The 144,179-nt window shown below is 36.4% G+C and overlaps 1 protein-coding gene across 4 annotated transcripts; it reads left to right on the top strand.

The window, feature by feature from the left end:
* Positions 1-2,396: 2,396 nt before the first annotated feature.
* TBC1D32 (TBC1 domain family member 32) lies at positions 2,397-87,041 on the top strand. Of its 4 annotated transcripts, XM_030489814.1 has the most exons (34): positions 2,397-2,489; positions 4,772-4,926; positions 8,838-8,999; positions 9,913-10,090; positions 10,722-10,793; positions 11,989-12,114; positions 13,008-13,086; positions 13,226-13,326; positions 13,412-13,473; positions 13,950-14,094; positions 14,823-14,882; positions 16,326-16,425; positions 16,710-16,847; positions 18,187-18,279; positions 18,530-18,672; positions 23,190-23,317; positions 24,418-24,619; positions 28,957-29,039; positions 30,691-30,829; positions 31,515-31,602; positions 33,165-33,283; positions 33,902-34,018; positions 37,181-37,269; positions 49,002-49,124; positions 50,346-50,454; positions 51,242-51,335; positions 59,552-59,677; positions 66,177-66,260; positions 75,318-75,387; positions 76,189-76,304; positions 76,978-77,132; positions 78,878-79,018; positions 80,862-81,050; positions 84,306-87,041. In XM_030489814.1, the coding sequence occupies exons 2-34, from the start codon at positions 4,772-4,774 to the stop codon at positions 84,423-84,425; spliced, it is 3,906 nt and encodes a 1,301-aa protein (XP_030345674.1). In that variant the 5' UTR covers positions 2,397-2,489; the 3' UTR covers positions 84,426-87,041. The 4 variants fall into 4 exon arrangements, with proteins under 4 accessions (XP_030345674.1, XP_030345675.1, XP_030345677.1 ...); XM_030489815.1 differs by lacking the exons at positions 75,318-75,387; positions 76,189-76,304; positions 76,978-77,132; ... (1 more) ...; positions 80,862-81,050; positions 84,306-87,041 and adding an exon at positions 72,607-73,935; XM_030489817.1 differs by lacking the exons at positions 75,318-75,387; positions 76,189-76,304; positions 76,978-77,132; ... (1 more) ...; positions 80,862-81,050; positions 84,306-87,041 and adding an exon at positions 73,259-73,935.
* The last annotated feature ends 57,138 nt before the right edge of the window (positions 87,042-144,179 follow it).

A 144,179-nucleotide genomic window follows, 5' to 3' on the forward strand; every position in this document is an offset into this window, starting at 1 on the left:
TGCACACTAATGATCACACCAAATGGCACCTGAGATCTGCCAGTTTGGCTCAGGAGAAAGGGCTCTGTGTTCCAATTGCTGCAAAACATATGGTAAGAGAAGCTGGAGGAGGTCCAGAAGGTGGAAGAGAACAGAAAGGAATGAAAGGATTTCAGAATCACTACAGGTACCATGAGAACTTCTTTCTGTGATACCACTACAATGGAAATTTGTTTTATAAGGTACTTTATAAGATAGGAACAGCAGGTTCTTTCAGTAAGGACTAGGAATCCTGAATGTTATGTATATTGAGTACCTTTATTCCATACCAGCCGTGAAATTGAGGTGCTGTCCTCTGAATCAGTGCTTGTTAAACAATAGAGCAATTAGAAGTGTTGGACAATATTTCTCAGTTGGTATGGGGATAGATAAGAAGCAAACTGCTCTGCTGCCTGTGAAGTAAAAGCCTGGCATGGATGAAGAATAAGCTGCTGTCACTTGTAGCCCATTCTGAACAGCGCACTTAGAAGATGTAGAGAGTGCACAGCTGAGCTAACAGGACTCTGGTGAGTTTACTGAAGATCCTTTGCATGCAGCAGCCAGCAGACAATTATTCCACTTTTTGTTTTTCAGGAACCTGAGGGCACCAGCCACTTCAAAGTGCTGGAGGCAACAGCGTTAAAGGTACCCCAGAGACTCCATTCCAACTGATCAAAATCTTGTTTCTGAGGAGCTACCAAGTTTGTTTCAATTCCTGAATCATCAATTTTCAATATAAATACTGCATTTTACATGCTTGACCCCAATGTGCTAGTAGTTCTGTGAGAGAGTGGATCCCCTCACTTAGGTAGAGCCCTATTAACTGAAGGGGCTATAGATCCATTTAAAGGAACATGTCATCATGAAAGATTAGCACTACTGACATTATCAAAATCATTAGAAAAAAGTACGAGTAAAGGATAAAAAAGATGTGTCACCTTGAACTGAAGCACTGTCAAATATCATTACGAGTCTTTATTAGAACTTCTTTCTTGCTTGTTATAGTTACGCTAATTGAAAATTATTTCAAATAAAAATGCCTTTGCCATTTTGTGTTATGCATTTATTTGTCAAATAGTTAAAATACTATTTGTTCTTTTTGTCGTATTTCCCCCATCTCAGCAGGGGATGGAGAGTCGAAGAGCACTGGAAAATACCTTGCCATTAATGTTTTTATCTATTGAGATATTCTGCTCCTCTGCTAATGTAAATTGGAAGAAACAGTGTGAGTGTTTTCCTTTGAATTCTCTGGAAAACCTATGCCACACAGGCAGCTGGGGGCCACCGGAGCCGGCCAGAGGGGAGCCCTGACACAACAGTTTGAAGGGGGGGGGACAGGATGGATGGTTATTGATAAATGTGACCCAGTTACCCAGGCCATGGGTTTTCCCTTGTCATCACCTGGGTGCAGGGTACTTCAGGATATAAATCATAGAATCGTAGAATACCAGGTTGGAAGGAACTTCAAGGATCATCTGGTCCAACTTTTCTAGCCAAAGCATGACCTAGACAAGACAGGCCAGCACCATGTGCAGCCAAATCTTACAAGTGTCCAGTGCTGATGAATCCACCACTTCCAATGACTGATCGATCTCATTGTGAAAAATTTTCCTTGTGTCCAGTCAGTATCTCCCTAGGAGTAACTTGTGCCCATTACTCCTCATCTTTTCTATGTGCCTCCTTGTAAAAAGGGAGTCTTGTCTTTTTTGTAACCACCCTTAAGATAACTCTACTTGTCAACATGCATGGTTAGCCATACAATCCCCTCCTGCAATTCTCAATTGCATGAGAATTCTGTAATTCAGAACATTTCTGAAACGTTTACTTTCCATTTACTTTTTGTATTGCTTGGACAGGCTCCCAAATGTATGTTGGGGGTTTGTTTTGTTTTTTTTTTTTTTTTTTTTTAGAAATTATTACAATTCACCTACTTAAAATAATTGATAGGAATTTAGTAATTTTCACTTCAGGATATAAACCACAGCACCGAGAAAGAGGGCAAAGCGCAGATCAATCTTCCCCAGGTTAGTGCTATTCCTCGGCATCTTCGCTTTACACAGACACCACCAAGACACACTACGAAGAACGACCGCGGAAGCCAAACTGCCGCCGTGCAGCAAACGAGGCCGTTTCATGCTCGACACGGTTGCCGCACGACCTGCCGCCCTTCCCGCCTCTGTGGCCGGGAAACCCTGCTGCGACAAGCGGGGTCTGGAGCCCAAGGGCCAAGACCTCTGCGTCGGGTCGGGCTAGGGCGGCGGCGCGGCTTTCCGCCCCGGGCAAGACAGCAGCTGCCAGCAACCTGCGGCAAGCTACGGCGGCCCGGCCTTCCCGCGTCCCGCCGGACTCTCGCGATGTTGCTATGGGCCCTGCGAGAGTCCGCAGCGGGCGCCGCTGGTTGCTAAGGGCCGCCTCCCGGGGAGACGCGCGGCCGCCGGGACAGGGAGGGTAGCCGCTGCCGCCGCCACAAGGTGATTCCACCTCCTGCTCGGGGTGGGGCAGGGACAGAGGCAGAGAGACGGTGGGGCCGCGTACGGCGACGCTCCTTTCGGCAACCTGCGGGGCCCACTCGGGCCCCCGGAGCCTGGGGCTGGGCAGAACTGGGAGTGCGGGGCCCTGGGTCCGCACCGGGCCGGACGGGGAGCGCCTCGGCGAGGCGGCGGCAGCCGCGGTGCCAATCCGGCGCCTGGGGTGAGCACGTCCAAGGTGCCCTGACAAAGCTCCCCTGGGGTTTTAGAGGGAGTGTGAGACTTGGAGAGGTTTAGCTTCTTCTCCTAACACTTAAAAAGACAAGCTTCTCTCGTACGGGAGTTGATAGAAATCTGGTTACTGCCAAAAACTGATGCGCAGTTGAATGACGATAAAAATCAAGAGGGGGTGGGAACTCTCGCACTACTTCTATGTCTGTTAACTGCTGTCATGTGTTTGTTGCTAAAATTGCCACTTTCTTTTGTTCAAAGTCTTGCTCAGGCAGAAGCTTGTGTAAAGATAAGCGCTGGCCGCAACCGGCCGCTTCTGAATCATCCCATGGGTTTTGGGGCAGGATTTTTAGGTGTGGGATGGTGTTGGGAAAATGAAATTGAACTTTGAAAGACAGCACATACTGGGCTTGGGGCAAGTTTTTTTAGGGAGAAAACGATAATTTAAATTTTGCCTGGAAACTGAACGTGGGATATGCCTGCGGGGGAAAAAACACGGCCAAAAACCCCTAACACAACACATCACAAACCTTTACAAATTAATTTTAAGATAAGTATCTCTGTTGATGATTACAGAAGTCAAATAAGTTTTTTCAAAACAATCTGGATGTGAAACTCATAATTTGTCTTTATGAACAATTTGAGTGGGGCTTTGCACTGATTGCCAACTAGTATCCAGATACTTGTGCTTTTAAAAATGCCTAGTTATACCAAAATACTAAGTGAAGTTTTTGAAGGGGATTAGGATATTATCCAGTGTTAAGGTCAAAATAGAAGACTTATGAGACTGGTTTATATAGACCTAAAAATGCATTGACTTTGATTAAATATCTTGAGACTCTAAAAGAAAGAGGATTGCAAATCAGGGATTTAAGATTATTACAAGGGATTTATGTGTGGGTTTTTGTGGTTTTGTTTTTTTTTTTTTTTAATGTATTTTAATGCAGTTTCTGGTCAGATGATTGAGTTAATGCTGAACTATGTTTGATCAAAGTAAAATGTTCAGCAACTGTGTGACTTCTCACAGAGAAGTTGCCTTTCATAAAGGGGTAATTCCTCCAGCTGGTGCTATATGGCCTTGATTGTTTTGTTAGTTAATAGTGTTTAAGTCTGAAGAAGCGATTTATTATATTGTTTCTTCCGAGTGTGCATGTTGTTTATTCACAGAGTCTTTGACTTTTTTTTTTTAATAAGTCAAAGGTCTCTAAATCAGTCTTCCTCAAACAGGCTAGAAATATATAAGCTAGAACTGCCACTGGGGGTTGAAAGTTTTCACTGACATATAAAGAAGTTTAAGCCATGAATTTAGGTTAGTTAATCCATGATAGAAATGGATCTTTGGGGGTTTTTTTGGTCTTTTTTTTTTTGGGGGGGGGGGGTGTGTGGTTCAACCTTTGAAAATTAAGCTGATAGACAGTCTTCTGAACTTGACAGATGTTTTCAGTTTCTCACTGCTGCTGCTTCTCCCAGTTTTTCCCAGTAGCTGTAGGGTTAAATTGGCAAGACTTTGTCAGCTCACTGCAGTTGATTACTGCAGGGAAATTAAATAGTTCTGGTAATTCCACCTGGCCCTTGCAAAAGCTGCCAGCATCTTCAGTCATGGGCTGCAGCTCTGAGTAGAAGGATTCAAAAGTCAGAACTGGGTAGTAACAATAGATGAGAAGCAGCTGAGAGACGTGTAGAGATTTCTTATCATCATTACATCTGTAAAAAACCTTTTTTTTTAAATTATGGTGTAATCTTGTGCCTGTTTGATGGGCAGGTCCTTAAACAACTACAAGCAGGAATAATCAGGCTTTTTTTTAATGCAGTATCTCATTTAAGAATATTGTACTAAGATAGGTTTATGAAAACTGGTTTGATTATTTTGTTTCCAGTTAGTCTGAAGATAAGCTCTATCAAATATTTTCTGTCTGTAATTGTGTCTTTTGATAGGATATCCCTTGTTATTGATAGCAGGAAAAAAGTGGCAATTTAAGGGATTTATGCTTTTTTTAGAATCTTAAGGGGTGAAAGCTATGAAAGCTTGTTATTCTTATATTTGTTTTATACAGATGTCTCGCTTTACAAGTGAAGATGAAGCTCAGTTACAGTCTATGCTTAGACAGTTGCTACAGAGTGTGAAGGAAAAAATCACTGGAGCCCCATCAGTAGAGTGTGCAGAAGAGATTCTCTTGCACTTGGAGGAAACAGATGAGAATTTTCACAAGTAAAACTATTTTTGCTATTTTTAATATTTTCAAGGGATGTGAAATGTGCTGAATTATGTTATTCCTGGGAAATGTTTACAATTTATATGGCTGTGTGAGTGTGTATGTATTTATATGTATATATAGACATACCTGTCGCTAACCAACTCTCGAAAGGTGCTAAATGAGAGAATAGAATTAATTTTGCCAGTTTTGTTTGTTTTTGTTTTCCCTTATTTTTTCACTCTTGGTAGTATATTTTTAATGTAACCATAATTGATCATCTGTTTGTGAGAGGAACTTGCAAAACTGCTTGACTTAGCCCATTCTGCATTTCCACATGTAATGTACTAAATGCACATGTGAACAGAAGCTAGAAGAAATCCTCACTTAAGGCTGTCAGGCAGTATTTTTGACATCCACTAAACAAAATTTTTATCTTTTTTAATCTCCCCCCTCCCCCCAATAAGGTCAATTTTCAGTAGACCACTTCCATATTGGATTGTTCTGTCTGGCTTATATTACTGAACCCTTGTATATGTTATCAGGTAGTTGTTCTTTATGTTTTGAATAAGGCAGAAATGTATGTATCCCCATCACACTCCTGTTAAATCAGACTTGACAGTGTGATCTCACTTACATGCAGTCTAGATTTCTGGAGCCCACACTCCTCTTTCCTTTCCATGGTGTTCTAACTTGTTTATTTTTTTTACATATGGGAGATTTTTAGAATGCATTTATGACAAGTCAAGAGAATATCAAGCCAGAATGACCTTGAAGACATTTTAATGAAGACCAGAGTTCTGTGAACTGACTTTTGAGAAAGGTGGTTCCCTGCCAGTTGTTTTTTTTTTTCTCTCCAAAAGTGGCACTATATATATTCTGTTAAATTTGCCTAGTTTTTAGCATTACTTTGTCAATGATATGTTAGGTGAAAGTAAGTGAAATAGAGCTTATTTATCTAAAATTTCACTATAATTTTGAAACTTTTATGCTCTTGTATCTTCTGAAGATGCTAAATGCTTTAAAATGTATTTTAGCTCAATTTTAATTTGTATTACAAATTGTATCAGCTAACAGTTTGTTGGCAGTCTTGCAAATTTAAAGCACCAGGTTACCAGGTGATGAGCATCAGAGTAAAAAAGTTGATTATAAACATATCAAGTTGAAAATTCCATGTAATTGAGAAAGAAAAAAAAACCCGACAACAATTTAAAGGAGGATATATACAGTAAAAAAGTCTGAACAACAAAAAAACCTGTGAAATTACTTCTGTCAGTTTTCTTCTGAGGACTTACTAGAATAATACCCAGGATGAGGGAGTAAAGACCACAGCTGGCGGAAACAATGCATACAGAGCTTTCCACTTTAGAACAGTGAAACCATGGCATCCATTACTCTTTGTGGTATGTTAAAAACTTGGTCATCCTAAGGATACTTTGTTTTCATGAGAAAAGTTTTTAACTTTCATTTAATGGAAAACCGAGTGATGCTTTACATGCAGAATGTGAGCATTGCTCTCTGCTGCTGGAATATCTTTCTGGAGTTATCCTAGTCTTGTTCATGACCCATGGCAGTATAGGCTGGCGTTTGTGGAAGATCAAAGAGATCATGTGGTGATTTATTAGTGAGACCACTAAGAAACTTTCTCTTTGACCCTTAGCCCATCCATCTAGACTGCAAGTGCCTTTATTAGTAGTGTGTGCTTTAGGATCGTTCAGTATGCTATTTCAGCTCAGTATTCTGATGAGCACTCTTTTTGCCTCATGGTTATTTTGCCTCAGAAATTTTATCAGATTCTGAGGCCTGCCTTTGTCCTTTGTTCCCACTATGATGTAGAAAAGACAGAAACATGAGATCCTCAGAAAGCTAATAAAAAGGATAATTGAATCAAATATTTATGTGCAGTAATAGAAATCAGGATTTTTAAGTGTATAAGTAGCATGTTTTCTGTTGTATTTTTTCATTAAATTAAAGTCCTACAGTTAATTTTGGGTTTGTTGTTTGGTCTTTGTTTGTTTGTTTGTTTTCTTTCTCTTCCTGTCTCCCTGGTACTTCCTTTGTAAACCCTACCAGATCAGTCTGACTTGATTCTGCATGTGAAGAATTAGTTCTGTAATTGCTGAAACACTTGTTACAAAATGTTTTTAAAGGGAAGAATGATGCAGAAGATCAAGGCTAGCACATCAAGCAGACATAAACTTAGGGGCATGAGTAATGATGTGATTGTTGTGTATTTCAGGGCAAAGCAGTCACTGCAGAAAATGTATACCCTGAAAATGTTACTGTCAAAACAAATGGGAGAAACTTTTATGAAAGCTTTTGTTCAGTGGAGAGTCGTGCAATTTCATTATTGCAGAAATAAAAAGACAGCCTTGAAGACAAATGAAATTAAACATTTGCATCTTCCTTGAGATGTATTTCTGTTACTTTCGTTGGTGGCAAAGGTGATGTAGGAATGGAAAAAAGGGGGAGATAGGACTGTTATATCTGATGGAACTTGAGGTAGGCAATCCAGTGAGGAAATTATGTATCATAATACAAGACAATGTTCTATGCTTATTTTTTATATATATCTTGAATGTAGTCTGTTTCTATATATATAAAAACATATATGTACACACATATATACACGTGTGTGTGTATATATATACACACAAGAAAGGCAAAAGCTGCTGCCTGTTTTAACAGTTGTTTTTACTTATATTTACATTTTATAGCTTTGGACTCTGTACCTACGTGGTGAACTGACTTTTTTATTTGAATTTTTCGCATTCTGTGTTTATCCAAATTAACACAAAATAGTTGCACGTCTGCATTTGATGTAATGAAAATACAATGATGCATCTACTGTTTATGTGTGATTACTTTTTTGTATGTGTTTCTGTTTGCCTTGTCCTTTATACAAATTGGAAGACTTAAAAAAAAAAAAAAAAAAAAAAAAAAAAAATGTTTATACATTCTGAGCAATACTTTTTAGCAATTTCTGTAGCTAATACAGTCAGGGAACCCAGTGAGAGTCTCTCTTTTGAAACTCCTGTCTGATTATCCTTTTGTTTAAACTAGTTTCTGTGAGTATCTAATAATAAGAGCATTAAATGCCAATTTCTTTATGTTTGAGACATACGTGTAATCACAGACAGCTAGTTTGTCAGTTTGAGTGTGATCTTCTGCATACTGTCAAGACACACTGACTTGCATAAACCTTTCAGAAAACCTTCTAGCATGCTTGTATGATAGAATTTATAAATTGTGTTTTCTGTGTTACTTTTCATATACAATGGCATAAATAATAATACCAGATGGATATACCATAAGACAGTGTTATATTCAGGATGCCCCAAGTAAGGTTCTTGTGGAATTTTAAACTTGAAATTTTTTTATATTCTGTGATTTTTGTCTACAAAACCTTAACCTTTTGACTGAGTAGACTTTTACATTTAAAAGAAGTGCAAAAGGAAATTAGAAACTATTTCGTATTGTATATTTAAATTGCATATTAGGGAGAAATTCTTTACTGTGAGGGTGGTGAGACACTGGAAGAGGTTGCCCAGAGAAGCTGAGGCTACCCCATCCCTGGAAGTGTTCAAGGCCAGGCTGGATGGGGCTTCGGGCTTTGGGCAACCTGAACTATTGGATCATGGCAATATCCAATATCCAATAAAGAACATAGATGTTCTTTAAGGTCCCTTCCAACCCAAGCCATTGTATGGTTGTTTCTTCCTGGAATTTGCTGATAATGACCATATTGAAGAAAATAAAACTTTACTGTGTTTTTTATACTGTTGAAGTTTATTTCTCTGCAAGTCATAAAAGCTCACCTTAAAGTAACAGGTCTGCTGGGATAGAAGATAGCAAATGTAATGTTGAATATGTTTGATGTTGAGCTTTAGGAAATCTGTTACATTTTATTATTGTATATTTGTTCCAGCTATGAGTTTGTGAAATACCTTAGGAAATATATAAATAACACTGTGGGATCTGTGATTGAAGAAGAAACAGAAAAATATATTTCTGCTCAAAGTCAGGGTGAAGTATCTGGCTATGACACGCTTGTCCAACATGTTTCTAAGAAGACCCGTGAATCAAAAGAGTGAGTATATACATATAATTCACGTTTTTATTTCTTCTTGGCCTTTGTTTTCCATTCTCCTTGCCAGAACTTTTGAAAAAATAAATTCTGAAGCAGTGGGTAGCAAAAGTGATTCTTTGCTTTCAAAAATCAACACAAAGCAATTCAGATATTTCCACCCTACACTGCAGTTTGTCGTGTTTCATCTCACTCTGGAATTGAGATTATGAACTATGAACTAAACTTATTGAACTTATTGTGAACTGAAGATGCTTCTGCAGTGCTGTCTACCTAATCTAGAAGTGGTATGCAGACCAACTGTCTATAATTATCCAAGATTTTTTGACTCAGGCTGTCAGATGGCCAGAAATAAGTAGATGTGCAAAACCACATATTGCCAGAGGGGTCTATAGTCCAGATTAATTGGTTTTGAACACTGTATTTAGTAAAGAAGCCATAAATAGAAAAAACCTCTGTGAGTACCAGTTAAATTCTTTTCTCGGTCATCTCTTCCCTACTAATTTTATTCACCTTCACATGGATATTAAAATAACTTTTCTTTGGAATAGAGAGGCTGGTAGCAATCTTACTGAATTTTCATGCTTCGTATTTCGAATTTGCATATGCAGATAATTGCTGTGATTCTTTAAAGCAGTGGTCCGTAGTGCTTATAAAATGGATTTTAGTATATACAGCTGTTGTTTCTAGGAAGTACGTAAAACCTCAAAAATATAGTTATCTTAAACATTTAAGGTATATACATCTTTTGTTGCTCATTTTGGATTTGCATTTGTTTTTCATTCATTTCTGTAAATTCAGTGAGTTTGGATCTAAGTAATATTATGGCATATTCAGTTATTCATGATTTAGAGATTTTTTTTTTTAATTGGAGATTCTTATGCTTTTTAATATTAAAATAATTTTTACTTTGAAGATACAGAGAAATGATGCATGCCTTGAAGAATGTCATGATGGTTGTGGTAGAATCTTTGATTAACAAGTTTGAAGAAGATCGGATGCATAATAAGGAGCTGGATAGTAAAACAAAGAAAGAACGTCGGAGTGGCTATTACACAGACAACTGTTCCGACAGTGACTCCTCGTTCAATCAAGTACAGTGTGTTTTCTCTCTCTCTGTTACGAAATAAGCACGGTACTGCAAAATTGTTCAGTTTCTGTCAGTGGAGATCGAGAGCATCTGTAGAAAAAGATTCATCTTCCTTATCTTTGATATATCCCAAGATGGATTAATTACCTTTCTCTTACACTGAAGTACTAAGTTTATACTAGCTGTCTAACCTTTAGATAGCATATGCTAGATGAGATTAATATGATGCCCATATGCTCCAAAGTACCTATGCAAGTACCGCAGATAAAAAGATAAAATAATGGTAAAAGCAATACATCATCTAAATTTTTGTGATTTTACTTCCACAGTTCATTTCCAGAGTACTGCGCTATGCTATCTTACTTACTGAATGAATTATTATAAGGGATTTTATGAAGATATAGGAAACTTTTAAATAAAGCAAAGCAAAGTATGTAACAGTAATTTTGTTGCTGTAAATTTAACTTTAGGCAAATGGCAGAAGACATTTAGAATGTTGATTTTAATGTCAAATTAATATAAATGTTGAAGTCCTAATTATTAAAAGTAAATTAGATATCAGACTGATGATTTTAATCTTCTGCTGTTCAGTTTAATAAAATATACTAATGATCATTCTGTAATGCATATTACAGAGTTACACGTTCATGAGTCAAGAACAATTGCAGCTGCTTGTAGAAAGGCTTGACCCTATTCAGCCTATGGAAGTAAGTTTAAAAGAAATAAAATGTTAATGATAAATGAATATTTATGGCACATTGGAAAACAGGCTGTATGTACATAAGAGTTCATATGTACCTGAGTGGAATCTTGTCTTTGTTGGTTTATATATCTTGGCTTCAGTGCAGCAGCAACTGCTCTGCAGTGCAGTATTTCATTGTTCATCATCATCTGCTTCAAAAACTACTGTTATAGCAAGTATCTTTTTTGTTTTGTTTTGTCAGGAGTTTATGTGCCTATAGATGGGCATTTATAGTTTGGAAAAAGTTGTTCTGTGTGGGATAAAGTTATTGAAGCTTATTTTCCTGTATATGTGTCCCTTGTCCTTGGTAACTTTCATGTTGTCCTTTGTGTTACCTCCTGCTGGTTTGCTAACAAGTTACTGCCAGAGGGAATATATAAAGTACAAGTTAGGTTTGCCTTCCTGTCAGTGGCAGTACTAATTTGGGTCTCTAACCACCAATCAGTACCAGCTGCTGATATTTTTGAAGCTTTTAGAAGCATCATTTTGAGAATGCTGTTTCAGTAAGATTTGTTTGGGGATTGTCTGCCAATTGAAAAATGCATGGTAGGTTGGGACCGGTATAAACATCGAGATCAAGTTTTGCTACAAAACCATGTGGAAAGTCTGATGCTATTAAATATTGTAAAAATTTCCAGTTTGTTTCAGTAATATGAAATGAATTACTAGAGATTACAGTTGTTTACGAACAGAACAAAAAAAAAAGTTATTTGAAATTATTTAGATTATAATGATGAAATTCAGCAGTAAAACAGTGTCTAATAACTCTGTTTCCAATTTACTGACATTTTAGAGAGCTCCTGGGCACATTTGTACTATTTGGTGATAGTTTCCTGTACTCCCTGATAAAAATCTATCTGAGTACAAACAGAAAGTAGAACATAGTCTTTGCATCCAGTATTGAAAACTTATATAAAATGTTTTTGTTACTTCTTCAAATATATGCTTTTTTTTGTTTTTGTTTTTGTTTTTTTAACCTTATCTCAGTGATGTAGTGTTTTGTCTAAATTACCATAAAAATGTAGCAGAAGATAACTATTCTGGAATTCCTTATCTGTTGTGCAGCTGGGTCCTTCCTTCCTCCAAATTATATTGTAAATTACATATTTGAGAGGTTGCTGTGAATGGGTTTGTGGTGTTTACCTTTCTGACTACTTCAGGTTCGCCAAGAAGCATTGAAAACACTGTGCTTTGCCCCTCCCTCTGATATACTGAACTCTGAGACTTGGCCAAATCTGCGTAAGCATCTAACGATGTCTCTATCAGATCCTGATGCTGCATTCAGCGTAAGCTAATGTTCTGTATTTAGTTATCAGATGTGTAGCCATAGCAAAGAGTGCTGAAGAGGACTGAGAAGTTAAATATGTTATGAGTAGTCCAGCAGTGTCCCAAGACATTTTGTTATTTATTTCTCACAGGCTCTTTTTGAAGTAAAAGAACTGTATGATTTCAGTAGGTCTTGATTTAAAGGATTACAACAGGATTTCAATAGAATTTTTAGAGACTGGAGTACTTACTTGCGTATCTTTTAATGGGAATGAAGAGGTTTGAATATCTTTTAGCAGACATGTAAAAATAAAAGTTGACAAAGTTCTTCTGTAAAACATGTCATGTTAATATTTCCTATTTAAGTCAGGTATATGCTCCATGGTGAAAATGATAAATAGTAATATTACACAGGCCCTGATGAGGAAAAACATAGCAGCTACTTAAACTGCTTTTAGATTGTTTATAATGCCAATTAAGTCTTCTTTTTTTTTCTTTTTCTTTGAATTTTAAAGTGATTACCAAATAAATAGGAAAGTTGCCCCAGCTACTGTCATGTACTTCTCTCTTATCGTAGAAGGTCTACAGTTTCTTTTAAAACAGTGCTAGTTACAAGTCACTGGTATGTTTAATAACATGAATACATTAATGCTAATGGAAAAGTACAGTAATATACCCCAATCTACTTATTTGTATAGCAGTGAGACTTTGGTCAAAGTATTCGAATAAAATTTCCTTTGGACTGGAGGTTTCTGTGGTCTGAAATTATGAATTTTTATAAACTATGCTTACCATCTGTGGATATCAATGAGCAATATATGTTAAGAATAATGCCACTACATATTGATTATTGTGCAATAATAATATGCAGTTACATGACTATTTAATACATTGCTTGCTTTTTCTCCCTTAGGAGAAAATTCTTAGGTTCTATGCAAAAGCCTTTTCTTCTTCTCCATTTAATATGACAAGAGATGTCTATACAAGTTTAGGTATGTACATTTAATTACATTTAAGGCTTCATGAGTCATTTACTTCCTGAAAAATCAGTTAAGTACAATTTAAGTTGTACAATATAGTCTATTTTGTCAGTAGTTTCATGGAGGGGTTTTTTTTAATCTTGTTTTTTAGCAAGACATTTGGAGTTGTACTTTCTTTCTGGAGAATATTCTCTTCGTATTTCAGCTGGTCTGGATGTATCTAACACAGATATAGATCGTTTACTTAAAAAGGTATGAATAAACTCTCTGTACCTTTTTTATCATTACTAAAACATCATGTATTATTTCTTTTTAAATTTTAATAATTACATTTCAGGTCCGCCTGTTAAATGAGTACCAAAAGGAAGCTCCATCTTCTTGGATTCGACATCCCGAAAAGTATGTTACCTGAAGAAACCTGTCACTGTTTCTTAATTTAATGACTTTTGACATATAATTAGATGCATGTAATTTTAGCAAACATTACAAGATGCATAACGACTGGTCAGTGGTAGAATAGGGGAGATGTATAGGAGTAGTCATGGGTCATACTAAGCTGCTTATTTAGCTTTTGAAGTGTTCCAAGTGCTTTTTAAGAAAAATAATTTGGATGTTTTATGAAGTAACAAGTGTAGTACTTGGTACTTACAAAACATGTAATAATTTAGGAGAATACATGAGTATGTTAGTATTAGTTTTATTCATGGGAATACAAAGAAGGAATATTCTTACAAGATCAAGTTGAAGATAATGTTGGTATTTATGATTTATCTGATCAACAAGGTTTTACAAGAAATTTTTTCCCTGAGTATTACTGGTGGAAAGATTTATGTAATTTTTGATTTCTGTTCATTTTTATCTATTTGTGTCATAAGGTACATGGAAGAAGTAGTAGAGAGTACCTTCGCACTTTTATCAGTAAACCATGAGCCTAATCATCCTGCCTCTCCAGATTTTTTGAGTCCAGTCTACTTCTTGGCTTTGCTAGATATCAAAGCAGTATGGTTTAAAAAGTGGACGGTAAGCAAAAAATCTCCAAGCCAACAACCCATCACTTGTTCATGTCTGACATGTATTTTGAAAAGTTTGATTTATGACTGTTATTATCACAGACCCATTGTGTCCTGATAACAACCTATAGTGAGCACTCTAATTAAGGAAGTCTGGGGGTTTTTTTCAGACATTTATGTCCTTTGCTCTTTAACACTACTGTCTCCCTCCATTTCTATTCACTTACTAGTTTTCATAAGACTTCTGAGAATTTACTGCACTTTGTGACTTCAGTCCCTTTTGTCATAAATGACTGACAGCCATCGAAAGATATAAATATTTTTTTGGAAGAAGTGATGAGCATGAAAGTACAGTTACATATATGATATGCCACACACAACTTGCTAAACTCCAGAGGACTTTAGAGCTTTTTCTAGCCTACCATGTGTAAATTTACAGTTTAGGATTTAGATGGCTATGCCAAAGCATGTAGTCTAACATTTCAATGTGGTTATTGTTTACTGCGTGTTCTGCTACATATTTTTCTAATGACATTTTTTTTTGTCATCTTAAATATACTGCAAACAAAAGACTCAGTTGAGTATAATTTGATTTACACAAGCTGGAGTTCAATACATTGAATATGTACTGTGCACAGGATCCCTAGTAGAACAAAATTGGAGATAATTTCTACTTTTTAATTAAAAAATAAAGCTTACATGTTTGAAGTTGACATTAGGTTGCCTTTGTCATTTTAGCATGCGTATTACAGCAGAGCAGTGGTACTTAGGCTTTTGGAAAAGAAATACAAATCTTTGGTAAGTATTTCCCAAGGTAAATTTACTTGGAACTTGTTCCTGCTTTGCATGTTGTGGTTTGAACATGTGTTTTCCTATTGTCCCTTTTGTCAGAGCTATTCCATGTTCTTTAGCTAGGTAAGCCTTTTGGGGTTTTAAAATTTATTTTTAATTTCTGTTTGCTTAAATGATTTATTGTTAAATGCAAAGAAGGCTGCGCGACCAGCTCTGAGTAAGGGGAAATTTGGGTGTTTTATAGCAGGTGTTTAGTTAGGATTATTATTTCTGAATTCCTGATGTTACGTTCATATTTAGAATTATTTCTGACAATGTATAAAGTAGCAAATGGTGCATGAAAAAACATCATGAAATCTCTATGCTGAATTTGGTTTTTTTCATGGAAATAAACCAAAAATCCACCATTGTGTTCTTAAAGTTGTGATACAAAGCATTAAGGATTCAAAGATAAATCAAACTGAGAAAACATGTTTAGTAATGGAGGTGTTAATCCTATCACATATTCTGTATGGGCAAATCTCTTCGATGGGATGGAACTTCCATTCTTTTCAGTAAGGCCAATACAGGTGTGAGATCTATTCATATAGACAGGACTTTGGCTATGTTTTATAAAATCTTCTAGTACAAATGAAATATACTGTAAGATATATGTCACTGATAAAACCTTAAGATTGGAGACAAAGATACAGACAACTGTAATAGCCATCTGTCTTCTTTATCTGTATGCATGGAACAGAGCATAGAATAAAGCATGTTCCATGCAACAAAAAGTTTATAATAGGAAGTCCATGAGCAGGGTAGTTTAATTTATAAGCATAGAGTAAACATCCAATTATTTTTTTTATTATGTATGTCTGCGTATTTTACTTACACTTGTGAATAAGTCTTAGCAGCTCCAAACTGTAATAAATCAAAAATACACTTTTTTCTTGATATGATTCCTTTCTACGTCCGTGCTGAAAATTTTTACACTTTCATATACATTGATTAGATGATAATGCTATGATAATGATACAACACTCCTGTAAAGAACGGTAATAGCACTGGCAGCATCCAGTAACCAAGCCTACAGTTTAGTAAGTGTGTTCAAGACAAAGTTTTCCATGTGTTAACAATAAAAATCTTCCACAGTAACAACAATATGGCAATCGCAGATTGCCATCAACTTCTCAAAATACTTCCATTATTTTCTGTACTCTTTTTTAAGAGACTGTCTTAATGCTTATAGAGCTGGTAGTGTGATAATGTAATAATAATTGTAATGTGTTTTAATCCTTCAAAAATTTTGCCTCCTGTTGGTTAACCTTTCCAAACCACTCAAACACGAGTTATTTGCCGTGAAGTGGGTGTTCAGGTTCTTGAGTTAAGGGACAGTACTTGGGTACAAGAGAAATGACGTTACTGTGAAATATCAGGTATTTTATTATTTTGTGCTTTTTTTCACAGATTAATGCAGCTGTCCAGCAATGCCTCGATTATTTTGAATCTTGCAAGGCAGGAGTTAATAAAAATTCCAGTGTTGATGACTTCTCCCAGCAACATTGTAGTGAGTATCTTTGCATGGCTTGCATTGTATGCACATACATCCACATTCTCTAGGTCTTTGAGTATGCTACCTCAAGAGGAAGATGTTCTATCTGTTCTTTTTCTTCCCAAAATATTGTATGTCGGTCTTCTGAGAGAACACTAATAGCAGTGTTTAAGTAACGGCAGTTACTTAGACTGTCTGTCTTTATGTACAAAATGATCCATGTATGTTGCAGGTAATAGCTAGGTACTGTGAAATAAACTAAAAGAGCCAAGTTCTAACTTTTGTTTTTATTCTTAAAGGTGATGAGCAGAACTTTTCTTACACTGGACAAGAATTGCAGTACGTCTATTTTGTTCATTCACTATGCCTTTTAGGAAGATTGTTGCTCTATAAGCAAGGCCAAAACCTCTTTCCAGTACAGCTGAAAAATAAAAAAGGTAAGGAGAGGGCTGAGGAAAATGGGACTCGTTGAGAAACTTTATCCATACTGTTATGTTTCCACTGCAACATTGTGGACATTATAGGACAATACTCTGTTCAATAATTCTGTGCCTGGAAACCTTTCTTAAAAGATGGTATTGGTACCTTTGAGCATCATCACAGTTTCTTTGATGGATGTGGTTGAATAGATTGCTTCTTGTCCTAATGTTTAATATGTTAATTTCATGTTGAAGGAGAGTAGGGATTAGTATGTGATTCAGTCTGTCTAGGTATGAGTAGTAACTTCTGTCGAACTATTGATATAATTGATTGGAGGAGAGGCATGTCCAGGAACCGAGACTGTTTTTCAGGTGTGAAAATCAGTATTTCAAGCTAATTGCACACTGAAAACAATTGCTCTGAGTTTAACCTATTAATAAGGCAAAACAGTGGTAGAGAAAAAGGTGGTACGTGTGGAACAGATGTGTCAGTAAGGACAGAAGATATGAGATAAAAAAGCCCTTAGACACTCAGAGAAATCTACATTGTGCAGGGTTGGCAAATACAAGTGTGTGAGGATTGTAGTGTTCCATTACATTAATATCTCTATTAATTCAGTGTAGAATTCAAAACATTACTGTATACTAATTCTGAGACTTTTGAAGGTATTTTTTCCCTCTGGTTTGAGGATCAGAACTTAATAGATCCAACAGAGCAGTTGTGAGGAAGAAACATCTACTAATAGAATGCTTTTGTCATTTCCCTGTATAACACCATTCGAGCAATGATCCATTGGTGATGGTTGCTTTTTTTTCTCTCCTCTACAAAAGTAACAATCTCACAGTCGTCTTAATAGTGTCCTCAGCTTCACAGATAGCAACTCTTTCCTCACAAATTGTCTGATAATTACATTAAACTTGGAGCAATAGTTCCCAACCTGTATTTAGCTAAATGTTGTTTTTGTTTCAAACCTGAGGAAGAGTTGTCTGACAGCTTGTCTCTTTTCCAGTTGCTTCACTCAATCTAATAGCAAGGTAGTGCTTTGTCCTACAGCTGTGTATATTCAGGATTCTTAAATGTTTGCTGCCATTTTTTTTTTTTTTTTTTTCCTGATGGAAGGCTTGGTAAAATTGCAATTGGCTAAATTGGGAGCGAGATCAAGGCTTCTAAATTGATCATGAAATACTTTGGTAGAATCCCAGAGACATGCATGTCCTTTGCTTTACCAGTTGTACATATGTTGATTTCCTCAATACAGCAAAGCATGTTTACCATATATTTACAAAATCTATTTTATTTCTGAAATTAAAGTTGCACATTAATTTGCAGAGTACTTCCATTTTTTTTCTTTAATAGATCCTGTATCCATAACTGATCTCTTGGTATTATTTACTCAGCTTATTTATTACTCTCCAAGTTACCCAAAGACAGCTTTGGCAGCGCATACAGGTAAATGCTTGGGTTTTAATATATGCTAATACATATAATTTTAATGAGGCACCTGGTAACTTCTTGTGCAGTTTTTACTTTGGGTCTGTATTTGTGCAGATTTTTCTTTTCCCTTCCTCCCTTACCTTTCTTTCTGCTCTCTGTGTTAAATCAGTACTTAGCGGAATTATAATTCAGAAGCATGTATATAAGCCATATAGATATGTTTGTGTAAGTTAAAATATAAATAAATACTTCTTGTGTTCACCAGACAATTATTCTGCAGCAAGTCTTGTTATGGAGATTCTGCAAGTTTTCTGTGATCAGACAGGATGTGCTGCGGAATGTTTATATACAGATGCAGTGATAGATGCCCTGCTTCATCCTGTTCAAAATTTACTGAGTGGCACAGAGGTTTGTAGTAATCTTCAAATAATTTCTAATTCTATAGAATATTACATTTTTTCTGTATCTTCTATGTGTAAGATTTATTTAGTCAAATGGTAACTTCTATAGTATTTTCTGCATTAGCTGTTATAGTATGCCTTAAATATCAAAGGCTGTCGTTATGATTGGTCTGACAAACTTGGCTTTCTTGAAATTATGTGAATAGTAGCAAAAATTCTGCTGTGGTAAGACTGTTCTCTCAGGAAAATCACATAGCTTTTTTTTTTTTTTTTCCTTTGGATGTCTTTTGGGTATTTCTTGGGTGCTTATTTACTCTGCTATTTAAAAGGCATCATACATTTACTCCTTTTTAATTCAGGTGGCAGCTTGAAGCAAAGTATTCTCAATAATAGTATGTGTAAAATATGTAATTCTTCATGGGAAAATATTATTTTTTGAATTGGTAAAAGCAAGATTTCTTTTTTGTTGCCTTTTTCTGAAACATTTCTGTAAGAACTGTAAAAATGTTGAGAAACATTTTCTACCTCTAGGTATTTGAAAGTCAAATTAGAGTTTCAGACTGTCCTATTATTTTTGTTTTGACTGAGATGATTTAATTGATTTAGGTAACTGTAAGTCTCAAGAAAGAGGTCTGAAATGCCCATGGAGGACCCTGAGCTGTCTACATAAAGAGACTTTGAGAGAAATGAATGCTGAGAAGTTCTGAATTTACTTCCTGACACTCATGCTTGCCACGAGTCTGGGTCCCCAGCTGAAAATACCTCAGCTAGGTTCTTAAAGTTGAATTTTGTCAATATCCTTCTAATTATTTTTTCAGTGCAGTTTGTTTATTTTTCAGAAAAGACTCTTCATATTAATTCCTGAAAACATTTTTACCTATACAGAAATATTCCAGTGCTGTTTCAGAAGTGTGAACAATGAGTTTCCAAGTAAATATTTTAAAGTATGTATTTACAAGGGAATGTAGGGAATAGAACAAGGGAGAATGACTGTAAACTGGAAGAGGGTGGATTTAGATTAGATATTAGGAAAAAATTCTTTACTGTGAGGGCAGTGAGACACCAGAACAGGTTGCCCAGAGAAGCTGTGGCTGTCCCATCCTTGGAAGTGTTCAGGGCCAGGTTGGATGGGACTTTGAGCAACCTGGTCTATTGGAAGGTGTCCCTTCCTGTGGCAGGGCGATTGGAACTAGATGAGCTTTGAGGTCCCTTCCAACCCAAACCATTCTATGATTCTATGAAGCTTAAAAGCATAATCCTGCAAAAACTTGATCATGTCAATAATTTAGCTCTTCTGTGGCTATCTGTACTCAGTACAGTAGCATTATTTATACATTTCATTATAAGCATATCTATTAATGCTTTTGCAAGATGAATACTTTAAGTTGTCTTCTTTTTACTGTACTTTGCAAAAATTTAGTGCAATTTTTCTCAAGTAGGCTGAGCCTGCAAATAGTTTGGACACAGTCAAAAGCTGTACAAAGGCAATATTTCATTGATTTGCTGTGGTGGAGGCCTGTGTAATTCCCCAGGCAGTCTCTGTGGTCATATGGTATGCAAAGAATATGCAATTGTCTCCTTTATTATACATTAGTAATTAAAAAAGAAAACATTTTAATATTTAACAGTTTATCCTTGTCATTTTTTTGTTTCTGCCATGCTCAGCTGTCTCTCGTAGGTAGATGAACTCAACAAATTGTAAGCCCTCCTGTGACTTAGTAACTGGTCTGTTTAAAAAAAATAGGTCATGTTTAGGAATACTTAATGCACAGTAGCTGTAGTAGATTGGTTATGTGTTATGAATCTGGCATGCGTCATATCTGTTCTAACAAAGATGCAAATTTTTTGTATTGCACCTGGCAAACCAATAGCTAGAAGAGGTAGACCAAGACAAAGTGATCTTCTTCCTCTTTTACAAGACTTTGAACTGCTTTTACTCCCCAGCCAAACCATTGGCACTTCTTAGACACCCAGAAATCCTAATGCTGGACTCTAATACTGGACCATGCCTGGCTGAAAAGGAAGGCTGTGGCCATGCACACATCTTTCTTCAGCTGGGATGGGAAGTGGGTAGCACTAGATCTGCATATGGGCCTAATGAGCGGACGCAATGCTGTTGTTTTACATTTGAGCTTTGAATTCACTCAGACAAGTGCAAGCCTTACTTACTTTTTAAGCAGAGTAGTGTTATGTATTTATGGGTGTTAGGGGAAGAAACTCATTTGTGAGCGGGAGTTGTCAGAAGGCTCAGTTTGTGGGCAGCGATATTGACCTTTTGGACTCTGTAGCCTCCGAGTTGCTGCTGAAGCATAGCTGGCGCAGAACATTGCATTCACGTTTTAAATATACAAAGTACCGTGCTTTGGGGGTTTTTTTGGTGTTGCACAAAGAAAGCAAAATAACACTCTTGAAGAAACTGACAGCACACTATGTCCTTTCTCAGAATCCTGAACGATGATACCCAGTAACCGAAAAAAGTAAAAGGTCAGGGAGATTTTTAACCCTCTATCGCTGAAAATTTTAATTATAAAACAAAGTAAAAATTTTGTTTTTTCTCTTGGATTACTTTGACCACTGGCATTAATAATAAATTCTTTAAATTTTTAAGTAGGAAGACTATTTTTCCTCAGCTCACTATAGAAAATGTAGAGCTACCTGTAAGAGAAGAAGCAGGAGTATTTAAAAAATAATTTCTCTTGTGAGTCCAGCTGTCCTTCGTGAATAACAGAAGAGTAAAAAAGCTTTAAGCAGCAGACTTCAACTTCAGGAGTGTGGTATTTAATTCTCTATTCTGACATACTAGATACTTAGCAAGTGTTACTGGAACAGTAATCCTCCCTAGCTCATCGTTACCAAAAAGTCATTTCACTGTTGACTCCACTCTGTAGTTCTGTGTGTGGACAGGCGGAAACTACCAAAGAGGACTTCTCACTTTGAAAACCATCCTTCTGCATTTAAGTCCATTTATGCATAAATCGCAGGAATTTGGAGTGTTTCTCAGTCCCTGGGTGAGAAGGTACACTCTGGCTATGTCATGACTATATAGTTGAGGCACATGGACAGTTACAGAGTTTTGGTGAGCACCTTTAGGAAACTCTGTAAGTCCTGCAGAACTACAGCTACTTGTCTGTTGTCAGGCCTTGACAAATCTTCCCCCCTAGCTTCCCCTCACCTGGGCTTGGCAGCCTAGGCTCAGGGCGAGCATAGGTAATGTTGTGGGTGTCCAGCCTTCAAGATAACTCTTTTAGAAAGCTCTGTTAAGAAGCCTCAGCAGAGATCTCTCCAGCGACAACTCTGTTAATAAGGTTCAGTGTGGACTCATCACAGGAGTGGCTTTTAAGATGACATTCTTGTCCTCATTCCCTGCCTGTACTAGGTTGTAGCAGCAAGGGAGCCTACTGTCTCATTAATCTGAACCCTGACCCACAGAACATGATTTCTTGGTTTGTTTCACCTCAGACCTGCCTTGTCGCTATAAATCCAGTTGCACGATGATCACTGTGCTGTGTCTGACTCTGGTTACTCTGTCTGTAGTTGACCCTAGTTCACTGACTTGGTTTCCTGGCTTAACCTTGGGCCTTCCTCATAACTGTGGAAGGGATCTGGACTGTTGGGTGAACCCAGTTACTAACACTGGAACTTGTCTGCTCAGCTTGCTTGGGAATGGTAGGACTACCTGCCCATTTGATGGTGAGCCATTGCCTCTGCCTGCATCATTATCGTGCTCAGCTCCCAGCTTCTTGTTCCATGTATAGTTTTCTGCCCTGGATGCTCTGTGACACATTCTTCATAGAGCATCCAGGTTCTGCTTGTCTACCATGGGACATACTGGCTTCACTTACTAATAAGCAATGGCCAATTTAACCTTGATTTGGGTAGTACATTCATTAGTCATGGTACCGTACCAAACAGTCTGAATCTCAGTGTTAAAGGTTCAGGTTGCTTGATTACAGCCTAGTTATGGCTATACAGTGCTCTGAAGTGAATAAGAAATTGGTAGGAGACTTTTGCTTTGCTCTAGTGGGAAAGATTTTCCTCATGATTCCAAAGCAGATAGCTGTTTCAGCCTACTGCAGCCTACGAGTGAGGTGAATGCAGATGATCTTGGAAACTTTAATTCCATTTCTAACCAAAAAAGTTGTCAGTGCTTACGCAGCAACAAATGAATATTAGCATGTTTCTCGCCTTGGTTCAGGTATTGTTCTTAAACCCCTAGATGGCATGTCAAGAGCCTTTCCACATTCATGCAGAGAAAGAGAAAAAGGAGTTCAGAAACATCTGTTTTCTATATCTGTGCAATCATTGGACTTCTGCCATAATCATTTAAAGTGACAATTACTGCCATTTGTGATGAAGATTTCTATATGATGGTGATAGGCTGTTTACTTATTTTGTTTAGGCCATTAAGCAGTCATAGGAAAGGTGACCTTCAGGTTCTGTATACATAGGCCAGACTTGAATAAACAGCTTTCACAAAAGCGTTTAATTTAAAACTTTTTTTAAATTATTTTTTCTTCCATATAGGTGTATATGAATTGTCTTGAAACCACTTTAATTGATGTAGCTGATATTTTGGCAAGGATTGCTGCTGTAGGTGATGGTCTTTCTTTTCTTCTTCATGGAGAAAACGAAAAAACTGCCAAAGAAGATAGGTAAGAGTACTTTAATGAATGGCATTAGTGAGTACTTTAATGCATTAGATTAATCTTATGAGACTAATTTTCTCTTTTTTAATTTATTTATAACGTGATATGTTTTGTTTGGAGTAAAATATCTGATTATCAGGTAAATTAGTAAGTGATGTGTTAGGAAGATATGTGTATAACCAGGTGAAATGACAATTTAAAGAAATACTTTTATTAAGGGAGATTTCCATGGTTCTTGTTTTTCTTATTCATGTGAGAGCTTTCCTTTCTCTGAATATATTTCTGTTGTATTTGTAGAGCACTACTCAGGCCAAAGGCTTCTCTTCTCTGTTTGTTTCTTTCTTTTTAGAATAAATATTAAAAATCAACCTAATCTATTTAAAGAATAGATTTAATATAGCATTCACTTTTCAATGCATCTAGTAGAGACAGATCTTCTATCAGAAGCTGACATTTGTAACACTGTACCTAACTTAAGATCTGTGTGATGCTATGGGCAGTATATTGTTAGCTGATGCTAAAACTTGAAACAGGACAGTAAAATTGAGACTAGTCATTAAAAATAGCTAAGGTGCAGGTGGTGAAAATGTTTGGAATGTATGTCTTCTAAGTGGAGGAATCTCAGAAGTTTCATGTTTTTAAGAGGGGGTTGGGAGTAAAAGAGAGTATTCTGAGAAAGAGTTGTCTTTTGCATTGCAAACCTAGAAGACTTCAAAAGGACATCTCAGATAGGAAAAAGAAAGAAAAAGGACAAATTTTCACTTGCAGTTGATATCCTTAACACTGATTAAGCAGAAGCTACAATTATTATCTTGTTACTCTTCCCAACTGGACTCCTGTAAAACACACAGTCTGTGTAGTTCATGGCCATGTGGGATGGATGGATGGAGGACAATGGATGCATTTTTGCTTTATGTAGACCTGTAGCCAAAGTAAAATCACTTCCTGTACATTTCTTTCCTTTTGACTGGTGTTACAAGTTATGATATAGTGGGTCATAGCTTCTTTCCCCCTAGAAAAAATGGAGTAAGTTTGGTCAGAGGATTTGTTTCAAGGTTTATTGATGACTACAAAACAACATTTTAAAAGTGTTATTTTATTTCTAGTCTTACAGCTGGTCATGTAATTGTTCGGTTTACAAAGAAACTTCTTCATGACGACATTTCTCTTTTATCTGGATCCGAGCTTTTGCCAGCTGTTAAAGGAGCTTTCATTTTTGTATGTCGTCAGATGTACAGAACTTGTGAAGGCCTGCAGATGCTAATTCCTTATGGCTTGCATGAATCTATGGGAGAGGCCTGGAAAAAGGTAAATCTTGTTTTGGATTTGGAAAATTGGAAAAAAAATCCTAAGAGGTTAAGTTTATGCGATAGTTGTACTTTGCCTCAGGTTGCTTATATTTAAGTAGTGAGGTAATGCTTGGAATTGGTCTAAAAATGAAGTTCTACTTTTCAAATTCACCTTCTCTATGTGAACCTAGCAGAAGCTTTGTTTGAGACTTGATGCATTAAGATTAAACCAGGAACTCTCAAGATATCAAGAACAATGGTCTTTCTGCTAGAGGTCACTTGCTATCATGATAGCCAGTATCCACCACAGATCTTCACTCTTTGGGAAATGCTGAAAGGAAAAACTCCTGAGATGTAGTCTTAGTTATTTTTAGATTAAACTACTTCATTTTGGTGGGAGATACGGAGGAAAAAAAGTGAGATTCCAAATATTTGACTTAGATGCCATTGAAATATTCTCAAGAAACCATAATGAGAAGCGCTGGGTAGGAGTTCTTGCTTACCTATGTAGAATCATAGAATAGTTAGGGCTGGAAAGGACCTTAAGATCATCTAGTTCCAACCCCCCTGCCATAGGCAGGGACACCTTGCACTAAACCATGTCGCCCAAAGCTCTGTCCAACCTGGCCTTGAACACCACCAGGGGTGGAGCATTCATAACTTCCTTGGGCAACCCATTCCAGTGCCTCACCACCCTCACTGTAAAGAACTTCTTCCTTATACCTAATCTAAACTTCCCCTGTTTAAGTTTGAACCTGTTACCTGTTGTCCTACCACTACAGTCCCTAATGAAGAGTCCCTCCCCAGCATCCTTATAGGCCCCCTTCAGATACTGGAAGGCTGCTATGAGGTCTCCATGCAGCCTTCTCTTCTCCAGGCTGAACAGCCCCAACTTTTTCAGCCTGTCTTCATACGGGAGGTGCTCCAGCCCTCTTATCATCCTCGTGGGTCTCTTTTGGACTCGCTCCAACAGCTCCATGTCCTTTTTATGTTGAGGACACCAGAACTGTACACAATATTCCAAGCGAGGTCTCACAAGAGCAGAGTAGAGGGGCAGGATCACCTCCTTTGACTTGCTGGTCACACTTCTTTTAGTGCAGCCCAGGATATGGTTGGCTTTCTGGGCTGCAAGCGCACACTGCCAGCTCACGTTAAGCTTCTTGTCAACCAACACCCCCAAGTCTTTCTCTGCAGGGCTGCTCTAAGTCACTTCTCTCCCAACCTGTAGCTGTGCCTAGGATTGCCCTGACACAGGTGTAGGACCTTGCATTTGGCTTGGTTGAACTTCATAAGGATGGCATTGGCCTGCCTGTCAAGAGTGTCCAGGTCCCTCTGGATGGCATCCCTTCCCTCCAGTGTATTGACCGAACCACACAGCTTGGTGTCATCGGCAAACTTCCTGAGGGTGCACTCAATCCCACTGTCCATGTCGCTGACAAAGATGTTGAACAGGACTGGTCCCAACACCAATCCCTGAGGGACACCACTCGTCACAGGTTTCCAACTGGACATTGAGCCATTGACCACAGCTTTTTGCATGCGGTCATCCAGCCAGTTCTTTATCCACCGAGTGGTCCATCTACTACATTGATATCTCTCCAGTTTAGAGACAAGGATGTTGTGCAGGACAGTATCAAACGCTTTGCACAAGTCCAGGTGGATGATGTCAACTGCTCTGCCCCTGTCCGTCAGGTCCGTAGCCCTATCATAGAAGACCACCAGATTGGTCAGGCAGGATTTCCCTTTAGTGAAGCCATGTTGGCTGTCACCAACCACCTCGTTGTTTTTCATGTGCCTTAGCATGTTTTCCAGGAGAATCTGCTCCAAGATTTTGCCAGGCACAGAGGTGAGACTGACTGGTCTGTAGTTCACTGGGTCTTCCACCTTCCCCTTCTTGAAAATGGGGGTTATATTTCCCCTTTTCCAGTCATCGGGAACTTCACCTCACTGCCATGATTTTTCAAATATGATGGACATAAGATGTACTTAGACATCTTATGAAGTGTAAACTCTGTACTGTACTTCAACTTCAGTTTGATTGCTAGTCCACTAAGAGCTTGGATCCACCAGTTCTGGGTAATCTGCTTTCTGTTATAAATTTACTGAACAAGGTATATAGATCTCTGCTTTATTCACTATTCTCTTTTCATTGTTCTGATAGCCATGTGAAGTGTGAAAATTCTTATCTGTTATAAAAATTTAGTTAAGATGGAAAAATGATAGCAGATGCTGCAAGATCAGTTTTCAAAAAGTTGACAGTGAAGTAAAATTCAAACAAATGTTTGAATCTTTAAAATGACATTGACAACATTTAGGGAAGGGTAGCATACAAAACTTCAACTTTGGCTTCCAGCTAAACTGAAAGCATATTTAAACTATAGGTATTAGAACTCTTAGTGGAAAGCAGAAAAAGCTATTTTGTTTTACTTTATATTGAAAAATGGAACCACCTCTTGGTTTTTTTTTCCTCTTTTTACTTTTTCCCCCCTCTGTCTAGTAATTGTAAAATCTTTTCTTAGAGAAGGATCAGACCAAGGTGGAAGAAAAAACTGGCTAACGCGTTTTTATTTTTTTCGGATGTGAGGAAGTGGGAGAGAGATTGAATGCAAGGGAGAGAAAATGAAACAGCTCGTCTTCCTGTCAAATATTGTATGCTTTTATTACGATTAGAAATCTTAAAAAATACAGTCACAATTTAAACTGAGGCAGAAAACATCAGAAAGATGAAACATGAAGAGAGTCTTAATTCATCAGCTTGTGGGTATTTCTCACTGCTTTTATACATTAATATTATCATGTATGGATGCATTTTACTTGTTTACAATATAAGTATATCACAGTAAACTCTTGTTTTTCATCAGAGAACGTTGGTTTTGGAACTTCTTTGCATTGAGAAATTTAGGATTTTGTTGAATTAAGGAGTTTGGTTCACTAGAATCATGCTGTAATTTACATAACTCAACAGTCTGTCTATTGTGTGGCTAGTCAGTCTTCCTTGAACTACCCTCTTAATCTATTTAATGTTTGTCACAGGCAAACTGTTAGATGCTTTTGATGGGCATTTCCAGTTACTTGCTCTAAAGCCCAACAGCATTTACACATGCACAAAAGACTTCTTTGCACATGAAAATCTTTTATTATGGTGTGGAACATAGTTTAGACAAATTATTTTGACACATACAAGATAAGTAGGCTGAATGTGCTAGATTTTTAGAAAAATGAAACACTTAACTGACAAAATGCCATTTCTTCACATCACTTTGGAGGTCAAATTGAGACTGAAATGGAATCTACAATTCAGGACTTCAAGAATCGACAAGTTAGTACAGGAAAGTCACATTTTCAACTTCGCCATCTTGATTACTTTTTAAATTATTTTCTGTCATTTTTCAGTTTTAAAATATCTGCAGTTTATAAAATATTGTGCCATTTATAGTGTAGCAAAAATGGTGGATTTTGGAGTCTATCTAAGCAGTAGTGACACTTTTTTTAATGGATAGACTGGTAATTTGTTTCTTCCTCTTTTACACATCTCCTAGAGTTTTAAGACTGATGGAGAAACAACTTTTTTTCTTAGCAGTTTCTGCTGGAATTCTGGTACAGAATTTGTACAGATGATAATAAAAGGGGAACTCAACAGGTCCAGGACTATGTTAATAAGAAGAATTTTTTGTGTACTTATAAGAACACATTTATAAGAGAGTAAATTAATGACTAATGACTTTCATTTGAATGGTGCAGTTTTCTTTTTTATCTCTGGAAACATATGCCCACTTAAATCAGTCATCTTAAATATACAGTGTTTTTCACAGCAATTATTTTCAAATATTTAAATTAGAAACTTCATAAAATATAAAAACATGCATAGAGCTACAGAGGTAAATATATAATTATATCCACACAAATATAGATAAATTTATATAATTTATAAAAAAAATAAAAATTGTCACAATTACTTAATAAATCTGTTGGCTCCAGAGGCTGTTATTTCCATTACCTGTGACAGAAGTGGAGTAAAGAGTTGCTTTATGATTTTTTTTTTTAACAATGTTAAAGTTAAAAAGTAAAAAGAGTTTTAAGAATTCTAGTAAAAATGTAATAGCTTTAATATGGTTTTTACTCAAGGAAGAAAAAAAACCCAAAACCTTTTTTGTAATAAAAAATGTAGTGAAATATAGTGTATTCTGTGCCAAAGGCTAAAGTACTACCTGTTCGCTGTTGGGTTTGGGTTTTTTGTTTGTTTGTTTGTTTGTTTTAAACATATAACAAGAGAAGGAGCAATATCTGGAGTTTACAAATGGTGTAAATAGTAAGGAGGTTTTTTTTGTTGGTTTTTTTTTTTTTTTTGTTTCACAGATGAGTTTGCTTTCAGAAAGAGTACCTACTCCTGTAACTGGTGTGGACTCAAATTCATCAATAAACGTAGAGTCAAAAAACGGGTAAGTTATTACTTAATTTATACACATGCATAAGTGTGAACATACACTGCTACTTTATCCACAACTGAGGCATCTTAATAACCCTGTGGGGGTTTTTTTCCAAAAGCATAGTGGTAGGTAGAGTGAAATCGTCCTGGCATAGACCTTAGTAGAGTTACAAAATTGTTCTTGACCTTTCACTACTTTCTTGGCTTACAGAATTGTGTCTAATCTATGCAAAATTGACTTATGGTTGATTCTCTCTGACTACAGAAATTGACTTGAGGAAAATGTGAATTAGAAAGCATAAAACAAAATGCCTGTCAGGGTTTAATGTGGTGTTAATCTAAAATGCTGTTCTGCTGAATGGTATGTACACCTTCAAAATATTATGTAGCAAAAAATGCCTAATGCATATTAAGTGAAAGTCATCCTTCCTTTTCTACAAAAACTTCATGTCCTTTTATAGAAGTTTGTATGCATTAGGATGAGAAATAACAAATATTTGTGAGCCTGAAAATTCAGGGTGATGTTGGTGTTAGTGCAGAACCTAGTTAATTAACTAGATTCTTGTTTATACTTTACTATAGATTTCATGTATAATTTGCAAAGATACTTCAACAGCTCTAGTCTGTGATAGTGGCATGTGAGCTGGTTATCGCAACTCAAATCTAGTGGCAAAAAGAAACCTAGGGGTGCAGAGCTCTGACTGAGAAGGCTGTTACTAATCATTACCAGTGACATAAAATACAATTTTCTCCTAGCATCTAGATTTTTCATTTAGCTGTGGAACAAGACAGCTGGGTCTTTTCTGGGTGGAATTTTTGCTTCTGAACATGACATGGCAGGGATTCTGCAGAAATGATTAAAGCTTGGGGTAATGGTTGACTGCTATGAGGAAAGCTGCATGCTGCTTGCTGGTGAGAGGAGTCAAAAATGTGAAATGAGAACAGAACTGAAGATGAGATTCCACTAAGCACGTGCTTTTAGAGAAGCAGAATCACAAAAGTCTAATGGTACCTGCAGGGATGGTACCTAGTCAAAGGTGATGTAATTGCTTCGCTTTTCTTTGTAGGGGGTAGAATATTTTGTAGGGCAGAGGATATCATCATACTTCTTGCAATTGCTGTTCTTCCTGCCATGTCTGTAGAAAATAAGTTCCATTTATTGTTGTTAGTATGTGAATGTATTTTCTGTATATATAGCGCCTTAGTTTCATAATTCTGTACTAATTTTCAGAAAGCGCTTTATCTCCTCAAATGTGAGGTTTTTAGTTCCTCATAGTCGTCTTATGTTGGTGAGAAACTCTGTGCCTGTTTTGCTAGTTTGTAACTGCCACATTAAAATCTCAAGACTTGTCTAGAGTCAGATAGTAAGTCATATTTAAAGATGGCATAGGTCTCTTGGGTTCCCCATTACATCATTGTTCTGTTCTGTGTTCCTAGTTAACCTTAGTTTTGCCAGGATGAGTTTGAATGTTTGTACAAAATACAGTCTAATGCATAAGTTTCCCAAATGCTCTTTTTTTAAAAAGCAACATAAATGTATAGAGTAAATGTGAAGTCCAGGAAATGAAGTGGTGGTGTTTTTCGAAGTTAGAAATTGTAGTCTTAATTTTGTCCCCATGCTTTTTTGCATGTCTTTTAAAATTATTATTTTGCTACTCTTGCAGTTTGTTATGGGAGGAGACTTTGTTAGATGCCTTGCTAAATTTTTCTGCCACACCCAAAGGACTATTTCTGCTTCATAGTACAGGTGCCATGAATGACTGTGTGAACTTTATGTTCAGCAGTTTATCAAAGCAACTCCAGGTAAGCATTACAGAGTCTGTCTGTACAATTTTGCTTTCTTTTAATGATTATAATAAAACAAAAAAGGAAGAAAATTAGAAAAAAAAAAAAATCCAGAAACCACTTTATCACTTTCTTTTTCTTTTCCCCAAAAATGAATTTAGATGTAGCTTATCTTTGATATTTTTACTACATTGATTTAAGTTTATTGGATGTTGCTCATCTTCAGATATAGAGGCGTATATTTATTTTTCAGACTTTTTACTGTAAAGTTTGAAATGCTAGGAAAAATATGTTTTTCTTCTAAGTGCAAATTTTTCTCGACCACCTTGTTAGGTGTTAAATCTAGATGTGCTAGACAGTACTTGAAATGGACATACCGGGAGAAGAAAGATAATGTTACAGACATCCTAATGAATGTGTGCAAAAACCATGATACTAATGTTTTTATTCTTTGCTGATGTTGCATGTCTCAACCATAGTATTTTGTATTTAAATTTTTAGAAGATACTTGATAAAGATGTTTGGTTTGGAATCTGACCCTGGTAACTCCGTAGAGGCTAGTTTCTCTGAACTGTTCAAGTCTAATCATATAGTGGATTAAATTGTGAAAGTAAGTGTAGGAAAGATCAATATTTAAGAGATCATTGGAGAGTTTCATGCCCTCTGAATAGCTAACACTGAGCTTTATATTTGTTACTAACAGACAAATGAATATGAAGAGTTTGGCAATAAAGTGATTGTTACACAAATGGCAACAACACCGTCAGGTGCAGTAGCTCTGCAGACTTCAGGTAAATTGAAGAATGGTGTTATTATGAATACTTACCTACTGTAGTCTTGCATATTGGAAAAAGACAATGAGAAACATGTTAAAAAATTTCAACTGCAGGGAATAATTACACATTATTAGCAAAGAATGCCTAAATGTCCATTGATTTCTTCTTGATGGAACTTTATTCTTTCCAACTTATAAGTCATCCACTTATCTTCATGCAGGGTTGTATTTGTTTTGTTTTGGTTTGTCTTTTTTATTTCCTTAAGTTAATCAAATTCTTTACTCCATTGGTTTGGATTTCCAGAAATTTCCTGTATGTGCATGAAGGCATTTATATCTGTTAAAAAAAAAAAAAAAAGTTGCGTACAATTTGCAAGTGCTTCTTACTGATCTACAGATCAGAATTGATAACTGTTGATTTCTGTAATTTATATGTACTTTTCCATGGTTACTGAGTGCTCAAAGAGTGAGAAACTGCGAAGGCCTGAATGTCGTTGGTGCTCTTACGCAATAGTGAGATAGAATTCAGATTGTCTGAATTGACAGTTCTTCTCATATGTCAGCCCATACCACAAAGTCCCTTCAGATTCATTTCCGGATACCTCAACTGTTGCCATACCACTCAGTGGTCTAGGTAGTTGTTATGTTAAAACTAGAATCTTACCAATGAAGTAAAGCTACTATCTTAAGTTGCTAAGGAAGTCTGTGAGGTATAAAAGTTGCCAAGATTCTCTTTAAGTATCTAGAAGTGTAATTAAAATGACTTGATGGAAAGTCTAGGTGTGTAATTAAAATGACTTGACGGAAAGACTCAGAAATGCAGGCAAATTCTGCCAGTCAAGGAAACTAATTGCTTATTGGTTATTTACACCTCTGGAATCTTTCAGAAAGCAGGGAGCAGATCTACTTGAGGAATAACCGATCTATCTTATTTATGGTTCTCAGCCAATTTGCTTCGTATGGCCCTTGGCATCAAAGACAAATAATCAGCATTGTATTTCAACCCTGAAAGGAGGTTGTTTAATATAAGTGAAGTTTGTATTAAGCACATAACTTAGGATAGTCATCTAACTCTGAAATCTCCAAACCTTTCTTTTGTGTTTTAAAAGATAACATTATAAAGTCAGCTAGTACTGCTTCTCTTAAAAAGATTTGTTTCAGTCCTTAACTTTTCATTGTGATATGTTTTCATTTATTAATGAGTTATACTATATCTGTATTTTTTTTAAACCACAGAGACAATGCTAGCTAAGCCTTGATCTGTAGCAGTTGACTTGTTAAGGAAGGTCAGCAGCTCATATATGTGGAAGATGTATAAATTTCATCCTACTCTAGTATAATAGTCTTTGCAAACTGTTGCTGTATAGTATAGATTTAATATAAGGAGGTAGCTTGACAAAGGACTGAGAATAGCAGGGAAAGTACCCCTCAGGCAGTCTGTCTTGTGAAACTTTAGTCTACAAGGTAGAGAATATTTGAGAATCCGAGTTAGACTTGGTGTGTAAAATGTTTTTAGTATGAAAATTGTTTTTCTGGTATTCTTGTCATTTTCATGATTAGAAAAAAAAATTTGTTTAGGCTTTATAAAGGCACTTGTAACTGAATTGTGGGCTCTTCTGGAGTGTGGAAAAGATGATTTGAGGATAACCCAACCCAAACCTACTCCCATTGACCCTATTGACCAAAGCTGTCAGAAGGTGAGAAATGACTTAATATTCTGTATTGGCATGGAAAAACAGTGATGTATTTCAGATAGGATACACATACCTTTTTGTAAATTTTTATTGCAACTATACCTGCTTCTTGACACGTGGGACAAAATTAGTATAATACACTAGTCAAAGGATGACTGATTGAAAGGATTCTTTTGTTTCATGGCAGGTCACAGTGCCAAGGATCCATTAAAGTCAATATAAAATAATAACAATCTTGACAAAAGTGAAATTCTTAAAATACTGGCTATTAGTTCATGTCTCTGATTACTGTAGTTAGATCAGGGAGGGTGACGTGTTTTAGAGTATGCTGTGTCTCTAGATTTTAAAATTACGTGGTTATGAAAATACTATAATTTTCAAAATTTCTTGTACAATTTGATAAATAGTACATATTTCACAGACATTACTGCCCTTGTAGATTATATAGACACCTGCCAGCGTTTGCAGTCTCTTTTTGGGCAGCTCTGTTTATGTCAAGTTCAGCCTGTAAAGAAGGATAAGAGCAAACTGAAAGTAAATGGCAAATAATTGTTAATATTTACTTGGTTAGATTTAACTAATTCATTTTACCCCCCCCCCCCCCTTTTTTTCCTTTTCTAGTCTTTTCTGTCTTTGATAAACTTGCTCACTTACCCTGCAGTTTTTGAGCTCCTGAGTAAACAAGATATACCAAATAAGCCAATGTATTCATTCCGTGAAGTACCTACAGATATTATTGTAAGTACAGTTTATTTTGAGAGAAAAATCAATATTTCTATGAAGATGTTTTTCCTGAGAAAATGTTACTATAGTAATAGAATATGCTTTTTCTTCTTACTGAAAGATTTTGAATTTTTCTGCATTTTGTATTATATACAGCATGAGGGCAGTATATGCACATATCACTTCACATTAACCTAAATTTTCATTTTGAAATCCTAAAGATAGTATAAAATTTGATCTGTGACCTTGAGTGGCAGTTAAAATCATGTTTGTTTGTTTGTTTTTTTTTCTAATGAGCTAGCACTTTGAATTGCTGCTGTGTTAAAGTGTTTGTTTAGCACAAGCTCTGGATTTATGTTAGTTGAAGTTGTTTAGGCAGAGTATACCATGGTAGTGTATGTTTGGAAGGGATTTTGTAGTTCTTTTATGTAATACTGTTTTGATGATTTCAGGAGGAAATTGGATGATGAATTTCATTTTAATGTTGTTATGTCCGCCAATGGATAGTTCTCTTCAGTCATCAAGTTTTCTGAGGCACTGGGGGCAGGGCATATATATCTATGTTGAAAGTGACACATATTTCGGAGCTTTCAGATCGGGGTAGAGTTTAAGCAATAATTTTTCTGACTGTTGAAAGCCTATGTTGTTTTGGCTTTTGAGGCACTTCAATATTTTGATGGATTTCTGTCAGTTTCTAGAAATAGCAATACTGATATAGTTATTCAAAGTTCCCTGACAGTTACAGATGTTTTGGATGGGGGTTGTCTCACTAACTTCTGTGCAGCAGTGGCTTCTGTAACCCTAAACTGGGCATCCAAGATTATGTAACCAACAGAAGGGAAATAGTTCCTCTAATGTTAGTTTAGCATCTAATGGCTAAGTCTAAATACTCAGAAAACTTCTGGGGTTAAGCAGATGTATAGATATCTTATAGCCATATTTTTGGGCAACGATTGCAGAAAGCTAAAGATAGAAGATTTGACCAGATGTGACTATGGTTAAAAAGCAAAGTAAAAGCAATTTCAGTGCCACTAGAAGATTTGGTTAGAAGACCTAATTGCTTTGTGTACTTAATTTTTCTGTACTTGTGAATCATGTCACATTGCCACAGAATCTGACTTTTAATATTTATGCTGAACTATATTTGATAGCACGCAGAACTTCATCGTCTTTGTATGCCCTTTATTTCTTAAATACACAGGATTTAAACCTTTCTTCCTCCTTTATATTTTTGGCTAACTACTTGCATTACTTGCATCATTGACTGAACAGATTATCAGTTGAGCTTTTACTACTTTCAACTGTTGACTAATCAGGTTTTTGTTTTGTGCCCGTAGGAAATTTTTTCTTAATATATACCATCTTGGGTTGTTAGGGTGTTTTTTTGTTGTTGGTTTGGTTTTGTTTTGTTGGGGTGATTGTGGGTTAGTTTTGTTTTTTGTTTGTTTGGTTGGTTTTTTGGCTTTTTGGTTTGGTTTTTTTTTTTTTTTTTGTGTGTGGGTGGGTTGTTTGGTTCTTTTTGGTTTTTTTTTGGCTCTGCTTGCTATGTTTTAGAAAATGGAGCAGATAAATCAGGGTCCCTCTCCCTTCCTCCACTCTTCCTTTGAGAGGTTCTACAGTACGTATATACAAGGGAATCTAGCTTGGAAGGTACCCTGCAGATCTGTAGCTTTGGAAGGCATGCCAAAGTGGGTGAAATTCGCGCCCCCCCCGTGAATATGGAGAATCTTATTTTTAGATGGTGTGTCTTAGGTAGTCAAAGTAGATGGCATCCTACCTGTAATATTTAAACTGTGCTCTGTAGTTGAGCAGTGCAGACCTGTCTGCACATTTTTCTTACTGGACCTTGTGTTGGACCCTGTTTGCTATCTTCCTTCCTGATAGCCCAGATCAGAGCTTGGTCTACTTTCTCAGTAGTCTCGTATCTTTTGCAGGCTCCAAGCTTTGATGTATAGATGAGAGGAGGATGTTGTCACCAGAGAAATAGCCTTTGGCATTTAACTTTTTGTACGCGCAAATATCTAAAAAGCCCCAAACAAATCAATTGCTTTTATTACCAATTTTATCAACAGCCCTGAGGTCTGAGTTGAATTGTTTTAATGTGGATTTTATTGTGAACATACTATGTGGAAAAAGTGCAGTTTTCACAGCTGCCACCCAAAAAATCTAATAGGGAAAATACAGTTTCACTGTATTCTAAATAAGAATGCATTTTTTCAAGACAGTTTACTTTGACAAGTACTAGGTTATTTTTTTTTTCTCTTCCTGAGAGTTTTACTTGTAGAGTTTACTTTTCTCTCTGTCAAAAGCCAGAGCTGTGGTTGATTTCATGAAAGAATGGATCCTTACTTTTCTCTCATATCATATTGATATGGCTCGTTGATCTAACTAGTTGAATACCTACTCCCTCAGAAGTCTCTGAAACTATACTTCTTAAACGTAGAGAAAATAAAAGTTTGGATTTAATCCAGATTATATAAAACCCATAGGGATTTTGTAGCTTGTTTCTGCTGACCGTAACATAGCAATCTGTGTCTGAGATGATAACATCAGTGAATGTTTTTATGCATTTCTTAGTCTTTTAATGAAATTATTTCTTCAGAAGCAGTTTCAATATGCAGTGAACCAGAGCGGAAGATAATTAGGTTGGATTTGTGGAAGAAGTGGGAAGCAGCCACAGATCATTGTCTATTACATGAGATGCTGTAGGATAAAAGATGTAAGCCTCAACATCCAAGCCAAGCCAAGCATTGCTACGCTGAGAATAAGTGGCTGTGTTTTGAAGCATGTAGTACTAACTAGTGTTAGAAAGGGTATTATACTAAAGGATTTGCTGTTCTTTTCACTAAAATAGATGTATGCACATTTCAAACATAGAAAAAACAGTTTAACATTTTTGTTGTGGATTAATACTAAATGAGAACTAGGATACTTGATATGCTAGGATCTTTTTGTGGAGTGATTTTTTTTTTTTTTTTTTTTTTTAACAGATTTCCCCTCACCCACTAACCTTCTGTGTGGTTTCTTTTTGCCATTTACAGTTATGGTGGACAGAAATAATTCCAATGTGTGTTCAATAGTAGGTTTCATTTTATAGTAAACATCCCTATGAAACTGTTATATGCATAAAATATGAAATCATACATCAGGTTTTTAACATTTGTTGTCTTTTGGCAGGATATCATTGACAGGCTTATAATTTTGAACTCAGAAGCTAAAATTCATTCCTTATTCAGTTATGAGCAGTCACATATCTTTGGGCTGAGGTAAGATGCACATTTTTTATTCTCTGATCACATTAACTAAATAGGATAGAACATGCTTGGTTGTGTTGCTTCTGATAAGATAACAATGTTTGGTTTTTATTATGCATGAAGGTGAAATTCGCTCTTTTTTAATGTAAGAAGATTAAATGAAAAATGACCTGCAAAATGGAAATGGTGATGAATCTAATCTTATTACCTGTAAATGGATATATTATGATATAAGCAGTAACAGAAATTGCATGTTGTTATTTCACCTAGTTGATTGTAAAAAAACGTGCGGCACAGCCATTGTAGCGCATGCACAAAAAACCTCCCACAGTACTAAAATAAACAAAGTATTTTTTACCATGCTTATATTGGAATTTGGTTTATCTAGTCTTCCTGTACTTAAAATTATTTTTAAAGAGTTGGCGTAATTATCCCCAATTCACCAAAAACTATTTTGAGAAGGAAAGTACCATTTAATTCCAAATATTTCTAGAATGAAAGTAACATTTAAATTATGCTCGCACTGTCATGCTTATGTTTTGTAATATTAAGTGCTTTATAATATTTTAACATAGAAATTGGATTCTGATTTTTTTCAAGTTTGAATATATAAATCCTTGAATTCACATTTTTGTTATTAACATATTCTATGCAGTTGAAGTAGAAGATCTGCTGGATTGTACTTCATAGTATGGAAAAATTTCATAACCTTGCTTGGCAAGATATAGCCCAATTGATTAAGTACTGTGACGTTAGCTTTCTGCAGCTGTATTTTTACTTTGATATCACAGTAAAATTATTTCATACCTATGTATGAATAACCATAAGATACAGTGTAATTTGCTGATAAGGATGAGCATGGAGGAGATGAACAGTGGCAGAATTTGAAGTTGAAAGATACGTGATTTTGTCATACAAATCAGAAGTTTTTAATGCTGCTTTGGAGGAAATCGCTAGTTGGATAGGAATGAGAAGTCCCAAGATGAGATTTGAAAAACAAGATATTATTTTTCATTAAGGATTATACTGATTTTATAGAAAGCTTGACAGAACTCCCATTGATTGAGTTAGGATAAGGGAAAGTGAGATGTTTTACAGTTTTAAAATTATAGTTTACTTTAGATTGTATTCTATCTTTGTAACGTAAAAGAACAGATTTCTCCTACAATGGTACTAAGAACGCTTATAAGGTATAGGCAAAACTGAATTATTCAATCTGATCGTGTACGTGGTTGACTCCCATGCTGTAAGACAGAGGCTGGTGGTACACAAATACATGGAACATGTGTTGAAGTTGTGGTGAATGCTTACAATATTTTTTAACGAGGCCTATACCCTGAAGCAACAGAAGTATCTGTAAGTACACATATGAGCAATGTAACAAGCTAATCTGTAATCATGTAAAAAAAATATTGTTACATGGCTAAGAAGATGAGCTTTAGGGTTCACTGTGGTAATGATGTTTACTGCTGCACACTGACAAAGTCAAAAACCGAGTGAAAATGCAGCCAAACTGCCAGATTTTAAGAAAAGATTTAGTAGTATTTTCAGTGTGGAAACCTACTCATAAAAGTGCTAGATATCATAATAATTAAGCAGTAATCAGGCAAAGTCAAGATTTTTAAAACAGTTAAATATTTTCAGTAGAACCTTGTCTTCTTCAGGGACTTTTGGAATCTCAGTGATACTTTTTTTTTTTCTTTTAATTCTTAGAAACCCATGTTTCCTCCGCGCCCCCCCCCCCCCCCGCGCTTTCTTTGCATTTGCTGTAAAAGAAAGGAAGATAAAATTCTAGGGATTTTAATATGAGCCTTTGTATACCACAAATAATGTAAAAGTGTGTTTACTTACTGATTAAATGGCTTCTCAGGAGCATGTGGGGCTTGCTGTACAAATGTTTTTTCCAAATAATAGAGAATTGGCACATAAAAGCCTTTTATTATGACTAATTCTACTGCCTGCACAATGAGAATTTTTATTCTTACAGTTATTCGAAGTTCTGTATTAAAGTGATACCAGAATTCTGGGTGATTCTGAAATTCATCATGCTTGCTATATTGTTTAAAGTGTTCAGGCTTAAAAGAAACCCTAGGCTATATTATCTGAATATGAGAGGTATTACAGTTTATTTTAAATACCTTTTGAAAACAAGTTCCATGAACATTTCTGTGAGTGCTGCGGATTGCAGACGTCTGTGTTCTGTAAAGTGAACCTTGCCTTGTGTAGTTGGTTTGCTCCTTGAGCAAATTCCATCAGAATACCAAATTCAGCAGCAGTTAGATCCAATACTATCAGATGCTTAACAGATCTGAAAATTTAGAAAGTTAATTAGAAAGAGCAAAACTCGTTGCTGCTATGTAGAAATAGACTATTTAAATGTTTATGGTAACTGCAGCATTGAAAAAATGAACAGTTTTGTGAAACATTTGTATAGAAACATTTCTTTCTGCTAGACTTAATACCAGTAACACAGCCAACCCCACATTCTTTTAATCGTTCACAGATCTACACAGCTATATACTTTGTTATTTGTACATGTGGCTCACCCAGAGCTGAGTGCTGAAATTCAGATCCACTTAACTTTCAGGTTATACTCTGAGGTCCTGTAACCCACTTTTGTTGTTCGAAAGAGTTACAAATTTGCTTACTTTGATGTTGAGCAACTCTGCAATTTAGAACTACGTTTTTGTGCATGTATATACTGTGCTTCAGTGAGTTAAAATTATTTTGGTTACTAGCTGTGTAACTACATTTAAGACTTTAAGTACATAGGTATTTCCACAGTCTGCTTAATCCAAAGCACACAAGCATATCTATTATGCTTTTAAAGTTTAATATTGCATTTTCTGGTCATAGAATTGTTTGGGTTGGAAGGGACCTTAAAGACCATCTACTTCCAACCCCCCTGCCACAGGCAGGGATGCCTCACACTCGACCAGGTTGCTCAACGTCCCATCTGACCTGGCCTTGAACACTGCCAGGGATGGGCCAGCCACAGCTTTTCTGGGCAACCTATTCTGGCGTCTCACTGCCCTTACAGTAAAGTTTTTTTTTTTTCCCCCAATATGTAATCTAAATCTATGCTAATTCAATTTAAAGCCACGCCCCCTTGTTCTGTCATTACATGCCTTTGTAAAAAAATCCCTCTCCAGCTTTTTTGTAGGCTCCCTTTAGGCACTTAGACTTAGCTGCTCTAAGGTCTCCCCTGAGCCTTCTCTTCTCCAGGCTGAACAAGCCCAACTCTCTCAACCTTCTCTTCACAGGAGAGTTGCTCTAGCCCTCTGATCATCTTTGTGGCTCTCCTCTGGAATTGCTCCAACAGCTTCATGTCCCTCTTGTGTTGGGAGTCCCAGGGCTGAATGCAGTAGTCCAGGTGGGGTCTCACGAGAGCGGAGTAAAGGGGCATAATCACCTCCCTTGACCTGCTGGACACACTCCTTTTGATGTAGCCCAGCAGTCCTGCAAAGGCTGTGAGGTGAACTTTCCTTTTCAAGCTTGCCCACTCTGGAAAGTTGTGTGCATGCAATAGAAATCAAAGGGAAAACATAGGGAAGCTAGATATGGTTTTGAATAATCAATATCTCTCAGTCTATAAAGAATGCTCCCTAGAGTGTGTTCAGTGCAGAAGTATCTTGGCCTAGGATGATTCTTCAGTAGTTTCACAGAAACTTATGTGGTATTCCTTTAATTGCAGCTATTGCATGCTTCTAGGATGAGATTTATTCTCTTAAAGGTCCTTTTAAACTATTTTTTTGTTTTAATAATATTGATAATTATTAAAGAAAAACTTCACGCAAGAAATTGGAGATAAGAATAGAAAAGCAAAGTGTATAGGCATTTCCTACTTTGTGTATTGAAAGATTTTCAAGCTGTCAGTTCAACTTTCAATTTCAGTGCAGATTTGTACTTATTTAGAATCAGGAGGTCTCTCAAGCAGCCAGTATTGGTTGATAAAAGAACACTGGAGGCTGTCTCAGCCACTCGTTTGTGGCTGAGAAATCTGGATGTGTAGGAACTGATGCAAAAATTCTCAATAATCTCTTTCTTTTAGAAGATTCTGAAGTTTAATTGTTGTCAGAAAATAAATCCTAGAGAAAGGAAATTCATAGCAGTAATTAAAGTAATAAATTTTAACATGGAAGATTCTCTTAATGATCAACTTTATTTTTGCAGAAGTGTACACATTGATCTTATTTTAGAAGATGTAATTCTTAGTTTAGAAGATTTAGTATGAGAGAACAATTCTTGTAAAGGTGTGACATTAGAGATCTTAACCACCTCCCTTTCAAGGCAAAGCTCTTTGAATCTCTAGCTTATATTAACAAAGGAATTTAGTAAACAGCAGTAACATACTTTTTCTTTCAGACTAGTAAATTGTATCATATCAAGGCAACTAATCTAGTATTTAAATATAGTGAATACTTCCATGAGTTGTGAGTTTTCACAGCCTGCCAAGAAAACGTATGCATAATATGTATTTTCAAAGCCTCTGCCTAAAGCATTATTCAGGTATTTACATATTGCTGTTTTCTCAATTCAGAAACTTGAGTTTTCTGTGAATGTTAGTGACACTGTGCTGTTAGCTGGATTAAAATGGAGCAGAGGACTAATTTTTTACCTTTGATAACCAACCCCCAATCCCTAAAAAGTATCAGTACTCCAAAATAAATCCAAAGATACTCCATCAGTGTTGACTTGCATAAAAAACAGGAGGAGAAACACTGCTGGGAATAGACACAGACTGCAGGCAGTGGAAAGGGATCAGAGTTGGTCCTACAGGCAGCTTTGCAAAAATTCCCCTCATTATTGCTTTGACTAGCTTATGTACGTATGCCACTATTGATATTATTTTTATTTTTTTTTTTGGCCGTAAGTCAATAAAACTTGTAAACATTGTGAAGTCAAAAGGTCTTTTGTATGTACATTCTGAATCAGAAGAATCATTGTTAGCCCCACACTTGTTCACTGAAACACTTCCTGCTAATGAGCATCAGGCACCAAGGGCAGCACTGTGTTCAAGAGTTTGGCTTTTTGAGGAAAATACCTGGGAAACTCTGAGATTAAATCTTTTTCCTTCAGATACATAAATTGGGACTGTTTAATTTTAAAGACACAGTGTGCTTGCTTGGCATTAGAGATATCTGAAGATCACCTATTTTGTAGAATCACAATTTGATCTGCAGTGAAAAACAGATTTATTTTAGGCCTGGGTGAGGTAAGGCTGAAAAAGAAGTGTTTGTGATTATATTGCTCTGTGTGAATCATATAAATGCATTTATGTTTCTGTGGAATTATAGAACATTGTAAATATTAGTTTAAGTGACATGTTCATCAATATCAGTCCCAGAATTGTAGAGCTACAAAGCCTTCTATAGATAGAAAAAGAATATCGGCTTGTAATTTTCAGATCTGTATAATAAATATTTTGACATTAAGTCAATTTTTTGTCATATAAAATATCATTGTGAGTATGTTTTTTCTTATAATACTCATTTTCTTGCTTGAACGGGTGCAGGATATGATAAAAATGCATTGTATCTATTTTTGTTGGCCTATAGAACTACTAGGAGAAAAATTTAGGAAAAAGAATTTAAATGGCTTATATGATACCGACATCAAAATCAATCAGCATCTTGAAATTTGCCTCAAAACAGTATGTATTAATAAAAATTTCATCTAGTGCACTCCAGTGAAATACAGATGAATGAAATAAATCCTACAGGAGCTGAAAGATGAACAAACATGTGATAGGCAAGAGATAACTTTGTGGGTTTAAGAAATACAGATAATAAACACTCCTGCATTCTTTTCCATTGTTTTTTCATCTGCATTTTAAACACAATGTTTTCCATATAATTGCATTTTAATGAGGTAGATTCAGCATATACAATAATTTGTTCCCTTAATTGTACTTACATTATGTGTATTGTTAATTAAGAAAATGTGTGATTTTAATGATTGCAACACAATGGAAGGAGCATTAATTACCTTATTTTCTAAAGGTAGAAGATTTGAATCCTGATCATTATTCTTCAGGTCAGTCTGCTGTTCAGATTTATCCCCTCATGAATAACAGAAGCCTTCATATATAATTCTTTAAAGTGTCACTCATTGAAAATTGAAGCAGGACCTTTTACTTAAAACTTGTTTTAAACAAATTCAGTTTGCCCTTTAGAAAACCTGGCATTTTTTTACTAGTTTCATGTATTCTTTTCCATCTGCCTTGCAAAGCCAGAAACAAAGCTGTACCTCTTGCTTTTCCTGTATCTTTATTTTAAATATACCATCACAGCCCATGAACGTTGTTGTCTGATGTCACTGATGAATCTTTTTGCTCACTAACATTCTAATGATTGGCTGGTACATTTACTCTTGCAATAAGATTTGTGGTGCTATTGGCTGGATGTACTCATGCCACATCCTGGAGCATTCAACATCTTTATATCTTTGTGTATGGAAGAAAGCCATATTCATGGAGTTCCTCTTCTTGAAGGAAGGGAGGAGTGTGGTGAGAGAGAGGAGGAGTTGAGCCTATAACAGTATTGCTTTCTTCCTCTGAAACTGCCAGATTTGAATTATCTTATATTGGAAGCATGAAAGACTATGTAGTCCTGCAGTTATTCTCTACCAAATCTTTTTCAATTAAATAAGGAGAATTGAGTTAATAATTAATCAGTGAGCCATTTTCTATTATTTTAAATATGTTTTCCATTAAGCGATATACAGTTCTTTGGAAACTAACTTCTTCCAAGTGTGCATGCTGGATGTGTGTGACGGAAAAGATTTCTGTAGTAGTGATCACTGGATAGTGCATGTGTCCTGTAAATCCTTGAACTTTGTTCAATGATCCAAAGGTGACAAATGGACAAAGTCTACATTAGTAGTGATGGGGATTAGCCACAGGATTAAGTTGGCATGCTTCCATATAGAGTTGGTTTGTTTTTGGGTTTTTTTGTTTAGATGTTAGTAGAAGTTTGTTAGATTTATTAATTTAAAACAATTTATAATTAATAAAATAGGAACAATAGATTCTGACATAGGATTGTGTCGCTCATTGATGTTTTTTATTTTTTCTTCACTGAGGGGTGTTAAAATGCTTCACTTGTGCAATTTAAATCTGCTTCACTTCTGAGTCCTCTAGGCTGGCAAGTGATGCTCATGAAAAGCGTTTTTGTTTAGATAGGGAAACTTTTTTATCATTAGCAATCACATTACATGTGGTTTGTAAGTATATTGGGTAGCTGTAGGTGCTCTTCTGAAAATCTTTTAATGTGGAAAACGTTGTAAGGAACACATCAGTCCCTGAGTTTTCTTACTGGGAGAGACATGATTGCCCTGACATAGTAGCTTCTGGTGCCCCAGGCATTGGAGGTGTAACTCAGGATACTCTGTACCCATAAGATCTCATGTTTTTCAAGACCACTATGAGCATTGCCTTCAGTCAAACAATTAAAAGCCTTGATTTAGCAAGACCACATGTAGAGGCATGTTCTCTCTGCTCATTATTAATGCACTTTGTGCAGTTTGCAAAGGTAGCATGCAAAGCTTTGCATGACTGAAGCTTCCACGTGCCCTTTGTGTTCTAACATTGACTAGGTAACTTTGGGCTTGCTTTCTCCCCTGCCCCCTTCCCCTGATCGTTACTCAAAGCATAGTAAAAAATCAAATTGGTAATGTAGGCTGTGATGTTAAATGTTTTGAGACCATCCCCCATGATGACAACACTGGAATTATTTAATGAAAATTTTGCTATGGGTTTCTCTGTTAGTATACATGTTGGTATATATGTTCATTTAGCAAAAAGGAGGTCCTGCTACTGCAAAGAGGTTCCAGTCCCTTTTTTTTTTTTTTTTCCCCCTCCATTTATGTTTTTAATATTGGTTCCTGGGAAGGAAAGACCTTACTTTGTCCCCTAACTGTCTACAAATGTTACGCTGTATTTTTTACACTAGCCTGAGGCAGCTGTGCCTATATCTATAGCAGGCAGTAATTCCAAGCCAAAAGAAAACCTTCTACTAAAGCCCAGTTTAGTCCTTCATTTTGAGGTTACATCCTTACAGACAGCATAAGTGCAAGCATTTCATGTTTGGTTAGCCGTTACACACTGCCTGAATTCATATTATTACTGAGATTACAGCAGCTGGGTGGGTGCTTAGTTGCTGTCTGGTGTCAACCCACCACAGACTAGTACTGTGTTCATGAACAGTATCTTGCATCTTTCCTTGCCAGCTGAGCATTTGCAAGCATCCCTGAAGTAAGGACGAAGCATCAGATTGTTACGAAAGTAAGGAAGAAGGGACTGTGGGAGTATAGTGGGAACTGTTAAAAACTAGAATTGAGTTTATCATAGTAAAGATAGTGTTTGAGACAGCTGTGATTTGGAATTGGGTGGGTGGGGGGAGACAGCAGAAAATGGAAGTGGAAGGAACATCATATTGTGTGCTTCAAAGGAACTCAGGAAAAAAATATTGAGAAATATGATAATAAGCTATCCTCATAATGTGTGTTTTTAGCAACTCAGAGAAATTCATAGGTGGTTTAATTATGTTCAGCTGAAAATATTTATAGAGGCAACGTAAAAATTAACATTTTAATTTTTATTAGCAGCTGGAATTATTTACTAGCTGTTTTATATCCCATAGAGGACCTTCTGTTCTGTCATAATTAAAGAATTCATTATGATTCCACCTACCAAAACCAAGGAGATAGTCAGTTTACATAGGTACACAAGTACTAGTTAGAATGCCTTCTTTCAGACTAGAGAGTTCTACAGTGAAGTACTAGTTGTGAAATTATAGTTCAAGGAGGAGAATCCAGGGAGGACCGTCCAAGAAAGGCAGGGATGACACAGGACAGGAAATAGAGAATTCAGAAACAAAATTGCTTATTACTACCATATTTTCACAATTATTATATGTATTTTGACTTTTCTGAATTTCTTTAAAATTTCTTTTACATAAATTTTAAAATAAAGTTATTTTTTTCTGCATTGGTTTGTTCCTGGGAATATGATATATCTTATTAATAGTTTTCATGGAATTATAGATTCAGGATTGATAGGGAGATTGAAGATTGAGCAGAGCAGTTGGACTATGCAAAGTGGATTTGACTAGAGAGCATTATTTAGGGCTGTGTCCAGTTTAGAATATCCCTAAGGTTGGTGATCCTGCAGCATCTCTGGGCAAATTCTTGCACTATTACACCACCATCACAGTATATTACAGTGGAATTTCCTGTGTTTTGATTTGTGCCCATTGCTCTAGTTCTTTCACTGGGTATGAGTGAGAAGAGTCTGGCTCCATCTTCAAACCCTCCTGTGAGGTATTTATACACATTGACAAGCTCTCTTCTGAGCCTTCTCTTCTCCAGGCTGAGCTCTCTCAGCCTCTTTCCCTGTGTCAGACGGCCCAAGCCCTTAATCATCTTCGTGACCTTTTGCTGGACCCGCTCCGTGTCCTGCTTTTACTGGGGATGCCAGAACTGGACCCAGCACTCCAGGTATGAATTTATTGGTACTAATAGAGGGGAAGGGTCACCTCCCTCACATACTGTTCTGGCAGCAGTCTTCCTTACACAGTCCAGGATGCTGTTGGCCTTCAAGGGCATGTTGCTGTCTCACATTCAACCTATTGTGCACCAGGATCCTTGTCTGAAAAGCTGCTTTCTACCTGGTCAGTCCCCAGCCTGTCCTGTTGCATGGGGACTGACCAGGCAGAAACACATGCATCCTTTCCAGGTACAAGACCTTGCATCAAAACATATCTTCAAATTTTCAGAAACATTTAGGTTGGGAATTCTATCTTCTGCTTTAAAAAAACCCCCAAAATTTAAAATACATCTCAAAAAATATATGCTTTGATTTTTATTGTATTGTATCTGTCAAAATTTTATACTTTTTTATGAGCCTGCACTCCTTATAGATAGGATATTGAGCTGGGTGGTCTGATCCAGTTGCTATGTTCCCAATGCAATTAAAAAGAGAAACTTCACAGCTGTATTCAAATATGCTCACAAGTATACACGCTATAAAATGTGATTTTTAAAATTTTATTTTTTTTTTTTTATTTCAAACTTTAATCTATACATTTATGACTTTGGAAGGTAAAGCAATAGAATATTGCCTTCAACCAAATATCTGCAGTTTAATGGTGGCATTTTGAAATAGATTTTTCCATGTAGATGAAAATTTCATTTGAATGCTCCAGCAGAGGCTGCTCTTATTAGATCTCATATATTTTGTCATTTATCCTACCACTATCCCTTCTACCTAATTTTATTTGCTTATGGTTTGTTTGTTTCTTTTTTTTTTTTTTTTCCCCCCTTCTCTTCTTTGTGTACCAGGCGAGATGTTATAAGTATTCTCAGCCTCAGCCATCAGTCTTTTCCCAAGGGATTTTTAACTGCTGGAAACAAGTTTTTTGCCATTTAAAGTCATCATACTTAACAGAAGAAATGGTCCGTCTTCATAATCATTTCAGTACACTTTTTGTAGATTTTTCTTCTATATAATAATAAAAAGAAAAATACAGTGGAATTGTAATTTCTTTTTCTGTAATTTGGAAAAGTACTGAAAAAAATAATGTCAGAAAATAGTTAACATAAAACAAATAAAGCCTGAAGAGGGCTGAAATTAATACCCCTGTATATTATCATCTTGACTATTGAATCCTTGGCCACAATTGTGTGAATTCACAGGTGTTAAGTTTTCCAGAGAACGGCTTTTTTGCTGTTGTCAGTAGAAGCATATTGGGAATTACATGGAAGAAAATAAGCACTGACTAACAGATTTCAAATTTCAAACTATGTATTCTCTAGTTCATATCAAGTCTTACGTGAATGCAAAATGTAATGCTGATCAGACTTAATTTATGTGGTGTTTTATGACTATGATAAAACAGGAAATAAAAATAGCAACAAGAATGTTTAGTCATATTATTTTCCAGAAATGGGAAGCCTTCAATGAAATTTTTCTGTTGCTGAGTTACAGTGAATCGATTAGTCAAAAAAAAAAAAAAAAAAAATAGGATTTGAATTGCCCTATGTTAGGTTTACGTGAACTACATTGGAGTACTTTAGCTACCCTGAAGGTATAAAAGAAAATTGTTTGTAATGTGCTGTCACGTGCTCTTGTGATTATTAATTTCACTTACCATTGTTTTGTGTTTCTCTCCTAAAAAAAAAAAACCAAACCCTCAAACCAGTAGATTTCGTTGTTTTGGGTTTTATTTACATTTTAAATCCTTTATTGCTTTTGAACTGTGTTAAATGTGATTATACAGAAGTGCTTAAAGGCTTGTTTTCTAAAGGAAAGATGTATTTCTATCTCCCTCTTCCCCCCCTACTTAGAAAAACTGATTCTGAGTTGACTTATCAGCCTATTATTGTATAATTTCCACGTATTTCACATGGAATGTGTTATTAAGTCTGTGTTATTCTTTGATTTAAACTCAAAAGCAGACTGGGCTGACCAGTGAATATTTTCCCTGGTTGTTCAGTGCATATAAAAAATCTGTTGGGAAACTTTCGCTGTTTGCTCAAGGCTGTGCCTCTTGGGTGGCTAAAAAGGATATGGTAGAGTTTTCCTGACCCAGGTCTATCGGGGTATTTTCAATGTTTCAGATGCATCAAGTTTTTTGTTTGGTTCTTTTTCCATTCTGAGATCTCATAAACAGGTTTGCTTCTGTCTTACTCTGCGTTTCTGGATTCCTAACTTATGTGCTATCATTTCATGTGTCTTTCTGCAGGTTGTTAAATGTGCTGTGCTGTGAGCTCAATACCCTTTTACTCTTGGAGAGTCAGTATAAAGTGTCACAAGTTTTGCTAACAGCTCAGGAGGAAAATGTCATAGAAACTTCAGAAGGACCAGGGTAAGAAGTTACTGATGTAAATGTTATTTTAACTGTAAACCTTTCCTCCTGAGAACAAATACATGAATACTTTAGTGGCTTTAAACATACAAGTGCTCTCACTGAAGCTGGCTTCTAATATGTAAGTTTACTTACATGCAAGTTTGTCATCAATCTTAAATTATGACAAGATACAACAGTCTTGGTTTTTTCTCCCACGTCCACCTTAAAAGTGTAAAGAATAAAAAGGCAAATATTTTTCTCATATTTATTTGTATTTATCTTATTTCTTAAACAAAAAAGTGCAAAATTTATGGATGTAAATATGCCTATTTATATTATCCCTTTATGTTGTGTATATAATATAAAATTAGGGCCTTGTTTTAATGTTTATGAATTAAAGGCATCAGTACTTTTTTGGGTTTCTTTTGGGATTTTCATTTATTTATAACTTAGTCGACTCTCCAACTTCTGTGGCTTTCCATTCCTGACTTCTAAATAAAATTGCACAATGCATCCTTTCAAAAGAGAAACTCTAATTTTGGGACAGAAGTGGACAGTCATTTAGTCATAGGCATGTTGTCCTTTCTCTCAGCATGCTGAGTTTAAAAATCTTCCTCTTACTGTTTGCTACATAGGACCAGTACAGAGTTTAAACCATCCAGTATGGGCGAGAGCTCAGCAGATAGAGATGTTTGTTATTTACCATTTGAGGATGAAGCCTTTTATTTCCTTACTATGTAAAAAATTGTAAGAAACTTGATGTATAAAAGCTGATTTTTATTCCATTTAAAAAATTATGTACCTTGGGCTACAGAGTGACTTCAGGTAACAAGTTGGCTGTGTGTTATCAATAACTCGGCTTATTTGTGACAGCAAACGTTTGTTGGTAGGCCAAATAAGTAGCAAATTTTGATGCCATTAACTGTGCCCTAATTACTGAGTGAGCATCTGGGCATAATAAAGCTTGTAAAGTTTTCTACTCCTTTGTATACAGTAATTGCTCAGATGTTTCCAATCAGCAGTAAGTACAAAGTTACAATAATGCTTGCATACATCTCAAAATACTTCATGTTTTTGTTTGCTTCTTTATGCCTTTGTGTTTTCCAGGTTGAGTTTTAACTCCAGTATGTATCTCAAGGTATTCTTGCTTATTGAAGTTTTCGAAACTAAACTGTTGGTAAATCAAAGTTGTTCCGATTTTTTGAGGTTTTGGGGTTTTGTTTGGTTTTTTTTCCCCAGAGATTTTATAATCGATGGTCTATCAGTGGAGAGAAACCATGTTCTTGTAAGGATAAATCTGATTGGAGGACCACGGGAAAGGATTTTGCCTTTGAGAGTACTAGATAAGGTTAGAATCTAAAGTTTAAGAGTTTCTCTTTCCATAACTCCCGCCTTCATTAATTGAACACTTTTGCTGATAATGTGGAACATTATTTAAAAAATACCAGTCCATCTTTAGCTTTAGAAAGTGCTAAAATTTTTAAAAAGCGGTGTACTGAAAAAAATACTTTCTGCCCACTATCTCGTGGAACGTGCATATGTGAAGGATGTACTGTGTTCAGATGAGATGTTTATATTGCTCCATTTCAATGTTACTTTTCCTACTATAAAAGTGAATGCCACTCATCTTTTACTTACTTTCATATTTCTGTTTGTTCTATCTTCATTTTATTTGATATTTTTTCTATGTTTGGGTTTTCATCTGCAGCATCTAATACCTGGAGCTTTTCATCAATGTTCTAACAATACAGTTTTTGTTAAGCAGCTCTTTTAAATGTTCTGCTTCTCACTGGCTGTCAGTCTCATAAAGATGAAATGCATATTACTGTGCTGTCAGCGCAGTAAAGACAGATCAATGTATAAAATTGGAAATACAATTCTGGGGGATTTTTTTTTTGAGTATGTTTATTTATTTAGTGATACGTTAAAAAAAAATCTGGCTCAAATGCTTTTTAGATTTTATATCTTTTAACTTTTTTTCCCCCTTGTTATTTACAGAAAATCTAATTGCAAATTACAGAATCAAGCATAATTTGGTGCATAGACAATAATTCTGGGAACTTCAGCTGTGTGTTAATCAAGCAAATGCTATTAATTCTTCTCCTAAATTCATTTCTTTCTGGTCTTGTTTCTAGGGTAGTAATTCATATCCTTGGCCAATGTTTTCATCGCTCCCTTTGCCAAAGTGCTATCTTGCAGAAATCCCTAGGAAAGCTGAATTCAGACAAGGTACATATGAAGCATGCAAGCAGGGCAGATGTCAAACAAGCATCTGGGTTGATTTTGTATCCATTTTTTTATCCTTCCTCCATCTCTCCCTCCATACCCCAGATTATAATCTCATAAGTATTTAAGGATTTTTGTTATTGTTTGCTACATTTGTAGCTAAATAAGTTGGTTTGGATTTGCTTGTCTGGCTTTGTCCAACTGTCAGTCTGCAAAGCTCTGTTTAGTAACCTAATTCGTATGCAAACTTAAAGATTAACGTTTTGGCTCGCCTTAGGTGAGTGACTCATGAGGTACATTTATATCATCTCTCCGGTAACTGAAGCAAGACAGTATGGTTAAGCTACAAATTTTTTGTACACTTTTTTCATGATTCAGATCCCTGTGTTTACAAAGCTTGGTGGTGTGTGAAATAGACAGCGTTTAGGATAGTTGGTTTCCATATTGAACATCAATTTGGAATGTGAGCAGACTGGAGAATCCTTTCAAGAACTATCTAGGCAAAGCAGTTTAATTCATACAGAGAAACCATTTTAAGGTTCTAATTTGCATAGACAATGCAAAAGAACCTGATGAATGGTTTATAGTAAGTAAATAATTCTTTGTATTTGTTCATGTTTACTTGAGATGTACTTATTAGAAATTTGTGAATTTCCTTAGCAGATACAGATTTTCAGAAGTGATAGAAATTCTACATTAACTCTAGAATATAGAACAGTCTGTTTATAAATGTCTAAAAAAAAAAATTAAAAAGGTGATTCCCTTCTCTGATGAGGAAAGGCCATGTAGTTATAAAAGGGATTTTTCTGTATCTTAACTTTAGTAACACCATTCCAATCTTCCCAAGGCAACTTTCATAAGACAGCAATAAAATAACCAGAAAGTGAGTGCCCAGTTGTTTTAAATATGCCTTTAAGGAGGCAGGTAGTATTGTTCTTGGATTGGAAACAAGCATATTTTATTGTATCCTACAGAACCTCTCTGTTCTCTTGTTCAGAGCAATTATGTTGCTCATCATTAACCAGTGGGATAATGGAATAGATGTTATAGTTGTCACTTTTGTAGGTGACAGCCACCTGGAAAAGCTTGAGTAAAACTTTTTGACTAACAGTAAATTTGCTAAGATGAAGTTTCGAAGTTTGCAAACGTTTGATGAAGTATTGAAATATTTTAATTTGAAATAGTATTTTTGGTATTAAAGGTAATTGAAGTAAAACACTAACTAAAAATTAGCAGAACATTTAGTTTCATAGTCAAAGTATTTTGTGTTTGCTGTTTGAAAAAAGAAGGGAAAACAAGACATTGAAAATGTTCTATGTCAGTTCTCATAAAAAAAAAAAAAAAAAAAATTGATTCTTCCAGCAAACACTGAATATCTGATTTGCCAGACTGAAGCTTTCAAGATGTAAGTTATATTGAAAGCAAGTATCAGAATAAATAGATCAAAAATGAATGAAATTCATACATTGCTATTTCCAGTGCTTGGTAGAAAAAGAAATCAAGAGCATGAGTAGAAGATGATGGGGAATATCTGAACTGTATTCTTCAGCACTACGGTATGGCAGTGATGACAGTAATAGAAGTGCTCTTTTACAAGAGAGCTTAAAACTATGATTGTGAGAAAGATCTCTGAGTTACATTTATACAAGACAGAAGATGATGATTGTCAGCTGAAGATGCTGAGTCCTTGGGTGGAGTACCTCTAGCAGGGGCACTTGCAGTCTAAGGAAAACAGATACATTTGAGGGATTCTGGAGGGATTCTGGAGTACATGTCACGACTTTGAGATGTGATATGCTAGTATAGATTGAAATAATTGGAACTGGCTGATGCTGAAAAGACAGAGGTCATGCAAGTGTCTTAATATGTTAAAAGCAATTATAAGGAAAGGAGGTTGATGGTTTTCTATGTCCCTGTGCATGAAAAGGAATAGTTGGCTTACTTGGCAATGAAGATTTGTTATAAATTAATAAAAAAATTCTAATAGGATACATTTGGAAATCGTGAAATCATTGGAGGTTTTAAGGCAACTTCTTTGACGTTGTGAATGTTCAGAGTTCATGTTGTGTGTTACTTACACAGCTTGCTCAGAGGTTTTAAAAATAGTTTAGACAAATACTTGTTAAACTTTAATTCTGCTTCTGTGCAAGGAGATGGACAGTATTCACACAGACTTCTTCTGAATGGCAAGAGTTCTGCAGTCGTGCAAACACTTGTACATTGCATGGCTGGGAATGCATGACTGCTTTGTTACATCTGTCACCAAGAATTGAAGGCTAGCACAATGTTTCTGCAATTCCCTGAAGCAATCTGTGTCCAGATTTCATGCTGCAGTGTTTCATTATGTAACCTGTGTGGTATCATTCCTGTCCTCTTCTTGGGGTGTTTCTATTACATGGATTGTTAAGACTACTAGATCCTTAGTACTGGAAAAGAATGTAGTTTCTTTGGCTGAAAAGGCTGTAATTGTAGGTTTTATTCTGTCTGTTCTGTCTTCTTAGTTACCTCCTCTCCCTTTGAAAATTGGTCCTATGTCCATCATGTAATTGCTTTTTCTGTTTTGTTTTGGTTGGTTTTTGGTTTTGGTTTGTTTTTGTTTGCAGGGATGTTTTTTTGTTTTTGTTTTTTTTCTTTTCGTATCTGCCTGAAAGTAGCTGTCTCTCATTTTATTCTTTTTTAACTTTGTCAAAGAACCAGCTATATTAGCTTTCCTGTTATCTCTTAGAATTTCACTTAAATAGCTTTATCATCTGCATTTATTTGACTTGACCTTTTTATATTTGTCTCCGTATTCATGTATTAGCCTGTTGTCCTCCATTCTTTAAGAAATCTTCTTGATGAGAAGTAAGTGGACAGGTCTATCAGAAATGTACCTGAGCTTTCCTAAAATATATATGTTTGTATGGATTTGTTTTCATGTAATAGTCAAATATAATATAGTCAGGTTATTCATTATCTCTAAGTTCAGATTCTGAATAAGATACACATGGATTTACAGATCCTAGTGTCTTAATTGCAGAAAAACGTTTTTGTCACAACATCCAATCGGATGAGAAAAGGCTGGCAGCATTTCTGACATTTATGAAAACATCTATGAAGACACCGTATGAAGACAGACTAAGAAAGTTGGAGATGTTCAGCCTGGAGAAGCGAAGGCTGCGTGGAGACCTCATAGCAGCCTTCCAGTATCTGAAGGGCGCCTACAAGGATGCGGACAGGGACTTTTCATCAGGGACTATAGCTATAAGACAAGGGGTAACAGGTTCAGGCTAAAACAGGGGAAGTTCAGGTTAGGTATGAGGAAGAAGTTTTTTACTGTGAGGGTGGTGAAGCGCTGGAACAGGCTGGCCAAAGAAGTGGTAAATGCTCCATCCCTGGCAGTGTTCAAGGCCAGGTGGGACAGAGCCTTGGGCGACATGGTTTAGTGCAAGGTGTCCCTCCGTGTGGCAGGGGGGTTGGAACTAGGTGATCTTAAGGTCCTTTCCAACCCTGACCATTCTGCGATTCTGTGGATTTTCCTAAGTCTTACCCGCTTTAGCTGCAAAAGCTCAGTGAAGAATTATTTGAAGAATTGTAAAGCAGGATCTAGAAATCAGTCTCAACCTGCAGAAAGTTATGGTGTGGAGGTTCAGATTTCATATATGCAGGCAATTCTAGGTTATTTGTAGTGCAGTTCCATAGCTTCATAAACTAGTAAAATGTGGTTATTTGTGACAAGGCTACACAGAGCAACCAATACTAGCACAAAGGAATGGATGGGATGGCAAAATATGACCACATATGAGGAAGAAAGCAGGACTGTAGCAGATTAATTAGATTAACAATAAACTTCAATCACACTGTTAGAGTTGAGCATATTTAAAAGCAAACTATCAGCAGAAGAGGAAGGTGTTACTCGTTTCCTTTCTTGCGGTTTCGTTTCTTTCTCTCTCTCCCTGCCCCCACTCCCGCCCTCCCCTCCCATTCTCCCCTCCTGTTCCCTCTCCTTCTGTCCTTCACCTTCCTCAGCAGTTATGGTATTTCTTCCAGAAAAAAGAAATAAATTCGAGTAATTAATGTAGCATAACTAGTGAACCCATTTAGTGATGTACCTGAAAAGAGAAGAAAGAAGAGCAGGATTTCTCACTTTTGGCATTGGAATGTATTTAGGACACCTCTAGCGATAGTGTGAAAGCCCACCCACTCAGTAACCAGCAATATTCATGACCCAGGACTGTGTGGTAATTGGAGTTCCAGATGCATGGTAGTACTGTTGGGCAAGTTATAGTTGCCTGCTAACTTGTGAAAATGCGTGAGTTAACATTTATTTGGTATCATGAGGTTTTTAGAACTGATTTTCATTCAAAAAAAAAACCCCAATGTTCTCCTTTTTTTGTATTGTGATGACCTACTGGCAGAAGTGATAGTCTATGTTGAATGACAAGTTGTTAAAGAGAAGCAAGTGGTTTAGCTGGATGAAATAAGATGCTGTAAGTTGCCACTATATGATACCAGTTACCGTATGTAATGGATGTATTAAATAGAGGGTTATGCTCTTGGTTGCATGGCTCTTAAGCTTGTTTCTCTGTCATTGGAATTTGAACATTCCTGCGTGCTCTTTGAGGCTCTTAAGTCCTGTACCCTTCCTTGACAGGAAAGGGGAGGTTGGGAATCTACTGGTTTATGTGAAAATGGGTTCTTTTCAGTAAGTCTCTTGCCTGTCATTATTCTGATGACAGAACACGTCTGTGTTAGTTATATTTGGTACATACTTGAGGTTGCTTAAGTTCCTTTTTTTATTAACCACTATCTTCCCAGAGGAACATTAAGGCAGATACAGTGGTCTATGTTCTTTAGCAAAATTTCAGAAAATAGTGTAATACTGTAATCTTTATTTCCTTATCATATTGTTGGAGCATAAATTAGCATTTTAAAAGGTTACATGTTTAAACAGTACAATTTTGAATGTGTTGATGCTGCTAGATGTGTGCATTTCAGCAATCACAAAATAAAGGTTTAATTTTGGAAAACCTGCAGGAGAGGAAGCATATTAGAGAGAAAAACAGTGAAAAGAAAAATAAGAGTCAAGAATCCAGAAGGAGGCAGCAGAGATGGAAGGGCCATAGTCTTGAAATCCTGCTTTCTTGAAATTCTTGAGGGTGGGGTTTTTTTTTTTTTTTGTTTGTTTGTTTTTTGTTTTTTTTTTAAATTGGTTTTATTTATTTCCTTCACAGGAATCAAAGTTTCACCCTGGTCTCTGGTTGGTAAATTGACTGATTAAATCTCACCTTGTTAGTCTCTGATCCTTGTCTGCCAAACTGAATTACTGCAATACTTCAGGAAGTAAAATAACTGTTTCGCTGTTGTAAGATTTTCTTCAATCTTCACCTTTATAAAAATAGCAGTAAAGGGCAGAAAAAGAAATAGCAATCCTACTGATAATACTATAAGAGTAAATCCTTCACATTAAATTTTCATACTTACATAATCTAAGCATCTGTGCATATTATTTGGAAAGATATTAACTGAGGACTTAGTTATTTGTGGATAACAAAGAAATTTCAGGTTAATTAAATTGGAATAATTATTAATGATAATAAGTTATTATAATAAGCTTCTTTTGAAATACTATGTATTGTATAAAAATCTCCAATGACAGGAGACAATTTACTGATTACAAATCATTTAGGTTTTTAGATCAGCTTAAAATAAATTATATGCAATAATGAGATTCTTTTGAAAATATTCTAATCATCTTAAAATAATAGGATTATTTGAAGATAATTTGAAAATAGTATTTTGTTTATGGAAACCTTTAAGTTTTATTGGAAAAATGAAAACTGAAATACTAAGGAAAAGTAACAGCACATATTCAAAAGATTCTAAATAGCCATAGACTGGCTCAAACAATTGTTGAATCTTTAATCAGAAGTCACCTTTCATGACAGGATTCATTTATATAGGGTCCAAAATGTAGAAAAAGAATAAAGGAGAGCTTGCGAGTTATGAAGAACCTTCACCACCTTCGTAAATATTCAGTAGTGGTGTAGGCTATGATCCTTTCAGAATGATGGGAACTGTGTGGTCCCACAGCAAAGAGTTTGCGCATAGCTGGAGTGAGTGTATGTGCATTTCCTTTGTTACAGATGCCACCTTTATTTTTCCTGTCAAGTTGATCAGAATATATTTCATAGTAGCATCAACTAGTCTAGGAATGGAGCTGCCTAAGGCAAGGCATTCTAATTGATTGTTTCCATTTTGTAGGAGTCAGTATTTTCTGTTTGAAAACTTGAGTTTGATCAATTTTTTCTTACATAAAATTACTTCATAAAATGACTTGTCATTTGAACTTGAAATTTGTTCTGCTTTCAGAAAAAAAGTATTTGAATGGTTAGCCCTTCCCAATATATTTGCATTTTTAAACAAATGTTGTAAATGGGAAGAAATTATTTCCTCTTTAATTTGCCAAAGCCTATGTATGCATTATTTTAATCACTACTTTGCATCATTACTTTGCTAATATTGATTGTTCAGTTTGAATTCCAAGATACACGTTTTGGTTGCAGAAGATCTTTGATTTAAAGAAAAAATTCTAAGGCTTTAAGTAGTTGAAAGACAACTTAACATTTTCATGTATGATTACACATGCTGGTTCTACATTTGTTGCTATGGTTCTGTTTTCAAATATCTTTAGGACTCAGCTGGTTGTGAAATTTACTGCCTCAGTCTGTGATATTTTACTCTAGAAAATTGGTAAAGTATGTGTAATTTCCTCTAACTTCGTGGAAAATAGAGGGGGGGTGGGGGCAGGAAAACACTTTTAGCCAGGAGAGAAGAGAACATACTTACTGTCCTTTTTTCACTGCATCAATGGCAATTTTAATTTTGAAGATGTCTCCTTATTGTAAAGAGAGAATGTGTCTTTAGTAACAAGGTAAGAGTAACAGTAAGGAGCAATCTTTGAAATTCTTTCTTTGCATTTAAAAGGAATCTTTCATAAAGATCTTTTTGTAAACTTTTCTGCAAAATTGTTTTGTAAGCAAGCTGAACACATAACGAAAAATGTTATTTCATACATTTGTGCCTCATATATAACAATTGCACCAAAAGACTGTGTTTTAATAGTGCTCAGGTAGAAAGCATTCAGAAGTCAGAAAGCATTCAGAAGTCAGAAAGCATTCAAGCATTCAGAAGTCAGAAAGTGCCCGAATTATATTGCTGCAGCCTCTGACAGCACCAACAAAGAGCCTGAGGCCCAGGGCTAAATTGTACTGATTGCACCTAGATTTTTCAGAATTTAAAATTCTAATTTTCTCTAAATATTAATGCAAAACATGCAAGGTAACATTTCAGCAAAAGTATACTTTTAATGTAACCTTTTGTCACAATTTTAAGTCCTTGTGCTAATGTTGGGAAATGCTAGAGATTATTAGCAAAGCTTTTAGAAGAATTCTCACAGCATGGGCAACCGAATGTGTTTTTGCAGAGTTTACTCAATAGGTATGCCTACTGGAATCTGAAGGCATACCCATATGTGCCATAATACCTGTCCAAAGTAAAAGCCTGCGAAGGGAACCTGCTTATGAAAAGAAGCAGAAATTTTCTGTGGAACGCTGTTGTGTAGCTGTCTTATCATGCTTCATTTCATGTCCTACAAAATGGTGCTGCAACCTCTCCATTTTATTATTAAACCAGTGTTATTTGGTAGAGGATCTTTGCCTCTCTTCTAATTTTGATTTTCAGAGTGATGGAATTACATGGAAATACCAAACTACTTTCTTTAAAATGTCTTTTCAATTCTTATCATTTGAGGACAGAAGAGTAATAACTTTAGGGGAGTTACAGAGTGTGCCTCAGCAATGTCTTAAATGTTTAAAACCCAGCAGTAAGTAGAATGAATGTTTCTGGTTTGTTATAAAGCAGAATTTCATCAGGTTTAGGACTGCTTCTCCAGTTTAATTGTCAGATAAGAGATATTTATTTAGTCTTTTCTTCTTAAGATACGAGCTCTGCCAAAAATACCAGGCAGTGATAAAGACCTAAGCTACATCTGACTTTTCTGTTCTTTGTTGAAATGATTTCTAGTTTCTGAGTGCATCTACTCGTTTCTATGGTACTCTGTAACTATTAGCTTCTTATTGCTTATATAATAAGTTTATAAAAAAGAAAAAAAAAAGCCACGATTATCATTACAGAATAACAGTAATTTTTTTTCACTTTTTTTTTTTCATTTCTTCCAGATAAAGATCTTGACAAGCTCTTATCACTCTTAAAAAGTCCAGAGAAGCAAAGTGGGTGGACAGAAATTTGCAGAAAACTGTTCTTCAAAGTCATGAAAGCCAGACCGGATATCATCAGTGGAACAAGTGAGTATGACTTAATGAGTTTAACAGAGAAAGCAAACAGAAGGCCACTAGTAAGCAATTGTTCTTTAAAGGTTCATTGAAGATTACGTTATTATACAAGTAGTCAATAATTTTGTGTTTATTATGAAAGCCATTTCAAAGGGATTTTCCTGAGAGAACAAGGTTTATGTCTCATGTCCAATTTTTTCTCTTTATGGCCTTCATCCTTTTGTGTTGGCTGGTTTTAGTGAAATTTGACACAGAAAGAGGGCTCAAATACAAGTTTTTGTTTCTGATCTTATTGAGATGCTGAGAAAATGGAAATGAGAGCCTAAGAGAAAACAGACGTTTCCCAGAGATCAGTGAATGACTTTAAGATGGGTTGGGAAATGATATTAATAGCCAATTTCAGTAAAACTTTTCAGAATTAGGCCATGCTAAACATCAAAGAACCTACTCATTCAAGTTTTTCTTCATTTTCATATGTATTTTCTAGTGAAGAGTATGCTCATGCAGGAGCATTGGTATAGATCAGCTAAAACATCATACCAGGCAAAACAAAAACAGTGATCACCCATATGACATAGATCATGAGAAAACAGACTTAATAATTTAATTGCAATGTCATATAAACCTGTGTAGCAATAAAGAAGCTAGGAGTTTTTCAGAAGTTGTACCTCAAAAGATACCCCAGCTTGTCTTCCGCTTCTGTAAAAGTTCTGATTATGGTCAAATGGTCAATACAGAGTCTAACTTTTTTTACAGATGCAAAGGCTTCCCTTGAAATTCTGTAGATAAGCAACTGACAGTGAAGACAGAAGTGTCTTCAATATGGGATCAAAGTAACCCAGCATTTGTGTTTTACATAAGAGATCTGAATTTTATATAAATTATATAGCAATATAAAAGCTATAGAGTGGTTTCAGAAGCCTTAAGGAAGTCATTTATACAAGAACTGATTTAATATTAAAATAGTTAATAAGAAATTTGTGATTTCTGTGATATGCTTAAAGTCAATAATTATTGAATGTTTCTAAACTGAGTTTTCTGTTCTTACTGCTTGTTTGAAACAAGCTTGAGTCTGTAGTCTTAAGTGATTGTAAATTAGAGCTTTCACCTTTCACTTGGAAGAATGTGTGTTTAGACAGAATATTTGTATTTGTAAATAATGCATATATGCACTTTTATATTGTACACATCCACAAATGCATATATTCAGAGAGCTTTGTGAAAGGTGAACAAATAGAGGTTCATAAATACTAAGAAATACCTAAACGTATTTTATGTGAGCTTCTGTTAGTATAAGAAAAATAAATTGAGAAGTAGCAATTAACAAAATCCTAGCTTTTTCTAGCAAAATCATATGTTTACTTTTCTTGCATGACTCTGATCTAAAAGTTCGGTGAGGGTTTTTTTGATGTTATATATTGTGAAACACAAATAATTTAGTCCTTGTAAAATCAATTTTATTTTAATGCATATTTTGTAGACTGATCTTTTGGTTTATATGATTTTTTTGTTGAAAATTGTTTGTATGTATTCCTACATCTAAAAGGAATTATTTGTTGTAAAAACATGTTTTTACAAAAACCAGATGGTAGGTGGCTTACAAAGAAAAGTCTTTCTTTTATGCAGCTTCAAAACCTGCGTAGGTTGTTTTCTGCAACTTCGTTAGAGATACCAGAAGTTAGAGTGAGGAATTAAAGAGAGCCATTAAGATTTGTTAACCCCAAGCAAAAAAGTTATTCTTGCTTATGGATAACTGTTTCCAGCTGAGATGGAACTGGGAGTAAAAGCAAGAAAGTATCTGTGGAATCGTTGTTAAGTCTCACAGGGACTTCTGCAAGCACTTTCAAAAAGCACACAAAAAAGTAAAGTATGAAAATAGAAACAGAATAGCATAATGAAGTGCTAAATAAATAAAAACACCCTACAAAAGGATAATAATAAACTCAGTGTAACTACTCATAATTTAAGGTGGATGTAAAGATATTTCAGAAGCAGCAAAATACCTGCTAGCTGTGTGGTTTGAGACAACATCATATTCATTGAAGCTGCTTTATGACAGACAGCTTTCCAAACCTCTCCCAAATTTCAAAGGACTGAGAGGCTTCAGTCCAGGTTCCAGGAAATCAAAACTTTCTCTTTAGTTACAGATGGAGAGCAAACTCCACAGATTACACAACAAAGATGCATACTTATGCTTCCTGTACTGGACTCTGTCTAATGGAGACTAGGATTAAGAAGTCATCAGTCTTCATTAGGTCCAGCTATAGAAGATTTGACTGTCTTTAGTCTTGCATAGTAGTCTTCCACAGGCTCTTGCTAAGTATGTGAGAGAGAATTCTCAAGGCTGTGATTTCAAAAAAACAGATTAGATTTCCATTCTGCATTAGATTTTCATTCTGAATTGATCCTTAAAGGAGTCTTCTCTGTAAGAAGAACCTATATTCTCAAAGCTCAGTTTGGTCTTTTTAAATATGGACCAGATTTTTTGCCTCAAAGATCATTCAATTAGATCTAGATTCTGTCTGTGTTCTGCTCACATTCTTAGTGTGACCAGATTAAAAATACTGCATTTGCAAAAGAAGCTTTTAAAATAATAAAAAAAATATTTACCTTTTTATGTCCTTACTTGGTTTTTCAAGGAGGCTTGTTTCAGAATTAGAGTGAAACACTGTCTTTCATGTTACGCAGGAAGAACAATTGCAGATCAAAACTTCTTTCTTCTGTCCCCCAAACCAGTTTGGAGTAATTTCCAAACTAATACCCTGTAAGCAGTGTAAGTGCATGTGAAAGTGCCTGCATGTCTGTGAAAATTATGACATTTGATAAGGATTTGAAAGGCTGTTTTTTCCACTAATAAAGAAGATACTTGTATATTGGTATAAGATATGGAACCTTCATCTCTAATGGAAGCACTGTAGGAATTTTTATTAGTTGTTGTCTTCTGTGCAAAGAAAATGCAAGTTGTTCCTTTGCTATTTCAATGTACCATAATTGAAAGTCTCCCCTGTTAGCAATTAAAAAAATAGAAAGGACTCTTTATTGTTGCCATTAAGAGTGGAACTGCCAGCTGTGTTCTTCATAGATTTATTAAACTGAAGTGGATGAAGTTGAAAATTTCTGACACAAATTTTTCTTGAAAATTTGTCACAAAATCTTGAATTTACTCTGGAATTTTTTAACCTCTAACACAAGTCAAGCAGGGCTACTGTTAACTCTTAAGAAAGTTTTGTGGTTTTTTTTTTTTTTTTCTTTTAAACTCCTCTAAAGCATCTGTGAGTTGGTATAGAATATGATCCAATATAGAATATGATCCAGTAATACTGGTTACATTAGAGGATCTAAAAAAATCTGTTGCTTTTCACAATTTTGGAAATCTTTGGCTTAAACCTTTTAGAGCAGGAATTAGATAACCTCTCATGGTGGTTACCTATTAAAAAAGTTTTAATCACATGAATGATTTTAATCAGTGTTCTTAAGCAGTTTAGAAGCTATTTTGATTTCCTTCCTTTTGTACATTAGCTCTTCAAGAGAAAAAAAAAGCATCCTTCAGGAATTCAAGTGTTTTATGATTGCATACTGCGATTGTTTAGGGAATCTTAAAACTCCTTCATTTATTTTGTATATGATTACACATTTGTAAATTAAAATTCTCTTTATTTTGGATGTATGATTAAATATGCATAATTTGCATTTAAATTGCCATTCTCTTAATAACTTCAATGTTAATACAGCCAAGCTACCATAATGTAAGAAAATCAACATTTTCACTGAGTTGGTAGGCCACAACACTAATGTCTATCTCTGAACATAACCTCAGCATAAGAATGAGAGCTTTTACAATACCGACTGTACTATATACAATGTACTTTTCCTAAATTTTTTTTGTCTGCTTTTTCAGTTAAATGAAAAATCACTAAGCCAGTTTCCACCTTTATAGAGATTATCAGGGAGTGTCCGAATGGCAGATAAATGACTTAGTATTAAGAGACAAAAATTAAAATAACTACTTGCCATTTCACATGGATGTTCTTTTGAGTGTCCTGTGAAAACCCTTTATGTATTAACCACATTTGTTTTGATAAATTTTGTGTGTTTTCCTCTTTCAAACTTGATTAAAATCTTTTCAAAGATCCTGTTAGGCACTTAGATAAATACTTTCAAATGGTAGAAATCAATTTAGTGCTTGAGTTTCAAAAAAATTGCTTAGCAGTTGAGCTGTCACTTTTCCCATTAGCTCAAGCACTGAACTGAAATATTCGACTGCTAGGTCAAGTGTATGGTTGCCTTCCAACAAAAAGGGAAAAACGTACAGTGTTCTGACTTGGTTTTAATTTTCCAAATTATGTGGTATTTTGGTCTTTTTAACATATTTCCTGTTTGTTATTGTAGTATGGCGTATTTCTGTAATTGCAATGCTAGTAGACATACAGTAAACATCTAGATAGATAGTTACAAATTTGAAGTTTAGTTTCTACTTTTTGCTATCTCCAGCTCCAGGGATAGGCAACTTTGCTCATTTTACACAAATACTTTTTGTATTATTTGCGGACCAAATTCCACTAAGCGTATTAGTGAAGATTAGTGAGATTGTTTATTGTGTTTATTCTCAAAAAAATTAATAGACTATTACTCTTCTATAAAATAAATTGCTTTTTGCTGGCCCCATGTGGTTTATAATTAAAAATGGCTACTAATTAATTAACAATTTCTTCTCACCATAAAAATGCTTAAGAATACAAATTACATGTGTATTTTTTTATTTTGATTTAGTAGTCCTTTGCAGTGCAAAATTAACTTTGTTACTGTTGGCATTGGCTGCTTTAACTGTAAATCCATGTTTAGCTGTTGTAGTGTAAACTCTTTTCCCCTTTGCCATAATCATCAACATAGTGTTGCCAAAACTCACCCTTTTAAAACATTTTTCTGGACTCATTCAGTATCAATGAATTTTTGTAAATGTTTTAGACAACTAAGCAAGGAAAGAAAAAAAATGGTCATGATTTAACATCAGTATGTTGGTTTAAAATGATTGGAAGGAGAGTTAATTGTCTTTATGATATATTCATTATTTTTCTGGTATAACAAGCATCAGACTGTGGTTGGAGGTTCTGTCTTCTCCTCCTCACACATTGCATTGCAGTCTTCTGTGTTAGTTTTCCTGTTCAAGGCTAGTTCAGAAGTTTTCTAGCATTCTCCATTGACACCTCCACCAGAGATTTTTATACCTTACTTGTGCTGCTACAACTGTTCACACCTATCTTCTAAAATGGTGTAGTGGAATTATTTGGTTTAAAGCCAGCAAAACCACCTTTGAGAGCGTGGTGTTATGTGCAGGAATGGGGACCAGGTGCTGAAACTTTGGTGCTGTTACATTCAGATGCTGCCAAGAAAATGGTAACATGCAGGCTAAAACAGGAAAGCCCATGGGTAGCAGCACTTGTTACTCTCTAAATACATTTCCTTGCTTGGCATTATTGTGAGAAGAAGGTTATACCACTGTGCTTTAAATCCTGTTTATCATGACAACCCTTTTAGGATAGCATTTGCTTGTAAAAATTGTTCATTGTTGCTATCTTAAATTCTTAATATGGTTTATCTCATTATTGCTTCCCCCATGCAGTATGCATATGCAGTATGCATAAAGACTTCCTTGTTCAAACCTGTAAGGTGGAATGTGCTCAGTTGCAGTAGCCTCAAACTTGCAGAACTGAGGAATCAGGAACAGTTTTTGTTAATGATTTGTCATTTGAGTTCTTGCTAACTTCCTCGCTATCATCCTGTTGAGGTGGGAGATATGATTTCCTACATAATGAATAGATGTCAGCATCTGACTTACCTATACAGTATCTGCAGACTCAAAGTTCCATGGCAAGAGCATTATGGTCACCATAAAATACAGAATTTCCCAAAGGAAATTCTTAATTTTAAGTGAATAATTTGTATCTTGTGATGACATTGGTGGGTTTATAATTTTTTTTCTTTTTTTTTTTCTTTTTTTTTGAGACATCCTTTAAAACATCACTTACTTTTGTTGGCATCATTTTGGGGTGGTGTGAGTTTTTTGCTGTGTGCAGGTTGTTGGGGATTTTGGGGGTTCTGGTTTGGTTTTTTTTGGGGGGGGGTGGTGGTTTTGTTTATTTTTCCTTCCTGTCTACATACACAGACATGTGGTAAGATATTGTAGTTTAATTATATTTAATTTTCATTTCATATTGAAACCATGTAACAAATTCTGAAGTAATCGTTGGAGGATATAAGGATAATGTATGATTCTCTCTTTATTTACACAGAATATATTTTCAGTAAAGCTATTAAAATTTAATTTAAGTTAGGAATAGTGTTAGGAATGCAGAAGGGCTATGCGTACTTTGAATTGTTCCACCATAAAGTATAAATAAACATGCAGGAATTCAAATAGCTTTAATTTCTCACATGTTGTCACTTGGTAGGTAGTGTAGTTCCACATTTTGTTCGCTGCCTCTAATGTTTTAATGGGTTTTACTTTCTGCAGTTTTGGCTGAATTAATTGAGAAGTTCGTGTCACATCTTTCTGAAAGCCAATTGGATTGTTATTTCAGCATGGGAAACGATAAAGGTCAGTTTCCTAATAATTTATTGCCAGCAGCCTCTTTGTATTTAAATTACTTTCCCTCTTAATGCATCTGTAGCATTTTGGGGGTTGTTTAAAATGTTCTTTAGGAGCTTAGAAATGAATTTCTTAACTGGTGGGAAATACTACTTGGGTGCAAAAGATGATGTGCATGTGTAAATAGTACAGATAATTATTAGTGGTGGGCTTTCACATTTCTGAGTGTGTAATGGAAAGATGGAGATACAGAACAGGTGAGGGTATGATTAAAGTATTTGTTGACACCTATTATAGAATGATTTGCAAAGCTGGTGGCATAAACATTTAAGATCGTGTAAGCAGTCTGGCTCACATTTGAAAGCCCCATAATATATAAACAACCCAAAGGTATGCAATTTATATTGCATTAAAGAATATGTATTAAAGAACTGCTATTGTTGGCAGAGTAATCTCAGTGTTAGTTTTATACAGATGTCGTGTTTGCAGCCAAGAATAAACGATGAATGATAAAGTTAATTTATTCTGAGTGTAAAGTAATACATTTTAATATTTTGAAGCATTTGAAAAATTAGAAGATTTAGAAGCATTGTTAATATCCACGGGAAAATGCACTTTCATTCTTCACTGTCTGTCCAGGGCTTTTCTCTTATGTTGTAGTTCAGTCACTTACTTAGAGTAGAATCATAGAATCATAGAATTGTAAGGGTTGGAAAGGACCTTAAGATCATCTAGTTCCAACCCCCCTGCCATGGGCAGGGACATCTTGCCCTAAACCATGTGGCTCAAGGCTCTGTCCAGCCTGGCCTTGAACACCGACAGGGATGGAGCATCCACAACCTCCCTGGGCAACCCATTCCAGTGCTTCACCACCCTCACTGTAAAGAACTTCTTCCTTATATCTAATCTAAACTTCCTCTGTTTAAGTTTGAACCCATTACCCCTTGTCCTACCACTACAGTCCCTAAGGAAGAGTCCCTCCCCAGCATCCTTGTAGACCCCCTTCAGATACTGGAAGGCTGCTATGAGGTCACCACGCAGCCTTCTCTTCTCCAGGCTGAACAGCCCCAACTTTCTCAGCCTGTCTTCATATGGGAGGTGCTCCAGCCCTCTTATCATCTTCGTGGCCCTCCTCTGGACTCGCTTCAACAGCTCCATGTCCTTTTTATGTTGAGGACACCAGAACTGTACGCAGTACTCCAAGTGGGGTCTCACAAGAGCAGAGTAGAGGGGCAGGATCACCTCCTTCGACCTGCTGGTCACGCTTCTTTTGATGCAGCCCAGGATACGGTTGGCTTTCTGGGCTGCAAGCGTACACTGCCAGCTCATGTTAAGCTTCTCGTCAACCACCACCCCCAAGTCCTTTTCTGCAGGGCTGCTCTGAATCTCTTCTCTGCCCAGCCTGTAGCAGTGCCTGGGGTTGCCCCGACCCAGGTGTAGGACCTTGCACTTGGCTTGGTTAAACTTCATAAGGTTGGCATCGGCCCACCTCACAAGCGTGTCAAGGTCCCTCTGGATGGCATCCCTTCCCTCCAGCGTATCAACCGAACCACACAGCTTGGTGTCATCGGCAAACTTGCTGAGGGCGCACTCAATCCCACTGTCCAGTACTTACTTATTCTGCCACTAACTCTGGATAACCAAGCCTGCTTTGGGGAGAGTCTGTTATTTATACTGATATTTTAATTCTCACATCCATAGGACGCAAATATAGTGTCCTTGGAGACTTCAGACTTGCTTTTGAAGTTTCAAAGCACAAAACCCCTTTAGAGGATCTCTTTCTTTCATGTAATGTCCTTTACCTTCTGAAAGCTTGCTAACAGAATACCCTTAATTTTATTTGAGACTCTCTCTCCTCTTAATGAAGAGAGTTGCTGAAGTAACACTTCTTTCCATCACTATTTTACTTTTTCTGAAAAGATGCTTAAAGAGTTTGTTGTTGTCCTTTATTAGTTAGTCATTTACTTTTCAAGTTCTCAGGAGGCATAATGATCAATAAAAGTGTTTTCATGGACTTGTCAGACTTGATACTTATGTATTTCTGATACTTTCCAATTCAGATTATGATTTTGATTGCCTTTTAAAAGCCCATATAATATCTTCATGATGTAAATTATTTATTCGAGACCTAAACTGCCCTTCTTGCTCCTCTCTGTACATCTCTCTTTTTAGGTCACATTTCAAAGCATCACACATTCTCCAATGATATGGAAGGCCAGGTGTAGTTTTCTTTTCTGCTTTGGGGAATGCCCATCTCATGTTTCTTTGGAGAACAGCATAGCCTACAGATCAAACTTTTCAAGGTTATTTTAATGTTCCCTGTTAGAAAAACAGGAAAACTCACTTGGTTTGAATAAGACAAAAACTAAATAGAGGAGGAGCAGACATCTAGCTGTGCAACCTCCAGGTTCCCAGCAAAGGCAGCATCCTGCTGATTCTTAATCATAACAGCTAAGTGCTTCCATCCAGTATGGAAGAACTCTACTGAAAGAAAGCAGTAGTCCATATTCTGTTCACTTAGATGTCAAGGACCTTAGTTTCAGTTTACTCTTCTCAACGCTTTGTTGAAAGCTAGGATTTAAAACATGTTCAGGAAGGTCACTTGGATCTTCTACTTCATTGATTTCACCATGAACCACTGATTAGGTGGATATAGCAACACCATTGCATTATTTATCTAAAATTTAATGCTAGCTTTGAAGAAACACTAGGTTGGAAAATCCTGTGACAATTGCATACATTATCTTTTTAGAATGGAAAATCACAAAGAACAAGTACAGAAACAAAACAATAGCAACATAGTAAAAGCCTCAATTCTTGATTTTTCTTGAGCTTGACAGATTTTTATTTTTTTCTCATGATAAACAAATCCAGTCTGTATGAAATTCCTTTTTGTATTTTATGAATATTTTTTTCACTCAGTCTTATACAGGCACTACTGGACATGAATTCTGGATAAGTTTGCCTGTTCAGTTCTAACATAAAAGCTCCAAAATTTAAAGGGTCAGATGATAAACAATTTTCATTTGCAAATGCTTTTGATATTCCATGTGCTTGAATAAAGTCAAGCTTGGAAACTGGGGAGTGAGAAGCCTTCTCAAGGATAGTCAGTAGTCTGGAAAGCAACTGATGTGAAATGGAAGCAAAAGCCTGGTGCTGTCTTAAAGCTTTCTTTCACTGTTGGCAACACCTTTATCACAGACTTTTGTTGTGAAGAGTTCTGGCCAGGAAAGAGTGTTGCTCAGGCAAACAGCATATGTTTCATCAAGGCTTTCTTTTAACTTTTATAGCATAATAGTTACTAAAATTTCATAGCACCTTTTTCAGGACAGATGTAGCAATAAGTCCAGGGAAACTAGTTTAGACCAATAAATTCATGCTAATTTACATGAAAGTGAAACAAAAATATGGCTCTAAAAATCTATGGTAATACTCCACCTTGGAACAGCAAAAGGACTTCATTGTAAGAAATTAGTTGTATAGATAAATCTACATTTATTTCAGGTTCTTTTTTGCATTATAAAATATACAGTGTGGCATTCTTATGAAGATAGGAATGCACTTTGAGAACCCAAGTTTGTGTTACAATTCCTTTTTGTACAGAAGGGACAAAGAAAACATGCTCAAATCTTTATCAGACCTTAGTTACTTAAAATTAGTTTTCTCACTGATTTAACAATTGATCAGATTTATATACATTTCCCAGGGTTTTCTTCTAATGCGTATGAAGGGTTGGAATTTCTCCAAGGAGAACAATTAATTATTGAACACTATGTTATTTCACAGTCTTTTCTATATACACATGTGTAGTCACTATCTAAGCTAAATCCTACAGCTGCTATTATAGTAAAGACATTTTTCAGAATTAGATAAAGCTAATGAGTTGTTAGAAGGTAATCTGTATTCCAGATGCATCTTTCTAGCTGCATATCAAAGTAAGCCAAATATGTGCTTGGCAATTGTGTATGTCCACCACTGTCTTGAATAAATTTGGGTCTGAGGAACTGAAAAATGGTTTCTAATAGTTGTTTAATTTTAATAAAAGAAGCCGCAGTTTTCATGAAAATGGATTCAGTGCAATGCATAGATAGTCAGTGTTTATCATGTTTCTTGAAATGAGAAATTGATTCTCTTAAAAAATTACAGCTTTCTAAACCTGTAGGTATTTGTAATTACAATAACAGTCATCCATCTGCTGTGGAATCCCTCGGGATTTCAGTCTATTATAAAATTTGCAAATAGAGAAAAATCAAATTAGTTTGGCTTGTTATCATTTTCAAGATAAGAGATAAGGAAAAAATGTCTGATAAACAACTATGCAGTTGCAGCATTTAATTATAAACAGTAACACAAATCTCACTTTAAGTTTACTTTCTACTAGTAGCAACGATGTGGATTCAGATAAGTAAAATAACATACAATATGTACATTAAATGTTAATGAACACTGTCTATCCCCTTTCCTAGAATTAATACCTTTTAGTTTGCTTTTATTTTTATCTTTCTTCTTTAAAAAAATGCAAACATCGAAAACCAAATCATTGATGTCTGAATGTAATGGGCAATAGAATGGTATGTAACTGAAATTTGCTATTGCAGTAAAATAGGCATTATGCATTAGGGATATGAAGTTCCTAAATAGCCACTTGCTCTTTCTGTTAGCAAATTCCAGTTCAGTGCAACATAAATGCTTTGTGGAAATGTATTAGTTTTCTCAAGCTTCCAACAAACCCATTTCTCGAAGAATTCCACTTGCTGTGTCATCTAATACGTTGGTGTCTGGACGTCTTAACTGATCTCTGACATGTGGAAGGTGTCCCCGACTATGGGAGGGGGTTTGGAACTAGATGATCTTTAAGGTCCCTTCCAACCCAAACTATTCTATGATTCTGTGTATTGCAGAATGCCCAAGCTTAAGAATGTTATGAGCTTTCAGTATCAGCTGTTTTTTTGATAGCTCTGGTTGTGTGGACGACCATGCACTGCCACACGGACAGAATCTCAGGGATTTCAGGCGTTGGCCGTAAAACTCAAATGTCATGGTATGTTCCTTCTCTAGATGAGGCTTAGTTCTCTTGCTGAACAAAATCTCATGGGATCTTTCTATCATTTAATGACTTCTTAATCTTCTAAGAGTCAGGTGGATCAGGTAATGAACTGAGAAATTTTAAAAACATCAATGCAAAGCTATCTATTGAGAGCTGATCAGGAGGAGTAGCAAATGAGAAATACAGGTCTGCAATCCCATTTTTCCCTTCTTCCTGCATCGTTTGATGTATGCACTTCTTTAAGGATGGGTGCCCACTTTAAAGATGCTGCTAGCAGAAAGTGTTTTGCCCTTTTCCAGTTTATATGTAGCTGGACTGAAAATTTGATTGATTCTTAATAATGTTGCTGCCAATAGCTTGAGTATTTGTAATGACCGGTACATAAAGAAAAAGCTCTAGGTATGAATATTTTGATTTTGTATTGTCATGACAAGCATACTGTTGACATAACAGGAACTTTCAATAGTCAAAGTGGAATTGCATATGAGATTACCTAGCTCTGATGAGGAGCCAGCAACATTCTCTGGTAATTATTCTTGGATCTTGTTTACATTGACAAGTATCTCAATGAGCCCTCTTCTCTGCCGTTGCTGCTTCTCCCACTCATGCAGCAGAGGTCCTAATACTCTCTTTTTGGTTCTCTGTGGAACACTGAATTTGGTCAAGAGGCAGAAGGGTTGGATTTAAGAGGAAGATTACTAAGTTATAAAAAGATAGTCCAAGTCATAGAAAAAGATAATATTCTACATTTTTTCACATGTAATGTTCTTTTGTTTGTTTCAAGTCATCACGGACAATAGTTTACAGTCCCTGGTATTTCAAAGGAAGTATTTTCTTTTTTTGAATGAGCAAGATGGTGTTAAATAGTGGATTAAAAAAAAAAAAAAAGAGAGCAGGCATACTGATATTTAATATGATTAGCTTATCTGAAGTGTGTATGGTAGGATGCTAATATAAAGAGCAGTTGCTTGGCTAAAAAAGGCAAAAAATAAAATCATTTAGACTTAAAAATGGTCCATATGTACTGCTGTTGGTTTTTTAATGCATTTTAGAATGAGAGATAAAGTCAACTTTCTATTATATTTTTTCTGTTAATTATAAATCTGCTCCTAGAGAATTCTGATATCCTTCAAGTCACTAGATTAATTTTGACTTAATTTCTATTTACAGGGTTTACATTTTTGAAGAAAGTGTAAAATACCTGTTTGACATAATTTTTTATTAGATAAAGAAAAAGCTGCCAAAGCATATTCTTTGTGCCATTTAGTATAGCCACAGTGCCGTATCATGTTGTTATCTAATTCGCAGTTCAGAGAAGTGATGTGTCCTTTGAGCATAAATGGCATTCTTATTCAGAAAATTGATCTGTTGATGCCTTTTCTTATGAAACCCATTGTGTTTCAAGACAGTTAAATCAGGTATGTTGATAAATATCTGTCAAATGAGCTTTGTAGAAAATTAAATTCAGTGTATTAAATCAGGGGTATGAGCATCATTACAGTAGTACAGTGACAACATACTCCTGGAATCATACTAGTCAACTCTTTTATCCATGGATTTCCATTTGCAGTATTTCAGTATTCTACTTTTTGTTAATAACAATTTTCTAAGCTTAATAGAGCATTTAAGGTTTCTAGGTCCAGTTTTTAATCAGAGGGAAGTGGTCCGTTGCATATTCTATGTGACTGTATAGTTTCCTAAAGCCTGATCTTCCCAGTTTGTAGTTGGTAAACAAAATGGAAAATCGAAACTTTTGACCCAGGACAAAGAACCACAGTTTGCGTGTTCCTATGGTGAGTTGCGGATTGGCAGCAACTTCACTGCCTAATGTATGGAGCTATGATTATATCATATACACTGGTGTACAAATGCAAGAGGTTTTGCCTTGATGAGGTTGTGTGTAATATAGAATTATTATTCAATCCAAACTCTGTTAATTATATCTTCTTTCACAATACAGGGGAAAAATATCAGAAGAAAAACTGATATAGGGACAAAACCCTTTTCAGCAACTGAGAAATTGCTACAACAGAGAAGAAAAGGCAATGAGAATCAATTAAATCAGTTGTGTTCTTTTAATGTTAATGAGAAATAAGCATTCAGTACTTGCTGTAAACTGTTAAAGAATGGAAACTGAGCTCGGATTGTGGATTGTGATACAGCTGATCCTAATTACACCCTTGCTGAACTGGGATACCAGCTCCTTCATTGCCACCCACAGGAGGATCCCCCCTCATAGTGGAGGAAGGGCTTGTGGCTTAGAGGTTGTTACATTGCTTGCCCCTCTTCTGCCATTAAATATGATTGTATCAGGACTGAATTAACAATCAGTCATAGCAAACTCATTCAAATTCCCCCTGGTTTTTAGGATATAAGTATGCCTCTTGCCTTCATGGCTGCACACAGGAGCCTGAAAATGAATTGACTTAGTATGGTAATTGCAGCCTGAGTAAACAGGTAACTTGGAACAGAAGCTGTAAAAAGATACGAGCTGTTTCACTCATCTCTGTGGGTTTTTAACTGAAATGATCTGTGATTTTACATGTATTCTTCCAAATACTGTGTTGGTGGTACGCTGTGCAAAAAATATTTGAACTTCTGTTCTTTGGGTAAAAAAACCTCTCTGATGTGGTTTTGGTATTTCAATCCTATTAGATTCATAAATGAATTCATTTTACTCAAAAACCAGTTGATTTTTCATATATATAAATGTATTTGTCAAAAGTACAAGGTTAATTTCTCATTACCTTAACACTTAGATCATTATCCTCTATTAAAGTTACAATACATACTAGGTTTTTTTACCATACTTCCTCTGCTGAATTTTATTGCTTCGTTGTTGAGTGTAATTTTGCTATGTTGTGTTCTTCAAGGAAATTTCAACCTACTTCATCTCATCTGAGTAAGTGCTTCTTAAATTGTTTTTCATTGAACTTTTCTTCCCAACCAGAGGCATTTCCTCCCTTAACCTGTAAATATTTCATCTGTAATACCTTACTTCCTGTTTACTTACTAGGAACATAGAGTGTTTACCTGAATAGGTAGCCAGGGAATCCTTCAGTTTAATTCCTCTATCTGTCTGAGCAGGATTTATAAAAAATACATATCAAGTTACTGTGTGATCTGCTTAATCAGATTTTTACATTTATCACTTACATGAATATATTTTAACTTCTGCTGCCATATCTGTTATTTATGTTTTTAGCAAATTATGTCAGTTGCGTGGGGGTTTTTTTGTTTGATTTGTTGTTTTTTAAGTAGCTCTTTGAAAGAAGCATATTAAAGGTTTAAGCCCTCAGCTTTACAAATCATAATATTATTAGACTGTAATTTTTTTCTATCTATAGTTATATTAGATGATATATGTACATGAGAGAAGCAATGCTCTATTTTTAATTGCATTTGGAATTTAAAATTTTGTGAAAATATTACAACAGATGTTGCTTTAATTCATGATTTACTAATTAGTCTAACTTGGTTTTTTTTAATTTGAACAAATTCGGAAAATGGAGTATATGTTACTGTGTGAAAGAACAAGGCATAGACAGGATTCTTAAATCCATCAACTATAAAGTTTCCTGTGATTCACATCAAAGTAGAATTTTTGTTAATAAAGTTGGTTTTACACCTAGGATACTTAAAGGACACTGGAATAGAAGAAAATAGATTGGAAAATGCTGCTTTGTCTGATTTCTTGGCCAAAAGGGGTAAAGCTCTACTAAGAAATGGGACTGAAAAAGATGTTGTTTGTTTACATTGTTCTGTAAAGCTAATGATAACCATACTAACAGTGAAGATTTCCTTCTAAAGAAGATGATTTTAATAAATAATAATAATAATAAAAACATATCTGAAGAATTCAGGTTCCTGATGCATCCTTTGCAAACACTATTAAACTCATTTTGATTAAGAAGCAGTTCTCCAGAATTGGTATTCACACATAATAGAAGCTTTACTTTAGTATTCAGTTAAAATCATACTTATTGTAATACTTTATTATATTTTTTCTTTTGTTTCAGCCATGGATGCAGATGTGAAGAATGAAAGCCTTTCATCTGTGCAGCAGCTTGGTGTTGAAATGACAGTCAGGTACTTGGTATTAAAATATTTCCCTAGTGTATTTCTAAGATTTGTTTGCTTTTCATGGAATGACTTTAATGCTACTTAATCCATAAACTCGATGCTTTTTACCATTTTAAATCTACATATTATCTTAAAGAAAATTAACTTTCAAAGTGAAAAAAGTATTAATGCATAATTAAGTTATCTTTACATATTATATATGTTATTATCCTTTACTGTTGTAAAGGCTAATTGTAACTTGTTAGTAAGATTTACCATAAAATTACATTATCCTTAGTTACCTTTTTTTTTTTTTTTTTTCATTATATTACTTCTCTAAATGTTTCTGTTTAGCTGAGCTTAGTTATATGCCATTTGAACATTTTACTTGGCTGGTAATTTGCAGAGCCGTGATGAAGGAAAAGCTAATGTGTCTGTACTTCCACAGATTAGCATTAATATTTGAATTCTGATGCTAATAATTATGCATGAAGTATACTTAGATGGAATTCTAAATAATGTATGTGAGGAAAATGGGTGTTAGAGTACATGCTCCTCCCCACCATAGTCTCTAAAACTCAACTAAAAGGAATTTAGGTGAGGAATTTTAACACTGAGTAGCAGATGTTTGATGTGCATCCTTCCTAGATAAAGCATAGTAGGTTTTATTAAACCATTTATGTATGTATTTACAGCATAGTGTTTGTGATGACCAACTCTATGATAGCTTAATTTTCACAGGTCCATTAAATATGATTTTCTTGGTTTATAGGAATTAAAAAACCCTCCAACATTTAAGCAGTTTTTGTTTTTATCTTTTTGTGCTAGATATGGAAAATATCTAAACTTGCTAAAAGAACATGCTGAAAATGGGTTGTGCTTTGTGTTAATGAATTGCAAGAAATTTCTGAAACAAGAGCAAAGAACTGTGGTATCCTCACTTTGTATCCTTTCTTGATGTCATAAATTCTGTTGCCTAAAAATACCAGAATTGGAACTCTCATTTTAGGCTTTTGGTGTGATGTGGATGAATAATGTACACATCCACATATGTGCAAAATGGGGGGAGACAAAAAAACCCCCAAAGCAGCACTTTTACTTTGAAATTTTGTTAAGCAAGTTAAAATGCACACCCAATGCACTCCAGAAAATCTTTACCCTCTTGTTCCCATACTTTGTTAAAATTGTAAATCTTATTCATTTTTGTCATAAACTGTTTTGGAGTAGGATCGCATCATTCTGTATGTGATAAAGTGTCTGCAGCGATGCATCTCTGAGCATTAATGAGTATTTGTGGTACTCCCACAATACCAACAGTATTAATGGTGTTGTCCATGTAATGATATGTGTCTGTAAACTGATCAATGGGAATGTTTTGATTTCAGACTGGAAAAAAAGTAGTGTGTTGGGAAAATAGCTTAAGTTGTTTCTCTTAATTCGGTTTGAGAGGCAACTGTGCCTCAAGAAGCTGCCTTCTGTGCAGCCGTATTCCCTTTGTCCCACCTCTAACAAACCAGCTTTTGCCTCTATTGTGCATGGGCCTGGGGAAGAGGAGGGCTGCAGTTCCCGAGGACAATGATGAGTTCTCTGCCCAAGTTCCTTAACCTTCTCATGCAGGCTGCTTGCAGGAGCACTATCCTGGCTATGACTGGTTTGCATCTTCTATCTTCCTCATAATGTCAGGGGACTCGGAGAAGACACTGATGTTTCTTCAACAGTTTTCACGTCTCCTTGTTTCAGCATTTCTCTGGCTACCAAGACTACATATATCTGTAAGAATTCAAAAGCTGTCTCTTTCTGAAAAGCAACTTTGAAAGTTTCTAAAGGAGACTATTAATTTCCTTAGCTTTGGGTGGTTTTTTTTTTTAAATGCATTAAGTTTTCATTAAAGACCTCTAACTGAATAAGTGACCCTGAAAAAGTCTCTCAGAAAAATATAGATTTGACATTTGCCTAAATGGTTGTTTAAAAGTAGTGAAAATACAGGTGGACTGATAATAAAGGGAGTTATTGAATTTTAAAGCTGGTAGTAAAATAAACTGTTAGTGGTATTAAATTCTGTGTGAAGGCTGCAGTACTGTTGAATGACCTTTTTTTTTAATTATTTTTATAGAGTGAAAGTCCATCCTTTTGGTTTTGTTTTTGTTTTTTTCTAGTAAAACTATCAATTTTAGAATTTACTAAATACACTAGGATATATTTGGTAAATTTAAAAAATTATTACTGCCCAAATACTGAATGTTTGGCAGTTTGAAATTATTAGTATCTTGGATCAAGTTTGTAGTATAGGAAACAAGATTTCCATATTTCCTTAGATGTGATTCCATCTATTTAAAATAAAACCCTTTGAGTTTTACTTTGTACATTGTTATGTTGTCTTAAATGTTTTGAATGTAAACTGTAGAACAACTGTAGTCTTTGCTAGAAAACTCTGGGGTACAAGAAACACGGATTAGATTCTATACCTCTTCTGCATCCAGTCTCGCATATTAATATGAATTGGTCTCTCTTGTCACCAGAAGTGACTGTATTGATCCACTCACAGCACTGAATCTAGCCCTGAGGTTGTTCCAGCACAATGAAATTTTTCTCCATCGTGTGAATATAATTGTGCTGAACACCGTCAGTGCTGAGAAATTCAGTTTTCTGACAGTTGTCTTTACAAGTGCTAGCCAACAGTGCTAGTTTCTTGTACAGTTATCTTCTTCTGTACAAGAACTAGCCAGCAGTGCAGGCAGGTTGCTGCAGTGCTAATGTTCATTTTCAGTGCCTAAATTATTTCTTTTTTCATATCTTCAAGACACAAAGAGAAAATTAAGAAATTAACTTATTTGCATAACTGCTTCAATGTCAACTAAAATAAAATGTCAAAACATGAAAGACGAATTATCCAGCGATTGGATTGTGTTACTGCCTACCCCAGGAAGGAGGAAAATGCCAAAGGATGTACCTTGACCTTCTAGCATTACCTAGAAACCAGGACCAGATTTCCAACGCTTTGCATACTGATAAAATCTCTGTTACTTTTGCTGCACAGAACAGAATTTCACCAGCCACACGTTCTGCAAAGAAACATGCACACCCAAAACAAGTTCAAATACAAGTTCCACCCTATCCACCCGTAAATGGAAAAAAAAAAAAAAAATCCAACATAGTCTTTTTTCCTTTTTGTTCTTTTGTTTAAAATATGACAATAGTTTCTCTGTCCCTGCTTTGACAGTTTAAGCTTACATGCAATAAAGAACTAGGTTGCTATTGCAAAGGAATAGTCAGGATATATTTAATATCAGTTTCTAACTTTTAATTTTTGTATAACTACATGTTTTTCCTAATGGTAGTACTTTCTTTGTTAATTCTGTTTCCTATCTCTAAAATAACTGGGATTACTTATCCTACAAGTAAACGTGTATTTTTAGATATTGTTCCCACAAAGGTATTTTAAAGTGACATATTTTTATAGTCTGTAATCCTTTTCCTCAATTTTGTTCTTGCTGCTGCTGCTGCTGTTGTTGATCAGATGCACCTACCTGTTGCCACAGTGGAATCTGGCATCCATCCAGTCTATTTCTGCAGTGCTCACTACATTGAAATGTTGCTGAAAGCTAAGTTGCCACTTGTCTTTGCAGCCTTCCACAGGTCTGGTTTTACTCCATCCCAGGTAACTGATGAAAGCATATCAAAGTATCATCAAATTTTTGGACTTAAATCCACCAAATCAAGGATGTTCATAAACTACTGCAGGTTTTCTATACAGTACTTGTGTGGTGGTTATGAAAGTGGGGGTGAGAGAGAGCACTGAATGCAAATGACTTAGAGCATCTGAAAATAGAAAGAAACTGACTTTGGTAGAATAATGACAGTGTACTGCAGCTGATTACCTTCTATTACATGTTCATGCAGAAAACCTGATAAAAATACTATTTACTAAAACCTCCGATTTATCATTAAAGTAAGTAGAATATCTTCTTCCCTGAAATAACTTTTTAAATTTTCCATAGGAAGGAAATGAGTAATTTGGGATAGGTGTATAATAGCAATCAGTTCAGGTAATATGAGAGCAAAATTAATTTTATATGAACTACCATAACTATTACAATCAGGCAACACACTAATCTTCTATATTAAAGAGATATTACTAAAGAAGAGTATTTATCTGTAATGTTAGCTTTCATTTTACCTACTTACTATGATTCAATGGTAATGTGTGTGGAGCATTACTTGTAAAGACTACAGTCATGATGAAGCATAAACAGAGTCATGCAATGATAAATTAGAGTGCGTATGCAAAGGACCTCTTGCCACAATAAGAAAGCTTAATGCTGTTCCAAGGCAAATATTTTTCATCTTATTCCTTCAAAATCCCTTTGCAACTTGAGAGACTTCTTAATGGGAGCAAATGCCAGTGTGGTACAGATATTGCTTAAAAAAGTCAGCTTGGGATTTGGTCTTTGAGGAGAGAAGATCAGCAGATGAGGGACTTTATCTCAGCATAGGAAGGAGGTGCTCATAATAAGCTTCCTGTTTTGTGGTGGAGAGACACATAGGGACTGTCACTCCTTCCTCAATTAGTCTTGTGTAAGTTATACTGTATACTGTTGTACTGCTTTTATATTTTTTACTCTCAATTAGTAATAGACTATTTATTTTTCTAAACTGCTGACAAGGTTTATTGTTTGAGGATTTTATTTTTATTTAATGTGTTACTGAAATGCCACTGGTGGGTGCCACTGTATCTTCTGTATGCTACTGCAGTTCTACTGCAGAATTAAAAACAAATGAACCCTGAACTGTGAAAACAACTCTGATGTAGCTAGGTGCATGTACATCAATAAATACCTGAAAACAGATCCAATGCCAGAGTATAGCTGCTGTCATCTAATTATAATTTTGGTACTTCTGCTGCTGCATATTTTTAAACACTTTAAGGACTGATTAGCAGAAGATCTGTGATCTGGAAGTAAATGAAGTGAAATGTGCTGTACGCATCTCAATGTGTTGTGATTTAGAACTGGAAAAAGGAGTCACTAAGTATTTTCCATAAATACTTCATTAAATGAAAACATGTCTTATGGAAGGGGTTAACATTAATTTGTAAGGCAAAGAACTGCTTTTATTTAGAGGAAAATCCATGTTGAACACACATTCGTAACCTTCATCACACTTTAGGCCACATTTTTTAAAAATCTTGAAGAAATCACCTTTGCTTTCGTTGGACTTTAAGTTTTACGTCTCAACCTCAGGAGCTGCCAGAACATACTCATATAAGTGACATGCACAGATGCAGGGTGTTATGTTTAGCAGAACCCACTGGAAGTCTACTTGGAGGCTGCGATTTAAAAAATGGTGATTCTTGGCTTCTTTTGTACTTTATCACTTTTATTTTCATAAGTAGGGTAATGGTATAGAAAAAGGGGTCCATTGTATAGAAAAGAGATAAAGCTGATTAATTATGACTGAATGTCTACAGCAATTTAATTGTGTGTCATTTTGTTCTCATCTAGATTTGTCTGCAATGGATAACTCAGTGTTTCTGGAATTACATGGACTGGAGTGAGATCTGTCACTATATTACTACATGTATCCTCCTTGGTCCCGATTATCAAATATATATGTGTATTTCTGTGTTCAAACACCTACAGCAAGAGATCCTGAAGCACACTGAAGCTCAAGATCTCCAGGTTTTTCTTAAAGTAAGGGTTTCTTTTTTAAATTTTTTAACTGCTGAAGGGAAGCAAAGCTCTCAATACTGAAAGCTCTTACTGAATTTCACTTACTGATTTTAAGTGAGTGAAATGATACTTTAAATTTATTTACTTCTTTGCAGAAAATTATGGTATTTTCCAGAAAATAGCTTTCCTGCATTTGTCCTAATCAGTTCTCTTTGTCAGCAAAGTAAATAGCCACAGTAAGTCATGAGGGCATTTAACTGAGTTCTCTGTGACTCCGATCTCATTAAACTAGATGTTCTTCAGAGAGGTGGGTTTAGACAGGGGTCTCTTACTGAAGCTTGAAGAGATGTGGCACAAAGCTCAGTGAGCTGTTATTTTGAACAGATGCCAATTACTACACAACCAGCCTCAAAATTTCATATTCTTTGCCATATTATATATTACATTTCTTGATTGGATTCTTTCTACAGGGAACTGCTATCTATAGCTATAGCCATAACTCTTCTTCCCAGAGGTTTATTTTCACTGGTCTTTTTCTTCAGTCAAAATTGTTTTGAGAGCTAGATATCTACATCTTAGTCTATCCTAAAAACAACAGTTTTCTGGCTAGTTTGCATCCAACTTATATATTCTTAAATATTAATGAGCTAATGCATTAATCATTTTCCTTGAAAATGTTTTCTACACAGTCTAATGATTGGATTGTTTTGTTTGACCTGGTTTTGGTCAATGTGGCTTAAAAACTACTTCATCTTGTTGGTTTTAGTTGGATAGTGTATGTACATTTGTGGAAATTTTAAGAGACTGTATATCTTGTATATAAACAAGCCAAAGATTTGACATGGTACTGTTAAATTAATGAGAATTACTGTATATTAGTGCACTACTGGAGTATTTAAAATTCCTTGAGTGACTACTGTAGAAAAAAGGGAGTTAATAGCATACTGAAATAGTAATCTTGGTTTTGATAGCTCTTAATTCATCTAAATTAAAAAAAAAATAGAATACTCTGCTATTGTATTCATTCAATTTCATGTGAGGTTACTTGGATTTAATACTTGCAAGGCGTTAGCTACCATTTTTAGAAATAATTTAGAAAATTCATTTTCAAGTTTTAGCCTATTTCTCAGCACAACATTCATGAATTTGGATTGCTGTAGTGGAGTAATTCTTTTAAAAGTGGAAGTATAAACTATTCTGAGAACATAGTCCAAGCTAAGAAAAAAACCAAAACACCTACAGTCTCTGAATATTCATGTTACTTTTTTTTTTTAATGTAATGTCACATCTTGGACTTCACATACTAGCAATGGGTCATTTGCTATACAAACAAGTCCTGCTGCCTATTTTCCTTCCAAGAACCAATAGTATGTTCTATTTTTAAGCTTCTAACATGCTTTATATCTGTAACGGAAAGATGATGATTTGATAGCAACACACATTTGTTGGTATTATCTAAAAAGTAGTTCCAGCTAGCTGTTAAAATCAACACCAAATATTTTCTTCTTAATATTAATGTACTTTTATTTGCGCACAAAAAAAGAAGTTGGAGACAACTTTGCTGTCAATTCACATGACATTATGCCTAGCACTTAAAATTAAAACATCATTAATTAGTAAAACATTCATTCTTTCAGTATGTCCTTCTAGTGATAAAAACATGACCACCTGTGAAAGAGATCATTTCCTATTACTCAGTTATTTGCCTTTCCTCTGTGCCAAGAGGAAAGTTAAGTAATGAATTGCCCATGAACATTTTGTCCCTTTTTGTGGTTCTTTCTGTTGGCTGAGATGGATTGCTAACAGGTATGATCCCTTTGAGATATCTTGAAATTTCAGCATTAACTGAATTTTAAATTTATTGCTTGGTCTTTTATTAATCCTTTCATGGAAGGATAAAGGCGCATAGCTTTGTAATTTCTACATGTAAACCAAGAATACTGCCACGTAACCTGCCACATCAGTAAGCCCATCTTGTCTATTTTGGTTTCATTGATTTAATTCAGATAAAATAGAAGAACTGGGGCTGCAGGGTTTGTGACTTGTAGTAGCACATACAGAGCTAGTATGTCAGTCTCTTCTGGAAGTAACTTAGCTGCTCTTTATTTTCTGTGAGTGTGGGCTGTATTACTGACAGCTAAATTGCTAACCAATGTTTTAATATGTGTGCACATTTAATCAATATAATATTTGCTTAAAAAAATAATATGCTTAAAAAAAAAAAGGAAAGAAAAAAAGAGTTAAATACCTACTGCAATTCTCTGTTGGAGTCCATTTTCTTTACCACTGTAATCATCCTTCTCACAGTGCATGAAGAGCAGCTTAGAAGGTAAAATTGTGCCTTTGCTTTCACTTCTTAGTAGGGGAGGAGTCATACAAAGACCATCTTGAATTCCTGTCCAGATGCCAAAGTGCAGCCTTCCAAGCCTGAGTAGGTGTTCTCAGAAGACTTCTATTTAACAGAGATGTATAGTCAATACACCAGCAGATAAAATACGTGTCCACAATGACTGTCTGGCTCCAGAGAGTTTTTTGCAGCATATGGTGCCAACAGTGGTAATACTGCATAGTAGATGCTGGGCACACTAATTTTTGCTGTTCAAAGCAGCAACCTAATTCACCCATTTTATCTAAACTGTTCTGCAGGTCCTACTTTCTGCTGCGCACACTCCCCAGCCCTCTAATCTAGTAGCCAGAGAAGGAACACGGCCTGTTTGTTTCTTTTTCCTGAGAGCCCCCTTTTTTACTCTATGTTTTGGAATTAGTAAAAATTTAATCATTTGTGGTGATGCAGAAGTCTTTGTTCTGTTTTTAAGCACTTTATAACAATCTTTATCATTGATTTTAAAAATAAGTATCTACTGTTACTCTCCTAATTTTATTGAGAATCTAGTTGGATATAAAAACCACATTAACAAACTTCCAGCATGCCATGTGCTGGTATAGAAATCTTTTGAAAGAATATTTTTGTACATGGTTTTGCCTTCTTTAAGCTTACTTTGTTAACCTTGAAAATCTTCAGTATGGCACGTTCTCCAAAAATGAGATGAACAGTGTCCACCTGAAAAAACTATTTGATACCAAGACTTTAATTAAAAAGAACTGTCTGGAAGCAGATATTAGCAGTTCTTTATTTCTAAATGAAATGTAATAAAATGTATTTTAAACACCCAAGCAGAACAAAATGAGCTATCTTTAGAAGCTTCGAATTCATTAAATTTGAGTTGTGCATCTTTTTTCCTAGCTTATTAATGTTTTCTGTGTGTATTTGTGCAGGAAGAAGCGCTCCATGGATTTCGAGTGAGTGATTATTTAGAATACATGCAAAGCTTGGAGGCAATCTACAGACCTATGCTGCTGGAAGACATGAGGAACATAAGAGTGCAGAATACATAGATGAAAGAAACAAGCACTTCATTTTCCGGTTTTGGTTGCATCCTTTAAAAGGATGCTGATTGAGTGATATATCAGTTTCACCGAAAATAAGTCAGGCTGTATAAATGTACATATTGTAAAATAAATAAGGAGGGGTTTCAGAATACAGTTTTTGCAAAAGGACTTAATCTAAGTTCAGTGACCTAAAGTAACACATTTTCCCAGAAAGGCTGTATGTGCAGCCTCATTTTCAGTTAGCAGAAGGCAGCTTCAAAACCCACCTGTAGGATGCTGAAGTGTCTTCTTTTAAAAGCCTTGGGCCTGTTCCCAACTCACTGCATTGTCACCTCCTTGTAGCACAGCCCTAAAACCTTCATATTTTGCTAAGGTCTGACAAAGTGATTTTTTCTTAGAAACAACGTTAGTGTGTATTCACATGCATGAAAACTCAACAGATGAAAAACAAATTGCCTGTACACGGCTGTTCTGACTTTGTGGGTAAGGTTGAGAAAATGGGGTGCTCAAATACCTGCAGTGGAAAGAGACTGATATTCCTGTCTTTTTAAAAAAATAAAATTATAGACTCTGTGATTCTAAAAAAATAAATCATGTTATGTCATACAACATTTATCTGTAACATACACACTCTGGCTGCATAAGTGAATGAGAAGTCCTGAGCAGCTTGCTTTTCATATCTCTGGAAAATGATAACTTTTAAATATTCTGGTTTCATTCAGACAGGAAAACTTCATCTGTGCTTGCCTTTCATTATAAATGAAAAGCAAGCATTAAGGCTGCTAGGTATTTTCTAACACCGCAGTGCAGGTAAAATTTCAACATTACTGAAGTTGATTGACATTCCCAATTTCAAAAGAAACGTGGTTTTCTTGGGGACTGCTGCATCCCATTTACTATAAGGATAGGTTTTAGGTAATGATCAGTGGGTAGCTGAGGAAACATTCTAGTAGCTTTATTTTCCATATTATATCATTGTTAAATACTAAGAATTCAGTATATATTTATGCACCAATTAATAGTCGTTTTTTGAATCCAAATTTCAAAGCACTGGGCATGATGTTGAGTCAATAATACTCAGATGACAACATATTCTCTGAAAAAAAAACCCCAACCAACCGAACAAACAAAACCAAAAAAGGTTTCAAAAACTGAGACTTAGGTGAAAGTTGACTTACTGGAAGAAAGAAATGGCTTTAGTGGAGATTTTGCTTAGAAGGCTTCACCTCTAGACACTTGCCTCACTCCCACCCCTCCATGCCCCTTATTAGTGCATTGTTTCAAACTGTGTTCTTTGAAAAAAAAAAAAATCTTTCAAAAACTCAGACTTAACCCAGCCACCCTCTCACCTAGCCCAGCCTTTATCAAGACTTACCCAGCACCTGTATTTATAAAGTCTTCCCACGAAACTTTCATTTAAGATCTTAAGATCCTGTGTTGGAACATAGTGTCACTCACTAATGGCACATTCAGTGATGGCATCTAAATAGGCTTTGCAGAAAACAGCAAATACCTGGTTATTACTTGCTTTGAGAGTATAAGAGATTCTCTGGTGTCATCAGTATCAAGTTCCTAAATGGCTTCTTGAAACCAAGATTATTTTTGGACAATAGACCTGTTCTCACCCTGAAATACTCATTTTCCCTAAGTAAATGTGTATCAATAATTCTGAAGTTTCTTTAAACTCATCCTTCGTCCTTCAACCACCCAGAGCTTCAGGCAAATACTGGATGTATCTTTTTATAAGGAGATCTATCCTTTCTTAGGATTTCAGTTTCGTTTCAGCCAAAATAATAGTTGCACTACTTCAGTTTAAAGTGATATGCCCTATCCCTGCAGTTACATTCAAAGAGATTTTTGGTCTTGGTATTATTTTGCATAGAAGTTTGGTAAATTGCCCTGTACCTTGCGATATCAGACCCTTAGTACTTCGATGTTTCCAATGACATTGATGCTTTATCAAATGAAACAAAATCCAGTTTCTCTAGCAAAAACTTACTTTCCATCTGTGTTCTTACAAGTTGTTATACTGTGAAGTGTTAAGGAGCCAGCATAATTGGTCAGTCCCTGCCATAGCTAATTCTGTAACTAAGCAGTATATATTCCCCAAATGCATCCAAGTTATCTAGGCAACGTTACCAGATGATATTACATAGTGAAAGTTAAGTAGTTCTTTATTTGGTTAAAGAAGTAGGGAAAATATTATGTTTTATGAACAGCTGCAATAGCATTTGCTTTACAGAATGTCTGGAATCTCAGAGTATTTTGATGAGAATTTGTGATACGATAAATATTTTAGGAGTCCAACAAAACCCACATATGTCGAATTTAGACTTATCCAGTATTATTGCCACATCCCTGGGAGACAAACTAAACATTACTCCAAAGTTCTTGAAAAACAACTTCACTAGATAAAATGAATGTGTGAGCACATATACAAATTCAAATCATAAAATACATTAGCACCTGCAGTGAATTTCTGTGATTATATGTAACCTAAGAGTGAACACTGACAAAGGCTTTGCTACTAATTTCTGTTTTCCTGACTGCGCATTTCATAAGTTCATGCGTTTAGCTTTTTTTCCTGTCTATAAAAAAATAAAAGTCTTAAATATTTTTTGACTTCTGTGAACTGTGTTGGCTTTCTTACATTAATAAAAAAGGCTGGCAAGTATGAGGAAAGAATTACAACTGATGGAACCAAGTATTTGCCTGACACCAAGGTCAAAGAATGTTAAGACTCCCATAAAATCTGGGGGTTTTTTTAACCTTCATAGCACTCTGTTTTTAAAACAACTTTTAGGCATCTATCTCAAAATAACCAAATGACAAACATCCAGATGTGAATAATACTAGAGCACTAATATATATGTCTTTCTGGAAATTCTATATATTTTTCAAGAGACCATGGTTCATTAAGCTACCAATTAGGAACTCATCAGGTTCTTTACATCAGCAGCAGCTATTTGTCAGGAAAATTAGCTCTTGTGCTAGGTATTTGAGTAACCCAGGGAGTCTTGCCATCTAAATAGCTGTCACTTCATATTCCTCATCCCGCAACACAGAGAGGCACTGCAGAGCTGACCATAATATCAACGACTTTTACCAATACTGCATCAAATCAACACAAAGAGGTACAGCACACAATAATCAGGAAGATGAGTCAAATACAAAGTAAACAGCCTAAGTACCATATGCTGCTATTGACAAAAGCACTTTTTGCCTTGCCTCCAGCAATTCCATCAGCTGCAGTTTCCCCATCTGCAAAACAGCTATAATTTCATATAGTCCATGTAAGTGCTGATTAATTGGAGAGTATTTGTAAAACATTTAATGCATGAAAATTCTATGTAAATGCTAAATCTTAATACCAGATAATAATACAAAATTCCATTGTGCCCTACAACAGAAGCAGGACATTGGCACATGTTAGAAGGAGACTGAAACGGCTTGAAGTGATGGTAGTCAGAGAAAACAATGGCATCTTCTTTGGATCAATAACAGTCTAAAAACAAATTACCATTTTAGCAACAGACATTTGAAAACATGCTCACATTCTCTATTACCTCTGGTTTGAAGCCTTCCTCATCCAGCTTTGCTGGCTTATATATAAATTTCTCCACTCTGCTACCTTTTTTCTTTCAGGGAACTAAAGTCTACTGAGATGTAGATATTTTCTATCTCTAAATCTATTTGTATTTTTGTGGTTGCCTCTTCCAGCCTCTTTTTCCTTGCTTTCCATGATTTTGTTTACCATTCTCAGGCTTCTTCTGTCTCTTGTTTTCAGCTGTTTCATCGTTTGCAATCCCCAGTGAGAGTCCCAGTCCTACAGGTTAATAAGCATTCCCTTGCTTGTCCCTAAAATTTGTAATTAAACATATTTAAAATAAACATAATGGTAAAAAACATAAACAAAAACCCAAACAAGCCAAACCCAAACAAAAAAAAAAAAACCAACCCAAAACAAACACTAAAAATCTCAACATGGAATAATGGAGAAACTAAGTGTTTCTTTGCAAGCAGAATACCTAAAGCTTTAATTTCTTTGGCCAGATTGAATAACTCTAAAGTAACATATTAACTTAACCATCACATCTAGTCTAAATTCCTCAATTGGTGACATACCAGACATGACCCCCCAGGTAAGCCATCAACAGTCCTGAGCCAGTCTTTTGCTGGAGAAAGGTAAGCACTGCTGCTCTGCCTGTCTGTCACATCCCCCTGACCGTCATCCGGGATGCCACTCTGAATAGAAACATCTGTGTTATCCTTAAAAGACATGAAGTTTCCAGCAGCCTCTGCAGCATGACTCAGCCTTGTGGGATAAAATCAGTAATCTACAAATATATTTTTCGTCGGCTCATGTTTGCCATGTTGCCTTTTGCCAAGTTATTTTAGTTCTGAAAACTTCGAGTACTTATCTAATTAAATTAAAAATGCTTACTTGCTTTTGTAAAAATGACAGTTCTGCAGGTGGAAACAGTTTCCCCTTTACCATATACAGTGTTCATGCAGCAAGAGAAATACTGGCAGTGGAAGCAACTAGAAGGTTTAAAAAAAAAATCGTTTAGATCTCGTAGGAAAAAAATAGAACAAAGTTAAATAGTTACACTCTAAACTCCTTTTTCCACTGTTTTAAGATGTCCAACTCAGACAATCAATAGGTCAACAGATAAACTGTCTCAGCTTCTCTAAACCATTTTGTGATGTCTTAAAGTAATTTCTAGCTAATCCATAGCAATAGTCCATAAATTACAAAAGGAGCTAAATTTGAGTAACAGTAAAAGATCTCAGTAAATAGGCTGAATCTCAGCATAATGTGTTATCAGTAATAGGTGCCAAACATCATGTTTACAGCATGAAGGACTTTGCTATGAAAGGGCAGTGACAAAGACCAATCAGTTTGCTATCTGAAAGAATCCCATACTATCACAATAGAGAAATTTATGAGTTGTGGCTAAGAAAGGAATCCCAATTTGTAAAAGAGACTATTTTCCTCTATTTATAACATCAGGGACTATTAAAGAAATAACATCTTATTCCATTCCCACACTTCAAGAAGCCTGGGTAAAAATCAGAATGCTGTGAAAAAAGCCACAGTAAGTGTCATATTAAATAACCCACACAGTTAGGAACTTACGAGACATAGTCTATTTAGTCCATTGACTAGAAGACTCTTAAGTTGGATTGTTGGAAGATTATTTGCTCACTGTCTGTGATTGCCTACATGGGGAAGAGATTTCTGATAACATCTTTTTAACCTAGCCAAACATCTTCCCCTCTACGCCACTCCATGAACAAGAAAAACACATTGCCAACAAGAATCTGTGGGATCTATCAATGAGGAGCTATGGAAACAGACTGGAAGAGGTTGTCGTTTTACAATGAAGATAACCATTCGGTAGAACAAAGTTACTTTTGAGGTAATAAATCATCAGTTCTGATCTGTTTTGTTGAGATATTGTGTTACACTAGAACACACGCAATTCTAAAATACATAACTTATTTCAAGTTCCACAGACCAAGTTATAGTGAGGTAACTCTTATACGTGACCTTTCTGTCCCTAAAATATATTTTAAAAAAATTAATCAGTATCAATAGGTTGTGATACCTTCCAGTTCTTTTTGATGCATTTTAGGCAAATCATAACAAAAACAAACAAAATCAATACAAGGAATTAGAGATGGACAAATCTGAGGTCAAACAGCAAAAAAAGTGTGTATAGAATTTAAGAATAATGGTAATGACAGCACACATTTTCCCTTTCAAATTATAATATGTATCTATATATCACATTGGACTAGAACTGAAGATTTGAACAGATAGAAAATCAAACTTGTTTGAAACATTACTTTGTCAGGAGTAACTAGCATTTGTTTCCTCTAAGGAAGGCACTTGAAGAGCTGCAATGTTGATTGTACTGTTTCTCAAATCACTGGAGTATATTCATGACACCTCTTCTGGCACTGTTTATTAACTGATCACACATAAGTGGACAGAAGTATGACTCTTACTTCAAAGCTAGATTATCCAACCTAGTTTCCCATAATTTAAAATACTATTTCCAGGTATTTTCAGACCATGTCCTTTCAGATTTCATTTTTGCTCAAAATCTAAGCTAAAGCAGAACAAATTTTAATTTCAGATCATGAATGAGGTATTAGTTTTATTACTTTATCTAACAAGAACTGATTCAAAAAGTTTTGTATACTCAGCAGAGCATAAGGAAAAAAAATGCTTTCCCTGTTCCTCTGATACCAAAGCACCGGTAAATTAAAAAAGCCCCACAGCTCCAGAACATAATGCTATTTGATTCTGTTTCATCACACACAAAGAAATGGTCTTAAAGCTCAACATACAAATGCAGCGGTGCATAGAGAGGTAACAACATGGTTTGAAAAATTAGTTTAGATGGGGTTAAATTGGGAACTGACTCTTGACTAATATTTCATCAGGTCAGTTTCCTGCTCAGAAATAGAACAAGGCAAGGAGAATACATGAAATTCACTTAGAATGATGAATGGGGAAAGCAGGCTTATTCTTTTCTCTTTCTTCTTTGTATACCTTTTTTATTTTTGTGGTAGATTTTTAAAGAAACAAACATAACAAAAATTAAAACTCTAAGTGAAATTAACCAAGGGAACTCCAAGGGAAAGAAATCAATATTTGCTCTCTCAAAAGATTTCATCTGCTCTTGGTATTTCCTGTGTTCTAACTCAAAGCCTGCCATGGTATCAATATTCATCCATGATATGGGAATTAGCTGGTTTTAAAATGGACTTAGCTTTTAAAATGTTTCTTTACATTAATATAGACACCCATAAGCCAACACGATCCATTTACACTGCAGCAGTCCTTTGCACCATGGCTGCAGGTAAGGTCACTGCTGGAAGAAAGCAATATTTCTAATAAAACCAGGAGGCTGAGGGTCTCACCATGTTGATAAAATGAACATTCATTGAAAGGGAAAGTAGCCTACTAAAATGGATTTGTCAGTTTTTTTCTAGAGTAGAAGATGAAATTTCAAGCAAAGCATAAAAGTGATGTCCATTGTGTCATATTTGCATTCATCTATTTGAACTTCCCTCTCCTCCAAATTTTTGAATATTTAAATACGGTGTATTTTCTGGAGTTATCAAAACTACTTCCTGCACCACAATTTTCACTTAGAAGGCAAATTACACTTTTTTTTTTTTTCAGATCAAGCTTTTCTTGTTTTGTGCTATGCACTGTTGTAAACAATGCTGTATGCTGTCACAATTTCTGTCACAGACCTTCTAGGTAAAGCCTTCAGGTCCAACAGAAATTATTCCCCATTTCAATTCAGGATGGTGTTTCATTATAATGTTATTTTTCTCCAGCTCTAAATCGAGAAAGAAAAGCTTCCTGCTAGAAAATAGGAAACCAAGGTTTGGAACAAATACAGTTTTGGCAAGGAATTCCTTCTGGGGGAAATTATAGACCCATGAAGCCAGTTAGACCATCTGTCTAAATCACTTTGGAGTTATTCAGATACTCATAGGAAATTCATTTTGCACAGATCCTGGAGGTGAGGGAGAACCATGACCTCTAGATATCCCAAGCCTTTCAAACTTGCATGAAAATTAAATTTAATGAATTTTCAGCCAAATCACATGGAGCCAAACAGCTTTCTCCCTTAGAGAAACTGATTTTATATCCTGAATAATTGCCTTCATCTTTCAACATGCAGTAGACTTGAATTTTCCAAAACTTCCTGAACTGCAGTAGTGAGAAAATCTCAGTCTAACTCTTAACAACCACTGTTCCGAATTTACTCTGCAATGCTGCTGCAGACTACCACTATGGCAATTCTTAATGCCAACTGCTTTTCATCTGTGAGGCTGGAGTTTCAAACAGCTACTGACAACATCATGCAATCCTAACATGCTACGCTGAGGAAAACAGTATGATCTTCTACCTGCAAGCTACTAGTTCATTCTCTATTGAGAATAATAATGGAATTGTTTGCCACAACAAAATTTTGACACCAGATTTCATCAAATATTTTCCAAAAGCATAGTGTTTCTTTTCAGAGGGAAACCCTCTTAAATGTCTCCCATAAAAATAGCTCCCCCTCTCCATCAGCACTTCCCCCTGAAATAACAAAGAATTATTGAAAATATAATTCTCCTTAGAGAAAGAAAGCAATAACTCCCAGGACATGCTCTTATATGCAGCTAAAACAACCTAACAGCCTGACACTAGCTGTAATCCCTGCTCCTATGTTAAATACTACCAACCTCTTGCACCACTCTGTTTCTTACCAGGTGCTTCCACTAGCGTGGTTTATATCGCTAGAAGAGTAGAACAGCATCTTATTTTGTGGGAGCTGTTTTCCAGATGTTTCGTTGGGGAGTGGGAACCCCACCAGGGTTGTAAGCTGAACCTGTAACAAGGGTAGTAGTGCATACATGGAAAATCCTCTCCTCCACGTGTGTCATGCACAGTTAAACTGTTATTTGTTACAGTAGAGAAGATGAAAGTGTCAGAACTCCAATATAAGAAATGTTTGGTTTCACCTCCCCCACCCAAACGTGTTCCTACTATAAATATCAGCTATTGAAGGAGGAGTGTGGTATAGCATAGTCTAGATCATAAGCAGCCAGTTTGACTTGACTTTACAGAGCAGAGGAGGTAAATATCAGAACCTGGTCTTAAAATGAGCCTTTCAGAAGGCATGAATAGGCAATCAACTAGAAAAAAGAGAAATTATATTCTAACCAAGAAAACAAGCTTGGCACCTACAAGAGCAAACGTTTTCCTTTGGAAAAATCCTGGCTGAGACCTACAGTAAATTGCCACATAGCTTTTACTTCAGCATGCTGATTGAGCTGTCCTTTTCCTCCACTGTCCACCACAGTTGCCAGTGTCTATTCCTAAAGTTCTTGTATATCCACAGCTTACACTTTTTTAAAAACCAGAAGCAAAGTATAAGATCAGGAATTAATTTTAAAGGGTTTGTGATCTTCCAGCAGAAGGATGCACTCAAATCATAACTGTAAAGGAGTACTTTAACCATTACTTGCAAATTCCAGGTTGATGACAACACAGTCAACTCATGATCTCACAATGTGTGTTGTGGATCGGCTGGCTTTGGCCTTTCTCCAGCTTCCTTGAGTGCAGCCACAGGTTCCTGGCATAATGCTTTGCTCAGCCTGCTACTGTTCAAAAGCTGTCACAACTCCTAACAGAAACCTGTCTGGAATTTTGTCCTGAAGTGAATGTTCTAAATATAGTCTCTGAGTGTTACTTATGTAAAAGTATGAGCAATATGACCAACTCCACATATATGTCTTCAAAAGTCTTTCGTCAGCAGACTCACAAGACAAAGAGTTGCGTTTAGTTCCTGGCTCCACATCCCTCCTCATGGGCAATGGTATGCAAACCACAAGTTCTCCATGCTGCAGACCCACAACTGTACAACATGGAGAATAATACTTGGTCACTTCAGCTCCTGCACGATCTTCAGGAAGGAGTCTCCTCCTTAGCATTTGTATTAACAGTTTTTATTGAAATTTCAAAACATTCTGGGACAGGAAAGTATGAAGAAATGCATGAATTACAGTAACAGTCTCATGTTTTATGATTATGAAAAAGTCAAAGTCACAAAAAGAATGTGCTGCTCACAAAGGCCAAGGGACCTAGCTGCGCTTTAGAAAAACATTCCACTCTGACATGTAGTAGAGGCCAATTTTGACATATCTTTATTTTATTTAATCCCAGTGATAATTTCACTGAGATTATATTAGGCTATTTGTAAATTCAATTTCAAAAATTTCATCTGTGAATACAGAAAGCCATGCTGAGACTTGCTAAATCTTTTCTCAAAAAGGTAAATTGAGGAACTTAGGCTAGATGTGATGGCTAAGTTGATATGTTACTTTAGAGTTATTTAATCTAGCCAAAGAAATTAAAGCTTCAGGTATTCTGCTTGCAAAGAAAATCTTAGAATTATAAGATCAGTGAATAATAAGGCAGGGCAGTCAATTTAAAACAGTAGCTTGGAAAAGTAAGTACTTTTCTCCTTTGGCCTCAAACTAACATCCTGTCCTGATTTTGGCTGGGATAAAGTTACTTTGCTTCCTAGTAGCTGGTACAGTGCTGTGTTTTGGCTTTAGTCTGAGAACAATGCTGATAACACACCAATGTTTTAGTTGTTGCTCAGTAGCACTTATCCTGACCAAGGACTTTTCAGTCCCTCATGCTTTCAAAGTGGGAAGGGGCATGAGAAGCTGCGAGGGAACAGAGACAGGAGACCTGACCTGAACTAGCCAAAGGGATATTCCATACCACAGCACGTCATGCCCAGTATATATTATATTATTATTATATTTTACTTTATTTCAATTATTAAATTGTTCTTATCTCAACCACAGGTTTTACCTTTTTCTGATTCTCTGCCCCATCTCACTGGAGGGGGGAGGGCTGTAGCAAGTGAGTATCTTTGTTTCTGTCTGGGGCTAAACCACAACATATTATATTGAGACACATCATTACCTTTAAAAAAGAACAGGGATTTTTTGAGAAATCTCTTGCTTTTAGTAATTCCAGAGCAACTGACCTGATAAATTCCCAGGCTTTATTCTGATAGAGCTGAATGTCAGGTAAAGTTTCTAGTCAGCTGCCAATATGGAGAGTGAGAGCTCATAAAATTCAGCAGAAGTTTTAGCAAACATACTGTGATCATCTGTGAGGTGACTGTGCAGTTTGATGGATTGCAATTATTATCAGTTAAATGTTCAATTCTTTCCACAAAGTAATCAGCCAACAAAGATTAGATCATTATGCAAATTCAGACAGTGAACACTGTGTGCACAGTGGTGTAGCAAAGATGCTGCAGTGGCAACAAGCTACTTAAGGTACAGAGAGAAACCAGAATTTAAAACAGTAAATGTAATAATAAAAAACAATTAGCGAGAGGGTAAACATTAGGTCTGAAACTAAGAAATTAGAAAAGAAATAACTATCAAATTAGCATGCCAGCATGGATTTGGAAAGCAAGGCCCTTCATAAAATAATCAGAGCACAACAGAGACCATCTGAATTTAAAATTGCAGTTCCAATGGATATGAAAGTATCAACCACTTGCAACAAAAATCAGTCCCAACGGGTATATGAAATCAACAGAGCTCTCACTCTACTGGGGAATGGTGTCTGTGCACTGCTGCCAATTTCTTGACAGAACCATTTTATTAGAACTGCCAGTGTATTGGCCTCAGGCAGCTCTTTTGAAACATCTTACAGTGAAGAGCTTTCCATAAACCCATGGCAGCTATTTTAAAAACCCTGCTTGCCTTTAGCTGGGATCAAGCTCTTCTACCCTCCTGACCCGGATTGAAGAGCTGGCAACCTCATCAAGAGCGAACAAGAAAGTACTTACCTTGTAGCACTAGACAAGCTGGCTGTTAGCTAACAAGGCACAGCCCAGCCCAGCTTGGGAAGCCTTATAGAGACATGAACGCACATATGCCCATGCTATGTCCGTACAACTTCCAGGCAAGAGGGATCAGCTTTGAGTTAGCACATAATTGCATGTCTCCATTGGCAGCCTAGGCAGTTCCAATCTCACTGAGAAACTGCAAGCTCTAAACACCTTCTTATTATATGAAAGTGCTAAAATAATTCCAGGCTTTTGAATCAAAAAGCAATTAAAAATATCATGAGAAAGCCCCAGCTCTACATATTTGTCTAGGTAAAGGTAGTCCAACAGCACTACAACAGATAACAAATCCCGGAAACTAGCTTCAAGAAACGTACTTGTTTCAAAGTTTGTGGCACTAAATACTTGGCATCCAATCCTTTGTATAGGCATTCAAATTGCCATATATTTTTCACATCTTTAGAAGTATTTAAGGCTTTAAAACTGTTTTGAGTGCTCCTCTGCCATTTATGGGTGTGTGTCCTAAGAAATTGCCCAGTTTCTTTAAAATATTTTGATCATTCAGTCTTAGATATACACCACTGATACATTAACATCCAATATCTATCTGCTAATAGTTCACTGCTTTTCAATGAGTTCTTCTTCAGGCTTTATCCGCAAGCCACCAAAAATCTATTCAACTGCTTTTTGCAAAGCAGAAAGCACTAATAGATTTTAATTAACCGCATACACTAGAAAGCATTCATTCAGGAGCCTGCTTCTTTCTGACTATTTTCAAATTGTGACTAACCCCATCTCCCACTCTGCTTTGCTGTGACTCTGCAAGAGCCATTTATTTCTTTGTGAATAGGGAACATTGAAAGAAAATGTGTTCTGAAATGCAGCAGTGCACTACTCCACCTGGTCTAGAGATGAAAGGTACAAAAACTCTTAAGCAGCATAGGCCAGTCACCAAAAAGAAGGATTTCAGACTAGGAAAACAAATTAACCCCCTTTACCCACAAAAAAAAGTAGGGATTAGGCCCATGCCCGATTTGATAGAGAACACTTTTTGTGCTGTCTGCCAGACTGAAAGCAAAACACCACTCCTAGAACCTGCTATTGATAAGATGTTTGCAAAAGAGAAATTACAGAGGAATTAACTACAAATTATCTTGGTTTCTCAAATTTCCCAGTAAGCAGCAAAAGCTAATTTGAGAGGGGAGGAGTAAAAGAAAACAAACAAATAAACAAAACAAGCCCTCAAACCACCAAGACTAAATAAAAATGGGGATAGTGATTTTTTCTCTCTTCTGCATCTCAGTCTAATGCGAACAGGAGAAAGGCATTTATACTTTATGATTGTGATGATATTATAGGACAGGCCATTTCTCACAATACCAAGAGAACTAGTACCCAACTACCTACGAATCTGTTGGTTAATCTACTTCTGATACTGTAAAAATCACTGCTGATCACTTATGTAATCCTGTCGACAATTCAGCCTCTGGGATTTCAGATACGGAGATCTCCAAACCTAATCCAACCCTTTTAGATTTACTAAATCTCTGAAATTTACATCTGGCTCTTCCGTAATTCCTAAATCTGTACCATATAATACCTAACTCTTGGGTGTAATCTCAGCTTGCCTGCCTGTGCACTAAAGAAGTCAGTAAAAGAAATTTATACCAGCTACCACCACTACATGTGTAACATTTCAAAGGACACTCTAAGGACCTGTTTTTTCACAACCCAAGGCCACTGATAACACTCTTCCTGTATTTACTGTGATTACTTTTTCAACTTTACCTCTTTTTCCATACTGCTTGTGCATATGACACTAATCCTCCTTTGCATTGCTTCCGTTTCCCTCAAGCTCAGTTTGCCTGTAACACCAGGGCAGCAGTATACCTGTAATATATGAATACCTGAATACCTGTAATTTAAAGCTGTAGAGATTAAGTCACTACAGGCCAGAGTTCTCCGACATAAGCTTTATAACTAATTACCCACCCAAAATTATATTAGCACTTAGATAAACACTCATTTGAGTATCATTTCTACTCATTCTTTTTCTGCTTAATCTCCAGGAATCAGGCAGGAGCACTGAGAACTACAGGCTGCGTGAGCCCCCAGTTTGTAAGGAGCGCCATGACGCCATATGCAGCTTCCAACATGGGTTCAACCCTACTGAGTTTCCAGCACATCATTTGAAACATAGAAGTCCTTAGGTTTTTCTATACAATGTCTTTCTGAACCTTTGCCAAAACTGAACTCAGCATTTTGCATTCAAAGCTGGCTTTAAAAATTAAAAGCAGCAAGGAAGGCACTCCAGCAGTCTGCCATGGAACTCACACCAAGAAAAGAGCTATGAGAATACTTTGGCCATCCCTTCCAGATGTTCATATAAATTAATACTACAGTTTCTTTCTCCTTGCATTATCCTCCCATCTTCTACAGCATATGCTAAAAGTTCTAGTTTTGTTCCTTCCAACATCCCTTTCGGCTGCCCAGGTGCTGGTGGGGGGCTGTGGGGCAGCCTCTGTGAGGAGCAGCCAGGGCTACCCTGTGCTGGACACTGGTTCCGGCCAGCTCCAACACACCCACCACAGGGCACAGCTGAGCCCCTCAGGAAAAGTGTGCGTAAGGAAGGGTAAAACACTGCCCAGCAGTACAGAGTGAGAGGAAACTCATGCTGCAAGGAGGTAGAGGAGTCAGGAATGAAGGAGTGAAGTTGAGGCAGGGAAAAAGGTGGCCAAGGGGAAGGTGGTTTAGTTTTGTCTTTGATTCTCACTATCCTATTTAACTGGCAATAAATTAAATTATTTTTCCTCAAGTCAAGTCTGTTTCACTCATGACAGTAATAGGTGAGGGATCTCCCTGCCTTTACCTCCACCCACAAGCCTTTTCATTGTATTTTCTCCCCCGTCCTGTTGAGGAGGGGGAATAAGAGAGTGGCTGGGTGGGAGGCTAGCCAAGGTCAACCCACCACAATGTGGGTTTTGTTCTGATATTGCCAATCACCTTTTCCCCGTACTTTAGGAGGAAATCAAATACTTCGGTTTTAATTGTTACAGCTGCTTTGTTTTTCCTCCACCCAGCAAAATGAACAACTATTTCTGGTATTTTCCCCATTTTTGTAATACTGGATAATATAATTGTTTTTTAAAAACTGGTAACATTTACCTCATTCCTATCCTTTCAAATGGTTACTTTCCCAACATACTGATGAAGTGATGTGTTTCCCACCATTTTTGCAGCATCGTCAATGGACAAACTATAGCCATGTTCAGGTTACAACAATTTAACAACTCAGCTCTGGAAAACCTCATTTATTCTATCCCACTTGAAAGGATATATAAACAATATATGTACTGACTGTAACTCATTACATAGGGGAAGGTGTCTTTATATTGTTTTTGTAAGTCAGAAAAACAAATCACTGAGTTCACCGTTACCATACTTCAGAAATCAACATGCAGAATTATCAGTGTGATATCCTCTACTGCACTAATATACATGCCAATACCATCTTATCTCTAGAAAAAATTCTGTCTGGGTATTCGATTAAGGTTTCGTTGATTATGCTTTGATCAATTAATTTAGTTATATGACTTTGAGGACAGGATATTAAATCTGAATACAACAGGACTTCAGGAAGGGCTTTGAGGTTCAAAATTTCGGTCTGTATACACTGCCATAGACATTTTTTCTTTCTAGGTCTGGAAATAATGCCCTCTTATATAGAGCCACTGTGGCAAATCCTGATAGTTATCTGCTCAGTTGATCAGGAGGACTGTCTCCTGTGGGAGGGACCCCATGCTGGAGGAGGTAAGAGTGTGAGGAGTCCTCCCCGCTGAGCAGGAAGGAGCAGCAGAAACAAAATGTGATGAACTGACCACAGTCCCCATTCCACATACTCCTGCTGCTGGGGGGAGGAGGTAGAGAAAATCAGGAGTAAAGTTAAACCCAAGATCAAGGGAGGAGTAGGGGGAAGGTTTGGTTTTATTTCTTATTACTCTGCTCTGATTTGATTGGTAATAAATTAAACCTATTTTCCAAGTCGAGTCTGTTTTGCTCATTGTGATAACTGCTGAGTGATCTCTCCCTGTCCTTACCTCAATCCATGAGCCTTCATTATATTCTCTCTCCCCTGTCCAGCTGAGGAGGGGAGTGACAGAGCAGCTTTGGTGGGCACCTGGTATCCAGCCAGGGCCAACACACCACACTGATCTGGAAATACACAAGTATTTTTACAAATGATATCTTACTGGATACCAACTATTCTGTTTTAAAGGTATCTTAGTGGTACAAACTCTTCTGTTTTAAGCAAAGCAATACTGGGTACACCACAGCAGACCTTATTGCTGTCTGCAAACACAGCCCCAGGGGAGTCATTACCACCATCCATTGCCATAGCCCAGTGATTACGGTTTAGAAGGATTCTTTCCATGTTGATGCATCATGCCAGGCATTGAAATAACACTGAGTAGCAGCAAATTGCACTGTATGCCAGCATGGGGGCGACTTTAATGAGAACAGAAGCTGCTTTGTGTTAACAATATTACTAGCAATTTTTTAATCTTTTCCCATGAATATCAGAGCAGTGGAAAAGCTTCCCCAGTTATATTCTTGAATAGAAACAGATAGGCTCTTTTGTCAGAAGCTTATCATCACCCATTAAGCACTACATACCTTCTCCCCCTTTAGAAAAAGAATATTGAGAAGCGAGCTTCGTTTTCTCCCCTTTTTTCTTCTGCTTTCCCTTCCCCACACAAAAAACAAATGAAGGGAATATGCCTCCTCTGGAGCTACCCAAGCTCACTACCCTTCCACCACTGTTACCTAAGCTGTGACTGCAAGTTACAGGCAAGTGAAGAGGCACTAGTGACTGCTGAGGTATATCAGCCAGCCAGCTGGCCGTACTTCCTGTATCTACTGCTAGAACGGAACTTTCAGCCATTTAATGTTCAGAGTTCACACTGGCCTCTATCAGGGTAGTTTTCCCATCAAATTCAACAGCATTGATAATTCACTGTTTGGGTTTCTGCCTTTATTGGTATATGCAAGGTAAGATTTAGTGGTGTATCATCTGCATGCCCAGCAGAAAGAACAAAGTGGAAAGAATAAAGATGTTTTGGGGTTTTCTTTGTCAACTCTTTGTTTGTTTGCTTGTTTTTAATAGTACTCCTGGCAGTACTTGCTGTAGGGAAAGCACTGTGAAAATTAACAAAAAAAGAATAATCACCTCACTGTTGTCACTATCCTATTATAGCAGTCTGCTAAGAGTTAAACACGCAAAAAGATTACAGAAAACGCTTCAAAGCTCTAACATTACATTTTGTTTCAAAGAATCCAAACAAACTTCACTAATTGAATTGCTTGTTACAAAAATGCAATCCCTAAATTAGCAATGGAACATTATCAAAATTTTTTCACCTTTCCAAGAACAACAAAGCACTTGTTCCGATAAATTTAATTAAAGGTGCATTAAGCTAGAATCGTCAGGAATAAATACTTAGGTTATTAACATTCTACTTCCACTTTAATGCCACTGGTTTTAGCAATAGGTCAGTAGCAAAACCAAATTATCATTACAAAATAATCTAAAAAAAAAAAAAAAAAAAAAGAGACTCTTATTCAATACATCCTTATTTAGCACAATTTTCTTTTCCTTTATCTGATTGTCACAGTTTGTTCTGTTTCTGCCTTGTAATGATGCCTGCAATGATTAGCTCTAATTCAGTCCTAAGCTCTGAATCAAACATTAGCATGCCATACCTGCACCCAGACCAAGGTCAGCTCTGCCAAGGGCTGGATTTTTGAAGGTCCCAGGTGTTTAGTTCATCCCAGGCTTTTTAATGTCATCCCATCTGAGTTTACTACACACCAAGATGTGGAATAAAATGGTTTACTCTTCAGTGAGGGTAATCTAATAGCAGCAGTGAGAAAGAAGAGGTACTTCATGAAAAATAAATCAATGTTGGATGTGCAGCTTGTCAGGGAATTTGACATTTGTTTCCTGTTGATTACAAGAATTGATCATTCTTCAATGGATAGTGTGACTTGGTGCCTTAGCCTCTTTGAGGTACTTAGGATGATTCTCTGTGCTCTCAGAAATGTCTGAAACATAATCCCTTCTAAGAAAGCAGCAGTCATCATCAGAAACTCAGACTTTGAGACAGGAGTATGATAGAATACGTCCATTTTACCTACCTCTGTGGTCTTGAACGATAGGGTTTTTTAACTGATAGGCAATGACATTCATACAGAATGTCACTGCTGATGAATTGATGTGGTATTGCAAAACACAGGCAGCTAAAAAAGCAGATGTAAATAAGAACTGTTCATATTGCTTTCCCAGTCCGTGTAAGAACTGATGCCATTCTCCAGGGAGCTTTCATTTACAAGTTGTCTTTTATTTGCTGTGAACATAACTGACTCACTAGATCAACTCTCCTTATCCTCATTCAGAATCAACCTGGTCTTTACCCAATATATAGAAAGATTACAGTTCTGTAAAGTTCTGATTCTGAACGTCATCAGTGCGTGGAAAACCTTCACAATACATGGGTAAAAGTATCAAAACCTGAAAAATTTCCTCTCCTTCTCAATTCTAACAGAAGTTAAAAGTGAAAATTTCCATACATTTTTAGCATCTTAGGAATAACAACAAATCATGCCATTTTCCATTACCGTTAAGTAAGTTCTGATTTATTTTTGTAACAACAATGAAGCTAAATTACAGCCTCATGTTTATCTGCAAAACTAGAAAACCCCCAGACATTTTAAATCTTTGTGAATCACCATCTCAGAATCCAAATTTCATAGCTGAGACTGACTTTTGCCTGTGAGTAATGCTCACCTCAGTCTACATCACCTATGCAAAAGTGACGTTCCACAGTAGCACAGCATTATGAGGTGACTGTAGGTTTCAAATGCCAGACTGCAGTACTCTTAAAAGCAGTCAGAGGTAAAATCAGACCTAATGAAACAGGCCTTCTCCTTCTAACGAACTGCACAGATTCGTATATGCCTCACACAATTCTGTAACTTTCATGATTCTTGACTGAACTGTAGAAAACTATTTCTCTTTCACATTCTGTTATTTTTTTCTGCATGTGTCACAACCGACAGTATTGATCCCCTTGCTATTCATCCAGCAGAGGCTGGAGAGTAAGACATTTATAAGGTTAACTCAGAAAGATCTTTCCTGGGAAAATATTTTCCTTCATTCTTTTCGTTCTTTAACTTCAGTAAATTCAAGAGCATCCCTCAAAACAGAGCCTATTGGGTATCCTGGAGCCTGTTTAAAAGCCTTCCCTGAGGCTGTTGTTACCATTTTGGTAACCTTCAAGTTACCGAAGTTGTTAACTTCAACAACTGTTAGCAAATATCGCTACACTAAAACTTCACCCGCTTCCTCAGATAGGTATGAAATTAAAAAAAAAACCCCAACAAAACCAAAAAAACCCAACCAACAAACAAAAAGAAACTTTTGGTTCAGCAATCTCCAAGTATCACAACTTTTTATAAAGCACAGATACAAAGTTCTATTTCAATACAGCCTTTCGGGACAGTGTAATTTCTATTCTGCAGCAGCAGACAAGAGATGATTCACCTGTGCTGTCTCCTGGCAGTGGTGGTTATACTACAGCTTTTAAACCTGTTACCAGCTCATGCTGAATACTGATGCCATTCTGTTCAGCTAGCACAGTTTGATGAGGAAATTGTGCCTTCCTGACTTTAATTTAACTCACTGACTTTTTCTAGTGCATTGAGCTTCCACTGTCCTCACAGGGCCAAATTTGTAAGCAAAATACTGGTGGCAGGTAGGGCTAAGTGCAATTCCTCCCCACAGTTCCCTCACCCACTGCAACAGATGAGGGCTGGACACATTACAAACTCATATAGATGCCACCTTTGTGTGAGAAAGGTCTTTCCCAAAAGAAGGAACATATGGTATTGCACTACAATGAATTCCTATTTCGTCTGCCTATTATGGCCAGATATCTCAACTCTTATAAAGCCTTATACTTTTGTCTTCCCATCTCCTCCTTCCTCCAAAATCAATTCCACAATGATTTATGGTTATGGGGCATATTGTCTCTTCCCTATATCTCCATTTTTCCTCAAGAAGAGATGAGAAAATTCCCAGCAAGATGGATGGAATGTTAAATCTGAGCAGAGATAATGCTCTGTTGACATAAAGTGGTCAGCATTTCATCAAAATTTCTGGCAACTGTAGAAAATAAACCCATATGAGAATCTGCTCCTAGGGCTGCAGTGAGGATTAAACATGAACACTAGTTTTAGCAATAAGCGATGTGAACATAAATAAGCAAGTAAATTCCTTGGTATTCTACTAAAAGATGTGAAGCCTTAGGTTAAAAAAAAAAAAAAAAAAAAAGAAAAAGAAAAGGCAAACCAAAAGTTCTATCTGCCTTCCCCTGAAACAGAGATATATAATGCAGACAGTCTCCGACCATCACAATGAGTTAGTGTGGAGTAAAGGTAGAATTCTAGATAAAAGCTGAAATAAACTACAACTTGGAAAACATTCAGAACAGGATTTTTAAAAGTCTATTAAGAAGAATAAGCTATTCAAGAAATCCTGAATTGCTGTTCAGCACCTTTGCAAAAGTTCAGACTTCACATTTCAAACCCAAAAACAAGTAGTAAAAAGGCCTTATCTTTTCTGTTCTTCATGTCATTACAAGCTTTATTAGTAAATGTCTAGTCTTCATTCTAGAATCACAAATTGAATTCAGCTGAAAAGATGTAGTGCAAAAATCTTGAGGCCAAACAGGTGCCTAAGCATGTCCAAAGAAGGGCAACAAAGCTGTTGAAGGGTCTAGAGCACAAGTCTTATGAGGAACAGCTGACAGAATTGGGGTAGTTTAGCCTGGACAAAAGGAGGCTGAGGTGAGACCATATCTCTTTCTCCAACTATCTGAAAGGAGGCTGTTGAGAGGTAGGAGTCAGTCTCTTCTCCCAGGTAACAAGCGATAGGACAAGAGGAGATGGCTTCAAGTTGCACCAGGGGATGTTTAGATTGGATATTAGGAAAAATTTCTTCACAGAGAGGGTTGCCAAGCACTGGGACAGGCTGCCCAAGGAAGTAGTGGAGTCACCATCCTGCGTTTAAGACGTGTAAATGTGGTGCTTAGGGACATGGTTTAGTGGCGGACTTGTCAGTGCTAGGCGAACAGTTGGGCTCAAAGTTCTGAAAGGTCTTAAAGCTTCTTCCTTGCTGCCTTTGATTAAACTTTGAAAACTATAACTGTCACAAACATAGAGGAAGTAGTTATTCTTATTTGGAAGAGTAATATAAAACATTAAACTACCTCTTGAAATCGTATATGTGAACTGCAGAACCTGAGAGTAGAGAACTTCAGACAAGAAGCAGGGCTGGGGAAAGAAATCTAGACAAAAAGCTGACAAGGGCCTCCGTGTAGCCTCTCAGCAAAGAAGCTGTAGCTGGCCAGGGAAACTAATGCAAAGGCACACATTGCTCCTTTGCCTGAAATTACTCAGCTTGCAAAGCCACTCCCAGCTTTCCTTAGAAAAGGATTGTTAGGTCTACAGCTAGCAAGATGTTTCAGGCCTCTTCTCCAGCGATTTTCTTTATCTGATGAATCTTTGGGAAATTAAGGCACCATTTCATTATTATCTCCTGACCCTACATGTGAAAATAACAGATTATTCTCATCCTCCTTTACAGTGGCAATTAAGTCTCATATATAGCTGCCACTGTTGATTGCTTTATGACCCATTTGATGCTTTTACTCTTCCAGAAGTGTCTCCAAATCCCTTTCTCTTCTCACAAGAGTTAATTTCACTGCAGGCCCCAAGATGCTGAAGAATCACTGTATTTTAAATCTTTTTACAATGGCAAATTAGTACTCTCTGTGCTAAAAGACAGCAGTAAGTATTCTTTAAACAAGCTTCCTTAATCTTTAATTCCCAGTGTAATGGAAGAACTACAGCTAGCAATAGGCAGACACTTTAAAACAATTGTATAAGGACACTAACTCATCAGCACCTTTGCTTATAAGGTTGATGAAATCCTCAAACCCATGAAACAGCTTAACCTATGCTACAAAAAGGGCAATTTTATAGCTTGACTGCAGATTTGTTTCTGAACACTGAAAACAAGAGATGTAGTTGTCTAACACCTCAGACTCAAAAATCTGTCACTAAATTAAGAAAAATTAAAAAATGTGTGAACCTGAGCAATAGTCAGTACCACATATTTTGTAATTTGTAGATTAACTTTTTGTATTATTTGCAGTAAGTTATCAAATCTTTTCCAACTAGTGATCTGGCAGTCATTTTTGCCTTTTTCCTTATAATAGTCCCCTTGGTACTACCTAAACATTTTCTAATATATTACTCATGTTGTTGAAACATTGAGAACAATTAGCAAAGTAGCATGCTAAGAAACACAGCTGTCTCTCTAGATTAGGAATCAAATGCTATCTGTTGATTCATACCGAATTTTACATTTTCAGAACTCTATGTACACTCTGGATAATTGTTTCTCCAAGCAACAATATTAAGTAATCAAGTACGTCATATACTACTCTCATTCTAAGCAGGGATGCCGTGACAGAGAAGTAAAACGGTTAGCCTAGGGTCACACAAAACAAGGTAAGCAAAGGGACTGTTAGTAAGGAATACCTGCTGCCCAGCTCAATACCTAGTTTGCTTTGCAGCTGCACCCATTAAGAATTACACTGTGTTACTTGTCAGTCAGGGTTTAGCTGCTTATTTGCAGAACACCGTAGTATATAATACAAGCCTAGGAACTGTAGTTAGGCAGGGAATAGCTTTTTGAGGACTTTTTGAGGTCCAGGTGTAAATCCCTTCCCTCATTCACATATACTTCACAAGTAGCAAATATCTGTAGTTCATGTTTCAGAAGGGATATTAAAAACACAAGCAGAAATTCTGAGATAGAATCTTGGTCTTTGCCATAACTATGTCTGAGCTCAACTTTATAGAGGAGCTGCCCTATTTTGTTTACTCACCAAAAGCTTGTCAAAACTTTTTGGTTTTGGTGAAAAAGGAAATCTTGATAGCAGTGTGCTTCGTGTATTGGTCTGGACACACAGTCACAAGATTCATCCCAGTCTTGTTTCAAAGACCACTCCGCTCATTTTGGTGGAAACAAGCAAGGCACATATCCTTTTCAAAGCTGGCTTCAGAAATGTTAATGCCCTACCAGGGTTAGCATAATGTATTAACCCTCCTGTGCCTGTTTGTTCCCTTTGGAAAAATCCTAACTAACATGGTGGCAATACAGGAGTATGTCACCACAAGGACTTCCAGGATATACGGTTCAGCTCTAAACAAACAACAGAACTACAGAATTTATCATCGTTGGCCTGCCATAGGCAGGTTAGGGTTCTGTACAGGGATGTAGACCAAGGCCTATAAGAATCCTGCCTGCAACTAGTCCTTGATTCAAACATTGAGTATAAACCAAATGGAGATAGATATATGCGTATACATATTCACAGGCACGTACAACAAAATGTAGCTGACAAATAATAAACTTTCAGTTTTAAGAGGCCAAAACATTCTTACTTACTATTACTTTTAAACTTACGTTTACTTCTATTTTACTTTATTCTTTATTGTATCCGGTATAATAATGACTTACACAACTTCCATGGAACTTTCTGGATCGTAGTCTCCTGGGAAACAAAAAAATGTCTACGTGAAGACCATTTGGAAATACTTCTCCAAAATGGCTTCATGCTCAGACACTTAAAAATGGGGCTAGGGTATTTTTGAAAGGTTGCCTGATTCACTGCATTAAGAGAGTCCTTTAGGACCATGCAAAAAGTGTCCTGGAGGCACACATACTCTACTTTATATTAGTGGGGGAAAAACCCCCAAAAGGTTAGTTATGAAGATTTGATTCTGGATTAATCATCTGGCTTGTTATTCCAAAACAAATTTTCAGTGTACTGTTTAGCAAGGGACCTTTCCAGTGCTACTGTAAGTATTATTTTGAATTTTTTAACTACTTACACTTCCCTAGTTACATTACTAATTACTTAATTAAATTTCTTTGTCTTATTAGCTCATTGTCAATTGTGATAGACATTTTTTTATAAATCCAACACGACATTAGAGCAAACATGTGTGTCAATAAAATTACATAACTCCAAATGAAAATTGCTCCAGGCTAGATATTTAGCATACTCAATTATGTCTATGCTTGTATACAGGAGGTAGATAATCTAGAATAGGAAGTGTATACTATAGAAAATAAGTAATGGTATGTTTTACTTGATCGTGATTCCTGTATTAACAGAATTATATATCTATGTGGTATAAATATTAGTTCTATAAATAAAACACTTTGTAATACTTCATATTTGACCTTTCATCAGGTAAAACAATAGCCTTTAAATTTCTCATGAAGGGTGATATCACATCTCCAATGGATTACAAATTAATCATTCATCAAATCTCTAAAACATTAGGTACTAGTGAGAATTTTCTGACAATAGGAGAGCACATGGTAAATACATGCTGGAAAAACTGGTAACACAAGTTGCACACTTTCAAATATTGATTCACTCTAGTAAAGCCATTTCTTCTGCTGATTCATGCTGCAATTCAGTCCTCTCCTGCCTAACTTCCACAGCATCAATAAAAGCAAAAGACCTTTTCTACTCAGAACTTTTAATGAGGCTAGGCTCCAACACACATTAACTGCATTTCTTTTTTTTTACTGATTGAACACTTGTGCCTCCCTTTCAAATAGCACTATGTCATACAAATATATTCAACCAAATTAAATCATTTATCCCCTCTCCCACATATGTGTTATCATCATAAGAAGTAAAGGACAGTAAATAACCCTGGAAAAGCAATCTGAACAAAAAAAAATATATATATATATTTATATAAACAGTGTTGGATTTCTTTTCAAAGGCTCTACATCAGTTAGAAGACAAAATAGACAGAAACCATACCCTGGTAGAAATCGAAATCTCAAAAGCAGAAAAAGAAACAACCCGCCAGGTTAAACTCGGCCAGATTTTCGAATAGAACCATTAGCTCTGGGAGATCAGACGGTTCCAGCGATTTTGGTAAGGTTGCCTTTGATCTAACTGAGAACCTGGCCCACTTTTTTAACACTAGTTAAAACATTAGAATATGAAATATTATGTTAGAACCAGAGGCAAAAGATTTCTTACTCCACATACACACACACACACACACAAATGTATCTACATTAAAAGAAAAAGGATTTCCAACACGATATCTTCCAAATATTGCATGAGAACATTTCTAAACTCCTTCAGAAAACAACATGATTATGCACTTGTACTTGCAGGCCAAGAAAGTTAGGGCTGTTCGGCCTGGAGAAGACTGTGTGGAGACCTCATAGCAGCCTTTCAGTATCTGAAGGGGGCCTACAAGGACACTGGGGAGGGACTCTTCATTAAGGACTGTAGTCATTGATAGGGCAAGGGGTAAAGGATTCAAACTTAAACAGGGGAAGGTTAGGTTAGATACAAGGAAGAAGTTCTTTGCTGTGTGGGTGGTGAGGCACTGGAACAGGTTGCCCAGGGAGATGGGGGGTGCTCTGTCCCTGGCAGTGTTTAAGGCCAGGTTGGACGGAGTCTTGGGTGACAAGCTTCCTTAATCTTTAATTCCCAGTGTAATGGAAGAACTACAGCTAGCAATAGGCAGACACTTTAAAACAATTGTATAAGGACACTAACTCATCAGCACCTTTGCTTATAAGGTTGATGAAACCCTCAAACCCATGAAACAGCTTAACCTATGCTACAAAAAGGGCAATTTTATAGCTTGACTGCAGGTTTGTTTCTGAACAGTGAAAAGAAGAGATGTAGTTGTCTAACCTCAGACTCAAAAATCTGTCACTAAATTAAGAAAAATTAAAAAATGTGTGAACTTGAGCAATAGTCAGTACCACATATTTTGTAATTTGTAGATTAAGGCATCCCTGACCATAGCAGGGGGCTTGGAACTAGATGATCTTAAGGTCCTTTCCAACCCCAACTATTCTATGATTCTACTTGCGCAGAATTTAGGGTCAAGTTCTAACATCCTGTTCTGCCATTAAGATATGCTACACCCATGAAGACCCACTCTCAAAATTTCCCATCTGCGTCTAAATATCCTACTCTCTTTTCTAGAAGAAAGGTAATCCTTTACATCCTCTCTGCTCCAAGTATTCAATGTTATAGTCTGGAAGAACATAACAAAGTATTCAATTTAAAAAGTAAGCATATTTAAAATCAGAAGATGGATAGTGCTTGAAACAAGCTAACCAAAGTGGTAAATGTTGATTTCTGAACATCTTCACATCAATAATTTATGTCTTCTTGATCAAACATGCCTATAAAATACTTGTTACTGAACTTAGTGAATTTCTGTCAGTCAGTGGCCTGTCATACATGAATGAACAGACAGGATCCTATCATCTGATGTTGCACACCATGCATCTCATTGTCACTTCTGTTTGAAGTTTTAACTTTAGATGTCTAAAAAAACAAAAAAAAAAAAAAAAAAAAAAGAAACAAAATTGGTTTAAGGCTTACCTTCAGGGTCCAGGTTTGAATTCTTTTCTCTATACATAAAAATATCAACTGTATTCAGTCACCCTTTCTGAAAGTCTAACTTATCATTCATTATTAACAGTGAATCACTGAAGTTTAGAAAAGAGGGACTTAAAGACAGTAAGAAAGTCTTCTAGGAACAATACTGTTTTTCACCAGATGCTGTACTTATTTAAATTCAAGAATATTATACTTTGAAGAGTAAAGGTTTTACTATTCGGTAGTTTAGATTCAGGTTATACCAGTCCATAAAATTCAACAGATCTCACTATATCCTGGTAAGTTATTTTAAAAACAACTTGATTCAATCTACACCAAATATTAAGTGGCAAAACTTCGCATTTCTTAAAACAAATTTTACAAAGACTCAGCTTCATTGAAAGCTTTATCTACCACAATGGCAATACCAAGTTTTCTAAAAGATATTTGGTAGTTTATTAAAATTACTGAAAGTCCCTTAAGGCACATAGACATTTTAATTTTTATATGCTGTTCGGTCCTTGACTAGTAAAACACTTTAGAAAGGAAACCAAAATAATAGATTTTCCAATCTGCTGAAGGACTTCAGATTAGGCCAAGGACTTGATATCAGTCCTACTAATGCTGTTTTGTTTATACAGCCCTTAATGCATGGATTCTAAAAGTTACTTTTGCCTGTGCAGTTCTCCAAGTCCTCTATATTTTACATCTGTCCCATGTGCCTGTCACTCACACTTCTGAAATTTACTGAACTTCAGCACCTGTTGAACATTACAATCTATTTGATGAAGGCAGAGACACAGTTTTTGACCTTCATAAATACATGACAGCAGCTTTCAGACACTGGAACAATGTTCACTTGACAGACATTAGAGTTGTAGTACTCACTTGCAAACGTCTTAGTTTCCACATCTTCAAAGAACAAACATATGCTTCTAGTCTGAACAAAATTAAGTTTACACTAAGAGAAACATTTAAGAGTGAAGATTCCAGCAGCTTTATCCAAACCCTCTTGTGACAGGGTGGGGGGGTGTGTGTGGGAGTGCCATGTGCTTCAAGATACTTAAACCAGTTTGTCAATACTGAGAACTTATTCAGTTCTTCTTGACTTTAGAACTTATTCAGAAAAAAATCAAAACACCTATGGAAAATATTTACCTGGTTAGCTGATAGGCTGTATTTCCACAAAGATTATTTCTGTTTCTCTAAACCAATAGATCTGTGAAGCCACGTTTTTCTTCTGTAGAGTCTGTAGATACTCCCAGTACCAAGTCCACATATTACCCATGCTTGGTAATAAGAACTTGCCAGGTGTGCGAGTTGTGATTGTCATTTTCTGAATGAGAACTCTTGATATATTAGGCATGGTTCAATAATGTAATCCCAGCTGCTAGTGATGCCAGTGATCAGCTTTCTTATCATCTCTTACTGTGGATCTTCAACCAAGATAGTCCTATGCTGTTGCCTTGAGTCCATGTAGAACTACAAACTCACAGTGATTAGGTAGAAGTCATTGACTATCTTAGTCAGCTACAATGTGTTCTGTAAGATCATACTAAAGACTGGAAGAGAATTTCAAAAGTTCATTCTTCAAACACAGACTGAAATCCTTCTGTTAATATTTTTAGAGATAAAAAGCTTTACACATATTTGGTATTCTGTTAAGAGATTCTGGAAAGGAGAGAAGTTGTCTGCAGGTATCAAATCTCTTCAAGGATGCAACACAGAATATACAGAGGATCAAAAGAATTATATATTTGGAGATGATACTCTGCAGTTTTGTACTGGAATAGAAACACAGACAGACCACATCTCTGTTTCAATTGCAGAATGGAATTTCCTTTAATATATGATGGAAAATGGAAATTTCTTTGCATCTAGTATATTAGATACCACAAGATAAATTTGTTTCCTTAATTACAACGTGCAAATTTTGAAAAATTGTTTAGATTATTTGTCTTGTTTTCGCACTACAAATAAAGAATACACATTCATGAGCAAAAGCCCTTTTGAAATGTCTTTAAAGCAGACAAATAACATTAATTTACACCTAACAAACCAACAGAAAAGTTTCCACTTAGAAAACCATGAAACTTAAAAAAGAAAAAAAATCCATTCTAGGCAAAAAAGAGGCCACCTTAGAGAATTTCCCCTTCTGTCTGTTTCAAAGGGAGAAACACTATTTAAGCTTATTGTGGCTGAGAAGTAAATTTTTCAATCAAAAATAAAATATGGAGAGTTGATTCTGTAACATGATGAATTATTGTAATGCTTAAGATGCAAACATCCTTTATACAAAAAGCATTTTACATACATATAAATTGGCTGCAAAACATGTTATAAAATAATAACTGATTTTAAATTAAGACAATCACAGTAGAATTTGAACTCTCAGCTGTCTAACATACAGTAGTGCTACATTAGCCAGTAGGGTACCTTTTCATCAGTTAATAGAGATGGGAGCTCACAGATATTAGATTACCACCAGGGAGATAGATTGTTTTTCCACAACTTCAGTAGAAATGGATTAATAATTGCAAATGAATACTAATAAAGATGCTGAATATCGATGCTTACACATTTTATAGCCAGTATATTCACTAGTTAATTTCATTAACTAAATTTTTAGATATCACAGATTTGTTATGAAATACCTTGTACTCCTCAAAAATAGCAAGAAGAAATGAGGATTGAAAAGATAGCTTTATGAACATAGGTTTTTCTTCATAAGTTAGATTTATTAGGCTTGTGTAAAATGAAAAGTTAAAGAGATCCAGCTACCTGTTAATATTGTCTCTGTAGTACTTCAGCTTTCCTTACACATGACCTGATAACAATTAACTAAAAGGTAAATATCAAAATTCACATTGACTTTAAGGAAAAGTTGAAAATAACAACTCATTTTGCAGTTTGGCTTAGAGTTATCATTGCAACATTGGATATACACACAGCAAAGAAAGAACGCTAAAAAGATCCTTGAGCTACAGGCCAGTATACAGTGGCAGCAGCTAGTTCAAAAAACCCGAGAACCAAGAAACAATCAAGAGGGTCGAAACTCTGTTTCTGTTTATAAGAACGTGGTATGTTCCTGGTCACTGCAGTATTTTTAACCTCCCGTTTCAAGATAGCAGTGTAGAAAAGACTACTTAAGACACAATGTCTTAGCAGTCTACAACTAAAGGAGAAAACAAGATGAAAGTGAATCTTAGATAGTTCCAGAAAATAAAAGTAAATAGGCATCTTTTCCGATCTGTGCCCAGGAATTCACAGTGAGTTCTTAAGCGGCAGTCTAATAAAGTGCAAACATTGCTGGCAATTTGAACAATGCTAAAATGATGGAACATGTAAAATGCAACAGGGTTTTTTTTGCTTTGTTTTATTACATCCCTATTAGTTTCTAACACCGAAAGAAGTTCTTTAAAACATCCAAGCAGAATATTAATGAGCATAGGAGGCTTTTATTTCAAATGAACACTTGAATTTGGTGTGTTAACAACTGGAATGGTACCATAATCACCAGCTGTGTCACAGCTCCTTCCTTTCCTCTTAAGCTTTCTCACAAGTTAAAAAACCGAGCTATTAAAATTCACTACCACATCAGAACAATATCATCACACCAAAACAAAAAACAGTCATGACCTAAATTCAAAATCTTTGCCTTCTAGCAAGTGCTGAGAGAAAATACAGATCCTATTCTTTAAAGCACACAGTCCTAAATCTCAAAGTCACATTGTATATTTTTGTCTGAAAGTGGTATCTAAGTCAAAATTGCTTCCTATCCTTATCTCCTTCCAGAGTCTGGAATCTCCTCCGCTTGAACATTTTATTACTCTAAATTTCCAATCTCCGTTGTATCTCTTGGGACTGACAGGAGTTTTTCAGAAGCACAAGGTTTCATGTTCTAGCTGCCTTGCAGTTTTAAAATCTCAACTTCCCATTGAGGACTGTCATCAGAGATTGCACTAGCAAATGAGGTTTAAGAGAATTTAAGACTTCATCATCATTTTAAATTACTCCCTTCTTCAACACCAACTAGAGCACATTTTAAATCCAGGGGTAGAATTGCTTTTCTTCCCTCAGTTTTGAAATACATAATAAAAAGAGGATTTCTTTCATATACTTCTGTGAGCAATGATGCCTGAATGTAAATGAAGGCCTTTTGTTTTTAACTGCTTTTATCTTCTAAATCGTAGTTGTTTTCTGAAAAGCAACACACTGATTCCTTTTCAAAGAAATCTTTTTGACAAAATGGCTCATACACCTGTCACAGTAATAGAGGATGTTTATTTGTTAAACAAAACACAACCCCCCCCAGCAATACCAGTGTTAATTGCTGTACTGTTTCGAGAAACAAAAACTCACAGAAAAAAGCAGCAACTGCATACATAACACTGTGTTTCTAGAAGTTGCTGGAAGCTAATTGCAACAAGCCTGAGACAGTTGTTTCAGCACTCATATTTCACAGTGCAGAAGATTCAGGAAAAACTATTTCTTTCATCTTTCTGGCTTTCGACTCTTTGGTTTTCTTATCAGTTTACTTCTCATATAGTCACTGTTGCTTTTAAGTAGCTACTGCAGCACAAACTGTTATCCGAATTAGAAGATTCACTGCTTCAGGCAGAAATGCATTTACTGGGAAAACTGAATGTGCAACTGCACCCCCACCACTGTGTCTTGGTACTGGGTGTGCCAGGCAGCAGATGCAGAAGCTGCCCTGCCATCTCTTCCTTGGTTCAGACCACAACCCCTCTCACTTGTGATTTCTACAAGCAACTGGAATAAACTTCTGTTCAGTTATGATTAAACCAGGGCCGGAGGGGGAGATGTGGGACATGACCAAACAAACAAACAAAAAACCCCAAAAGAAGCCTTCAGGTTACCATACTCATTAGCAGAAAGGCAGAGTGTTAGCATCTCTTGCGTTTGCAAATAATGTTGTCACTGCAAATTAATAATTACCCCTATTAAAAGTGAATTACCAGCGCAATTTTATAACCTGCTTAAATTAAAAACCTGTATTTTCAAATCAAGAAACTAGAACAGAACTGTGAATCAAAAGTAGCTTCAGGTCAAAGACATCCCTAGTTTGCCTCAAATGTCACAAACCCCACGGTTTTATGTTTTTTTTTTGTTTTTTTTTTTTTTTAATAACTGGTTCATATCTTTAAAAAAAAAAAAACAAAAAAACACAGACCTAAACTCTCAAGTGGAAATTTCACAATGAAACATTCCCTTAATCTTGATAGTTCAGTGTGGGCTTTCTAAGCAGCAGGAAATAAAGGAGAAGACACTGCAAAGTCTCTCCTTATCCTTTAGAGTGTTATGAAAGTACAAGAAAGAAAACTGCAGCAGAAAACTAGGGAAGTATGATTATACCATATACAGTAAAAGGACCTTTAAGTTTCTACCTAAAAACAGGTAAGGCAGATTAACCACCAATGCTGCCCCCACCAACCTGAACTAGAAAGGACTGCCAAGCATCATGCCACCCTAACACAGTCAAAGAGCTCACAGCTGCACTACCTATTCCACATGAATTCCTCCCTACAAAAATATCTTCGGTAAAATCCCATCAGCCCTTAAACAGGGCCAAAACGTCACTCACAGATCCATTCTCAAACACCACCCTAACTGTATCTCCCAAATTCAGAACTCAGCTTCTCCCTTATCCACAACAGATTTGTTAAACAAAACATCCTGGATCAAGTGTGAAGAGATGAAGTTGGGTGGGTAATTTTTTTTTTTTTTGTTAATTTTTTTTAATACAAACCAAAATAACAAACAGCAGATGACAGATGGCTGTGGGTGGGTTTGTTTAACTAAACATCAGTAGCTGAATCATTCAACACGGATCCCTCTTTTGAATCAGAAGAGAGCTAGTCAGAGTTAACTCCATCCCAAAGCAAATGAGCAGCAACATTAAAAGCAGCTGAATTGAAGTTCCTCCTAAAGCACTCAATTCTCACCAACTTGATAATGAACAGAAAACTTGCACTAAGTTCCATGCAGCTAGGATTTTACCTTAGGAATTCGTAGCATATGTTTAAAGTGATGCCCTTAAAGCTGCATTTTGAAACCAAGTGTCTTCTCAATTCAGTAATTTTATAGAGCATATCAGAGCTTTCCTAAAAAACCCCAAAACTCAAGTGATTATTGTCTGTTACTGTCCCCTCAATACATTGATTTAATTCACATTTGAAAGTGGACAAAGTTTTAAGAATATTAAAATTGTTTTGTGGGTTGGGGTTTTTTTTTTTATTTCCACTAGAAATTTTCTTCTAGGGAGAAGAGAAAGATGCTATTTATCTCCTTAGTAATGGAAAATCAGAAAGACCTCAGTCCAAATCTGTTCCAAGAGGCAGCAGCCACCATACCGGAAAGAAAAAGATAAAAATCTTTCATTTATTATGCAGGTGCACAGCTTCAGACAAACTACACTGCCTGCTGTGGTGGTTGCATGACAAAACATATAAGTGCGGCTGGTGTACAAGGACGGATGACAATAGGAAAGCATTTTCATTAGTTCTGCTACTAATGAAACTGTTTTAGCCTATAAACATTTCAGAAAAATTTAATGGCTATTAGAAACTTTGAAGATTACATTTGATCATTAAAGTGTGAAATAGAGAAATTTATGTCTATTTTAATTGAAAAGCTTAATATAACCTTTACAGTAGAGTTACCTCATGATATATCTGCAGAAAATTTTTTACCATGCAGATTTTACATATGCCAGGAGATTCTACATATGAGAATTAGATGGTGAGGACAGAAGCAATTTAATGGAGATTCAATTAAGATGTTCATAATCAAAATCTGTACACTTAAGACTGATCAAATTGTACTTTATAGCTTTTCTAGTTGTACAAAACAAGGCAAAAAGTTGGTGCAATCCTAAAGTGGACATTTTAGACCATTTCAAGAGAATACCCCTCCACACAATGTGTACTCAAACTGTAGATTTGACGGTGAGGAGGTCAACACCTCAAATCCCCACCTGCAGCACTCTTCAGAGTTGAATTATTCTATTGCAGTTAGTCAAGTTTTTACTTACATGAGAGATAACAAAGATAATGAAGCTGCAAAGTCTGAAAGGATCAGAAAGACAATCCTCCTGCTCTCTGTTGCATCTGATGTGAATAAACGATGGGCAGAAACTACCTTTTCTCAAAACTGTCAATTAGAGGGTCAACAGAAAAGGGTCCAAACGTGAAAGCAGATTTGATGCAGAAAATGATCCTAAATACATTCAAATAGGTGGATCTATAATTAATATTCAAAATCAAGTTCCTTTACAAACAGTAATTTAAATTCATACTTAAGTTCTTACCGTAAGTAACCTTATTTCGTGTAGTGACAAAAAACTAATTGATGTCAACATAATGAAGAAGAGTTCTGTGGAAATACTCTTGTTGGAAACTACGCCAGAATTTAGACCATCATTTGTTTCAGAGAATATGTAATAGTTCCATTAAAAAAACAGAGCCACAATTGCTGGAGGAAAATAGGTGTGAGGTGTGCAGTAGCAGCATCTACAACTTGAGCAGCCACTCATGCACCACAAAAATTAGATTCCATTTTCTCCAGCAGCATCAGAACACCTCAATATTCATTCATTAATCATAAGACTATATTGAGTTTAAAAGTGAAAACTGAAACAGCAAAGTTTGAAAATCATAGAATAATAAAATAGTTTGGGTTGGAAGGGACCCTTAAAGGTCACCTAGTCCAACCACACCCTGCAATGAGCAATGACATCTTCGACTAGATCAGGTTGCTCAGAGCCCCATCCAACCTGACCTTGAATGTTTCCAGGGATGAGGCATCCACCACCTCCCTGGGCAACCTACTCCAGTGTTTCACCACCCTCACCGTGAAAAGTTTCTTCCTTCTATCTAGTCTGAATTTACCCCCTTTTAGTTTAAAACCATTACTCCTCATCCTATGGCTACAGGCCATACCTATAAGTCTACATAATCACACAAAAGTTTCTGTTTGAATCCGAGCTAGATATATTACAGGACACCAGGTGACAGTATACAGCATACAATAAGATGCAAGAGGAAAAGCAAATGTTTTTCTTCACGAAATACTGAAGAATGATCTCCAATAATTAATAAAAAATATGACTCAAGGAGGCTGCGCATGTGAAAGACCCTGTTGTGTAGAATAAAAGTATCCCTCTATTTTCTATAGAAGATTCAGAACTTTGAAACATTTCTATATAATACTTAGGTTTGTAAATGTTAGATTCTACAAGTGACCACTGATTTACGTGACAGCGGGACAGGTAGAATAAGTTATCTATCATGTTTAACGGCTTGACTATAGAACCTACAAGAAGTTTTCTTTTACAAGAAATTAAATTAATAGCAGGACAAACTAGCAGTACTGCGATTTCTACATTATTCAAACAGCATGAAGCAAAGCAATGTGACACTAATCAGTAGGTGTGGAAGCTTGGGTACTACAAAGAAAAGAGCAGAGAAAGAAGAGGTCAAGGAAGAAGAAAAATCAAAATTGTGATGACTTAGAAAAAAAATTGCCTAGAAGAATGAACAAGGCTCCTAAGAGAAAAGAGTTGAATAAAATACCCAAACCAAATGAAACCAAAAAAACCAACCAAACCAAGAATCTCAAATGTATCATCTTGAGTGACAGATCTCAGAGGAGACCTGGCAGTGTTCAAGGCCAGGTTGGATGGAGTCTTGGGCGACATGGTTTAGTACAACCATGGCAGGGGGGTTGGAACTAGGTGATCTTAAGGTGCTTTCCAATCCTAACTATTCTATGCTTCTAAGGAAGCTGAAGGGAATAAATGAAAGTCAAAATTTAAAAATAAGGACACTGGAGGCCTTATGCTTCTGCAATGTTGAGATGAAACACACAATGTATACACAACACACATGTCTATGTTGACATGTAAGAGATGTTCTTCCTCAAATAAAATGCATGTTAATGTGATATATAAGCAGTCACTGTGTCTGAATTTCAGCTGGTCACATTATATATCAAGGGTGGTTATGAGGCTTACTTATTTAGGTGTCCAGTAAAGGTTACCAGAGTGCTGATAAAAAGATCATGCCACACCAAGGTGTTATGCATTTTTATGAGCTATACAGATATTGATTTGGTAACATTTTAGAACTGCATGGAGCACTTTCAGCAAAATTATTTCTTACAGCGATCTCTTAACATGTGAAGTTCAGGACCTGGAATCACAGCGAAAGGGGTTAAAAGGAAAAATAAAAAATAAATTAGTAAAATGTGGTATATCTCCAAAATAACTCATCAGTAAGAATGTCATTGCTATAAAATAAGATCTCTTAAACCTTATAATTCTAGTTGTCAATATAAGTCCTACTAGCTAGGTTCCTTCTATCCTTCTTGGTTCTTTCGCACATAGGGAACACACATGTATATATTTTGTGAATACTGAAGCGCAGGCTAATCCTTGTCCACAGAGATACATTCACATTATAAATGAACCACATGAAGCTCCTGAGTACCTTACAGATAGAAGACACTGAACTTATCTCTGAACCAAATATTTCCCCTTCTAAATTCTGGATCAGAATGAGATCATCACAATTAATATACTTGAAAAGAAAAAAAGCCTCCTAAAGCATCCGGAAAATTTTAAAAGTCTCACTACCAACTAATTCTCAGTAAATTATTGCACTTTACATTTTTATTTCATATTTATTTCTGTTCCACTTTTGTTCAGAACTTTTTTCCCTGTCTTCGGTATAACAAATAATCCTAAACAAACACCTCTCCTACACCTACTGAAATAAGATGTTAAATGAAGAAATGCTCAAGATAAAAATCTGTTATTATTATTAAATATTACACAGATGTATAAATATTAATATGTTATATATTAATGTTATTATTATTAAATCTGTTATTGTCATTAAATCTATTATTATTATTAAACCAGTTATTGTCTTCCTATTGGAAGGCACAGTAACCAGGACTGCAAAAAAGCCCAGACTTTCTTAATTGACACACAATCTCTGATCTTTATAATTTTGAATATCACTGTCTCTGGATTATCTGTCTTCTACGCCCTTCCCCTACATTGTAATATTTCTTCCTACCTCAGTCAACTGGTGATTCTCTTACAGATATTTCAAAACTAAAGTTTTTGTACAGAGTTAATTTATACAGAGTTAATTCATCCACTAGCCAAAAGAATAAAATAGTAATGTCATGGCTCAAGATTATTATTAGAGCTGGGAAACACTTTGAATTGTTTTGATGGAAAATTAAATTTATTAAATTGAACATGCAGTCAAATTTGCTGTGAAATAATTCATTATTTTATAATTACAATAAGACACCTAAAATTGAAAGTGTCATTGCAACTTAAAAGACAACACTTTTTCCTCTCATAACCATTTTCAGAATATCTTGAACTTATACCAACAATAGCGTCCCTCCTCAAGCATTGCAATTTTAAAAATAAATTTTATTTCCGAAGTTTGTTAGGATAAATTGGGATAATTTTCCATTGGAAACAAGTTAAATACGTAATGTTATTTTGAATTATTATGCATTCTTTGTATGCAATTTTGTGTGTTTGGTTTTGGGTTGTTTTTTTTTTTTGTGCATTTTTTGGTAGCTTTTCCACTCTTTGCATTTTACATCAATTGACACCTTTTGTTTTGAAGTCAGTTACTAAATAGCAAACATAGCAAAGCAGTGGCTCACAATATGTGAAATCTAGACAAGTGCTTTTCCAGACTGTTGATTCTCATAATAGAATTATGCATCTCCATTTAGTGATGTCTTTGCTGGTTTTTATAACATCTGATGCCTGATAAGCAATCTAGACATCCCTGCCCAGGTCAGGCCTTCTGCTGGCTTGCATTCAAATAACTACTTAAAGACCCCTTTTCTCAAAGAACCAGAAATCTAGGAAAATCTAGTTCTAGTTGGTTAGACTTAACTCCTCTTTCCGTAGTGTCAAACTGGTGCTTGAACAATTTGTGCTTTCAAGGTTACTGTCAGGGAATCATGTAGAAAGCCAAATGCAGGGTTAAATGTGTAACATGGAGAGACTTCATAGATGTTAGAGATTTAAGCAAATGAGAAGACCACAGACTCACAGAATGGTTTGGGTTGGAGGGACCATAAGGATCACCCAGTTCCAACTGCCCTGCCACGGGCAGGGACACCTTCCACTAGACCAGGTTGTTCAAAGCCCTGTCCAACTTGGCCTTGAATGCTTCCAGGGAGGGGGCACCCACCACCTCCCTGGGCAACCTGTTCCAGTGCCTCACCACCCTCATAGTAAAGAATTTCTTCCTAATATCTAATATAAATCTACCTTCTTTCAGTTTAAAGCCATTGCCCCTTGTCTTAACACTACATGCCCTTGTAAAAAGTCCCTCTCCAGATTTCTTGTAGGCCCTCTTTACGTACTGGAAGGCTGCTATAAGGTCTCCCTGGAGCCTTCACTTCTCCAGGCTGAGCAAGCCCAGCTCTCTCAGGGTCTTTCATCTCAGTAAGAGACAGGATCTAGACAGCAATACAGGACACATGTGGGTCAAACCACCCCCTCAAGATGCCTATAATTTCAGTCTTGAAAGTAGTGGCCTGATGTAATTAATGATCATGACTTCGGAATCTTCGTTAAATGTCTAAAAAGTTCAGTGGCACACAAAGTTCCACACTTCATATCCATGGGAGGAGAGGCACAAGAAGAGGGGGAAAAGAGGGGAAGGAAGTTAACCTAGGAGCACATGTGTAAATGAAAAATATCTTAAGCAAGTGTCTTAACAAACAGGCTAGAGTCAGGCATCCAGGTGCCGCTGCTTCTTTCATTTCCAGGATCCTGCACATTTTTTGCTGGCAAACATGGATCTACAACTTATCCAAATGCTTTAGCAACCTGGTTATAGTACTGCTGCTGACCTTTTGTGTCAGCCAAGCACCTACAAGTCCACATAATCAGACAAAAGTTTCTCTTTGAATCTGGGCTAGATATATTACAGGATACCAGGTGATAGTATGAGCATTTTTGTTTTCCAAATCCAAAAGATATACATCAGAGGAAAGCAAGTTATATTGTTTTGAATATGATTATGTAGATGGTAGTTCATTGTTTTATGTGTCTGAATTCAGGATCAAGCCATTATTTATAAACCTATCATTAGCTAAACCAATACCAATACTTAGAAGACAACAAAATAATGCATTCTTCCACATGAAATTATGTCTTTGAATGCTGATTTTCTCCATGTTATTATTTTCTTTCTGTAAGGCTACATTTGAGTCATTAAGAAGAATAATTTTCCCTTTCAAATCAATGAGCGTTTCCATTCCGATTTCAGTGTTTTGGGAATGGTGACAGTTTCTGAATTACAGGTTCCTGTACACTTCTCTGACTCAGATTTATCAGCACGGTCAGACATGGCAGTGTGAGAATGGCATTATAATTAGAAAGGTGCTTGTTCTGCCAGCAAGGTGTAAAATGCCTCAGCAGTGCACAGTGAAACCTTTATTTTATGCCTAAATTAATTGCAGTAACCATAAAACTACAGCTAATAAGGCAGGCAGCCATTCATAAATGGAAATTCCATGCTGCAAGAGTGTTCCTGATGGAAAAAGTGTCTCCAGAACACAAACATCATCTTTTGAAAGTGGCAAACAAAACAGGGAAAACACCACCTTGAGCACCTGACATGAAAGTGACCAACCAAACACCTGATAGTTTAGGTAAAAGCAAAAAAGGAACTCAGAAAAAGCCTTCAAGAGCTGTTATACAATATAGAGCAAAACCAAACATTTAAGACTTCATGTTTTTACAAATACACTTGAACTACAAAGCCCCCAAGTAAAACTGTTAGTTTCTATGCTTCTATACTTGGTTCTCCCTCCAACCACTTCCTTCTGCTTTTTCATATGGAGATGAACACCAATTAGAAGAAGCAATTATACAGCAAAGTAGCAGTTCTATGATACAGGGTCTCCAGCAACAGTTCCTGCAGTGATGCCTCTTTCACTTTAATGACACAAACATTTGTGAGGCCATCCTTTGAACCGGCTCCCTGAACACGTAGGATTGAAAATAAATCTTGTGGGAAAATCTTATAATACTCAAAATCCAATGTAGAGATGAAGACCTCAATTGACTATTTGTTTTTGGTTTGGGTTTTTTTTTTCAGAAGAGGTGGCTTGCTTTGGTTCCTTCCTTCTCCTCCATTTCTGAAGAAAAGTGTTTTCCTTGCTGCTTGTAAGTTTTGAGAGTGAATAATGGTAGGGCAAAAGAACTGTGTGAATTGACTCAAGATCTGACCAGGAAAATGCCACAGGAGGGTGGGAGGGGAAGAAACTCTAAAATAACACAATAGAGTTGCAAGTGAACTTACTGAATGCCCTCCTTAATTGCCTGTAGTAATGAAGGACAGTAGTAATTGAACACAGTTATTGCCCTATATTTGCAGGGACTGGTTTTGGTATTAGATAGCAAACTTCCTACTCGTGCAGAGTCGGCAGAGAAGTGAGGAAAGAAGGATACTTCCCTGTTCATCAGAAGGCTTATGAATATCTAAGACATGCTGATTACTGTAAAAATGAGTAAGTTTGAATGTGACATATTAGTAGATACTGGAATATATGACTATTTCTTTACTTATGCTAAAGTTATAAAGTGTGCTAAAACCACCCTTCACAACATTCTGCAAAGACTGATCTGATTGTATGAATGTTCGTTTGCCATGTGTAACTTTAAAAATGTGCTGTTCTTGCCTTTTTCTAAAAATTATTGTGACCTGAATAAGATGGTGACTATATCTAAAAGACAGCTTACAAAGCAGTTGACTGAAAAGACGTTTTAGAGTTCATACCTGTTGGAGTCATCTAGAATTCAAAACTTAGCAAGCAAAAATAAATTAAATAGGTAATGCTACAGAGTCAGGAGCAAGCCAGGTGTCAGGCCAGAGTCCCTCAAGAGTGTCCCTAACCTGGGATGGGCTGCTGCAGTCCCAGCCTCTCAGAGACATACCTTCCACAGCACAGAGCATCTCTGGCTATATTTCCTTTGTTTGCATCACCCTGTGTCTCCTACCCCAATGGCTACTGCCCTTAGGTGTGTTTGTGCAAGGTACCATGTTCTGGCATGCAGTGGGCTGCTGCCATCCGTTGGCAGCCCCTGCAGTCTGCCGCAAATCCTTCCAGCTCTGTCTGGTATTGGGAGACCTCCCTGGCCACTGGTGCCTGAAAAATACTGGACATAGCAGACTATAAGCTATAAAAAAAAGAAACAAACAGATGAATCAGAGATGAAAAGAAACATCAAAAATGACTGGTGAGGAAACGTAACTGTAGCACAGCTTTTGACAATTATTTCAGCCTGAAGCTGAAAAGATATATGTTTTGCCCAGGCAAGCTCAAAAGGGCTACAAAATAAACTGACAGCACCTCAAACAAGCTTGGTTTTTGTTTCCTGTCAGAAAGCTCATAAAATGTATTTCTACTACAGTCTCAAAAACATTTTAAAATCATATCATCTTACCAAGTTTCAAAATCCGGTGGTTTTACCACAGTCATTGACCGAGTCAGTATTCAGAAAGAATCCAAAAAAGCCAGTTATAGAAATAACGAATAATGAGAAAAAAGACCTCCTCAGCTTCAGAAAAGAAAATATCTAATTTTCAGGTTCCTAAGTTTTAATTTACTTCTATACAATAGCACACAGAATGGACCTACTGTTTTTTTTGTGTGTGTGTGTGTTTTGATAACTTTCTTGTGCCAGCAAAACTGACAAGTGAGTAGCTGTAAACCTCTATCTGTGTACAGACTGCAGTCATGGATGGATTCAGAGCTTAAACAGAGGTTTGAAACATACGGCAGAAAACCAGCAGTTCATCTAGGCCCTGTGAAGGTGTGTTCATGCAGAAGGGGTTGGTTCCTGGTTAAATACGCTCTGATGAGAACTTCTGCTGTGTTGGACACTCATCTCCCTTTCCCTTTTCTTCGAAAGCCTGCAAGTTCATACATACAGGCTCTGCTAGTATAGTAAGCTCATTTGGAAAAGCATTTTCTGGGCCATGCTGATCATCCACAAGGTGTGAATAATAAACTCAGAATAACCTTTCCTGGAACAAAGCTTCCATCAGTCAAAATGAGGATGAAACACATCCACACATTTATGAACACAGAGCATATAATCTATTTTTGCTTCTTTGCACCTGTTCACTTGTCCATCTGCCACAGAACAGGGAGGAATGTGGTTGAGATCAGGAATTAAGAGTACAGATCTCATGCTGTTGGATATCCTCAATGGGCTTTTCCACTTCTAAAAAATTATATTAATTAAGAACATTAATGCTCAATATGTTTGACACAAGGTTATGCTTCTCTGTGCCAGCTATCCATATATCAAGCCCATTGATCACCAACCTGAGTGTTCAGAATCATACTCAAACAAGCCCGAAAATCACTCAAACAAAACTGAAATCACACAAACAGTGAAAACACCAACAGCCTCTGGAATTTATCTAGGACCATACTTTCAGGCTATCATCCCTATACTCGGAGAACAGTTGTGCCCTTAAAAAAAAACCAACAAACCTTAAAAATACTTAAGATGATGATCTCTTCAAATAACTTATGGAAAAAAAAACCCAAAAACCACAAACAAAAAACCCCACAAAAGAAAAAATGAGAAAAACGGAAAAAAAAAACCAAAACAAAAACCAAGGGCAGGAGAGAGCATTGAAAGAGAAACACCAAGATACAAATGGATCAGAGGCCTTCAAGCTGCCTGAGAAAGAAGATCTGTGAATTCAAATTGCTAATAGTTCATAGATTCAGCTTGTTATGGCTTTCTATCTTGTGTTATTTTAGACAGATGACCAGAAGCCATTTCATATAGCTTGAAATATAGATCTTTTGAAAATACTTGCCCTTTTTGCCTGAACACTCAATTTGCATCTTGACCACAGGGAAAGAGCATTTTCTTTAGGAAAGCTGAGTTTTAAAAAGAAAAGTAATCAAAATAAAAACCTTGATCTAGAACGAATGCTGTGATTCATACACATTCTATGATTCTCTACTCTAAGCTCAATTAGACCTCTCAAGATGCATTCCTCAGTAACACAATACAATGTAGCGGAATAAATCATTGGGAGATTAAGCCAATTTTTATCACATTAGTTGTTCCATTAAAAATTCTGGAGATCTCTATGGACAGACATGAAATATTTCACTTGGTCAAAACCTCACTTTTCAATTACAATCAGTTTTGACGTAAGATGACTGATTAGTCAAAATTAAACAACAGAAGAGTAAAATCATACTTATTTGAGCCTTGAAACATCACAGAACAACCACTGGGTGTTCCTCTCCTGGAATATATATCTTTTAATTAAAAATGTAAATGAGGTTCAACTACGCTCAAAACAAAATTGTCACTTTTGCCAGTATTGTCTGTATCCCCTACCACATTTGCATCCTCCCTTCCTCCATCTAGTCTTGAATATTTCACAAAGCAGTTATCTGAAACAACAAACTTTTGGATTTTGCTTTTTTTTTTAAACATGCTTAGCTGTTCTTAAACAATGAGTCATTTGTTCTATTTTTCCTTATTTCAATGATATTCAAAGAAGGAACTGACTAGTAATCAGAAAAAACCAGTTCTTGGGATGCATTTATAAATAGTCTAAACATTAAATCACCACAAGCTGCAGGACAGATTTTGCTGCCAAAAAATCCTGTGGAAATTGATATCTTCTCCAGACTTAGATTGCCTAAGCTATGCTAAAGTGGTATAGACCTCCTTATTAATTATGTTAATTTAAAAGTTTTCTAGTGCACATACCATAAAACATTTCCTCATAGAACTGAACAGTAAAGATTCTCTATGTATGCATGTATTTATATGTATATTTTGTATGTGTGTGTATATAATGTATGTATACATGCATACCTTTAGAAGGCATCAGTGATTTCTAAGTATACCACATGTACATTACAGTACACTTAAACTATAATTGCAACAGTTTTCAGTGCATCACAATTCAGTCCCAAAAGCTCAAAAAATCATGAGAAGTAATATTCTTGTTATAAGTAAAATGGCATTGTTTCTACAACCCTAAAAATCTGTTGACAGTGTGTGTGTTAAATATGCTTTTTAGAAGAGAGATTAGTGGCATTTGATTGACCAAAGGTATTTGAATCACTATTAGGAAAACAAATTCAACTTGTTTCACAAGATTTTTTGAATGACCAATTGTGAGGTTATATTACCCAGGAAACAGAAACCAGAGCTATCAGAAAAAACCAAAAAAACCCCAAACCAAAACAAAACAAAAAAAAAACCCCAAATGACCAAACAATCAAAAAACCCCCCACAAAGACCAAAACCAAAACAAACCAGTCAAAAAGCCAAACCCTTTCAACAGCTGTCAAGCAGTTGCCACCAAAAAGGAGATTTTAGACTTTGTGGTTTATTTGTATGTTTGTTTGTTTTGTTTTTTACTGGTTTTTTGGTTGGGTTTTTGGCAGGGTTTTTTTGTTTGTTTGTTGGTTTTGTTTTTGTTGTTTTGTTTTGGGTTTGTTTTTTTTTAAGATAAAAATATTTATCCATCTTCTCTATCAAAAGCTCACAAGTGAGTTTCTTAGAAGAGACATCCTTTCCATTCTGGCCACACAGCACCAATTTACCACTTTCCTTCTCTCCCAGAAAAGTCAATATTTTAGGGAATAAAAACAAATGAACAGCAAATGCCAAAGTAAATAAGAGATTTTAAAGCAGCAAAGGAAAAAAAGCAAGATGCCATACCCCTCAGAACTTTGCCTTTATTAGCTAACCTGAAGTCAATTTTTTGCAAAACCTATTTGGGTGCTCCTTCAATTAGCAGCTACAGCAATGAGTTCCACCCTTCTGTGAATCAAACCATACCACTTTCTTTACATTACATTATTTGAAGACCATTTCTTACTGCAGCATTCATTGCTGGGTCATTGCATCCTCCTGTACTATAAAATGAACAAAATCTTCTTATGTCTATGAAAGCAAGCAAATGACAAAAAACTGATTTTATAAGCTGGCAGAGCAACAAACTATTTATAGGAACAAACACTGGTTCTAGTCTAATCAAGAATATTTCAGAAGAGACAGTTCATTACTACTTAGGTCAATCTAGCAAAATGACCAAATTACTTTCAGTCTTGTGTGATAGTCTTTGAAGAAGTCACAGAACATATAAACAAAAATTTAAAAAATTATTAAAAGAGACCACACAAAAGCTGTTCAGTCCAGTCTGCCACTAGGGAGAGATTAATAGGAAAGCTGTGCTACTGAATCAAAATAGTCTTTCAGAGTCTGAACAAGTAGACAAGTGCAACTGTACATATTTGCTTGCACTTGACTTTGCAGTTAACCAGTGTTCTAAAAAATGCATGAATCTCAGCCATTCATTGAGGTTTCCCCAGTCCAAACTCATGGATTCTGGAGTCTTTACTACATTAGCAAATTATTTATTAAATTTAGCCTTAAACATAATCAGTTGTTTCTCAATATAGGGTTTGTTACTCTTCTTTATGACTGAACACACATTTGTTTGCATTTACAACGTATTATTGTCCAGGGTGCTCTTCTGCAATGAATTATGTTATTCTGAAGCTAAAAAATTTTGGAAGACAATTATGGGAAATAATCAGTTCATGAGGAACACGTTGGCAAAGTAAACTCTTCAAGATCTCTTAGGTGAAAGACTAATGCTATGTCAAAGGAACCATATTGCCAACTATATTATCTAACATTGTGGAGGAGTATGCAATCATTTTAAATCAAAAACAGACTTGAAATTAGCTCATAGATGGTCTCTCTCCTTCTAATCGTATAATTGTTGAGGAGGGTTTAAACAAATGTTTGTCCTGCAGAAAGGAGTCCCAAAGAGTTCTATATGCTCAGTGTTTCAACTTTCTCATAAAGTTGCTCGGAGGAACTGCAAGATAACAGGCTGATGACAATTAAGTCTCTAAAGCGATACTTAGGGTACTTTTGGGTCCAATACTGCTTGACAATCTAATTTCTTCCTGCAGGATGGCTCATGATTGAGAGTTTTTTTTCACTCCAAATGAAGTAGGTGTAACATTTATTGTCACAGGAAAGGGTAGATTGGTGGCTCTGAAAAAATCTTTTGGTAGATGACACAATTTATTGCTAAAATGGGTCAGAAGTATTACAGGCCTTTGGGCTTTGAAAACAAGGGTTTGGATTCTCAAAAAGCTTCACAGATTTGGATCATGGTTGATCGGGGAGAAGAAATAATGAGCTTTCTATGTTATGTTTGACTAGATCACAAAGTTGCAATAAGAATTGTCTTACCATGCAGTGGACTACACTGAGCTAGTAAGAGTGAGCATACTTGTTCCATCTGTAACTGGATTTGTTAATGTAAACTTCTGATAGACATTTGGGTTCAAGCATGCTGAACAAGACCTTGCTACAGGCAATGTTTTGCCTTACTGTCTGGTATACAGCAATGTAATACCTCTAGAAAACAACAGTGTTAGTATTTACAATCACAGTAACTCACTAGGATATTGAAAATGCATGGATTGGATTTTGGAAACCTGGTTATACTTTAGGGAGCCAAGTTTGAAACTTCAGTCTGGATGTTCTTCTTTTCTACATCTTCTGGATGTTTAGAAGAAATATGACCTCTTGATAAAACAAGCTGAAAAAAATTCAAGATGATACTTAAACAGTATGCCTTTCCTCACTCAGTAGCAGCTCAGCATTTTCTAACAGTCATGCAGAGCTTTACTTACAGAACCTGTGTGGCAACAACCTTGCACAGTGCTTTGAAAAACTTAAAAGCTAACACTGAAAGCTGTGCATGCAAACCATTATTCTGTGTTTATTTGATCCATATTCTTCCACAGATATTGTGTTTCTCTTCATCTCTCTTATTCATAAAGTACTTTGAAACAAATCCTGCCTCATAAAATCTCAGGAAGAGCTTGAAGAAACAAGCGACAGAAAAAAGTCTGAATGGAAGACACAGTACTCTTCTTTTGCCATATTGAAGACAGTCAGGACCCCAGGGGAGGAGGCAAGAGAGCATGAATTGTGCAACCAACATGATAAAAATCAATCTTATGAAAGGGAGATGATTGTCTTAAGATGTTATTTAATAAGATGACCATCTCTTCTACAGCATATCCTAAACACTCAGTAAATATTTGAAGGCATATCTTCTATGAAAGCATTTTATTCTGCCATGTCTAGTCAGACAACTGAATGATTAAATGTGCAGTTGTCCCTGAACACCTTAAATGATCATAAACCAGCTCCTCTGTGTATTATCATCCAGCATCCCTGAGGCAAGAAAAATGAGGACAAGAACAAATATTAGTAGCTCATTCTATATATCGGAAAATGAGTTGCCACAGTAAGAAAGCCCTCTTTTTATCCAGTAGAGGCATAAATTTTCAAGACTAATTATGAAAGATTTTGTTCTCCTGCTTTTCATCAATAAAATCAAATACATTTTTATTTGTAATGATTTCTGAAAGTTAGCTCTAAATTTAGTTTTAAAAAAATCAGGTCATTACAAAACAAAAAAGCAACCCCTCTGCCTCCCCTCAAAAGCTCTAAGGAATATAAATTTATATTTCAGATTAAGGATATGAAGCTTAATGAAGGACTCCTGCGACAGGCTACTTTGTAATAGCTACCCTGGGGAAAGCGTGACAGAGTACCAAAGAGGGACCAATCTCTGTATGCATGAAGCAAGCAAAGTTTTAAGCTTCCCCTTGTCTTCTTGGTAAAGCTCAAACATTCTTGCATTAACTACCAAACAAAAATATCTACTCTTTTCTGCTTATCCTGACCTCATTATCATTCTGTCAATTGTTTAGGAGAAGATTCTTTTTCATTGTAAATTCTCTTTCAAACAGTACTCTCTCCACACCCCCACTTCCCTGCAAGGGCCTTTAATTGTGCAGACTATAGACATTTGACAAGTATGACAACTACTTTGAATTACTACTGCAAGATTATTTATATGCTGCCTTAATTTTAAAGAGCAAACCTGATTAAAACCAGAACTTTAAGTTCCAGGACTCTATAAATGAGCTGCAGAATCAGCAGTGCAAGACTGGCATTTCCAGCAAAGGACCATTTCACTAAGATATCTCAAAGAAAAATTGCAATAAATCATTGCCCATATCAATTACAAATATACACACACACTCTGCAGTCATAAAGATCTTCTCAAAGCCTGAAGCCCTGAAATGAACCTGTTCATTATAGTCAAAAGAAAGAAAAACATTTTAGTTCAAAGAAACCTTCTGTCCACTCTACACCTGTGCCTAGTTTACACTGCAGTGATTATGAAGATAACACAATTTCAAATTGAAATCACTGTATTTTTGGGGTTTTGAGTGTAATTATATGCTTATCAGAACACAATTTAGAAAAGAAAAATTCTTGGAGTAATTTAAGATTGTGTGGTGTTACAGCAATGAGTGTGAAAAAAATGATGGCAAGGAGTTAGGGAAAGCAGGTTTCCTCCAGTGCTAATGACTGCAGTCTTGTTTTATTTCCACAGTGCTGTTTTGAAGTGTACAAGCACTTGACCTGAACCCTCATCTCCCTCCCTGAGTTTGAACACAAAATAGTAGTTCATTTTTCCTTAAGTAGATAGCTATTAGCATCTAAAGAATAGATGGTGCAGGAGTGAGTTATACAGGACTTTCAGTGTTCAAAACTGTTTTACAAGCACATGCAAATTACTACACTACCATAAGATAGGCAGCTACATTGTGATTGAAGCAATTAGTTAATAGCATGCTGCACCTCAGTACATTTGCTTAGGTTGTGAAAAATAGTCAAATTAAAATAACAAAATAGGAAACTGTGAAGAGATGGAATATAATTTTAACTGAAAACTGCTCAGGAAACTTGTTAACCTTGATAATCCTGTAGGCAGTGAATCAGAACTTGAGCAGCAGCACTGTTAGGATGTGTGATAAGCTGTTTTCCCCAGGCATGAAGAAGCAGAGCAGCCTAGCAAAGGGCCAGGGGGATAAATCCTAATCACCAGTAAATCCAAGTTGAGGACATGAGTCCCTGCTCTGGCACCCCTAAGGCATCTCAGAGGGCTTCATCCCCATGGGCTGACATTCACCAATGTGATTCAGCAAGAGACCCTGTCCTGAGATCTACAGACTGAGGAGTCACTGCTGGGGAATATGAAGTCATTATGGGGGAAGAGCACTTGGGAATTGCATAAAAGTTATTATGGGATGTCTAGGGGCAGAACTAAACAGGAAAGGGAGGCACCTGGAGATGCAAAGGGCCAGGCAGCTTTTGGATGGACTGCATATCTGAGGGTAATTATTGAAGTCATCCAGCCAACGTGTGTACATGTGTGCACATGCATGTGCGTGTGTGTGTTTTTGTGTATAAGGGTGTTTGTGTCAGCAGCTGGACTGTGGCTGCAGGACTCAGGGGTTCATGTGCAAACAACTGGGGAGTCGTGGGATCCAGGGAAAGCTACTAGGTAGACTTAGCATCTAAGCCAGATACTGGAGCAATTCGTATAGTATATACATAGATCTATGTATGTATTTCCCACCAATGAACCTTTAGCTTGGTCAGTCAGGGAGGGAAATGGGGTGAGGCCACTGGTGCTGTTTGTATTTGTGTGAGTTCCTAATGTGTCTGTCCATGTTGACCTGTGTGGCTGGCTATGTGTATGTATGTGGGGTATGCATGTGTGTCTGCTGTCTGTGCATGCTCAGCCTGGCTGAGACCTGGGGCATGGGGCTGGGGCAGCCTTGGCTCTACTGGGCTGCTGGGTACAGCAATCCATACAAGGCCAAAACACAAACCAACGCTGAAGGATATTTAGCATGTGCCCTAAATTTATTTAGAGAAATATCCAAATAATTCTTGGTCAGGTAGAAAGTAAACTGCATTACTTAACGTGTGTCTAACACACGATAATCTTCCTTTACTTTTAATGCTGTTCCTAATCCATGATCCTATTCTTATACACTCCACTTACTGGCCTAAGAGTTAAGCAAATTAAAATGTGGTGAAATCTAGAACACAGATGTCCTAAAAAATTAAATGAAGTCACTCCCCAAGGAAGTCTGTAGCAGGGCACAACTTTTTAAATTTTGTCTTTGTAAATGCACACACACACAAAAATGTGTATACATATGCACACATTGAAATATACATACTCATATGTATACATACAAATATATGTATCTATATATAAAAAAAGGTAGGTAAGAAAGAAGAGGCAATGCCGTTATGCTGGTAACTGACTGCATGTGCTCACCAAGGACAGGAATTTTTCAGGTATTGGATTAAGAACAGATTGTTATAGGAGAGCAAGTCCACCACTGAGAGCAAACCAAAGAAAATTAACATAAACTATATTCTATTTTCAGCTGCTTAGTACAATTTCATTTTTCAGTCTGAAAAGGGCTCCACTGTGTCAGGCCAGATCACCTCCCAGCATGATGTGACCTTCCTTCAGGCTGGTCACTCAAATGAAGTCAGAAACTTTCTAGGGCACCTCATTTTAACTGTAGTAGTTTGAGGCTATTTTAGACCCACATTAGCAACTTTCTCTGGTATGGGTTGCATAAGCATTTCCCATCATGTTTTCTCTTGAGTTCACTATAAGTCAAAGTTGCATATGTATATGTAAGGACAATCCAACATGCTTATCTGTGAACTACAGCAAAACAGTAGAATAGAGAAAAGCACATTTAAAGGACTAATGTGTGAACTCCCAGGTATTATTTCAAGGAAATAAAGTCCCTGTTTTGCTTTTCTCCCCCAGCTATGTATAGTTGTTTCACCTTCATTTATCTATTTAAATTTCAGCTGCATAGAAATGGTTAAAGCAGCACCTAGCACTCAGTAAAGTTTGAATCAGTTACTGAAGTTAAGGTTGAATCTTGCTTGGCTTCCCACTGAACTAGGGATGTAAGAGAGATCCTTTCAGTCAGGATCAACTGCCATCACTAGAAATCACGTCTCACTACATCTAATGAAAAGTGTAACAGAGACAATACACACATGGCCAAGTACATTTAGTTGCATGCCTACTCATCCATGCTCTGAGCCAGCCCAGTTCTAGCTCTTCAACTGGGGAAAGTTTCTAAGTTTCTTCCTGGAAACTTCGTTGTCAAGGGGAAATTGATATAAACAAATCGTATCAATCCTTTCCACATATGCATTTGCTCAGCTACAAGTTTAATTTATCTTAGATGTTTAATGTCTGTAATTTGTGAGAGGGACAGGGACTTCTCAAAACCTGAGCGCATGTATGTACTCTTTTCTGTCTGAAGATGAAAGGTTTTCTTCCTGGCAGTTTAACCAGGAGGACAAACACTAATTTGAACAACAATACAATCTGAAACAAACAATAATGATAGAGCTAATACTTTTGAAAATAATAACCACCAACATTTTTTAAAGCAATCTTTTTTTCCTCAATCAGAAGGAATTCAAATAAACTGAGCACTATTTAAAAACAAAGGAGTTAGGTGTAAAGTAGAGTACAAGGAAGAAATGAGGCATGTCATTTCCATTAAGCTATGCTCAATATACACAAACAGGGAGAGAGCTTACTACTTTTTTTTTTTTTTTTTAAAGACCTGCTCCCAAATGCCTTTAGTGTATAAGCTGTACAAACTTACTTATATTTGCATTTACTTTTTATCTTGTCCTTACATAGAATCATAGAATAGTTAGGGTTGAAAAGGACCTTAAAATCATCTAGTTCCAACCCCCCTGCCTTGGGTAGGGATGCCTCACTCTAGACCATGTTGCCTAAGGCTTTGTCCATCCTGGCCTTTAACATTGCCAGGAATGGAGCACACACCACCTTCCTGGGCAACCTGTTCCAGTGCCTTACCACCCTCACCGTAAAGAACTTCTTCCTTATGTCTAATCTAAACTTCCTCTGTTTAAGTTTGAAACCATTACCCCTTGTCCTACCACTACAGTCCCTAAGGAAGAGTCCCTCCCCAGCATCCTTATAGGCCCCCTTCAGATACTGGAAGGCTGCTATGAGGTCTCCACGCAGCCTTCTCTTCTCCAGGCTGAACAGCCCCAGCTTTCTCAGCCTGTCTTCATACGGGAGGTGCTCCAGCCCCTGATCATCCTCATGGTCCTCCTATATAGGAAATACTCAATTTACTTTAACCCTGTCTTACATAAGAACAACTCTGAACAACAGGAATTTGCAATACCCTATAAAAGAGTAATTTAATAGCCACATAAAAGATAATAATCACCTAATAGGTAAAATTCCCGCCTTCAGGACAACTGACTTTTTCTCAAATGTAACTTGTACTTATTTAAAACGTCTACTGTGGTTTCATTTTAAAATCATAGAATCATAGACTAGTTAGGGTTGGAAAGGACCTTAAGATTATCTAGTTCCAACCCCCTTGCCATGGGCAGAGGCACCTCACACTAGACCATGTCACCCAAGACTCCATCCAACCTGGTCTTGAATGGAATGGAGCACTTACCACTCCCTGGGCAACCTGTTCCAGTGCCTCACCACCCTCACAGTAAATGTCCTCATCTCCATACTACCCTTCCTTCCTGAGATACCTATAAATATATTACAACATGTTCTTTATGGATAGCTACTGAAATTATCAAGTACACAATGTCAGCAATTGTTTACCTGTGCAAAACTAGGAATTTTGCTGTCAGTTGGAATCTTCAACTAAACTCAGGGTTTAAATAGGACAATTTGGTATTCTGATTACTCTACTTTTCCAGTGCTAAAATGTATGCTTAAAATGTTCATGAAAAGTTTCTGACCTTTAAGGAAAGATTCTCTGAGTAATTTTTTAAGAGTGGCAGAAAAACTGAATCTTATTTCTTTAGAAAACAAATCCATTCTGCGTGAATATTCAACAAGCTTATTTTTCTTAGTTTTTGAAAATTTTATTTTTTCCATAAACTGTCACTACTATTCTTAGATAAACTCTGGCTAAAATATCAGAAGAAAATGGTTTAATAAGAGTGCCTAAAAGATATCAGGAACTCAGCTCTCAATTTACAGTCACTGAACTTGCCAAAACATTTGGGCAATCCTAGTTCTACAGTTCAATTTTGTTATCAATAAGCAAATGATCATTGATTTCATAAAGCACCCAGAGAACTATGGTGAAAGATGCTGAATTATATTACTATTGAAGTAGCATTAAACAACAAGTTTGCTACCAAGTTTTCTTTTCATTCACAGAACAAGTTAAATCCCATCTTTCAGAGGAAACCTCTTGCACTCAACCCTCAGAGCTTCACAGCGATAGTGCAAGAAGCAAAGTCCAGACTTGGGCAATACCTTCATTCACCATAATTAGTCTTCATCATGAAAACAAACAAGTAAGCATTGATGATGACTCTCCATGATGACATAAAAAGATTTACTTCCCCCATCCCTTCTCACCCCCAATAAATGCCGCTTATAACTCTGTATCATGTGCCATAGTGAGGCTTAAGAAAGAGAGTTTGGGCTTCTAAATGGACTGGTTAGTTTTCCAAATCTTACTGTACATTTTGGAACAGGGAAAGTTTTTTCCTGCTCAGGTTACTGTCAAGAAGTGATTTAAGTGATTTCTTTGGCAATCATAAGCTTTTGACTAGTTCTAAGTCTCAGCCCATTAAGCACCAAATTATTCTGGGACTTTTTACTGCTTCAGCTCTTGGAACTTTTAATTCACGCAAAACAGGAGAAATGGTTACAAATGTGTTCATGCAGACGGACACACACAGGAAAATGAAATATTGACTCCATTTTTCTCCCCAAATCCCACTCTTTAATTTAGAACTCTAGCTGCTCTTCCATCTCAATTTCATCTCATTTTTATGGAGAATTAATATGCATTACTTAACAAACATGTATTAGTATAAATAATGTTGATCATGAACAGAAAACCCCTGCATATGTACATATCTTAAATAAAGATTTTTAAGATACTGGTGAATACGTGATCTCGTTGATATTCAAAGTTTCTACTTAAAATTATAAGAACGAGAAAACTACTGCACACTAAGGAGAAAGAGGAGCACAAAACAGCTCGAAACAAACTCAGACAGTGACAATTAAATAAAAAATTTAAAAAACCCCAACGAAACAAAACAAAAACAAAAGGTGGAATCTCCACAGTTTGAGATGCAGCCTGGTAATGAGGCATGCATTACCAGATGTAGTTTAAGCAGCCTTCTGGTGGACCTCCTGACATACAAAGACTTTTGGCTTTTGAAATAAACTGATACAGGAAATTGCTTGCAGTTAATTGGTAAAACCATGTCTGGAGGAAGACAGTCAAGTGAAGGATAAGCTCAAAAGCTAGTCCTTGGTGTACAAGGAACAAGGAAGATTCAGCTGTTTGGACCCGTGAATGGTAGCTGTTTCCTAAGGACTGTGCCCTTAGGTTTGGCAGATGAAGGGCCAGTGATGCAGACATAGCTGGGAGACAGATGAGAATGATGCAGCAGATATAATAAAGACCCTGAATAGAAAGGAAAGTTAGACACAGCACACAACTTTTTTCTATTGTTGACAGTTCGTACTTTATGGAGAAGAGGGGCTAAACAGAAACATTCTCTGTGCATATCTGTAGTTTTGTCTGTTCACTTTTTCTCACCGATCTGGGAAAGCAGACACAACTACAATAAATGATGAAACGAATTGATCATATTCAAGTTTGGTTATCACTTAGTAATTTCCACCAACAAAATCTTTCCGTTGACAGCACGAGTCAGAATCTACACAGCTTTTCAGGATGTAGGTTGAATAGATGCGACTGGCAGTCAGAAGGCATATATATAAGATCAAAATGCAAATACATTGTATTTCGTACAGTTTTGAGTCTGATTTGACAATTCTTTAGAAGGAATAAATATGGGAGCTTATAACACCATTTTTACTGCAAATTCTTGAAAGCTAGAATCGCACCTGAAAGATTTGGCAGGCAAAAAGTAAGAGCCAAATCCCTCTTCTGGGTGACTGAATACTGCTCAGAAGCAATGCTTCCTTTTATTTCAGACTGACTGGCTGGCACACTTGAGCACCTTCTTTTCAAATTACCACTGCAGGAGAGGCCAAAAGGATGCGAATGGAAGACTTTCTGCCATACCCTCAGATCAGAAGCAGATTTCTCTAAAATAAGACGAGAGGGTTCCTGTGACATGGCCTTACTGAAAGGCCCAGGTTTCAGTAGGATGTGATTCCATTGCTCTCAGCAGTACCACCATAAGCATTCATCTGCATTGCTTTCACTCAACGTACTGTTCTATCTCACTACGTGGAATCACAGTCAGCAATGCAAGGAACTGCTTGCTATCTTCAAGCAGCATTGTCAAAAGCAGGAGCTGATTGTATCGTTTATACATTTGTTCAATTACACAATGCTGATCGGATAGGATTACATGAAAGACAAAGCAGGCCTCGGTCAACCTATCTTTCTTCAGTGTGTTATAAAAAGCAGAAATATCTCTGTTAAGGATTTCCTGAAGCTGGACCAAATGGAAAAGAAAGGGAAAAAAAATGATGGTTCCTGGTCAAGCCCTGATCTAATTCAAGTATGAATTTCTGCTTCTTTACAGATTTCTTGCATATTGTTTGCTAGATTTTGGAATACTAAGTGACACCAAATTGCTATAGGGGAAAAAAAAAACCCAAAACCCAAAAAAAAAAAAAAAAGGAGGAATTAAATTCAAGTCGGCAAACTTGAATGTAAGAGTATTTTATTTCTATGCCTTTCCTCAGATTACCACTTGGAGAATTTCTGTATCGCAAAGCTACCTACCTACCTACTTGTTATTGCTGCCTTTTTTTTTTTTTCTCTCTCTGTACTTCAACAGGTATTCCCTTTCTTCATTTTCCGTATTTGTATCACTTAAATTGAGTTCCTTCCTTTTCCCAAGAAAACCACTGAAAAAGAAGGTAAGCTGCCTAAAGCTTCAAACCAACCATGCCTTTACAAGCTGTCATTAACTATTCATCTCCTGGCTCCTAACATGGCAGGAACTGCCTGTTCTTTTTCCGCAATTTAGGATTACACACAGTCTCCCAGCGAGGAAGAAGGATCATTTCAGCTCAAAACCATATGTTTCCGGCTTTACATGTCTCTCCCTCTGGAGGTGGGTTACTATCTGGGCTTTCAGTCATAATTGCTGGAACGACTTAGTGAATATCTCAGAATTTTTTCATTATTTACAGATACTCACAAGCAGCTGGCAGGAAAAGATCTTAAAAAAACATACCTGTGAGGTAAGGCACATATCTGTGAGGTAAGGCTAGTATGCTACTTTTCAGATTTTGAAAAAAGACATCCGGTATCCAGTGACAGGATAAACAAAAGAAACTGCTGAACAGACATTTTTGGTGCTTGTTTAAAGTGTGGCAATGAACACATAGACATAGAATAGAATAGTTCAGTTGGAATGGATCATCTACAATGATTATCTAGTGCAACGTAATTATAAAATCTGTGTAGTCCCAACATCATCTATTCCAAAAGTAACAGCACGACTGTATTTCCTGTCCTAAGAAGACTAAAAGAAATCATGGTCCAGGACAAAGGGAATTGGCACTAAAAAAATACCTTTTCTTGTTTCCATCATTAATTGAGTCCCACTATACCAGCAGTTGAATTACTCTTTTCCTGCTGCTGCCCTTTAGTTTGCTTATTGTGCTGGTTTTGGCTAGGATAGAGTTAATTTTCTTCATAGTAATTAGCATGGGGCTATGCTTTGGATTTGTGCTAGAAACAGTGTTAATAATGCAGAGATGTTTTGGGTTTTGCTGAGCAGTGCAAGTGAGTAGGCTGGGGGTGCACAAGATGTTGAAAGGGAACACTGCTGGGACAGCTGACCCCAACTGACCAAAAGGATATTCCACTACCATATGACTCATGCTTAGCATATAAAGCTGTGGGGAAAAAGGAAAGGTGGGACATTCGGAGTTATGGCATTTGTCTTACCAAGTAGCCACTATGTGTGATGGAGCTCTGCTCTCCTGGGGATGGCTGAACAACTGCCTGCTGATGGGAAGTGCTGAATGAATTCCTTATTTTGCTTTGCAAGCATGTGTAGCTTTTGCTTTACCTAGTAAACTGCCTTTATCTCAACCCCCAAGTTTTCTCACTTTTACCCTTCTGATTCTCTCCCTAATCCCAATGAGGGGGAGTGAGTTAGCAGCTGTGTGGTACTTAGTTGCCAGCTGTGGTTAAGCCATGACATTTATGTAGATCCTAATGCATAGACTGTCCCTGCATCCAACACTGTCTATTCCATTTTAGATGAAAACTAGAAGTGTAGTATTAAATACCATCACAAGCCGCAAACCTGACTTATCTGTACTCTTGTCTTTTACTCTGTTTTCCCGTAATGATGTGTCAGTGACATCCTGTGGACTTTTCTCCCTCAGAAAAGGTCACATCTAGGGGCTTGCTATTATCAGTGCTGTGGTCAATATCACTTGTGCAATGCTGTTTTTAGAAGTATTTCTGTCTGTGTGCTTTAGCCATTCTGTACCTCAGCATCTATACAGAAGAGAAAGTTCTGTAATCTCAAAACTAATGAGAACTGTGCCTCAGCTCTCGTTTGCCAATCCTATCCTTAAATCACAGGGGCTATATCCTCAAGGCACAGCCTAAAGACCCTATGAGTACATGCTAGCCACAATACTTATAAATTACAAAACCAGATATAAATAACATGACCTCACAGGGAAAAAAAAAAATAAAAAAAAAATCATCAAACAAAGCACTGAAGTATACTTAATGCAGGGTTTGCTGCTCCTCTTATTTGTAACTATGCCAGCAGTCAGAACACTGTTGTGTACAGAGCATCATGTTTTCTTTCTGCTCACAGGGCAAGAGTCAGATTTTTCTCGGTGTGATGTCAGGTTTCCAGAAGCAATGTTACCCAAGCTGCCAGCCTCAAGGACAAGAAGTTAAACAAGAGCATAAATGTCACTCTACAGGGAGCCTGTATGTTTTCCTAGCTAGAATTAAAACTGAAAGACTGCAAGAAGCAGACCCCCATCAAGGCCAAAGATTAAAACATAATCACTTCCATACGCGCTATGTGTACAATACTGCAGTAGTGGCCTGGAATGAAGTTACCTCTCAAATGAGATTTCTTAATTAGCAAAATAGCTTTTCCTGGCAAGCTAAGCATTACTGTGTTCTTTCAGGAGCCTCTCACTTAGCATGAGCAAAATGACACATTATCAAAGTAAATTCCTTGTTCATTAACTCCAAACTGAAAATTCCCTTGCAATGCAGCTTTTCACAGATGACTATATGACAGAAACCATGCAATTGAAATACGCTGTTTCAGAATTATGTAGCACAAGCAGCCTATAAACAAGTCTCAGTTATCACCAAAAAGGAACAGACACCAACACTTATCAAGACACCATGCCTCTGCGGGATGTGTTAATTTCTATTCAGTTAATGAGCTTTTCCCATCTTGAAAGTAAGTTTCTTCCTGACCTCCATCAACTTTACTCCTAGTCTCTAAGAAGTGGAATACATAAATTTCTTCAGCTGCTGTAAAGGGCTCCCATGAAGATTAACTCCCATTAGCTGCTAAGGATTTGCATCACCATTTCATGAAAACACTCTGTTTGCTCACCCTTCATTTCCATTTTCTTTCTTGCTTCCTTCTAATGAAGTCTCTGTGTTCAATGCCAGCCCATGCACATCCTCTGAATTCCCCTCACACCTATCTTTCTGCTCCTTTAATTCCTGGTAGCATATTCTTTTTGGAGACTTCTCATGAATATTTCAGCAGACTTTTTTGTCTGAGTTACTGTGTGTTGCATTAGCTGAACTATTCCATTTTCATTAGTTTATTGTTTACCAATACCCTTTTTTCCTATAATATCTAATGGAATATTTGTTTTCTCCTCCTTTTCTTGCACATCACATTCACAACACAAGAGAGTGGAGGCCAGATAGATGGCCACGTTAATTTCTTTTGATACTGTTTTCTATGGTACAAGGAAAATCCCCACCACACCAGCAACACAAGAAAACAAACTGATTTTACCCATGTATTATTTAAAACTGGAAGCAATGTATCACAAAATAATGCAGGATAAAAACATGTAAGTGTGTCCTCATAGACTTCCAGGGCAAAGCTGACTAAGTTTCAGCAAATGAAACAGAAAACACTAAAGCTTTTTTGCTGCTGGCCCCCGTGGATAACAGCAGGCCCCCTGTGCAGATCTGCTGGCTTGGTACAGAAGTTAGTCTATACAGCACAAACTTCAACTCTGCACCCTACTGCTTGTGCAGGTGTTGTAGTTTATAGACGGGGAAATTTCCCTCTTTTCTTGGCCATTTGCTCATCCAGTTCAGCATCTGTGCTCTCCTGCTTGATACAACTGTAATTTTCCCATTTAATTCCAAAAAGCTAACAGCTGCAATTCAGAAAGCAGGCTCACCTTAAGGAACCAAGCAGAACTTTGAGCAGGTGTTCATTTCAGTCTTATCATTACCCTCAGTGCAAACACCTTCTCATTTCCTTTCTCTAGCTGAGACAGGGTGGTGAAGGAAGGGAGAAGCATCCCCATTTCCACAATGCTGTATTTTTTTGTTATAGTGGTAAGTCTTTCAGGAGATTAAGGATTCTACTGATGGATTTGAAAGCAGCTCATACTGATCTGCTTTCGCAAAAAAGGACATCTTTCGAGTACAAATAAAAATGCATTGGTAGAAGGAAGGTGGGAAGGAACAAGTCTGTACCTCTGAATTTCAGAAGGTAATAAGGAATGTGACTATATAACCCCAAAGCTATGTTTGACCCAACTCTACTCTGAAATGTCGCAGTCAAAACACTCATGGCTTCTTAATTGGCATTCACATATGGTCACCACACTAGCTGCAAGGGCAAAAGGTCAGGAATATTTTGATGGAGAGTCACCTGTTGAGCTCAACTGCTCTGATCCCAGGAGGTTCCTGAGGAACAGGAGTGTCAATAACCTAACGGGGCTTGAATACCTGTGTCCTGCTGCATGTGTGCTGGATGTAGTTGTGAAGCGCATGTAAGAGTGGGCAGGGAAAAAGAAAAGTGATAACTCTGTGGGTCAAGGGCTGATACACTTCAGTGCCAGATTGCACTTTCTTCCTTAACTAATCAGAAAGGTGATATTCAGTATTTGCTGCTATGCAAGTGATGAAAAGACCAAACAAGTTTGTGTTTCTGTTTCGGAGCCAGTTTTCATTAGACAAAAGATAAAATAATTAAAAAGTTTCTAAAATTAACAATTGTTGCTGACATAAAATGGAGGTATTCTTCTCTTGAAAACAAGCTTAACAGGGCCTTCCTTGGGCTTTTTTTGTGGTAGGGGAAGGAGGAAAAGAACGTAATCCAAAGCCCAAGTGAATGTCAACTATATATTCCTGTAACTTTGTAAACACTAAATCCCAGCACCTTCAACAGGCATACCTCATATCTGTTCTGTAGATGAGGCACTGGAGCAGAAAACTGAAGTTGCCTGTGGTGAGATATTACTGATATCAGTAATGGAACCTGGACTTCTCAGTGTTCTGTCCCTGTCTTCCCCCTCTCTGAGTCACATACAGCCCCAGGCAGAGCAACCATGCTGCCAACAGCAACCAAGCTGCAGAAATGAGCTGCCACACAGAGAAAGGAATGTATCTTCTTCAACATGCATTTTTAAGTCTGTTACATTATGCAAGTTGTCCAGATGGCTTGTCAGCAGCACTTTGCCACATCTCCTTTGCAAGTAGAA

The sequence above is a fragment of the Strigops habroptila genome, chromosome 6 (assembly GCF_004027225.2).
Source record: "Strigops habroptila isolate Jane chromosome 6, bStrHab1.2.pri, whole genome shotgun sequence".
Taxonomy (NCBI): domain Eukaryota; kingdom Metazoa; phylum Chordata; class Aves; order Psittaciformes; family Psittacidae; genus Strigops; species Strigops habroptila.

Bases quoted from the DNA above. Each gene is read 5' to 3' on its own strand.
- TBC1D32 (XM_030489814.1), top strand. From the start codon at position 4,772: ATGTCTCGCTTTACAAGTGAAGATGAAGCTCAGTTACAGTCTATGCTT. The intron at 29,040-30,690 runs GTAAGTTATTAC...CTACTCTTGCAG, and splicing joins AACGTAGAGTCAAAAAACGG to TTTGTTATGGGAGGAGACTT. The intron at 49,125-50,345 runs GTAAGAAGTTAC...TTTTTTCCCCAG, and splicing joins GAAACTTCAGAAGGACCAGG to AGATTTTATAATCGATGGTC.